This window comes from Haemaphysalis longicornis, unplaced genomic scaffold (assembly GCF_048455015.1).
Source record: "Haemaphysalis longicornis isolate Haplotype H1 unplaced genomic scaffold, Haemaphysalis longicornis Haplotype H1 scaffold_10, whole genome shotgun sequence".
NCBI classification, from domain to species: Eukaryota; Metazoa; Arthropoda; class Arachnida; order Ixodida; family Ixodidae; genus Haemaphysalis; species Haemaphysalis longicornis.
Genome location: NW_027526204.1, coordinates 154839531 through 154947327, shown reverse-complemented (window position 1 = coordinate 154947327; position 107797 = coordinate 154839531). Strand labels below are relative to the sequence as shown.

General features: G+C 49.9%; 2 protein-coding genes across 10 annotated transcripts in view; one reads left to right on the top strand and one right to left on the bottom strand.

Annotated features, from left to right (window-relative positions):
* Positions 1 to 18116: 18116 nt before the first annotated feature.
* LOC144159695 (uncharacterized) lies at positions 18117 to 94672 on the top strand. 9 transcript variants are annotated; one of them, XM_077691350.1, is made up of 21 exons: positions 18117 to 18478; positions 37145 to 37183; positions 38320 to 38460; positions 41115 to 41275; positions 43051 to 43150; positions 45727 to 45741; positions 48120 to 48181; positions 51988 to 52052; positions 54533 to 54572; positions 55044 to 55088; positions 56428 to 56480; positions 57989 to 58016; positions 58084 to 58179; positions 58783 to 58850; positions 59601 to 59757; positions 71124 to 71196; positions 84621 to 84764; positions 87371 to 87463; positions 91967 to 92045; positions 92948 to 93036; positions 94549 to 94672. In XM_077691350.1, exons 2-21 carry the CDS (start codon positions 37175 to 37177, stop codon positions 94588 to 94590), a joined length of 1560 nt encoding a protein of 519 aa, XP_077547476.1. In that variant the 5' UTR covers positions 18117 to 18478; positions 37145 to 37174; the 3' UTR covers positions 94591 to 94672. The 9 variants fall into 9 exon arrangements, with proteins under 9 accessions (XP_077547476.1, XP_077547480.1, XP_077547475.1 ...); XM_077691349.1 differs by having other exon boundaries at positions 18124 to 18478; positions 59595 to 59757; XM_077691351.1 differs by having other exon boundaries at positions 18130 to 18478; positions 51988 to 52037; positions 59595 to 59757.
* A 1148-nt stretch (positions 94673 to 95820) lies between these two features.
* Emc3 (ER membrane protein complex subunit 3) overlaps positions 95821 to 107797 on the bottom strand; it is an 18113-nt gene continuing 6136 nt past the window's right edge. The window contains exons 5-7 of the mRNA XM_077691358.1: positions 100247 to 100326; positions 98962 to 99044; positions 95821 to 96293 (exon numbers count right to left, since the gene is read on the bottom strand). Of these exons, the coding sequence (XP_077547484.1) occupies positions 96186 to 96293; positions 98962 to 99044; positions 100247 to 100326 (271 nt within the window). The 3' untranslated portion in view covers positions 95821 to 96185. The remainder of the gene's footprint in view (positions 96294 to 98961; positions 99045 to 100246; positions 100327 to 107797) is intronic.

Here is a 107797-nt window from a genome sequence, read left to right as displayed (position 1 = left end):
TTAAGATGGATCCCCGCCCATGCGGGAGATTGTTCACCGTATGCACCGAACCACAATGAGACGGCCCACAGGGAAGCGCGCGCTCTCACCCACCGCGCCCCCACCGCAAGTGCCCGTCCGGAGTGGGAATGGTGGACGGCGACTGAAGACTCACCGAGTGGATACGGAGAAATCCTCAAGAACATGAGGGCTGCTCGCCAGCTATACCCCTCACCGGAGAAATCCTCAAGAACATGAGGGCTGCTCACCAGCTATACCCCTCACGCCACAAATCTCTAAGCAGGGAAGAAGCAGTACATCTACGACGCCTCCAAACTGCGTCAGTGCTCACACTGGCGCTCCTCCATCCGCACAGTGCAACATCTGCAAACAAGGTACGGCCAATCGCTGGCACATCCTATGGGACTGTGCAGCCATACAAAACGGCGTCAGCTTCACAGAATACCCCGCAGATTTCCAAATCGCCATCGCCTCAACCAACAAGTCGGATCAAGGGTGGGCCATCCAGCAGATTCTCAAGGCGCTCGAAAGGCACGGACTCCGCAAAGGGGTCCCTGTCGAGTAGGGCTGCCCAAGAGGATGCAACGCACGGTCAGGCTGAGGTCGGTCCGTCAACCGGGCTATACCTACTGCAGGATGTACTCAATAAAGTCCTTTCCATCCATCCCATCCATCCCGAGTAGACAAGGATTTGTTCTTTACGCCTTGAAGGGTTGGAAAACAACAAATAGGACATGTTCATCTGTATCGATTCTTGTTATTATGCACGTATACTATTAATTGAGTTCGTTAGCGAGTATATGAAGCCTTCAGCACCGTAATCATGCCATAGCTGTTCGGCTTGAGAGTCAGTTCGTTATGATAACCGTGGTTGCTACAGAAATTCGGACACAAAAGCCGCCTTCGAGTACTCGGGACGCCGTTGTCTGCGCCGTTTCGCGGTGAAGTTGTGAACAAATGGACGAGCCGCCAAGACCCGGTCTCTACATTTTTGGTGCCGAAACCTGGGATAAGGGTACCTCCAGAGGTGAGCCACACCGAGCGGATTTTGGCTCATTTTTGACCGCCTTCTCAGCTCTGGGGAAAAAGAAAGAAGCCGCGTTTCAGCGAACTCAGTGAGAAAGCTTGGGGACATCCTAAGAGGAAGAAATGAGCCGGACCCAATCCTGCTGCGCCTTTGCCGACACATAAGAGGTGCGCCTTCGCGGCTACGTACCTGCCAGTGTGATCACGCCGCCCTTTGTCCCGTGAGTCCGATCCCATACTTTAACGACGTCTGTGACGCTGTATTGGACCATGGAGGCCCTATATGAAGACGGCGGATCCTACGGGAGCTACTTTCAGATGCGATCGGCAAGGTTGAAGACTTTCTTCGCGTGGAACAACCACCCATACGTGAGTTGACTCATCTGTTAAAAACATTAACTGAACAAAACGATTTCTTGACCCAGATTAACAGAGATGTAGAAAATACAGTGGATATTGAAAACCTGGAATCTGAGCTGTTTGAGACATTTGACTTTGAATCCGTGGTGATACCGGCAAAGGTTAAACTAGAAACAAAGATAACTGATGTCAAAACTAATCGACAAGCTCTTCTTGCATCCATTAGAACTCGAATTAGATCTTATCTCGCACAGCACCGAAGCGGGGAGGAGGTTATTAATGAAAATACTGAAACTGTGAACGGAAACAATATTCTCGTAGGCGAACAACACCAAGACGAGCAGTGTAGAACAGAAATGAATTGGCAAGACGTACTAACAATAGAGAGTAGCCGTCTTGATTTCTGCGCAGAACCACACCAAGCGCCGTCCGATGTGCATTCACTGGCCAGGGGAAACAGAAGTGATTGTGACTCGGATGAAGCATGCATGCGCTGCCAGATAATAACGTTGACGAGCCGACCGCTGGTGATCGAACGTCCAAAACGACGAACGCTACCTGTCCTTTTAAGAGGACCATGCGGAAGAAACGTAAACGCAAGACTGTTTCGTCCTGCACTGGAACAGATTCAAAACACAACCGGCACCTGCAGAGGGTGCGGATGGTCAGGATGAAGAGGATGTACCAAGTCGCGAACAGCTTAAAGTGAAAATTAAGACAAAGAGAACGAGCCTATTTGAATGCAAGGATGTCTACGAAGCATTTCAAGGCGATACGAAGAAGGTCAAGGTCTGTGATGGAAAAAACGGCTCCCGCCTGGCGACTGAAGTTTAGGCCAAGAAGCAGAAATGAAAGGATCGATACGTGGACTCCTTTCTACAGAACCAGTTCAACGGTGATTATCAAATCAGAAGGTCCGCGCATCGGCGAAGGTGGTACCGTCGCTGGAGGTGGAAGCCGCGAGGCGCCTGAAGCTGGTGGCTCCGAAACGGACATGACACTTCATTGACCAGCAGTTCACTCGCCGCAATAATGTTTATGCAGTTTCGCGTGACGACAGATGTCATCAAAGCCACCAGTTGTAGAACGCTGTTTACTCGGAGGTGCTGTTTGTGGAGTCGAGCACTTCGTTGCCATGAAATGTAATACTATATGTAAACGTGTTCGACCATTCTCGCGCTGGGCACTAAAAATGTAGAGAAAGGGACCAGCCGCCGATACCCGTTCTGATGAGTGCTTAATGGAACATGCTTATGATAATGAGCACGAGGGAGGCGAGGCATCTTCTTTTTCAACAGACATAGCAGAAACCTTCTCATTGTATTTGCATGTGAATAAACAACGCACGCTGCAGATATGGGCCTTCTTGCACGCGGCCATAACGAAAGCCAATTTGTGAAGAAGGGAATATATGCCATACAGCCACCCGCCCCGGTGGCTCAGTGGCTAAGGCGTTGCGCTGCTGAGCCGGAGGTCGCGGGTTCGTTTCCCAGCCGCGGCGGCCGCTTTTCTGATCGATCGATCGATCAATCAATCAATCAATCAATCAATCAATCAATCAATCAATCAATCAATCAATCAATCAGTCATTAAAATCAGCCATACAACCCGCAGAAAATATCCACACAAACGTTGTGAGCCTCCCAAACGTCCCGAAACCTTTTACTAAGACGTTTGTGACGGTTCAGAAAAATTAAAGCGTGGCCAAGGAACCCTTAAGCCGTCGCAGAACGGCTTTTACCCTGGCCACCTCCGAATTTTGCGAGGACGAATAAAGAAAGAAAAAAAAACCACATTTATCTGATACAAGTCCACAACAACGAAAGAAGAGATAGAAGACAGCCGTTTTGTTTCCTGCTGTGCGATGCTGCTTGGTTCGTAGCATTAGTCTGTTGAATTTTCATAAGAGCGAACGCCCCACTGCGGGTTGCTGCAGCTGACCCGGGCCGTCGTCTGGAAGGAACTGGAGGGCCACACCCTGGCGTACTCGGATGGCTCTGTGCGGCGGCGGCAGGGCTCCGCTACAGCGGCCGCCGTGCTGGGGGAGGCCACCCGGCAGGCCCGGCTGCACTACGCCGCATCCTCGGCCACGGCAGAGCTTGTGGGGGTCCAGCTGGGCCTGGACCTGCTGCTGGAGCTGGAGCCCGCACCCGAGCGCTGCGCCCTGCTGTGCGACTCCCGGGTGGCTCTGCTGCGCATCCGGGAGGGCGACCCGCACTCCCCTCTGGTTCGAGGAGTGCGCGAGAAGGCGGAGCGGCTGGCAGGCAGGGGTGCCCGGCTGCGGCTGCAGTGGGTGCCCGGCCACATCGGGCTCGAGGGCAACGAGCGGGCGGACGAGCTGGCCGCTGAGGCCCACGAGCTGACGCCCTCGGCCACGGATGCCCAGGCAGCGGCGGACGACTCCCGCCTGCTTATACAGCGGCACGTGCGGGCACAGCACCCGGACCCACGGCTGGCTGCTGGAGAGGCCCCACCACCTGTGCGGGCTGCACGGCTGCCCCGACAGCAGCGTTCGGCAATCCTGCGCCTCCGCGTGGGGGCGGTGTGGACGGCGGAACGAAAGCACCGCCTGGGGCTGGCTGACAGCCCTGCCTGCCGGCACTGCCGCGCACCTGTCCAGTCCCTGCCGCACCTGCTCTTCGAGTGCCCCGAGTATGCGGCAGGGAGGCCGGAACTGCTGGCCGCCCTGGGAGGAAGGGCTCGGCCGCTAGACGAGCTACTATAGCCGCCGGGCAACACCAGGGAGAGGGACAGCGTTCACGAGGCGCTGGGCGGCTACCTGGATGCCTCAGGGCTCCGCCTGGCACTTGACTCTCTGGCACAGTGACTGTGTGAACTTTTACGAGACTGTGCGAACTTTTTTTTTTCTCTCTGTTTTTTTGCTCCAGACTTTGAGTGGGTGTGGGAGTGAGTGTTAACTTGTAAATAAGCCCCTCTCTCTCTTGTGTTCTGTAAACATGTCACCTCTATCATCTGTCTCTCCTCTCTATGAATCTGTCATCCTCTGCCCCAACCCCCACACCAGCAGGCGTTCCGGTGTCCACCCCTAGGTGTGACAATTTACGCCTGCTGGTGGTCTTTCCTTTCCTTTTTCTTGACAATAAATTCATTCATTCATTCTCAAAAATACTTTAAGGAAGCCTACGCATTTTGAATACTTATGGAGGAGCTCTGAGCACTGAACCTCACAAATAAACTAGAAAGGACGAGTCACGCACGCCTTCTGACGATGCTCTTAAGAAAGTTGTTCTCTCTCAACTCGAGTGTTGCAAACTTGTGCGGGATGCAGCTTGAAATTATTCATATGTGTCGGATGCTGGCAAAATAACTGAATTGCTGGAAATACGCTTTTTAATGCACTACAGCATCAAAGCGGGTTATTTCTAGCCCAGGCACCGCTGCTCCTCACAAGCGGAGTGTAGCAGACGACAGCGGCCCGAGTCCCTAAGCCGACGTCAGAGCCAGGGGGCGCCACTCAAACATCTCACCGCCAATACTGGGCATTTGCATGGTTGTATTGTGAGGACAGTGGCGCGATCTCTACGTCACAGACTGCGGACACACATTATTGGAGGGTGAAGACAACGACGTTTCTAGTGCGCCGCACACGTGACCCCCGCAGAGCGCGCATCATTGCGGTAGACAGAGAGAGGGAGACCGCACGACTCGAGAGGTGTACCAAGTTGGGCTGTAACCGCACTCCCTCCGTCGATGGCTATGCTTCACTGCGCAGCACATAGTGTGGGAAAGCCAGCTTGCACAGACCAAACTTACACCGATTTTTAAAGACGATAGTCTTTCTTGGAATATTTAAAGGGGCCCTGAAAGGCATTTTGAGCACACTAAATGAAGTATCGCAATCGTTAGATTGGGTCGTCAAGGTCATCTGGGCCAAGTATTACTCTTTTACGCGCAGCGGAAAGCTCACACTTTTGTTGCAAAGTTTGTCGCTTTTTTCTCACCCTTTCCTTCGTGTTTTTGGATGCCGCCATCTTCACATGTCTACATCATCGATTCCCAGATGTTCGTCATGAGCTAGACATCCTGCTATTGGGCGGCTTTTTCACGCACTTCCGGCAAAGAGATGAGTCGTCTGCTCAGCGTCGACTCGCCGGCTGATCTGCCAGCGTAGTGCCGAAGTGCTTGGACATTTTACGACAAACGAAACAAGTGTAAACACACGCTTAACCGTTCGTATTGAATGCAGTACGGCCATAACACGACATGGATATTCTCTTACCGGAGTACGTTCCATAAAGAAAGCGTTGAAGCCCCGCGGCACTTCTTTCGTGCAATCGCAGAGAACGCCCTGAGCCGAATGCCCGGGTTTGACGGATACATTTTTTTCCACTTCAAAACAATCCAGAGATGCGTTTCGAACGAACAGAACGTCACAACATGCGTTGCAAGTCTGAACCGCGATTGACAGACGATGGGTTGCCTCCTCCTGCCCGTCGTAAATTCGGCACTCACCTCGCGCGCGGTTTGCGGGGACGAACAGCAAGTCACTTAACTCTGGCGCGCAAGCCGAGATGGCTTTTAGCCACGCACACTGCACATACCCCATGCGAGGTTGAGTCGTACGTCACTCGAGAAAGATAATCCAGACCATGGGAAGCACTATCCACCCGCAGAAGCACAACGTCGCATTTCATCGCGAAACAAAGGCGTCCACAACACATACACCATCGCCTCCTGTAATGCCAAACGCATCTCACACTTCCTAATGAGAGTGAGTGGTACGTCTGCAGTGCCCACATGTCGCGAGGTGGGGCCCCGAGCTGAACCGGGATCACGCAACCGTAACTGACCTCTGGGGTGGTTTGTGCCTTGTTGCCAAGGCAACCGATGTTTGAGATCGTCAAAGAAAGGCGCTCGCTCCAGCGCTAGAAAGCTCAGAGCCGCGCCGGAGCATGTTTTGCCAACGTTGCCGCTCTCCACCACGCGTCGCCCCAAGCTGAACTGGTAACATGATTGAAGCGTTTTGTGCACGGGTTCTGTATCGGTTTAAAATGTCTTTTTCACATGGCGCCGGCAGGAATTACCACCACCGCAAAATAAGACCCGGCACCAGCGGGGCCACATCTGATACGGCGCTTTTTGGATAAACAGTGCGCGGTGCATGAAAGGGACCGAGCGCAAGATCCTCCCCAGCGGCTGCGAGTTCGCCGCCGATTAAAAGTCACGTGCTGCACTGAAGCAACGCACACCGCGAAAGGGCAAGGCCAGGCCACCGCACACATGCGGCCAGATTTTTCGTTCGCTTATCCATCCTTGAGCGGAGTGCGGAATTCATGGTGTCAACAAAACTTGCCCGTAGCAGACGGCAGTCGGAGGAGCGTAATGCGGAAGTACGTCACCTCTGACTAGCGCAGCATCATGGAAGGGAGTGCTCGCGCGCCGTCAACAGTTGAAAAGAGGAGGAAACGCGGCGCGACGATAATGCGCGGTTTTTGATTTACGATTTCTCAGCTAATACTCATCGCTTTAACAAAATTCTTGCGGGAGGAGATTGCTAATACATTGTCTTATTTGGTTACATGTACATCCATGCATCGGCGGAAGGTATTTCAGGACCCCTTTAAACTTGGTCTGTCTGTCTGTCTGTCTGTCTGTCTGTCTGTCTGTCTGTCTGTCTGTCTGTCTGTCTGTCTCATAACCAGCTTTCTCTCTCAAAATTTCGACCTCTCAGGAACCTAGGGAAACCACTTCAGGAAAGTGATATTTGGCACAAAGCAAGAAGTCAATGTGGAGATGAAAACACTAGGAGAACTTTCCAGGATTCTGAATATTGTATGTGCAATTCGCTGTCAAATCTTACTCCCCATGCATTTCTATGGGATAGATAGTTTCCATGGTACAGGAACCTAGCCGCAAAACGTGCAAGACTTAAAACTGTGCGCAAAGCAAGTTTTCACCCCCAATATTAGCAGCGCAAAAGAACTTTCCATTACACTAAATAACTGCGAAGTATTCGCTGTTGAAAGGACTGCCATGAGCGGGAAAGCTTCCCATGGTCTGTCTGTCTGTCTGTCTGTCTGTCTGTCCGTCTGTCTGTCTGTGTCTGTCTGTCTGTCTGTCTGTCTGTCTGTCTGTCTGTCTGTCTGTCTGTCTGCCTGCCTGTAACTCGATTCAGCCACCCGGCCAAAGTGAAACAAAAGCTGCTCAATAATCTTATACTCACAGTCAAATCTAACCTCCAAGTACAGTTTAAATGTTCGTACTTGTCAACATTGTTGAACAAGAACAAGACATTACGCAAATTAAAGACGGAAAATTAATACATAAGGAATATTTACAGTGTTCCTTTACAAACGAATTCATAGATGCTTGATTTTTGCGAAATGAAATACTACATCGACTACAAAAAAAAAATTCACTATGTCGCCTACTGTCGCCCGCACCACTATAGCTTCTGGTGGAATTTTAAGAATTCAAGCGGCAACAGTGACGAAAGGTTGCACTGGATAGGTTCCACGTTCTGCTTGGAACGCACGTGGACTAGGGCAACGCGGTTCTATAAACGTTGAAGTAGGGCGCCTCGATTCACTCCCGTCTCCGCCGTACGGCAGCGCTGCCTTCGAGGCACCCGGCCTGGAGCAGCGGAACGCGGTAAATTGAAATTGACTTGAGCAAACTTTTAGCGTGTTTACCTTGGGAGGAGCGCGACGGAAGAGGAACAACGTGAGAGGTGAGCGGGAAAGCGAAGGGAAGCATTTACTTGGCAAATGCCGACAGGGACTATTGCCTTGTGTCGACATTTGCAAGGAAAGGAGCAGATACGCGGCCAATTTTTTAAAACTCGGCTTCACCTATAAAGACAAATGCATTGTTATGAAGACGTTTTAAGGGCATTATCAGCCGCCTTATATCGGCCGCCTATTTTTAATTTCTATAAACTTTTTCGATACGCTGAAATTGTTGGTGTACGCTCGGTCTGTCACCAGAGACGCTTTGTTGGATCCTAGCCATCACACTTGTAACTAATCACACCTATGCTGCCATGTCTTATGTGCCAGTGGATGCCTGAAATCGAGTTGAACGGAAGCCCGCCTGGTCAGAAAAGCACATGACAACAATTAAAAACTAACACGGACCATGATTGTTTATAAATGCAAAGAAAGACGTTTCGGGAAAGGCGGCCGTTCGGGAGCCGAAACTTTTTTGTTTTTATAAACTTTGATGGTCGGTTTCAGTGGATGCTTTTAAGCCCTCTCTCATTGTCAAGACATTTCTTGAGTGGAAAAGCTTGAACTCCTGCGTGTTTCCAACGAACAACACGATTGCCTTATTAAAGAAAAGTTGAAAACGTTTTTTGCCTGAGCTTGTGTTTTGTGTTCCCACACTCCAACATGCACCCCGTACAGTATTGAAAATAAACCTATGACCACCCTGTTGAGTAGACCCAAACCTTAACCCTGAAGTTAAACCTTAAACTTGGGAAAGCTCCGATACTCAACCCCTCGCGGCCCGGATGGGTAGCCGCACTTTCCAGCACAGCACTGGACGACGAGGGCGGACTGATCGACCGGGCAGGACGGATTGCAGCAGCAAATGGCGCCACGGACCATGGTCCCCACCCTCTGAGAGCTGAATATCAGACTTAGTAAAGATTTAAAAGACGACAGTCTTTATTGTCCTACTTAAACGTGGAAATTTTGATCTGTATCTCTGCCTGGCTGTCTGCACCTCGATTCAACCACCGGACTAAAGTTAAGATGAATTCTTAAACGAGTAGTTCACATAGGCAAAACTTTTCCAAACCACCAAGAAGCGCACTTCACGCTTGTCAACATTGTTCAGCAAGAAGAAAACATAAGGCATGCTTGAGGCAAATCAGCAGCACACAAGCGGTATATGCAGTGTTCCTTTGATTATAAATGCACAGCTACTCGGTTGGAAACAATGTCTCGACCAAACACGACAAATGCGCTCGCGCACGACGCAAGACTACGTGGCGTCACTCTACGTCCAGGAGGGCGCGCGAGCAGTGAGCAAAGTATGTTTTGAAGAACGACTTAGAAATATTGGTGAGCGGAGAAGTGTTGTGGTGTCTTTACACGAAAAGCGTGCATACGCAGGGGAGGACAAGCACCAGGAGGCTCAGGACAAAGTATATGAAACCATAGGCGTGCGCGGAGTTCTCGATTAGGGGGGGCGAAGTCTTACCTTTGCGCCCCCCCCCCCCCCCCCCCCCCCCCGGGAACTCCCGACCTCTTCCCACTGAAGGCTTAACGGTCAGAACGCAGTGGAAAGACGAGGGATTGTTATAAAGTTTTTATTTCAATGAAATGGAATTGCAACACTTACAAAATATTTATGGGCAGAAGTTTTTACTTTCATGTGTAACATCGGCAAAGGGGGCAGGTCCCAGGGTGGATATGGCATCAATTTCACAACACCCTGCCGAAAGAACTTCCATTCAACCTAAAGCACAGAAACAGTGTGTTGCGACGGTAATTGGGTCAGTATATTATCTATATGGTAATTGGAACACTTTAAAATTTTTTCCTGAGCAAACCGCCGCTCTGTTCGCGCTCAAATTTCACATTAAGGTCGCATTTTGTGTTCTATTTTGTTTGACACCGGGAACAACGACGGTACTTACCTGTTTATCCTTAAAACAAATAAAAACGATTTTCGCCTATGGGAAAATGGCGGCTGATTTGGACGCGCGAGCCCGAAAACCGGGTTTTCTAATCGTCTGCTGCACCATTTGGCTCCGTACGTGAATCCCAAACGTGCGTTTCACTCTGCAGGTGGTTCCGTCGTTCCAACATCAACTTGCGTTGGCTGGCACGTCCAAATCAGCCACCATTTTCCCCTAGGCGAAAATCGTTTTTATTTATTTTCAAAATGCACAGGTAAGTACCATCGTTCTTCGTGGTATCAAACAAAATAGATCACAAAATGCGACCTTCGTGGCAAGTTTGAGAGCGAACGGAGCAGCGGTTTGCTCAGGAAAAAAATTTAAAGTGTTCCAATTATCGTCGCAACACCCTGTATGACACATCTGTCTTTTGTAAACTGCAACGTGGTTCCTGTGCGTACCGCTCGAACGCTAGCTTTTGAAATTCGTAAGAATTTAAGAAGGTAATATTGTCTGTTCTGAAATCCCTTTTACGTGGCTATTTTGCTCAATACTAGGCACGTTATTTGCGAGGAAAAGTAAAAGGAGAGCAAGCTCAGCAGTAGCTGCAAATGTGAAAATTAAGTGACAACGTGTTTCTCACAGCGACCTGCTTTTCGTCCCCGCATTTCCGGGGCTGAAAGTAAACAGCTTTTTGAAGGTAACATGAGGGTTCTTCGGCTGCCATGATCGTGAAAACACACGCGTGGTCGAATCATAACCCTACGGGACAGGTTCGATTGCGTTAAGGCATGGGGCAAATTTGGCGCCCCCCCACCAGATTGCCGCCCCCCCTGCCCCCCCCCCTGTGCGCACGCCTATGTATGAAACCTGGAAGTGCCGGGGAAACGACCAAGGCAATAAAAGATGAAGTGAAAGGATCGGAGACCACGACCTGGAAAAAGAGGATGGACGCGAAGAAGTCCTTAGATATCTACAGGATCGGTAAGCAGGAGATCCCGAGGGAAAAAGTCTGCGATAATACCAAAGGGAGTGCATTGCTTTTTGAAGCCCGCGGGCGGGTTGCTTGCGGACAAAAACGCTTATCCGCGAGTCGGTACAGGAAAAACTGTGGGCATGCAGGCTGCGGCAGGGAGCCAGAAACCATGCGACATATTGTAACGGAGTGCAAAAGTATCCGTCCAGTCCTCAGTGAGGGAGCCATCCAGCTTCCAGAAGGCCTTGGCTTTAAGGTTAACGGAAAAGTGAATTGGGCAGCAGCAGAGGTTGGTAAAAAAAGGTTAGAGTGTTGGTGGGAAAAGAGCAGAACACAATCTGGGAAAACATGCGAACAAAGAAGTCAGAATAGCACAAAAATTCCGTAAAGGTATTTTATTTTTATTTTATTGTTTTTATTTTTTATTGATTTTTGTATTTTTGGCGAGGTATTGGTGTTTGGTGTTTTGTATTTTTTGACGACTAAGGCTGCTATGCAACGCCACCCCGCTACAAAGGGGAAGCCGCTAAGCATCGTCATCGTCATCATCGCGGGACAACGGAATCGACTTGAGCAAACCTCCACTGTGTTTATCGTGGGAGGGGCAGAGGTGGGCTTTGCGCTTACGTGGCAGGGGCGGCAGAAGGGCTCGTCTTTCGTCGACATTTGCAGCGAAGCGAGCAGATACGCGGCCTCTTTTTTTTTTTTTTTTTTTACGTTACTCGCTTATTTGGGACCAGCGTCGCACCCGTGCATCCTGCACTTTGGCTGGGAAGAATACAAGCCGAGCGTCTGCGGGTCTGATCCGTGCCCATGAATGACATCTGCAAAAGGCCCGTCCGCGTCGAGCTCCTGCCCAATACGCCGTCTGTACTGGTATTGGTCATTCGACAGTGGAGCGCGAAACACCTCCGAAACAAGCTTTTATGCTAGGTGGATTGGAGGCACGTTCCGGACCCAGGTATGTGTAATTAGACAGCACGTCTTGTACTAGCTAAACTGCCGCCACGTGACGCCCCCGAAAAGGAGTGAAGCTCGTGAACACCGTACTGCCTTTTAGAAAAACATAAATAAATCGTATTGCGTCAAAACGTGACGAAAAAAAAAATGGCCGCGTATGTGCTCCTTTCGTTGCAAATGTCGACTAAAGACGATAGTCGACTGGCGCCCCTGCAAAGTAAGTGCCTCCCTTCTCTTTCCTCTCACCTCACATGCCGTTCCTCTCCCATCTCGTTCCTCCCAAGATAACACGTAGCGGCTAGAGGTTTGCTCAAGTCAATTAAAATTTACCGCGATCCACTGCTCTAAGTCGGGTGTCTCGATGCCAGCGCTGCCGTACGCCGGAGACGCGCGTGGATTCAGACACCCTACTACAACATTTATACCACCACGTTGCCCTAAACGGAACGTTGAATCTATGTAGTGGAACCTTTCGCTGCTATTGTCGTTTGATTTTTTAAGTGCCGCCAGGAGGTAGCGCTGGCAACAGCAGGCGACGGTTTTCTGCCGTTGATGTAGTATTTAATTTACTATTGCAAAAACCAAGCATCCATAAATTTTTAATGAAGGAACACTGCAAATAGCACTTATGTATTGATTTGCTGCCTTATATTTGCGTAAGGTCTTGTTCTTGTTCAACAACGTGGTCAGGTACGAACACTGACACCGGACTGGGACGTTTAGATTTGGCTGTGAGTATATATATATGACTATTGCGCAGCTGTCGTTTCAGTTCAACCGGGTGGCTGAATCGAGTCACGGACAGACGGACAAACCAAATTAAATTTCTGCGTTTAGGAAGCCCAAGAAAGACTATTGCATTTAAATTACCGCCGGCATGCTCGGCCATACACTCTAATCCTGGTAACCCATAATGTAACTTCTAAACGGAAGTAACCTATAGCATAAAGGTTACTATGGAGCTAATTTCATATTTTCTTTATCCCAGTCCATTTCAAGGGTTACAGGCATGAATTTAAAAGCGGTTTAAGGGTTACGGCCCCGATTTATGGGTTACTTCAACAAAATCTGACATGTAACCTTTACGTTGTAACCTATAAAACACCCTGTAACCTATAAGAGATGCTTGTCGCGCCATCTCGCTAGGCGACCTGTGATTTCTCCGTTGCATGACGGGATATATAGAGAAATGGCAGCGCCCGCAGGCCCGGTGGCCGCGTTTTCGCGCCACTTGAGCCTTTTTACCGCTGTAATACCCTACGATGAAGCGAGGATTGCTGTTACAAGACTTGTTTGTCGACGTGAGTCGCAGAGGCTGCGGCGAGCCCGTTTGTTACTGGCAGCGCTACACGGCCCGTTTTTCTACGACCAGCATCAAGTTCGCATGTTGGGCCATTGCCCCGGCACCAGTGAAAGCGAACTCCGTGAGTATATTGTCACGATGCCAAAGACGACGCAGTTGTCTTCAAGGAAAGCAAGTTTATTGGAGCGAACTTGTGCTCCCCTAACAAATCAAAGAATACACAGGCGGCGAAGCAGCAGTCAGCAAAGTGACGTACGCAAGCGAGTGTCGGCGATCGGAATACCGCGGCGTCTGCTCTGCAGGCTTTTATCTTTCGGCGCGAGTGTTTCTGGAACCGTCGATTTACATCTAGAACACTGTAGATCAAAAATGATTATTCGAGGCTAGTGACGTTAGGACAAAACGCTCTCCGTATGAGAATGTGTTATATTTCGTATCTCATTTTGCCTCATGTTTAGTAACTCTTTCTATCAGTTCGTTACTGCATGTAGGTTATGAATTTACATAACGATGTCCTCAGCATGTAGCTTTCTAGTTTTTGAGCAACTCTAGCTATTCTATAAGATGGGTAGTTTTGCAGAGCCAACAAGAGAAAGAGCTCTTTTTCGAAAAGAGCTGTTATAACGAAATAGAGGTCTTTAATAAAGCTCCAGTTGTGAATGAGTGCTTGTGTTGTCTTCTTTTCTTTGTCTACACAAGTTTGCGGTGGTCTTTCATTCTGAATGTATACCAAATGCCCAGCTGTCAAGCCTATTGCATTTTAACCCAATAACCATTCGGGTCATTACAGGTACAGACCTCCTGGAAATGCCGCTTGAAGATCGGTGCAAGTTCTAGATGGATCCACTCGCAAAACACATCTGGACGAAGAAAAAAAATGTGAGTTGGTGATTCCTTTTTACTAATAGCTGAGGAAGGAACCGCCGATCAGAGCACTTTACTGAAATGAACAATATTTCGGCTTCCACATGGGATCCTTGTTGAAAATGAAACTGCCCGTAGGAAGGGAGGGAGGTGGATGTTTAAGTGCAGCCAAAAATGTGACGCAGAGGGCGTCAGCATCGTGAAAGCCCGTTTCCTGGGTTTAGTGCGACGTTCGCTCTGTGGCGTGTACTAGTGATTCCACATGAAGGCGCGTAATGTTTTTGTTTTCTCTTTTGCCAATGTGTGTGCGGCACCCCAGTTTATCTCGGAGCCCAAAGTTCCTGCCTGTTCTGGGTGAGCATGCATAAACATTGCGCGAGATAAACTGGAGGACGGCACGATTAAAATTCTGGAGGGTTGGCCGGTATGAGTTCAGTGGCTTCACTTGTTCTAAACAATGCGGCCAAATTACTCTGTGTAACGATTACTGAAGTGATGTGAAATTATTTGAAAGGCCGTAAATCCCTCTATCTCTGATGTGGCCTTTCATTTCGTTCTCTGGTCTGCGTCTTCATTTCCGTGCAATATATTTTTTGTACTTCACTTGCCTGTAGTTTGGTGTAAGGGGCTTATGTTTGCACTAGATTTTGTTCTGAAATTTTTTGTAGATGGCTCTTCAAGGTGAAGAAATCCAAGTTATTCAGATGACCTGGGGAAATCTCCAGCGTGCTCTGATTTTGGGCCTGCTTGTGTACTACGGAAATTGCGAAGCTCACCTCTGAATTTTTCCAAGTGCCTTTTTTCATGTAGGCAATTTTAGATCCCATTGAAAGTTTGTCCAAAAAACAGATTGCCATCAAACTAAAAACTTGTTAGTGCTGCATAAAAAAAACATAACTTGGAGTGGGAATCACAACTCAGGTGGAATTGCAAAGAGGAACCTAGCCCTTACAAAAATGGATTTTGAGTTTCAATTATTTTCCTGTTGAGTTTTTATTGAATCAACAGAAACTTAATTCAAACTCAATTGGCTATTGAGATGTGTCAGTACAAACTCAACAGGATTTTTATTGAGAAAACGCAACACAAAACCAATTGACACCAGTCAATTGAAACTCGTTGGAGAACCAATGGACAAAACTCATCAGGCTCAAACATACACTTTGAAGGGTTATTTTTTTCAGCGCTGCCCACTGTGTCTACGGAATTAAGACTACTAGGTTACTTTTATGCTTTTTTTATTTTACATTGACATTTCTATTGAGTGCAGTCAATAAAAAGTCAACAACGTTTCAATAGACAAACCTCAACAGAATGTCAAATGACTTCCTTTAATTGAAACTCAATAGAGTTTCTACTGACAAAACTAAGTAGGATTGAGAGTCGAACTAGTTGGTGAACATACATTGTTGAAAATTATACCGGTGTCCTTCTTTCTTTTCCATGCTTTATGGTTCGCGCTTAATTTTCAACACTGATGAAACTCCGTAGGGTAATCCAGTAGCCTTTACCAGCAGCATATCTTTGCACAAATAATAATTATACCTGCTAAGTGGGGAAATCAATTGTACTGGACAATTTTTGAATGCATTTCCTCAAATACTGCCGCAACATGGTTTGCACAAAACAATGGAGGAAATAAACATTGACAAAACTCCAGTGACTCATCTCTTCTGGCACGTGACTCCCGCGGGAACGTTTCCTTGCTATAGCAGCTGATTTTCTTCTTTATACCTTAGCACACATTGACATAATGGGTGAGCAATCTCCAGTACTGCTAAGGTTCCGCTTTGGGGCGCTTCAGCGGCAGTGGAGATATTCGAAGTCAGTCTTCCGGGAAGGTTGGTGCGGAATCATGAAGCATGCATACCTCGGCCGGGAAAAAACAGAAAGGCGGGGGGGGGGGGGGGGGGGGGGGTCTACACATCTCGGGTCCCAGTTCTGGGGACAAAAAAAAAGTCATAACTCCTCCTACCTCTTTTCACACATACAATGCTGTGATACGTTGTGTTCCGGGGGGGCGGGGGGAAGCAGGTAGATTTAAAAAGTCATTTCATCTGCTACATCTACAAAAGTCATATGTGACATCGCATCCTAGTGCGATGATTCAGTGTTTTTCTGTGGAGGCACGATAATAACAGCGCTGTTTTGCAGAAATGAATACTTATCTCACAAACCCAAACGCGAAAGAATATTCCAGTAACGAAAATGTGCCTATACATACTCAGAAAAAAATAGCGAAACGTTGGTGTAAATCACTACACGTCGAAAAAAGAACAATTAAATTTTTGTATGCAGCGAACTTTTAAAACAAGCCTTCAAATCAAGCGAACGCAAGCTTGGCCTCATCGTCGTTCACTTGAATTTAAACTCAGCGTTGAGTTTCAATTGAAACGCGGCGGCCAATTTTCAACGAGAACTCAATACAAAATTTCTATTCAAAGTCAATTGACTGTCAACACAATGTACTGAGTAAAGTCAATTGACTTTCAATTCAATCTCAATAACCATTTTTGTAAGGGAGGGAAGTGTAAAGATGGATTTGTAAAGACGAATAAATTCCGAGTGTAATATTAGAGACACTGAATGACACGGATAATGTAGCTAACGTAGCCATAAACACTGCTTTGTATGAAACAGTAATTTTGTAATAAATGTTCCTTCTAGTTTCCCACAATGGGCGTTTTTTCTGTGCGGAAACATGACAATAACGCTGTACTGTGAAAGTGTACATATGAGAACCATGTCATAAATTTAGCTCAAATTCGAATTCATCTAAAATCGTTCAATTGCAGTATCCAAACAATTCGAGATACTTTGCATACATCCGTGCAAATATTGAGGTAAAGAATCTGTAAATTTGGCCATGTTTGTGAAGCTGTTCACGCAACATTTATTAAATAGGTTTAATAAGGATATATGAATAAACCAAATTTTACCTGGAAATCTAAAGCAATATAGGAAAAGTATAATACTCATTAAGGGGCGATAATATTATTGGGGTGGTTTGCAGCTTTGCTTTTTAATATATAACCCACAGATGTTTCCTAATAATAAATGTGAATGTTCAAAACTACTGATGCCAAATTTCTGGAAATGTGCTCCTGTTAAATGTGCAAACATGTGTGCATGTGCTGCAACTCTTTTTTGATAACCATGACCTAAGTTGTCACACAAGAATTTTTGGCTTAAGGTTATGTTATCACAACTTCTGCGTCTTTTTGAAGTATGCTATCAAGTGCATGTTTCCACTAAAGCTTGGTTTCACTAAAGCCTAATGTTGCTTAAGTAAAGCTCAAATTCATGCCCACAATTTACTAAAAGAACTATCATGCATGTTTGATGCTCGTTTATAAAACGGCACAAAGCTGATGCAAATATCAAATTTCTTATGCCTGTTCATAAGTCTTAAGCGTTGCCAATACTCGCGAAGATTTTTGAGTGATAACCTGGGTAATGATTATCGAACACGTAATGCAATGCATGTATATTGAGAGAACGTTTTCAAGCTTTCTGGAACCGCTATTTTAGGAATTATAAAAGTAGCTTTTTTTATTCAAGGGACGAACAAAAGACACCTGAGGCTTTCCGAGTTTACACGGCGCAGGGGAGAGCATGTTCGAACATATCGTGTTCCACTAACGCAATGCTTGTTTACCACGCGGGAAAGGCGCCTTCGGGGTCTCGCCGCAGCGGCGCCGGCAAAAGCGCGCGTGGCACGCAACATGGCAACTTCCAGTTGTGTGGCCTTGGACGGCGGTAGATGTCACTTATATAAAGGTATACATGCTGAAAGCTGCAAAGTAACCTGCAACTAAGTAAGCCTTACGTGTATACGTATATAAAGGTTACTAAAATATGGGTTCTTGTGTACCTTATAAATTATAGGTTACAAAAATTCGAAAATGAGCACCTCTATTAAGGGTTACCCAGCTTAGAGTGTATGGGGCAAGACGAACTCCCCGCACTTCCGGAGACGAAACAACGCATGCTGTCGAATGGCGCCCGCTACTGGCACGCTTGTTTCTCGTCCCTGATTTCCTGTTCGCCCTAGACATTTTCCAATGGCTTAGTTTCTTTGCCCAGCGAGAATGTGACGCCTGCATGCCCCAGCGAACGTACGCCGAGCAAATGCGGCCGACCTGGTGGCTCCTCCCAGAAGGCTCCTCGCGGAAGAGTCCCTACGGCCATGTAGCCAGCACTGGCCGCCAATCAAGTTCAAAGGCCATTTTTGTGTCCGCAGTAGCCCCGCCGTGGTTACCCAGGGCTACGGCACACGCCGCTCGAATATCGACGAGCTGGGCGGCAAAAAAAGGCGCGCTCTTTTTGGCTCGCGGAGGGGAGTGGCACAGAGCCACAGCCGACAGCCGCGTGCCACCGAAAAGCAGCTGACGAGCAGGTGAGTCGCCTCCAACGCATGTTCCGCTTCTCTTTCACGAGAGATATAAGTGTTCCCACGAAGATCGTCGAATTCCGTTTCATCGCACGCGCCCTTGTCGAATCGGCGCCACCGAAATTGACGCTGTTCAGAAATGCACTTTTACCTAATTTCTCACTGTGACTCCTTAATCTGAATGTAATCACTTCTGTCACCATTTGCAAAAATATCCTCACGCCATTTCTAACCGTGCCCACTGTCCCTGATGTCTTCGCACCTTTGTTCATTGACCATTTCCGCTTCTTCTAAAACGTGCATTTCCCTGGATTCCGTCAAAGTCTAGGCTTGCCGCTGGTTAGATTCTTTGCGGTAATTAATTATTTTACTCGGTCTGGCATCGTATTTATTGAGCTGGGCTACACAGTATTCCCAGATATCTATCAGGAAATTTAATATGTTTTTTTAACACGAGCCTAGTTTTGCTGTGCGAAAACAATCCAGGTCGCCGTTCGGTGTCGCCTTCGTAGAAATGCGCTAGCTCACGTGTACCACCGGCAAGATGTAGTAGGGGTCGGACCTCAAAGCTTTTGAATTCAGTGCCAAAGCTTCCCGGATGAACCGCGTTTTGTTCGGAAAAAAAAAGTGCGCGAGAAAGCACCGCTAATCCACCAACTAAGGAGAATCCGCCCTAGCAGTTTCAGTTTCTTGATTGCATCGGTCGTCAGTCCATATATATACATTACTTCCTTGGTGAGAAAGATAAGTTGCTCCATCATCAGCATAAGTAAAAGCCGAATTCTCATTTTTAAAAAATGCGAAGAGTATTAGCGGGGTAGAGTTTGAAGTAAAAGCCAAATTCTTCTTTTAAAAAAGTGCGGGGAGTATTAGCGGGGTAGAGTTTGAAGTAAAAGCCGATTTATTCTATTAAAAAAGTGCGGGGAGTATTAGCGGGGTACAGTTTAAAGTAAAAGCCGAATTCGTCTATTAAAAAAGTGCGGGTAGTATTAGCGTGGTAGAGTTTGAAGTAAAAGCCGGATTCTCCTTCTAAAAAAGCGCGGGGAGTATTAGCGGGGTACAGTTTAAAGTAAAAGCCGAATTCGTCTATTAAAAAAGTGCGGGTAGTATTAGCGTGGTAGAGTTTGAAGTAAAAGCCGGATTCTCCTTCTAAAAAAGCGCGGGGAGTATTAGCGTGGTAGAGTTTGAAGTAAAAGCCGAATTCTTCTATTAAAAAAGTGCGGGGAGTATTAGCGGGGTAAAGTTCGCTCTCCGCGTAGTCTCGGATTGGGGTCTTGGCGCTTGGATCTCCTTTCGCTCTCTCCGAAACGAGGGGCAGCCGCAAAGCATCCCTTTCAACGTGGTCCAGGAGGATGCAAGAGCCGACCGGAGTGTTTGCTATGGACCTGAATTTTTACTGCTTTTAATCATTTCGAAATTCCTGCCGACAGTTAAGTGTCGCGCTCGTCAGCCTTAAAGGGGCCATGAAGAAAAATTCGAGTTTGCCTAATTAAAAGGTCGGCTTTGTCCAAACACCAACAACACCAATTTTATCGCAAACTTTGGACAAATAATGAGGCATAACGGAAAATATACGAGCCAATGGCGACTCCCAGCCGTTTTCCGACGATTTCTCTAGACGTCACCGAATCTTGTTTGTGCGATTGGCGGCGGCCGGAGCGTCCGACAACAAACACGACTGGGCGGATGAGATGGGTTCTTTAGTTCTGCTTGATCGTATCTCTTGAATGCTAACGAGCAGTTGCCACATTGATAACTTTGCATTTAGCGCTGGCCCATGTTACGCCACCCCTGCCCGTATTGCGTCACTGGAGCGCAAAATTAGAAAGCTTTTGAGTATTTCTTGCGTTACTTCGGTTAATAAAACGTATCTAGTGGCTCCGTTGGAGCTACGTGAGTTACCAAAGGCCAGTTCTTTCAAATTAAGCAAATTTGTATGTTGCCTTCATGGCGCCTTTTAAATCAGCCTCCATTCTGCATCACTCGCCGTGGTGTCGCAGTGGCTACGGCGTTGTGCTGCTGAGCACGAGGTCGTAGGTTCGATTGCCGGCCGCCGCAGCGGCAGCCGCTTTTCTGATGGAGGTAAAAAGCGAAAATTCCCGTGAGTTCGAGATTTCGGCACACGTTAAAGATCCCCAGGTGTTCAAAATTAATCCTTATCCCTCCACTACGGCGCGCCTCATCGCCTGCGTTGCGTCGGCGCGTTAATCCCTACAATCAATCAATCAATCAATCAATCAACCTATTCTGCATCACCCCGCGGTAACGCGGCGCGTCGTCCTATCGCGCTAAAAAACAAGAAAAAGAAAATTGCGCTACCGAGGTAGAGCGGATGGTTGAAGGGAACGCTGTTCCGCATTGACTGGCCCCTAGCACTCTGCGGGACAGCTTCAGGCGGAACCTGCACTTTCGCCTTCGTGCGGGTCCCTGGGCACTCGTAACAATCGCCGGAGGAAGCTGCCTGTTTCACCAGGAGGAGACAGCCCGGCGACCACCGCCAGGTACAGGACGCCTACACGAACCACGAGCAGTGCGATTTGGTTGCGGACCCAAGACCCAGCCTGCGCTGTGCAGAGGAGTCCGCACGCTGCTGCTCGGCATGTGAAAGAAGCTCCTGCGAATAAAGTGGACAGGGATACCGCCGACCAAGATAGTTCGCAGTGTTGACTAGTTGCCCCAGCTTTATCACCGACGTGCAAGAGGACGCAACCAGCCCGGGGAGGCACAACTAAGCAGGCACAAGTGCTCGACTGCGTAGCGGTGTCTTTATGTCGACAGGCGGAAGAGATGTCTGGCAGTACTGTGTACGCAGAAAACACCTCCGGCGCAACACCACGCGCATGCGCGAAAAAGACATCTTGGAGAGGATAGACGCCTCTTCCCGTAGTATCTTGTCGTCTTCGTCCACGTCTGTTTCGCGCAACATTTTAATTTTTTCAAGTCGTAGTAGCTACACCGGTAAGTGGGAACGGCGCACCGGAGGGAGCGAAAAGGAGTGGCAGCAGAACGCATGCGCAGCCAGCTATACTGCGTGGAACACAGCTCAAGCGGCGCTGCGGGCGGAGCAAACACCGGCCGCACATTACTTGGAAATGGGCAGAAAACGCGTCATCCGTAAATCCCCGACCAAACGTTACAAGCGCATTTTTTTAAACCACCACATTAACTTCTACTGCACTCCACCGCTACCGGAGCGGCCGCAAGTAAAGATGTAACTAACGCCAAGTCACAAAACTATTTTTTTTTGTTCGCGGCGACTGGAGCGGGGATGTGGTGCTACCGCGCGAGGCGCTGCGGTGACGACACTCCACGAACCAGGTCACGCACTGCATGGGCGGAGGCCTTTGTCGGGGAAAAAAAAGTAAGCGTCGGAGAAATTGGGTCGACGACTACACGCGCCCGCTATTTATTCGTTTTTTGCGCCATTTTGTGTTGTACCCCGTCAGGCGGTTTTCACGCTAGCTTTCCGCGTCGGAGTTCTTGCGGAACAGTGGCTAAGACTCGCTAATGGCTATAACGCCGACCAAACGGCGCCCCCTTCCCCGCTCTTCCGGCCGGCGCGTCGCTCACGTCTAGTGGCTCCTGTAGGAGTGACAGCGTGGTTGCATTGGTCGCCCTAGCTTTCCCAATGTAACGGATATGCTTGAACAACACGAATGGAAAGTAAGAGGTCCGCAAGACCAATTGCATTAGGGGCCAAACACATGTGCGGCGGAGAGCGACGCGTTTCCGCAGGCGTTTTCCCTCTCCGGAAACTAGTCCAGCAGCGGCGGGGAACGCGCACGTGGGCTGCATGACCGGTTTTGGAGAGGGGAAGACGCGTGCGGAAACGTGTCGCTCTCCGCCGCACATGTGTTTAGCCGCTTAAAAGCGAAGCTGTTTAGGGGCTCGCAATGTCCGTTGATGGCGCTCGTCACACCAGGCGAAGGTATACCCCGCTGGGCTGACAGATGGCACCATTACCTCGGCCGTTCAGTGCGCGCACCGCTCGTCCCCTCTCCTATATATGCAGCGAGAGAGAGAGAGAGAGAGAGAGAGAGAGAGAGAGAGAGAGAGAGAGAGAGAGAGAGAGAGAGAGAGAACCGCCCGGTGACCATTGCAGCTCGCTGGATGACCTTAGCCTGGACCTCACGGTCCGAGCTGCACAACGCCTTCGCCCAGTGCTCTCCGTCTGTGAAAGGGGGGAATGGGTTTTGGGGGCACTGCCACATGCAGTGGTCTTGGGTATCGAGGGACCCGCAGTCGGGGCACAAAGGGGTTGGGTACAAAGAAGGGTAGATTAGGTGAAGTCGATATCGGCAGGGGAGTACGTGTGTCTGGGTGAGTCGCCATAGGCGTTCCTCTTCGTTGGAGAAGGTCGGAGCGGCTGGGGGTAGTTGGCGGCGGGAGAGGCGGTAGTGCGAGGTTATGTCGTTGAAGGTAACAAGTCTGTCGCGGGCTGATAGGGCTCCGTGGAAGGGCTCAAGGCCAGGACCAGCTCGGACGGTGAGCTCTCGAGCGGCCCTGTGTGCTGCGTCGTTTCCCCCCACACCCGTATGGGCCGGAGTCCATACCAGCTCGACTGGGGTTGTGGGAGAATTTTGAAGAAGGATTGTGAGGGCCAAAGGCGAGATCATTCTTTTGGCGAAATTTTGAACGGCCGTTTTGGAATCGGAGATTACGATGGAGGGGGGCGGCCTGAGGGTAAAGGCTAGGGCTACTGCCGCCTCTTCTGCGGTCGCCGGGGAGTTAGTGTACAGAGTTATGGAAGCAAGCGGAGGGGCGTCAGGGCCATTAATGACCGCTACCGCATAAGCTTCACGGCTCATGTCTCTCGCAGCGTCGACGTAGACGGTGGAGGGGGTGATTGGGTACCGCTTGCTTAACGTCCTCGCCCTGGGCTCCCTGCGCGCTCGATGAAACGTCGGGTGCATATTGCGCGGTATGGGTCTCACAGTTATTAGCTCATGAATGTGGCTGGGAAGGGGAATGGGCGCGTCGATAAGAAGTGGGATGTCAAGGCGCAGCCGTCGGAGAAGCATTCTGCCTGAGAGCGTGGCTGTGAGACAAGTGAGCTGACTCAAGAGATGCGCCTCAATCAAAAGACACCAAGTGATTCAAGGCGGGCAGTGGATGTGTTCTGAGGTAGATCTGCAGCGCTGTTTTATAAATTTTCCTAATTAGACAATTAATTTTAGCTAATTCGGCGGGCGAAGGTAGCAAGTAGGGAAGAGAGTAAGTGATGCGACTTAAAATGAAAGCCTGTATCAGCCGAAGGCGCTCTGCCTCTTTGAGCCCCTGATTTCGGGTAGCTATACGACGTATGAGATTGAGAGTTTGATTCACCTGAGAAGTGAGGTGTGCTATGAACGTGGTGTTAGCACGGTTGCTCTGTATGTATAGGCCTAAGATCTTCAGGCATTGCACCTGGGGAAAGGGGTGTTCCTGAACTCGGATTGTAATGTCCGGAGGAGAAGTGTCTCTGCTGGTACGTTTAGCAGGAAGGATTAGTAGCTCCGTTTTCTCCGGTGAGCATTCAAGTCCAATGCCACGAGCGTAGGCAGCGACGACATCTGCTCCCTGTTGAAGGGTATCCTCAATGTGCCCATCACTGCCCCCGGTCGTCCACAAGGTGATGTCGTCGGCATAAAGACTGTGATGAAGGGATGGAATGTTGTTCAACTGCTGGGGGAGATTAATCATCGCTACATTGAATAACAGTGGTGACAGGACAGCGCTCTGCGGGGTACCTATTGAGGGTAGGTGTATTATGTCAGAGCGTAGGTCATGATCTGAAGGACTGCAGTGCGATCGGTAAGGAAATCTCGAATGTAATTGTAAGCACGAGCACTTGGGGCTAGGGCTGTCAGGTTTTGCAGAATGGCTTTGTGGGAGACTCGGTCGAAAGCCTTTCGCAAATCGAGGGCGAGTATCGCTGCAGAGTCTACACGAGACTGGGGAGTTATAATGTCGTGCTTTAGTTGGAGGTGAACGCCGTGAGTGAGCTTCTTACCGCGGTAGTGGTGGATAAACATTTGTTTCAAGTGAAATAGGTTCGCGTTAGAGAGCGGGAAAAGCCCTCAGTTCCCTGCGGCGGCTGCGGTCCTGCTTGACCGGTCCACCAACTGTTGCTGATCATCAGGGTACGCGCAGCACAGCGCGGCCTCCCACTGCTCGAGGGTGGGGGTGCGAATAGTGGGGGCTGCTGGTGTGTTCTGGCAAGCCAACGTGGTCGGGTACAGTGATGTATGTTCTCTGCAATGTGGGCATGTTGGTGTCCATGATATGCAGGAAGCTAAGATTGGGGTATGTGCTGGTCTGCAGTTGCCGCCAGGCTACAGCCTCCTCTCGGGTAGGCTTCTGGTGCGGTGATGGGTAAGCATATCTGGCAAGGCGGCGGTGTTGCAAAAGTGCACGGTACTGCTGCTGGATAGGCTCTGGGTAACGAATCGACTGTGCGGTGCCCGGAAGGTGCTCGGGCTGTAGCGTGTGCTCGCTCGTTTCCGTCGAGCCCTGCGTGACCTGGCGTCCATATCAGTATGGTAGGGCTCAGGGTACCCTTGTGCTTTTTTAGTTATCGGAGGGTGGATGTTGAGATGCGACCATTGCCGTAGTTTCTGCATGACTGTTGGCAGTCCGTAATTACGTGAAGCGGTTTATTCGAAGTTGGAGACGTCATTGCCAGTGCGATGGCCGTTTCTTCGGCTTTAACGATGTTTTTGGTTTGTACGGTCGCAGTGCAAACGACATCGCCTGAGCCGTCGATGACGCTTACTACTGTGGCTGGATGGGATGCATGGTGGGCCGCGTCCGTAGGAAGTGTACTCGTGCTTGTCTGCGCTGTACGTGATGCTCAGGGTGCATGTTTCGCGGGAGCGGAGCAACCCTGATCAGCGTACGGATGTTCTGTGGCACAGTTTCCGGTCGAGGGTGGCTGGCGTCCGCTATCTGGTAGCCTAGTTGCCTCAGCACCGTGCGGCCGGTCGACGTTGGCCTTAGCCGCTCTAGTTGGCTGACAAGGTGGGCATCGATTATCTCCCGCACCTTGTTGTGTACCCCGAGTGCTTCCAGCATACTAGTGGCGGTGTGAGGAGGGAGGCCTAGCGCTTGCTTGTACGCCTTCCGCAGTAGTATGTCAAGTTGGTCCATTTCCCTCGGTTTCAGCGGGAGGTAAGGCGGAGAGTACACCACGCGGCTGACAACCAGTGCTTGCACCAACTTGATGACATCATGCTCCTTCGTAGCCTGGTGTCTGTTTGTGGCGCGACTCACCATACGCATGATTTGCGAGGTGGTGTGGTTGAGGCGCTGGATGGTTAGCGTTCCTTCCCGCCTTGCTGGATATAAAGTCCCAGTATACGGACGTTCTGCACTATGCTGATGTCACTACTCTGGAGCTTTATTAGATACGACACATCTCTTGCTCTGAGGCATGTCCCTCCTGCGTCGGCGTCGGCGGCGTACGCACGCCACCTGCGCATGCGCGACTCTCCGCCGCTCTTCTCTCCGACAGCTGAGCGCAACACTCTCACTCCGTCTCATTATCATAAACAACAGCTGCGTGCGCGCGATCTCGGATAGTGGCCGGAGCACGCGGCGCATTACCACCTCACATACATGCACAGATAAGCTATCAAACCTCCGCGGGTCTGCCGCGGCGAGTGCCCTTGTGAGCGACCCCTGCCTATGCGTGAGCTGGCGGCCAGCGTGCCGAAGTCTGCTTCGCTGTTTCAGCAAATTTCACAGGTGTGTCACTGGCTTTAAGTTTTATTCGACATGCCACCGCACTGGGCACGACATACGTGACAACATTACAAGTAACTGAAGCAGACATTACAGACAGATAATATGTAGAGGTGCGGAAGGGTTTAAGTTTTAAATCCCGTTGGCAATTCCTCAGGAGGCCATCGACAGTATGAAATGCATTTCGTAAATCGCCAAAGATTCTGCCCTAATCTGACGACGGGAGTGAACAAGTAGAAAAGATATGGAGCGAACGTGGAAGAATCCAGCCACAGCACTCAGCGGATGTCAACCATTCGGCAGGCGCGATGAGGCCACTGCTTTTTAAATGTTTGCTTGATGAAAGATGGACCGGCATCGACACTTCTAACCTAGACGCTCACTCACTTTGCTGGACGAGTAGAGACAGGCTTGTCTCCTACAGCCCAGTATAACACGCTCATCCCGGTCAGACCCGGAAACGCGTGCTCTAAACGAACTGGCAGCGTTTCAGAGACCTACTTATCCAGCCGACAGGACATGACGGACCAGACAAACCCTGCCCAAAATTAATAAATCGCATTCTGAGGACTCCGGAAGCCGCTACTAGCATTTCAGAGATTGAAGGAGACTCCCCACCACCGGATCGTCACCTGGTGAACCTTTGGAAGCACAGGGATGAACTGGAGGAGACGTACACCGCCGGTGGCCGCACGTACCACGACTTGGTGAAAATGCGGCAACAAACCGCGAAGATCCGCCGTCATGCAAAACTACTCGCTCGGCAGCGCTGGGAAGAGTATTGTGAAACTTTTTCACGACATACAGGAGCAGGAAAGCTTTGGTCAAAGTTCCGGTCTCTTTGTGGACGCGGTAAGCTCCAAGGAACGGTGCAGGCGGGGATGCTCCGCAGCGGGATGGATCAGGAGCACTTCGAAAGGGAATCGCCTTCTATCTTTTTCCCGCAACCAGTAACCCTGCCTCCTCCGAATATATATGCTCCTCTCGAGGTGGACGAATCACAGCCTATCGAGTCTTTGTTCACAATTGCCGAACTTACGGCGGCTTTGGAGCAAATCAATGTTGGTAGTGCACCTGGGAAGGACGGCGTCACGTGGACAATGCTTCGGAACCTTCCCGCGCCTTTACGGGGGGAGCTCCATGAGAAGGTAAACGAAATCTGGATCCGCGGACAGGTGCCGGCAGCTCTAAAACATTCTGTAATAACTCCCATTACGAAACCAGGGAAAGACCCGTCAGATATGGCCAATCTTCGACCTATCTCACTTACGTCTACCCTCTGTAAGATAGTAAAACAAATGACAGTGACCAGATTGAATCACCACCTCGAGGAGGAAGCTAAGTATTTCCACCCCTGTCAAACTGGGTTCCGGCACAATCTGGGGACGCATGATTCCCTGTTTCTCCTGCGGCGCATTCTACGGAAAACAAATCACAAGCGCCCGCACGTCATGGTTGCGTTGGATCTTCGCAAAGCTTATGACACAGTCACTAACGTAGCTGTTCTTGAGGCACTGGCGGACGCCTACCCGGGCAAGAGACAAGGTGTTTATTTTCTTCTCTCGCGGCTTATGAGTGCCTTTGTGTCCTGTATTTACACACACTGCGTACACTAAGTATTGCACTTGTTTCACTGAATTGTTAATTAAGTTTGTTTTCCCTGCTGTCTATCTTTATCTGGGCCTCAACTAGCTTCGGCTATTGGCCCAACATCTTGTTGCATATTTGTAATGCAAAATTATCTAATAAATATGAAATGAAATGAAATGAAATGAAAACAAATTTGTTCGGAGTTTCTTGGCCAACCGGACTTTTGAAATCCGCTCTGGACGCCACGACACTCTACACTTTGGCCACCGTTCAGGAGTTCCACAGGGGGCCATCCTATCTCCCACTCTGTTCAATTTGGTCATGACTAAGCTTGTGCGAGGGGTTGAAGCTATCCCCGGCGCCCACGTCACGACATATATGCCGATGATGTCACTATATGGACCGAAGCTGCGGATCATTGCTCGACAGAAAGCGCTATATGTAGTCTGCAACAAGCTCTTGATACGTTCACCAATCTCCTCCCCGCTACAGGAATGGGGGTTTCTATGGCAAAAACCAACTTTATCATCATTAGAGGTAGGCCAGAAGAGCAAGCCCTAGTTGCTCTCAACATGGGAGGTCAAACACTTCAGCAGGCCCCAGAACGGTGGATCAGAGTGCTGGGCATTCCAGTCCACGAGTCCGGAGGAGCTTCAGAATGGCTTCGACAGTTGAAGGCGCAATGGACTCCTCTGCTAAGCTTAATCCGAAGAATTTCTAATACCTTCGGTGTAGCGTCCCAAAACATCGCCCGCCGACTAGTTCAAGCCATTCTGGTGAGCTTCCGTCTCACGAAACGTGAGACGGAGCAGCTCGAGACGCTTTACAGGGCAGCCCTTTGTGTCATCACGGGGCTTCCCAGACACACGAAGGTCACTGAGCTGTACCGCTACGCTGGACTTCCTACTCTCGAAGAAACGGTCCTTGCCCGGTCCCGAGGAATCTGCGATCGCCACGAGCTCACACCGCAAGGGCGCCGATTACTGACCGCTGATGGCCATTATCTACCGACGGACACGCCGCTTATAAAGAAGCATATCTCGCCATGGGAGGACACGCTTGTTACAGCGCAACAACCTGCACCCTCTAAAACTCAGCGTCGTAGGCACACGTCACAGCGGACCTCGCTGGTTGTAGCCGGTGCTACTTCTCGGAGCAGTACAACACTCGAGATAGCTGTGGACGCGTCTTTGCGGGCCGAGTCCTGTATGGCGGCAGTAGCCGCTGTGTCCAACTCCGATGAACTCCAAAGAATTCGACTAATTTCGCTGGACGCCGACCCCGATATATAGGAACTTGAGCTTTTTGCCATAAAGGAAGGTATTCACCTTGCACGCCAGGTTGTCACCGATCACCCAGAACAGCGTTACGACCGGGTGGAAATATTGACTGACTGCACTGAGGCACTGAAATGCCTCATTGGTCCACCCAGGCAAAACAGCACCGCCCACGCTATCAAGCAGAAGTGCGAGGAACTCAGGGCTGACTCTAAAGTACTGGTAACGGTACGCTGGATTCCTGGCCATCAAGGACACCCAAGAAACGAGAAGGCCCATGAACTTGCGAGCGAGGCTTCTTTACACCGTTCACAGTTCATGCTGCCTGTAAGACCATATACGCTGCTTAGTGATCCAGATGCGGAGCGCCGCCGTCGACGTAATCGAAGGAGGCAGGAATTGGCCGCTACTATTCCCCCATGCGCCGACCCCTGGTCTACCCCGAGGTGCTCAGTTGTTCCTCAACCGGGCGCGGTCGGGGTACGCATACACAGACGACGTGGTTTCTCGATGGCGGAATTACGCACCCCAACCTACATCCCACGATGGAAACCTCTCTAACAGTGGTTCCTCTGCTGCGTTTCCTAGGCCAGTCCGTTGCTACGCCTGCAAAACAGACGTGACTCCCACAATCCGCCATCTCGTCTGGGACTGTGGGGAATTCGATCGGCTTCGCGCAAAATATCGTCCCGCCTGGGTCCTCTCCTATGAAGACTGGATCCGGCCCCGTGATCGACACCAAGCTACGTTGGCTGCGTTGTGGCACTTCGTTTGCGAGGCGGCCATGGCCGGACATTATTAACCCTCTCCTTTAACCCTGCGGCCTCGAGCCATCCCAAATAAAAGCATTTGTCTGTCTGTCTGTCTCCTACAGGGAGCTAACGGCTCACTACAGACTTAAACGCCCCCCCCCCCCTCCCCCCTCCACTCATCCATACCTCAGCAAAAGGCAACCTGTGGTTTGGCGGCTTCTCCAAACGAGCTCGTACCCAAAGTCGTTGTTATCCCGGTCAGTTCAGATAGTTGTAAAAGATGAAGAGAGCGGGCCGGTCATACGGCGACCCCTCAGGGCCGCAAAACTACTAGTGATGAGCAGTGGGAGGCCGTACTGCCCAGCTCAGACCCGGCGGTTCAACTCTGGGCCATCCATTTAGCCGAAGACGCTGCTAGGACCCAGAGGCTCCCGGCCGACGTCTGTGGAGGGCTAGCCCTCCAAAACAAACTGGACAAATGAATCTTCTTCCTCTCTCTCTTTGCTTTTCTGGCTAACTTGACTCCGTTCTCAGTGTACTACAAACTTTCTAATAAGGAGGAGAGGCTCTCGGACTTCCACCTCCGCTCTTTGTCTGAGCCTCCACAGGGGAAAAGGTGTTTTCGTTTCTACAAGTTCCGAAACGAGAGCCATTGGATTGGCTTGGACGAGTTAGGCTGGCTGACAGCTACCCATATATTCCGTTGATGAATGCGGAACAAGAAAAAAAAAACAACAAGCAAGATAACTCCAAGAGAAAAAGAGAGAAGCTTAGTTCAGAAGATAGAGTAGATTCTTAATGGTGCTGTACTTGGCAGGTGTCGCTAGTCCACCATACCACGTGACTTTGCGTCTTCCCGAGCTCTATTAGCCCAGAACCCCTTGGCAGTCAACTTCAGAGCGGTTGAAAAGTGCTGTCTCCCAGACCTCTCTACAGGAAGGGGTCCTTCTGACAAGCCCAAACCATGTGGAAATTATCGGAGATCTCTCCGCAGAAAGAGCATCGCCCATCCGTCATGGGATCAAAAATTTTAGAATGGCAGGCCATAACCAAGTGTTGGTTTTCAACGTACGTAAGATAAGTTCGTCTTCTCTACTTAGCCCTTTGGCGAGGGGCATGGTAAAGCGTATATGATTTGCCTTACAGACGTTTAGTATTTTCCGAACAAGAAGTGGGAGCGGAGCGAATGGGGCAGGGACCGCCGGGAGGGCGCCTCCCAAACAGCACTGTTGTGCCAGAGCGCCTGGCCCAAAGGCGTTGCACGAGGCGACGCGCCGACAGCGAGGCTGAGTCACGCCTCTCCCTTTGTCGCTGCGGCGCGGCCGAATCCTGCATCTCGAAACGCTGCGGCGCGGCCGACTCCTGCATCTCGAAACGCTGCGGCGCGGCCGACTCCTGCATCTCGAAACGCTGCGGCGCGGCTGAATCCCTCAGCGGAGAACGACCCAAACAAGGGCATGTCGCTACGCCCGGAGGCGAGGTCACGGAGACGGCGGCGGCATCGCTCTCCCTTTCCCCATTGGCGGCGCAGCTGACTCACCGCTTCGCTACCATTCGTCGGAATTCAAACTTCAGGCAGCGAGAGCCCTGATTGGAGCATTTCGAACTTCTTGGGGCCACAACGAACTCCCAGGCTATAAAAGAAGCCCGGAGGCTCTCATCGTCGGCATTCCTCGGCGGCTTCTCTCCTGCACCAGTCTCTTCGGAAGCACCGAGTGAAAGGGTGCTGTCGCCTTTGTGCGAATGATGTAACTTTTGCTTACCCTGTACCTACTGTATATAAATGTTACTTTAAGTTTTCGACGGCTCGAGAACTTCTTCGCTCTGCTCTGCGCCGCGTGGATAGCGGACGGAGCAAGGCAACGTCGCTACACCTCTGACTGCGCTCGGATGGCCAGTCCCAACAGCGGTGACAGCGGCGGGATGGCTGATTCCCACCATCGGTGACGAGCTGGATGCGAGTCACAACCTTGGCGACCGCCCTGGGATAGTCATTCCCAACAGTGGTGGCAGCGGTGGGATCGTCAATTCCCAACAGCACCCAGGTAGAGCGCAAGTCGGGGCCGTCTGAATTGGCCGACGCGTGTGGCCACAAAGCGGCAGAGAGCGACGCGAGTGCAGACGCTGGGCAGAAGCCCTCGAGTCGCAGAAACCGGCCGGGCAGCAGCCGCGGGTGGAGCCGTGGAAGCTGCACCGCTTGCAGGGGAGTGGCGTTGCGGCTGACCCAGCGCTGCATTTGGGTCAATACTGGATCGAAAGCGAAAGCGGACAGAAAGAAAAATTCAAAGTCAGAGGCAGTGTTAAAGCGGCCACAAATAGCGCTACGCGGAACGGGGTCATACGGCACAGCGCCGTTTTCTGTTCTGCGGAAAATTATTGCCACTGCATGATCCCCGCACGTTCCCTTTCAGGCTAATAGCAGTGCAACAACCTCATTTTTTAATTTTTTCGTCTACAGCCACCTTTCTCGCTGCAGCCCCCTTTTTCCTACGCCCTGTTCGCACCACGCCGGGAGGATCATGAAAGACTAGCAATTTGTAACTTTTGTACCCACGCACTTTCAGCTCATAAGGTCATTCGGCGCCACAGAAATCCTCTTAGCGACCAGTTTCGAAAGCAGCCGCAGGAGACTCCGGCCCGCTTCCCACTGTCGCCGCTGCTTTTGCGGGACGTTCACGACTGAGATTTACCGTTTGCATGCCTTTGAAATACATATTAATATGGATCAGTCACTCTGTTCGCTAATGTGGCGTATATACAAGAGTGTAAACGTCTCTGACGCAATCTTAGTGTGGTACATTCGGTTTTTATGAGTGCCAGGTGCGTGTCACAGACCAGCGTCGCGAAGCCGGCATATGAATGGAGCTGATAGTAATTCCACTGCCCCGAGATTTACTAACAATGTCTCCTTAAGCAGCGTTTCCTCAGATGACCATGCTACGGCTATATACTATGATGTAAACAGGTTTTGTGCGCTTACATAATCTACCAGAGCACTCATACCTGACAGCACGCCAGTTACATTTGCAATATCACACCTCGAATATTGATCACTACCCTGGACAAGCAACGTGGCATAAATTTCCCGAACATTTAACAAAACAAGTACGGTGGATAATACAAAATTATTATACTCAGGAATCAGCACCCGTCCAAGAATGTAATGCTGGGTCGTCTTGTCCTGAGGTGGGCGGTCGCAAACATTCCTCTGCGGCATTCACCCTCCGCGAACAGCGCGGCGACGGGCCTTACCAGATACCACACCCTTCCAACACCTTTTATCTTTTGTCAACTGCCCACCCAGCACTTCAAAAAACGCGTCCGCCGGGTGAGCCGCTGTTCATTGAAGTCGAGAAACAAAACAAAAGTGAACGCGCAGCTTGTGAGTGGGACTACTAAAACGTTCACTGCTTGATTTTGTTCCGCCTTCGGACACGATAGTTAAGCGTCCCCCTGCCCCTCATCCCATGTCCTACGGCATAGCAGAGCATTTCGCTTGTAGCTGGGTTTGGTGAGTCCTACCTGGCTGAAGTTTAGCCAACGTCTTTAGCATTCCCGAAGCTGCAGAGTTTTTCATTTTTTCGCTTTCGTACGAGCTATTCTGTTTCTTTACTATTTGGAGACCATTAATAATTCCGTGGTTTCAGTAACTCTTCTTGGTTCTAACTGCAACGCGTGAGCGTGCACATATTTAACGACGAAGAGCATTGCGCAATGATTAACATTTCCGCGTGGCTTATATATTCCTTTAAAAACCACAAGTAGTTGTTAGGTATTGGGATAATGACATCCCCGAGACATATTTTTCTACGACGTATATATTCGAAACGAAGTCGCATTCAGTGTATGCGTTACAAGACAAAACCAACCTCTCACTAAGTTAGTATCTCGTCTAAGCTAGGCGACGATACACTACAGTTGTGCCTGACGTGTTCGGAGGTGACAGTAGTGATGTGCTTCGGCCGTCGCTGACGCCCGTAAGAGCAGTCAGGATGCGCACAGAACAATGTCCCCGGATAGCTTTTGTTGTGGTTTGAACACTCTACCAAGCCGCACCTGTTTTGTTTTTTGTTTTTTTGAAGTGCCCTAAAAGTACTATTTCCTTACAGACATGTCCATAACAACTTGTTGAGGGCATGAAAAAGAAAAAAAAAAAATCTGCGGTTCGATTTTTCTGTCACAGTAATCAGTAAAACACGAAAGTGAAATGTGCAGCGAAATCTGCAGCTGAGCATGATTTGCGGTCAGCGGCTGTCTTATGGGTGTGCTTGGCGAGCGACGTCCTGCTGGCGGATCGCTCCGTCAAAGGTGTACTGGCGTCATTTCCGTGCCGGATATGACGTCAGTGAAATCTTGGGGTACCGCGGCATAAAATATAAAACCAGAAAACGAACAACCCTATTATAACACACTATTTAGTACTAAAGGTTGCTTCCCCGCAAAAAGACCCTGTGTGCAGGGGTGCACCCTTTACAGGCCGCTTGCTTCATTGTACTGGCGTCACTTCCGTGAAGGATATGACGTCAGCGAAGTCTTCGTGTATCCGTGAATAAAACACTGTCGGGTTAAAAAGCGAAAGAGAACCGAAACATTGCACGAGCCCCTATCAACCACCCAGAGCTCATCCCGTAGACGGTGTGGAGAAGTGGCGGCAGGCGGCGCAGCCATTGCGAAGCTCCAGGCGTCGGTATACAGCTCGTGTATCCACGCGTTTCCGTTATGAGCTCAACATAGCAGGAGCGAATGTAGTTGTGTGGCCTGCATCACAGCAAGCAGATAGCAAAGCTGTCCGCACAACTTAATTTGACCCACGGACTAATTCCTGCTCCGTGATTTGGTTGTTGCGAAATCGACATAATTTTTCTCTTCCCAGTGGCATCAAAGCGCAAATGACGTGGTCTATCAACCCACCCGCCCACGGTGTCACCGTTTGCCTATCGGGTCTTGCTCGTACTACTTCGAAGTAGTCGGGGAATCGGACTGGGCTCAGCTGTTTTTGGTGGCAAACATAGCCCGAAAAGCGGCAGATGCAGTCTGCAACTGCTCGCGTACACGTGCGGTAATTTTAATGGCGGAGCTGTTTACGCTCGAGTTCCATATCCGTGTCTCAAAACTCGACGCAGCAAAGGGGAGAGGAGGAAAACGCCAGGCCAAGAAATGCGAGGGGAAGGTGTGGGGAGTGCGCGCCTCAAGAGAAAACCGCTTCTGGGGGTCGGACTCGAACTTGGGTCGCTCTAGTTATAAAGTCGGCCTCTATCCGATTGCGCTATCATAACATTCGGGGCGCTCAGAATTTCGTGTGGCTTCGTAGCGCGTGCGTTGCCTTTAAATTTCGGCTTCGTTCTTTTTTTTTTTTTTTTTCATTGCGCTAGTATGCCCTTTGGCATTATTTAAAAAAAGTCCTAAAGATACAGGTCCATACTCACTTCCCGGAGGAAGCCCAGAAGAGAGCGGTCTTCTGATCTCAATTGCGAAGGTGGCCGAATTTTTTTCTTTGCCCGTTTCTTCGCAAACAGCTGCGGGTTGGAGTGAACACCACAACTCTCAGCTGCAGGCTGCCTCAGGTCAGCCCGGCCCTCTCCCAGGCGGAGCGCTCTGCAGGAATCGCGCAGCCGTGTGGGAAGCGGCTACATTGGCACAATTAAAGAAAACACAGCTCGACGTGCACTGCAGCGAAGGCGGGGTCCAGGGGAGTGCAAGCTTCTGTTTCGCGCCGCGCTGGGCGCGTATTTCCGCGATGCCGATGTTTCTTTCTATTTATTCGCAAGTGTGCTTTTTTCTTCGTACCCCCCAGTTCCTTTGCGTCGTCGTTTCCCTCGTACTGCTGCAGTTGCCCGCAGCATGCGTGCGTGCACCGAAACTGTACAAAAGGAAGAAGGCTGCTAGTGGGCGCAATAACGCGAGCTGAATCCGCATCATCGGTTGGCCTCCCACCTGGTGGTCGCTTGTGCGATTTACTAGTCGTAGCGAGCCCTCCAGGCACTAGGCATTTTACAGCGCCCCGTGGCAATGCCGAGATAGCTGCGTTCGTGATGCATGTTAGTTGGTGCCTTGGCCACTAGGCCCGAGGGACGGGCCAAGTGCAGATGAAACGTTTCCTCCCACAAATACTCCAGTCAAAAATTTAGGCAATGAATGAAAAATTATTTCGATTAATGCCCAAACTGGTAACACTCAGGCTGTGATCAAGTATTTAACCGCTGCCGCGTTAAATGCGGGAAAGGCGAAGTGCAAAAAGCCCACTCCGCGGTAATCACAGGTGAACGACAAAGGTCGCGAATTTTTACTGTAGCGGATTTTGACTGGAACCTTTTTCTTGCTTCTACTATGCCGGGTGATGTTGATGTTTATGGTTGCTTTGTTTGCCATTTAACAGCGATCCCGGAAGCTTCGAAGAAAACGGTTATTTTGAAATAATTAAAGAAAATCATTGTCCTTGGATTAATGCTTTGGCGCCTGCAGCACTGGCAGGAAGAGAGCTAGCATGAACCCTTTGCAGACGCTTACCCAAGAATGATCACCTAAGAGCGCAATTTAAAACGGCCCGCAACAAGGCTAATGTTGTGCTTCTCTCACATAAAAGAAAATATTTACACAGCATCTTCAGTGATTCCAGAAACAGACCGACCAAAGCATGGTCTACCACTCATCGATTACGTGGAAGAACAGCTAGACATGCCTCTGATTGCGTTATCCAAGTGCTTTGGAGGAGTGCCACCTATACCGTCACTGATGAATTTATCTGCTTCTTTCTCTCTGCTCGTACCGCAATATGAAGTGATCAGAAGCCTGAATGTATTATTTCTGTCGATGATTCAGCGTTTGTTCCCCCTATGTGCGCAGGATGGCTTAAGGCGCATCTTATCAGGGGTTAATCAGCGGGAAATTGCCCGACTTGGATGGCATATTAATAGAGTTACTATGCATGGCAGATCGATAAACTTGAATGTGTAATTCTCGCCAGCATAAACAATAGTATGGCAACCGAGAAAGTGCCGTTAAGGTTTAGAAAGTGTGCTCGTTAGCCCTCTTTACAAAAAAGGGGTAACGAATGAAGCAGGGAGCTGCCGAATCCTGCCATTGGTTGCCCTGATGCTAGAAAATCACTTGACTGCTATTTGCATTGGCTTCATTTATCGGAGAACGTCTAGCCAATGCGGGTTCGTTGCCGGCCTGTTGAGGTACACAAAAAGCGTGGGGTGACCTTTCTGAAGTGCTTGGTAATGTCATTGATGAGAACGAGTGTGCCTGTTCGGTGCTTCTCGATGCCGGCGAAGCTCGCGTGTGCTCTCCAGCTTGGCATGCGGCTTGACGCGGCTCCTTCCATGCAGGCCCGACTGTTGCAGCATGGAGGTCCCGTTATGACACGCGTGAGTACCGCTTCATTCCCCCGCCAACAACGGTCGCCAAAGGCATGTGCGCTCTCCGCTGCCTCGTTTAAAACCGGCCGAGAAGAGAGAAATCTCTTCTGCAAGCAGCGCGGCTTTTCTTTTCGGTTAAGAGGAGCCGAGACGCAAGGAGAGATCATTCTTTCCATCCGAGCGTTCTACGGTCGCACCAGCGAATGGGCAGAGATCGTACTGCGAAATTATTAAATGGCCCATAGAGCTGAAATGCCGGCGTTGGTGCCGGCGCCTGTAACCGGGGAACGGGACATAGACCCCATGTCATTAAAGAGTTTTAGAAGTCCGTCTGTTCCGTTGGTTACGTTGTTACCGGGTTGACCGGGACCGGTCTGCACCTGCGCGCGCGGAAGGGCAAGGAGGAAGGGCGAGGAGGCGCTGACATGGCGAAGGCAGGCCCGCGGAACTAATCCCCCTACCGCGACGAACAGTGCCCAAGTGCCCAGACGGGTCCCCGTCAACACGGTAACCACGCACACGACGGAACGTAAGGACTGCTAAAACTCTCTATTGAAGCGCTCCGTAGCACGTGCTTTAGCTCGTCAGCAGCGAAAACTAGTTGTACACGCCAGTGCACCGCAGATCAAGTGAGGGCAGGCAGCGAAGTGCACCATCGTCGTCGACTCTCCCAATACACGGAGGCAGCAGGAACGAGCGGCGGCGCAAGGCGCATGAGCCAGATCGAAGCCATTGGAAGCGTCAAGGTGGACCGCAGAGCAAAGCGTCTCGAGCGGCAAGAGTGATTCGAGAGAGCGGGGCGAAAGCGAAGCGTGTCAGGCGGTTAATTCGGCCTTATTGCCTTCGCAGTGACGTGCTCAGGCGTGATCGGAATAAATTTCTTTATTGGGTGCGTAGCTCAAGCAGCGTTTTCCGCGCTTTTAAGCTTCCTCGGCAGCACAGGCAGGGTGCTCGCCAAAGTGGGCACTTGGAGCGAGAGCGTTTGCGGACACGTTGGTGGACCACACGGGAACGCGCGGCGCGTTAGCTGCTGTCTGCTAGATGTGCCGGTGTGCACAGCCGAATCTTTTCGAAGTAGCAGGCTTAGCTGTGGCGGCAGCCACCGCTGAGCGGCCCAGTGCTGAGCAAGCAGGTGTGCGACACAGGCGGAGCCCGGAGGCGGCGGCGAGCAGTCGGGCCGGCGCAGCCCCGACGAGCCGGTCAGCTTGCCCATTCGAGAGGACCACGAGCGCAGGCTGAGGCTGGCCTCGGAGCGGCGCAGGGAGTACAACGAGTTCCTCTCCAAGGTACTGCGCCGCCACCTGCTCGCTTCCTGCGCGGGAATCGTTGGGGAGGAGATTTGTGTGCCCTCCTCCTCATTCCACACGACCCACGCCGGCGGGTTGCTTCTGTACAAAGTCTACCATCGATAGCTGCTGCTGGAGCGTTTCCGGTTCAAACCGCCACGACCTGCGAGTACCGCTCCTATCTACCTCGGGGCAGTGTTAAACACGAGGCAAATCATACAGGTTCGTGCTCTGCGTGAAACAGATCCGAGCCCCGGGCGACCTTGCGCTTGCCACGTGAAGTTAGGGCCGTCTATGCCAATTACGGCCTTAGGTACACGGCCGGTGCACTGCACTGACGCGCATTCAGCCCGTCTTGTGCACATTCGACCAGCGGTGCCGCCGGTTCTCCTCCATCGCCCAGTCATGCATCACGTCAGCAGAAAACCCGCTGTGCAGGGCGCGCTTGCTCTTAGGCAGCAGCCGTCCGTCGAGAGTGCCTCCCGCGAGGCATGTCGCACCTCAGACAAAAGGCGGGCCCGCCCACGTCTTGCAAGATGAAGCTGCCCTATTTCTTCCTTTCGTATAACGTGCGCTGTTAGATGTCCATAAACTTGACAGTTTGAATTAATACTTACTAACAAGAATATGGCTATTTGAGCTACTGTGAAAACCAGGATGACGCAGTGGTATAAGTCTTTCGAGAATCCCAAGTACACTCTCAAAACGCGCAGTTGCGGTGCGCGTTTTTCCCTCGTGCTTTCATTGGGGCAGTTGCACGTTCGGCGGGACACCCACCCACATTTTCAAGTAATTGCCCATGCAATGGCGTTTAACATATTCCCCATGTCTGGAGTGCTGTCTGGTCCGGTGAAAAGGATAACATCTGTCTCCGGTGAGGCTAAACTGAATCGGGGCAACGTCACACTAGGAAGACTTTCAGGGACGAAAACAGGACAGCCTCACCAGAACCCTGTTTGGTCACCCTGGTTGAGTATCCGGCCCGAACTTCCCGCTCCTTACATGTATACAACAAAAGTGCCTCTACAGCTGCCCTACCGGGGAGAGAGTCGCGGACCTGCACATCTCGCCCCATAGTAAGTATACTAGAAAGGAAACTGCACCTGGGAATCAATGTCGTCGTGGGGGTCATGGGCTTCTGTCTTGGGCTTGGCATGACAACGGGATTCTTAAGCGATTTTCGGGATTTGCTTTCTTCACTATGCATTCACACGTCTACGAGCTACGATGTAGCCGAAATACTCCTGTTCTGGGGTAGCCGTGACCCGTGGCAACTGCATGTTCGGTTAAAGAGCAGGCAGTGCGTCATCGTTTACCTAACGCTGGCCATGCCGGAGTCGAAGGAACGTATGACCAGAGTCCTTCAATGCCTTTCTGGTCATGAAACTTCGCCGTCACGCTATGGGAGAGCTTCGTACGCTGCCGCGCCGCGGCGCTGGTCTTGAACGGAGGGCAGCCGGGGGCGTGGTCAGAGCGCGTCTGGCAGGGAACGGACCACGGAGTAAGATAAAATAGACGCTCGCCGCCTTATCAGCAGTGCGCTTTCGCTTTACGTGTCGTGGGCCGCTCATTTTGTGAGTGGCGAAAACATTTGGTGCGAACGTGCATGCTGCTACTGCGTTCCTGCCTGCCGGTCTGGCTACAGAGCAGCGGCGGACGCGCGATTCCCTCCGATCTGCAGTGGAGCCCCTTGCCGTAGCCTTTGTCCCCGTACGAAACTTGGCCGGGAGTTTCATGACCAGATAAGCATTGAAGGACTCTGGTATGACTGAACGGGTGATAAGCCGCCGCGAAAGTTGTAGCTGATGACAAAAAAAGAAACCAAACGTACTTCGACAAAGACAAGATACGACAGATACGGGAGCCTGCATCTGTTTTATCTTGTCTTCGTCAACGACTGTTTAACGCCACGTTTGCTTTTTTCTTCAAGTATGAACCAACTCGCTCAGCAACAAGTTTTGTTGAACAGTAGCTGACGGTCGGTGCCCCGGTTCCCCACGAAGGCGGCGTTTTCATAGGCCCGCTCAAAAATATTTCCAAGATCCTCAAAACTTATTATTTGAAAAAAATTGTAAAATTAATAAAATAACAGTCTCTAACGAGTTTCCTCCAAAATATTAGCATTGTTGTGAACTACAAGCTTGGCCTGCAGAATAGTAGGCTTAACCGTTCCGGCAAAAATACGCTTTACTTCCTTTTTCCTTAGCTTTAAAACAGCCTGTTTTATTTTCCACTTCGATAATAACACACCCTTCTTAGCGTTTTTGTGCCCTGTGTTCGAATATACGGCCACTAAAACGTTTCATTTTAAGCCAATGACGAAACTACGGAGAGAGCGCGGTATAATGGCGGCCCATTACGACACAGACGATCTTGATACAGAGCCGCATAGACGCTAACTTCAGATTCCTCTCTAGTGTATACAGTAAGCAACTCTGTGTCTCGCCCTGCCGTAATGCAGCTATGTAAAAAAAAGGGCGCATTTACGAGCCGCACTGAACGGATCGTGCGGAGATCAATGTCCCGTGGAGCCACATGGGCACCGTGGCGTAAGCTATACAGGGGCCGTTAGAAGGCTCCGGTTAATAGAAGCATAGAGCTGAAGCGAGCCTCGTTCTTTCTGCGGCCGGTGCCCACTGCATGCGTCGTTTCAGAAAGAAGCGGAGGCCGCGAGGAGACAGCATAGGCGACGCGCCACGTCCCAGCTGGAGCACTTGCGCAGGACGCCGCCGCCGCCGGACGCCGCTGCGCTGCCCAGCGCCGAGCAGAGGAGACAGTCGACTCCCAAAGACCGCAACGGAGGACGCCAGTCACGGTTCGTGCCTGCTGGAAAATATCCCGAGCATACTTGCGCACGGGCAAGAAGAAAAAAAAAAACTGTGGTTGGTTCCTCTGTCATAGGAATCAGTCAAAGACGAAAGTGAAATGTGCAGCTAAATCTGCAGCTGAGCATGATTTGCGGGTCGGCAGCTGTCTTGTGGGTGTGCTTGGAGAGTGATGTCCTGCTGGCGGGTCGCTTCAGCAAAGGTGTACTGGCGTCATTCCCGTGACGGATATGAAGTCAGTGAAATCTTGGTGTATCCCGGCATAAAACACTTTCGTGTTAAAATATAAAACCCGAAAACGAACAACTCTAAGTAGAACGTACTTTTTACTACTAAAGGTTGCTTCCCCGAAAGAAGACCCTGTGTGCACGGGTGCACCCTTTCCAGGCCGCTTGTTTCATTGTACTGGCGCTATTTCCGTGACGGATATGACGTCAGCGAAATCTTTGTGTATCCGGGAATAAAACACTTTCGTATTAATATCCGGAGCGCACTTGCGCACGGGCAAAAAAAAGTGGCCTCTTGAAACGCTAACAGCCAAAACATGCTGCGGCAAGGAGCTGTGGAGAGCATTGGCGATAGCGGGCTCCTCGCATCCTCAGGGTACACCACCGTCTCTCGTGCACTCGCCGTGAACGATGAGACAGCATTACATTCGTTAACATGACGGGTTCAAGTGGAACAATGCTCACATAAAAAATAGTGAATGAATCCTTTGTGAACGACGGTGCCCAACGTGAGGCTATAGAAAGCAGCTGCCGGAGTCGAGCCCGCATAGAACGGGCCTGCCACCGAACAAAGACGCTTTGAAAAACCGAAAACACCCACGGCAAAACTTGGAAATAACGATACAGGGGCGGTATTCTCGTAACTGTCCCTTTTGAAAACGTCCCTTTTGAGTCCCTTTCATCGTGACGTACTTCCGGTTAAGCAGTGGGCGTTGGCAGTAGGTTTGTTGCGCTTGCGTTACGTCACTTCCGGTTGTTTGCTTTTAGCCAATCAGGGCTCGCCAAAAGGGACACTTTTGAGAGGGACGCAAAAGGGACAAAACTCGAGAATACCGCCCCAGGTCACCTATCGCAGCGTCCTTGGTCACAATCGATGCCGTGACTGCCTTACGTCTCCTGTTGGCCATTCGACATTATGCCAATGTGCATGGTGGCTCAAAGAATCACACGGTGCTGGGCTCTTTTTCTTTTTTTGCTTCTTGGACAACGAGACAACCAACTTCCGCCTGGCTAAATGCGTCACGCAAATTAACCATTGCGCCCTGGTACGAAAGAAAAGCAGCAAAGATCGAAAAGGGGATCTGCCCAGCTCGCGCACTCTTTTTGCAGCGAAAACCACAGAAATACGAAAACGACACAGCCCGGACCCAAACCGCGTCCCGGCTTCTCGATTGCGTCTTGCTTTTTGAGTGGAAGGAACGGTAAGTGCCAGGTTCGAAACCGTATACCAATTCAGAGCCGATATTAATTATGGTGATCATTTCTTCTGAAAGAGCTCCCATCTCGCTAACCGGACCTAACGCTGTATACATTAAGGGGCTCTAGGATGGTCCCACATATTTTTCCCAGTACCCAAACTACTGGCAATACTCCTACACTGTACTATTTTCTACAAGCTAAAAAGACACGTCACCGAAAGGCGCACGCGGACCGCGCGTCCCGAAGGAGTAGTCCTATATGAGTGCCTGCCGCAATTCAACGTATGCACCGCACCATGTACCAGTGGCCTGTGCTTGTTCTCTCCTCTCGCAGCACAGGTGCTGCAGGGACGTGACGAAGGCCGACTTGGACGCTGTGTCCACACTCAAGGAAGAGACTGCGAAGCTGTCGGAGGAGAGGAAGGAGTTCGCTAAACTGGTGAGCTCGTCTCCGATTCTGCGCCTTCCTCCTCCCGAGAGACTCGCTCAGCGAGTTTCCGCCTGGCGTTGCTTGCTTCTGCCTATAGAACCACTAAATAAGCTACGCTCTCTCGCTCTCAATGTGTCATACAGCCGCACTGCGCTCTGAAAATCACGACTTATCGAAGAGTGCGTGCGCGGCAATACAGAGGAACCAAATGTCAGCGCCCATGGGTCTTCCCTGGGTAAACAAATGTCACGTAACGCGGTTCGACCAATGGCCGCTGTCGGCGGCATACAACAATGACAGAAAAGAGTGCCGATACTCTGAAACCTGATCTAGCGGCTGGCTCTACTTCTGCCGAGACGTCTTTTAGCTCAGGCCGACGTAAGCTTAGCGTGGCAAATAGGCTCGCTGGTACAATTCGCTGCACTTCTATGCACCATAAGGTCGCCCTCGTTGCATGCTTGCCCTTTTCAGCTGCTTCTTCACATCTCGTTTCAGGAATTAGTTCTACCATTGTTTCGTCTTGCGGTATTCTGCCGAATCTTTCTCAGATTTCAAGATTCTGATTTTTGCTTTTTTTTCCCCCGCATTTTTACCACTCCGGCGCGCTGGGCCGCAAGGATCGACTCGCCAGTATTATGGCAACATTTGGCACGCATAAACCCAATTTCGATGCGTCGCCTTTCTGATGGCTCTCGAGCGAAGCGGTCTTTAAATATGACGAAATTTCTCGTACTTGCGCGTCCGTTGCTTCCGTCGCATCCCCACCCTTTTCTCGGCGTTGTTGTGCCATGACGTAACGGTGGGCGCAGCGTTATCGAAGGCTCGCGGCCGAGAGAAGCTCCTTCTCGCCCGCATCCTTAGCGCGGTTCACAAGCAGATTCCTTGTGTCCACCGTCTGGCACAGTAAAACACGGCCTTTTCCGCTTTCCATCGCGTGATGTGTCTTCTGTGTGCAAAAATAAAATTCTGTTCTATTCTACTCAATTATAAAAAGACCCTCGCAGCATTCAGGAAGAATCAAAATCGGTATGCGCGGAACCACCCTTGGCGACGTGGATGTGGGCGTGCACGAGGGGGAACTATACTACGGTCAGTGCGCTTTTCACGTAGCTAGCGAAAGGCTTCCCGTGCTTTTTTTTCTCGTGCCTTGTCTGCGAGGCTTGTGCGCCACGAGTCAGACGAGCAGCGAGAGAGAGAGAGGAAGGCCACAAGGCCTCCGCGACGTCCAGTGCCCGCAACGTCACCAATAGTTGATTGGAGATGTCTGGGCTCCCCAGGGCCTGTTCCCAGAGGGTGGGGGAGGGGAGAGGGGGTATGGGGAGGCTGGACACTCACAAAGGGAGTGGTAGTGGGTGTCCAGAGCCCCACACGCTGAGCAATTAGGGGATGTGAAAATGTGGGGGTGTGTGCGGACCAGTTGGGTGCGATGGGGGAAGCAGGTGTGTGTTTGCAGAATCCGCCACATGTGAGCCGCAGAGCGGGTGAGGGAGGGGTGGGGAGGAGGCAGAGTTCGAAGCGGTTTCGCTATGAGGGCGAGGGCACGTTTCGTCAGTTGTTAACACGGAGATGCCTGAGGAGAGAGCGCCAATGAAGTGTCGGGCGTGTGGGTTGAGAGACCATTGCCGCCTCTTATTATTTCACTTACCGTACGCTGAGCACAATCCACCACTAGGATACTTATCTGCATTCGCGTGAAACAAATTCGTCTGCAAACGGGTTCGAACTATATCATTTCCTTTTACTTGAGGACGTATTACGCGGCGGTAATACTAGTCTTAGGCAAGCTGCGAAGGAAGCAGAATTTAAATCAACAAACACTGCCATGCACAATTTTTACTGTGGCCACCAGTTAAAATGCTTCCCTATTTGCGAATGTTTCCGCGTTAGCCATTGTCCCGTCGCCCAACCATTGTTAGTCTGGCGAGGTGTTTTTTTGTGCAGTGCTCTAGATAGACTGTCCGTGGATTCCCATTCTCCCCGTATCTTTAGATACGCTGATGACTCGGCTCCTGACAGCGTCTTTATATTCAGCGGGCACTGAATGTTTCTCTGCCGCAGCAGAAGCCGAGGTTGCTCAATAGCTCTCTCAGTGCAATTTGCATTTGTCTCTGCAGAGCCACCTGGCATGGCGCTGGCAAAGCCCCCATCGCTGCCGAGTTTCTGTCGGCTCCTTGCTGGGCTTGCGCGCAAGGCAGAGCGTGTTCCTGCAATGACACTAGGGTCGCGCTGTATCATGTTTTCTGCTTCGAAGCGGCAGTGCGGCTTAGTTGCACGCACGCAGGCTGCCAGTCGTGAATGTTCTCTGCGAGACTGAAATCTAAGCTTTGGCGAAACCTCGCGGGTAGAAGGTTGATAGCCAAAAACGTGGTACCACCGGGCATAGGTTTATTAACGAACACGTTCCGTAGATTCGGCTCCTTTCCTTGATTAGGCTCAGTAAACAAGGAAGCCGAAACGCCTCTTTTTTCAATAAACCTTTGGTCGGCGGTCCCACGTTTTTACAATGACTGCGCACTCCGCGTAATTCTCCGTTGTGCAACCAAGTGCAGAGGCTTCCCGAACAGCGGCGATTCCTTCTCTTGCAGATCGGTAGTCTGAAGGTGAGTCCCGGGCGCACCGCAGCCGCACGCACTGCACCGAGACCGCACTGCACCTCGGCCTCGCCTCGAGCCTTTCCTCACGCACCCGGACTCACTCGTAACCTTTCCTCTTGCTCAATCTCTGCGCGATCCTCGGCCGTTATCTTTGTCCGCTTGAACCACGCGTCTCCGTCACTCACGATTCCCGCCTAAGGAGAAAACTCTGCAGCCTCGATTCCTACGCCACTGACTAAGAAGGCGCTTCATTTCTTGGCAGGATCTGATGCCACTCGTGACAAAAGACCGCGGTTCAAGCGCATACCTGGAATTCGCGTACAGCGTGATGCTTGCAACGCCCGTGAGGACAGCGCGCTTTGATGGTTTCCTCTGTCCCTGCCCGGTTTTCGCAATGAGCGCCCCAACAAGCCCCAGGCGAGCTGCCTGAATGGCGACTCTCTTGCGCCCACCGTTACGCGTTCCGCAATGAATGGAAGCGCAAACGCTAAGCGGCAAGGTTGCGGCATGCATAGGCCGACACAAAAAGAGAGCACCTCGCGCGTCAACATTACGCAGCACGTTCTCGCGTGGTTCCGCCTTCTCTCTGTAAGTGTAAAACGGCAAAATTATGCCGAGAAACGCCGAACATCATTTGTAGCGGGCGATAGCTTGAAGTTACAAACAAGTTGTACGGCTCGGCAAGTGAGCTTGCTGCACGAGCACACACATTACTCCACCCTCCCACCGACGCCATGAAGCCCGCGCGGTCCCGCACGGCGTAGCTCCAGTCCTTGAAAACAGCGCTCCGCTCCCTCTCTATGTAGATCCCCGCTGAGTCGGGGCGTTGGCAGGCCTGATCCCGCGCACGTCGGCGAACTATTTCCGGCGGTTCTGGAGTGATACACTAAAGCCTGTGGTTCGGAGAGCTGCGCAGTGTCGAGCACTCGCGTTGCGCGATTTGGGCTGTGCGCTGTGCGGCTCGGGAGTTCTCTGCGTCGACGTGCGAGCGGTGCCTGCAAGTGATGACTCCCGCTATGGTAGGCCTATTCTCCCCCCTCTATACCCCCACTTCAACTGCGTCGCACGCAGATGTGCCCTGTGAGCCGGCAGTAATATCCGCAGTGCATCCTTCCCTCGCCATTTCCTGCTGAATCAATAAACAAGCATACAATCAGACACGCGCGCGGTGAGCAATGTGGCACCGACATTTGCTGCTGTGTGCGGCTCGCAGTATCCTCGCAGCGTCGACGGGAACCGTGTATACGTGCCGCGTTGAGCACCTGCGCCGGACTTCACCGTTCGTCAGCTTGCTCCACCTCAGGATATCGCTGTGGCAATCGATGCGTCCACCAATGGAACGCTTCCAAAACATGTTGCAGACAGGCTGGAGAAAAACGAAGCCGGTTGTCCGCTGCAGTTCAGCCCTTTTGCGTTCACGGGATTAGAGGGCAGCTGCCACCTGCAGGATTCCTTGCCACAAGGTGCGCGCGTGCACGTCTCACTTCACGGTGTGCATGTGCTGCCTTCATGCGGACGAACAGTTTTAAAAGGGTAACTGCGTTCACTCACTCCTTGCGAACTTTACTACCCCCCAGGACAGTCCTGCCACTAAGTGTGGAACCATTACTAGGGTACACCGTGCACTCAGTAACTGCTGCTTGTTTGGCACTAACATTCACTGCCAGTACCAAAATTCGATGAATTATTGAACGTAATAAGTACAGCACTTTTCCCACTCTAAATTACGATTAAAAAGTTTTTTGCAAATCCGCATGCTGACTTTTATATGCTCGCATTAAAGTGCATAATTTCGAGATTATCGATAAAATATTTGATTTTTGCGACAATCCCACCAATTTTATCAAATGACTTTCCACTGCTGGCTATAAAGCAAGAAGAGCAGGTGTATTTCTAAGGTAACTGAGTTATGCTCGCTCTCGTCGTGCATTCCGTTGGTTTTCTTGCTCAATTTATTGTTGCTTGTCTAAGTGCGATATGTGCGTGTTGAATGAGTCTATGCCGCGCCGCACGCTCGGCCGATCAACATTGCCACGCGTAGATTCCTACTAGGTTATGCATGGCCAGTTAAAATCCATTAAGCACCTAGTTTATACTGGGACAAGTAACTGGTTAGTGCTCTGTTAGTAAGTGCCACGACCTTTTTTGAGGAGTGTGTGCTTCGCGTCCTCTGAGCAGCCTTACACTGATCTCTTTTATTCTTTTTTTCAAATAAACAGTTTTCACTCTCCTAAAGTGGGTCTCTTTGCAAGCTGCAAACATGACTCCTAGAAGTTGAACCTATGCGTGTATTTCGAGCACTTCCAGTTGCGTGTTCTCCCTCAAGAGGCGAACTTAATCGCTCGAGCAGAGCACCGGGAAATACTTTCCGTATTCTGTTTCAGGAGGTGCTGTCTGAGGTGGAAAAGCCAGCCACCCGGGATGCGCTCACTGGCTGCCTGTCCAGGTGCGTTGTAAGCTTTTTTTTTGCCAGCAGGGGACACAGCTAAGGATAAAGGAGACGGCGTGATGCCAGCCGGCTTCGTGGCGCCCCTTGACGCCTGCTACGCTCCAGACTAGTGTAGTCCAGCCTCTCTGCCAGCGATTCTGTGCGGCTACCGAAGCCCCACTTGCGTTAAGTCATGCCGTGATACAAAGTCCTCGAGCACAGTAAACAAATTCGGGGGCACTCCACTCTGCGAGTGTGGACGCCCACCGAAGCTGTACGAAATACGCATGATTAAAGAATAAGCACGTGTCATTTTTGTCACCATTTCTTCATGGTAGTGACTATGACGTTGTGCCTACCTAATAAAACCTAGAAGGACTGGGGTTTTACTCCATAGCAGGCAGACATGGGGCTGTCCGTTTTCCTACCGTAGAAGCCCACATATTGGCAACTGACAGGAATTCCGTAGCCTTATTTGCAACTTCACTATGAACCAACTATAGCCATTAAAAGTAAATGAAACTCGCTGTAACGACAGAGTCGTCTTAGCGGCGAATTACCACACATTTTCGTGAGGAGAGGTTGATGAGAGAACTGTTACAGCCGTTTTTTGTAACCATACTCCTCCCGTAGTTGCCCCATGCGTCAGTCACAGCAGACGGCAACTCCTGTAATGCTTACAAGTGTACTGTAAACTAACTAATTATGACTAGCAAATTAAATTCAGAGTAGCAATGATACAGGCGTCTTAGCGGTCGATTGTTATGTAAACCTTTTTAAAGTTTTGTTGAAACAAGAGTTACCGCCGTTTACTGCTGAGCATTCGCAGTAAAGTTGGCTTTGCCGCGAGGCGTTTTTTCGTTTTTGCTCGGGGAGCAGAAAAACAAAACGGAATCCTAGCCATATAGGTACAGATTCGCTGTAAAATCTCAAAAACTGCGTTTGGCAATAAGTGACTTGCCAAAACACCGAGCAGCCTCAAAAGCATACTTACTGCGTGGGCCTTTTTTCTTTTACAAATTGACCAAGAACTTACAAGACGCCAGCTGTAACAGGCGGCAGGTGCGAACAATCTCTTCGCAAAGCAGGAAAAAAAGATGTCGCTCCCCTTTTATTTTTTCGCAATATCCGTACCACTCGATGGTTATTTTTTGTTCCATGCTTTTGTGACACTATATAATACAATTCATGCGTGGATTCATTGAAATTTTGTCCGTACGTACCTCGTTACGTACTCTCCCCCTCCCACACCCTTCCTCCTTCTGAGCCTTTTCCCGCTTGATACACCCTCCATGGTGGCGCAGTGGCTAGAACCAAAAGCAGAGAAAAAACTGTGGTTGATTCCTTTGTCATAGGAATCGGTGAAACACGAAAGTGAAATGTGCAGCGAAATCTGCAGCTGAGCATGATTTGCGGGTCGGCTGCTGTCTTGTGGCTGCGCTTGGCGAGCGACGTCCTGCTGGCGGGTCGCTTCGGCAAAGGTGCACTAGCGTCATATACGGTCACTGCCGTCATCACAACAAACAACCCTAAGTATAACGTACTCTTTGGTACTAAAGCTTGCTTCCCCGCAAGAAGTGTGCAGGGGTGCACCCTTTACAGGCCGCTCGCTTCATTGTACTGGCGTCACTTCCGTGACAGATATGAAGTCGGTGAAATCTTCGTGTATCCGGGAATAAAACACTGTCGTGTTAAAAAGCGAAAGAGAACCAAAACATTTCATGGGCCCCTACCAACCACCCAGCGCTCATCCCGCAGACGCGGCGGAGAAGTGGCGGCAGGCGGGCCAGCCATCGCGAAGCTCGAGGCGTCGGTATACAGCTCGCGTATCCACCCGTTTCCGTTATGAGCTAAACATAGCAGGAGCGAACGTAGTTGTAAACGGCTTCGCTTTAAAACGCGACTTTGCTCCTTGGCATCGACGTTTATTTTTTCTCCTCGTAGCACATGCTTTAAAGGGGCACTGACACAAAAATTTTGCATCTTGTTTTTTTTTTTTTTTTTTTTTGCGATAAGTAGCTAGTGACCTACTTATAACCTGTAGAAACCTCATTTGCTTCAGCGTGCTACGGTTGTTTAATTAGAGGCATTTTCAATGCGGCCAGTCGCAGTTTCGGTTTCAGCGAGTGCCGCGAAACGATGGATTTTGTGGATTTTGTGTGAACAAAGCTGACCACGTGACCGTCGGAGGGATATCACAGAGTAGAGTCGCCGTAGCACTGTCGAATCCGCATCGACGGCAGTTTCTGCGAATGCCCCCACGTACTGATCTCGTGAGGCGCTTAATTAAAAAGCGACCGTGGATGTGACGCAGGTGCTGCGAGTGCAAATGCTACCGCGGCTAAAGAACGACGCGCGACGCTCGAGACGGTGGGTGGCAAGACGCGCGCTGGGAGCAGCCGGCCGGCCTGCCTACAGGTCCGCCTACAGATGTGTTCGGCTTAGCACTGCGGCGGATATTCGATTTCCGCTCTCGTAAGCGGTGCAGATGACAATTTTTAATGCAACCCGCCATGGCATCATTAACTCCTTTCTCATGTAAGCCACCATGGTCGGGAGTTAGGGAAAATTTCGTGCAGCGGTAACAAGCTATCACTCGAGCTACCTGCGCCGGCCTGGGCCACTTCGCAGCCGTGGCCGCCGGCTGCACAGCGACCGTGCGGCAAGCTCAGTGGGCTTTTCGTGCCTCCGGCGCGTTTTCGCATCCAATGGTAATAAACAGTAATAGAAACAGAGTGCCTGGAATTGCTGTAGAACTTTGGTCGCGGCCAGCTGCCCGATGAGCTGACGAAATCACGGCGCCTCTGCCGCCAACGATCGGGTCGTTCGTTCTCGAGAGCAGAAGCTCCGCCCTCCGGCCCTCCGATTGGAGCGGCGAGCCGGGCGAGCCGGCGAAAAACGCCGGCAGTGCGGAAGCGGCAAACACAAACTCGTGACGTGTTTAGATGTTGTTTATTTACACAATATCCTCGGGATGTCGATTGCGCGTGGTCCTCTGCTGGCTGCTCGGTTGCGTTTCGCACACTTTAAAATTGATTTTAAATATGTTCTGGGCTGTATTCACCGCTGATATTTTGCAGATGATGTAAATGTGTTTCCACCAATCTACTTCCGAAGCTATCTCGCCTTCAAAATTTTGTGTCAGTGCCCCTTTAACGTTGGCTATTTGCGTAAAACACCAGCTAAGCGCAAAAGCCAAACACACCAAAGGCAGCATATGAGTGTTTTGGTAAATTTTAGCTGCAGGGGCACATTGCTTGACAATATGGCAGCATCAGCGTAAAAGTCAAGACACAGAAGGCCGGAATTCAATGAGTGTGTGGGCGACTATAGCTGCAAGCGCAAATTGGTTGCCGTTATGACACAGATCAACATAGTGTATCGTGGGGCCCCCATCATTTTTGCAAGTCTGCAAGGGGTTTCCTGCCAACTTGTGAGCAAGCAACACTGCCGTATACAACCAGGCTCTCATCCGGATGTTGATGAAAGTTCCGGAAGCGACCAAGACGTTCTCGCCTCGCTTTGCTGCTGTGTTCACCACTCTGTCCACATTTACGTTAATTAATTACTCGCCCTAGTACGTACGTTTCTGAACTAAGCAGTGTTCGTTGCGGAAAAATAGATTTTTTGTGAAGTTTCTGGCCGCGTATGTGCGCAAATTCTCAGGACGGATAGCTTAGTAATATCCAAGCATGCTCATTAGGCGGTCGAACTCCCGCATTGGACTGAGTGATTTGTGCAGATACCTGCTGGCTGCCGCCCTTGTTGGAACTGACCCATCCTTCTATCATGCTCTGCTGACGCTTGTTGCTTCTCTCGCGCAGGCAAAGAGCGCAGTCACGGTGCTATGGGGAAACCGACACTGGAGAGAACGGTAATTGCACGTCAGGTGATCCCTTCATACCACGCATGCTTCCCGGATGTCATTCAGTGCAACGCGCTGGATCATTGCGTCATAAATGGCAAAATTACTTCTAAGAAGCAACTAAATTACATCAGAATTACAGGCAGCCGAAACGAATGACATTACATTACTACTACTTTTCAAAAGTAATAAAAAAACTTTGAGATTACTTTAACAAAAATGCATCACTCATACACTAGCAACTCATACACTTTATTTACACTCATATACATTACAATGCAATCCGACAAATATTTGTTTATACACCAGCTCATGTACAGTTTATTTACGCGCTGTACATTGATATGTCAGATATCTTTATTACATCTCAGAAGGAGCTGCGATTCGAAGTGGGCATCGGAAAGGTGTCCCTGTTTGTACGGATGAAAAAAGCGCCTTCTTAGCAGCGGGCTTACACCAGTGACCAGTTCAACGAAGCCTTGGACACAATCTGCGCGTTTTTGTTTAACCCGACTGCCTGTCGGCACGGCCTTCCCGGAACACATGAAAAGGGAAAGCAGGCAGGGCTCTCACCGAAGCGTTGTTTCCTTCGCGTTCGTAGAGTTCCAATGCCCAGAGACTCTCTGGGAATCGGAACTCTACTTGGTCAATTTTTCTTGGTCAACTTTATATGCCGTAAGAGAAGCGGGCAGGCTATATCGCAATCAAAAGAAATCGGGAAAGTAATGAGTAATTTCCATGAAATTACTGGCCTTAAATAATTTATTACATTACTAAATTACAAACACTCAAAAGTAATTCATTACATTACTAATTACAGCAAAAAGTAATCTAATTACTGTAATTTAACTCCTGTAATTTCTTTGCTGCCAAGTCTGCATTGCGCACAGCAGCTGCATCGCTCTTTTCCTCCGCGACTGGCGCCAGTCTCGCCCCAGATAGAGGCTGCATTCCAATTCGCGGACAGCTTGGTAGACAGCCTACGAAGCAGTCTAACTAGACGTCTAAATGAATAAAATTGGAACGGCGCCGCAGTCCTAAACACATCACCAGCGCAGACCACAGCCTCGTAGCAGACATGTTGAAAAACGCAAGCCGCAAGTTTCGTAACTAATATAACCGTTGTTATTACAAACATTACGTGATTCAAAAATTAAACAGTCATCTTCACCACTAGTACATTATACAAAATATCTCAATAAAAGCACAAGTGGTTTTGTTTTAACATAATACACAAAAAGGTGGCGCTAGTGTCACTTATTAGTTTAGACAGGAAAGCTAGCCTGCATCGTTGCTGACTTCGATGCTGCCTCTTCGAAGCAGTCTTCGTTGACTGCTTCGTTCGAATTGGAATGGGGCTTAACATGGCGGACTGTCCGCGAAGGCGGCAACGAAGCCGTCTAAAAGGTAAATTGGAACGCACCCAGAATAGTAGACCCCAAAGACGGTAGCGACGGGTGCACACTGTTAAAGAAAACAACAGCCAACCGCTTTTTATAGAGTCTACGTCCTATAGCTCATATTAAAGTTAGCGTTATTTTGTATAGCGAGGTCACTACAGAGAATTTCTAAACAACTGGCGAAGATAATGTGAATTTGGCACTAAACTTCCTGAAATCTGAAAGGTAGCGCTTTGTCTAAACGCGACACTATCGTTCGTATGCAAACAGCTGCGTCGCTTTCAATGCGTCGTTCAAAATCCGCGCAAAGGAATAGGAAAGACTGCAAGACTGCATTTTATTACTGTTCTAGACGTTTTAGTCCTCTATAAGGGTAACCGTTTCAGTTCAAGGTGTTTTAAGTGATGCTCTTTCGTTTGGAATGGAGAGCATATACCCCACAAAAATCGCCGTTTGTCCCTTTAGCTATTCCAAACTTGGACGGGACCTGTAATGTGCGCCATGCTTTTCAAAGACTATCAGTGAGCACGTGGTCGAAAGCAGTGAACACCGCGGAGATGTTTGGCAACGTTCCGGCAGACACGCTCGCCCGTGAGTTAAGAATCCGGGCACCGAACATCTCCCTGGAGAGGTCCAATTGTCGTGGCATTATGAACAATGCACTAAGAGACCTTAAACTTAACAGAAGATCCTAACCTAGAAAGGCAGCAATCAGTATTACTGAGACAAGCACAGACTAACACGACATGCGCCCCAGCATCTGTTCTCTAAAGGAAGGGCACGAGAACAACCAGCCTGCAAACACTGTCCCGCTCAGCGACATGTCCCACGGGAATGTCCCTGCACTATTCCCAACGTTGCTGACGAACACACACCGAAGCAGCTGCCATATCCCATTGACCCAACCTAGATGACTCTCGCCTCCACTTTCGAGGAACAGTTGGCTCCAGTGCGGTACATCAAAACGCACTACAGCTGAGTTCAGAATTCGCTGAAGGCGACCTGCGATTGGGTTGTCTGAACCACCCTTGGTTCTAAATAAAGTTTCTCTCTCTCTGCGTAGATTCTCGAGAGCTGTTACCTCTGTTCTATCTCATATCGCAGTGGATGCGCAATGGGAGAGGAGCCAGAGCCTGGACAGAGGGTAAGATGGTGCGCGCCTGCTCCAGATCACCCCCCTTCCCTGGCCGTGGCTCAGAATCGTGACGTGCATGCGTCTCGTCGCGCGCAACAACTAACCCGCAGCAGGAGGGGGCACTCGTCACGCAACTCCACTAGCAACTCAACGACTGGATTCTGCAGAAGCGTCCATTTCTGAGTGCAAATTAAGCGCGAGTACCACTGATGTCCTCGTCGATTGAAGAGGTCCGGTCCTGGTCCTTGAGTAGCTTTAAGACGCTGCACTGTTACCATCACGATCTTGCGCTGTGCTCAAACGCGTGGCTCGGTGCATCCCCAGTTTTGATCGCACCTGTCCCTCTCGTGCTCGCAAATCGCGGCTTCATTACCTAGCACAAAAAATATGGGAGGCCATGAAAAATATATTCATTGAAAGAGGGCGGTGCGTCTGTACCCGTCGCTCTCTTGATCGTTGATTTCCATGGTCTATTTTCAGCCTTAAAGGGGCCTCTCAGCTGGGCAATTCAGGCGTGAGTCTCAGGTAAGCAACAAAGAAAGAGCCGCCCCTCTGCTTCTTTCCCAGCATGCAGTTCCTAGCACTTCTTCGATAACACGACGCCGAGCTCAGTGCTGTATGCCTGTTCCGACGGCTCTTCAAAAAGACGTTGTCTTGAGGCGATACAGCCGTGTCGCGCGGCTACAGCGCTTGCAGTGGCCCGTTGCCGCTAACCGCCAGCCGCGGCCCGTTTCTCCGATGTACACCCTGCCGCAGGTTAGGAGATACTGAATATCGCAGTCGGTGATATCGCAGTCGGTGTAGCACACTGGGAGTAGCGTGTGGCGCGCAGCTTCTTGGAGCGTGCACAGTTGCGGCCTCCTTTTTGCCAGCTCGCATATGGTGCACGGAGAATTCGATGCGCCCATTGTGTCTGGCTGCGGCCTCCTCAACGTGGACCCCTGCGCGTGCGGTATTACGCGAGCTTAAGTTTTCACGAAGCTTAATCTTTGTGTGCCGAAGGCCCACATTTGTTGGATGCTTCACCCACGGACGATGAAAAGCGCACATTATAAATGTAGCGGATTCTGGTCTCGATCGTTTCGGCATTGAAGACACGCGTACGCAATCTGACCGCGAGTTTCATCAAACAGATCGTCAGCCTGGAAGCCGCTCAGTTTTCTCTCGCGGTAAGGCAGGCGTGTGCGAAAGCGTGCTGCGGCTGACAAAAATGGGGGGAAAGAGTGCAGGAGCCAATAGAAAAAAAAAAAAAAATCGGCCGCATCAAGGCGGTAACGGAGAGTGATTCTTCGAACCTAATAGACGGGTCGGTTTGAACTGACCCAGTGAGACATCTTAGCACCTTAGTTTTCTTTTGTATCTTTTCCACCAGATAGCCTCACCATGATGTAAAAATTATCCCTCTTTGTAATGTATCTGGCAGTACTTCATGGCCGGACTCATGTATTGTTCCCGGTATCGAGTCAAGTCCTGCGTGGAGTCTTTTTCGGAGACGTTGGCGCACTCGAATCGGCGATTTGGGGCCTTCTAGCGCTGTAATGGTCTGTGACTGAGCTGGAATTACTTCTGTGGCTGTTCAGTGTCTTCTGGGGAAGAGGGGGGGGGGATAAATCGGATAACAAACGAAACGCAATTTCAGCGTTTACTTAAACGAAGACTATCGCCTTTAAAAGCTCGTCGACTTGATGTAATCGGCGGTGTCTGTCTGACGGGCAACGTCCTGGTACGTTAGGTACAGCAGACGGCAAGTTGATTCACAGAAGCATGCTGTGCGCCTACTGCTAGCATCGTTTAGCCTTTCAAAGGCTTCTGTACCATTTCCGAGGAGCGCCAAACATTAACTGAAACCATTTGTCGTTTGCAGGAAAGGTGGCTCACACCCAACGCAGCTAGACGTAGGTGCGACGTCACGTAACGGTCGGTATACCTGCTTTGTATTTTTCTTATTTTTTATTCGTTGTTGACCAGCTTTTACTTGCCACTTGATGACTGGGTGTGCACTTTATGCAAGAAATTAGAACAGCTAACACCATAACGAACTGTCTACAGGACCCTCGCTTGAAGCTTCTAGTGCCGTACGATTTTAAATGTGTAACAATGGTTCCAGGCCTATCTAACAATGTTCAATGTTTTTTTGCTTTTTTTTTAGGCGCAATAATTTTTGAGAGCTTTTGTCTATACAGTGCTCCACTTGCAATTTTAGATTATGGTACATTTTGCGGAAGTTACTCCCTGTTGAAACTCGAAATTACAACCATCGGTACTTCTCGTATACGTTATTAATAGCAGTCACCTACCGCATATACATGCACCTCGTGAAACATGGTACGTTAACCTTACAGGTAAATTCAGTTCGTCGACACAATTATGTCACGCGCCGCAGAATTGATAGGAATGATGGCACCAAGATCTTCGTGCACAGAGGTGCTTCAATGCGCTAAGTGCGCATGCGCAGTGACCTTCGTGCGGTAACATTTCTGTTTCACTACTGCAGCTAGAGGGGCGGCCCAGTAAGTACAACGTGACCCATTACGCGCCCACCGCCACCAACGCAATGCTAATAGCACTTAGGCAGGTAATTAATCCTCAAAGATGGGTTCTGCGTGAGTTTCTTCGTCGTGCACTGCTCTGGTTTACGAAGCACGAGTAGCCAACCACGAGATTTCTTCAATGTGTTGCAGCTGTGCCAGCAGGTGCCGCCTCTGGCTCCTTCCAGCACGCGTTACGGCTAAATCTGAAATTGTATCAACTAGCCCAGCCATATTTCTCTCTAAGACATGAAACACGCTCCCTATAAATCACGTTATCCCGTGAACAGATATTTCTGCTTAGCATAGCTCACTGCAGTCATTCAAAAGTTGCTGACCGCAAAGGGTTAACGTACAAGCCATGCGGGGGAGCCGCCTATTTGCATTGCAAGGGAGGTTTGACAAAAATCCTGGCCACCTGGAGAGGGGCGAAGCATGCAGCGTATAAGTGTATTCTTGGAGCCTTGGCGTTTTTGCCCCGGGAGATGGAACCGTTCGAGGGTTCAGGTATACAGCTTTGCTGTAAACGTCTTGTGTCTTTGAACACGAAGAGTGTTCAGCGAGGCGTCGGAAAATGATCCCCGGTGTGTTCTTTTAGTAAGCGTTACGTTCTAGCGCGAGCCGTTGGAAAACAAGCATTAGTACCATGACTACATGAAACGACGACGACGACAGGACACGCCGACAGCCCGATCCTCTCAAATGAAGGGATGCTATACTCGGTGGAGTTCCTCGTGCCGTTTTCGTTTCGTGCACCTAATTGACATTTACTGCCACACTTCTTTATTACCGCGAACATGACGTCAGCCAATGTGCCGTTCCGCTGATACAAGTGCAGGCATGGAGCCCTGTGATCGCGTGACGCCGTGTTTTCCCTTTTCTCTTCCCTGTCCGCAGCCGACCCCGAGAGGCCCGCATGCGGAAGGTAGTACACCTTAGCTCCGCATCCCTGGTGGTCCACCTTGCAGTGGGAGTCTCTTCTTCCTTTTCAGCCAGCAGCTCGCTTCAAGGGCGTACCTCAAAGACCTCGAGGCCCAGATCCGAGAGAAGCGGGAGAGGACGCTACGCGAGAAGGAGGAGGAGGCCAGGTACGAAGGATGAGTGAGTGAGTGAGTGAGTGAGTGAGTGAGTGAGTGAGTGAGTGAGTGAGTGAGTGAGTGAGTGAGTGAGTGAGTGAGTGAGTGAGTGAGTGAGTGAGTGAGTGAGTGAGTGAGTGAGTGAGTGAGTGAGTGAGTGAGTGAGTGAGTGAGTGAGTGAGCGAGCTCATATGGCCCACCCATAAGGTATACATGCATCATGTGCTTCAAGAAAAAATCCACTACGTTCACCATTCCATAAAATCGAGTGCGGCAGTAGAGGAAAACAGCCGGGGTCGATGGCCGTTTCGAAAGCGCTGGTGAAAACGTTAAATGCAATGTCATGTGACGGGTGTATTGGCACACGCGTACGCAATCGCCCCCAACCGAGGAGAGGGGGGCATGCCTTACAACGGTCCACGCTGCCTCTCGTGCTAGGAGATGGCTGCAGGTGGGCTTCACCACAACGCCCACCCGAGGCGATTGCTTAAAGCGAACGGTGCGTGGGGGAGCAGGTACGGATGAATTCTCCGCCGAAGATAGGCCTACTTCGCATGCCATGGTCTAAAGAAAGCAGCTTGAAAACATCGTCATTTTGAGTTACTTCTCTTGCAGGCTCGACCGAAAGTGCATTGAAGAGTACCACGATCCTTGGGGCCGAGATCTGGCAACAACCTTGGCAGGTTAGAACACGCGGTGTTCGTTTTTACCGTTCAAAGCTTTAGGAAGTTTTAGCGCAGACGGTGACCAGAACACGGGCTGTCCTTGCATTAAAACTACCCTTAGTCATTAACCAGCTCGTCCGACAATTCGGTTTGTTGAAGACTTTTATTGCTCAGTTTTTTCTCGTTATCGGCACTAGAGAGCATTGAAGGACTCCGGCTCTGGTAAGCATACTATAAGGACAGCATTCGTTGTTTTTCTTTTCAGCGTGTGATAAGAGTGTTCCAAACTTTTCAGTAGCTCCCCATTTTATGGGATTACAATTCAAGTGTATTGAAGTAGCACGCTTTACGGAATCTGGCGCTTTTATGAATATATTGAGTGCATGCGAGGGAAAGTTTGACATCCACCTGAATGCAGTTTCTGAGGAAGCTGTATGGCGTTCCTTTGTGGCCGTATGGCTACATTCGGGTGGATGTCAAACTTTTCTTCGCAGAAACTTACTCCACCTTGGGGATTTCTCCTAAATCTGGTCGATATTGAGTGCATAGAAGGACACGTATATGTTTCTTCAAATAGTTCATTTTGGGTGAGGTGTTGAAATACACCAATGTTGCAAAGTCATGTCACAAAAAAAAAAGTGCGCGGTAATTGAGGCGGGAATACAACTTCACTTCGTGCTTTGTGCATGAATGTGGCAGCTGGGAAGCTGCTTTCATGAAGAAACACAGGCCGAGAAGGGGCCAGTAAGCGAAAACCCTCAGTCGCAGGCGCGAGCAAGCGGCCACGCTTCTTGGGGGACCTGGTGCAGCCGGTGCAGACCTCGAGCGACATCATGCCCAGCAAGGCCCGCTCCGAGACGAACCTGCTCGGAGAGCCGCCGCGGGGCTCCCAAACGGTGCTGGCTCGCAGGCACCAGGCAGCCCTGTGCGTATACGCGCCACTCTCCGCCCTTTTTCGCTCTACAAGCTCAGTGTGTTTTGGCTCAAGCACGAGCTCCGAGCAGATCGTTAAGTGCGCCTGTTTTTCCGCGAAGTAGTGCACACAGACACTTTCTTTACAGCGAAGATGTATATATGTCTAATGCCCGCAGTTCTCGCGCCCGTGTGGAACGAAAACTCACGAACTTGGTTCGCCATCTGGCGGCCATTACGTTTTACTCTTGCTGGTGACCTACGCTGCTCGTCGGTGGTGGCGCCATCGTCTCGTGCGCGCCTCAGCTAACTCAGCGCCGTGTGTTCAGCGTGTGAAAAAATTCATAAAATAAAAAAAGTCCTAGGGCCTCGACCCGGGCGATCGCGTCCTGCTGAAAAATGACATCAACGCAGTTTCGGCACGGTGCGACAGAAACTATTTAAAGCTCAATCTCTCCAGAACTGTCGTGATAACATATACTCGTAAGACTTCCCCGCTCATTTTTCCATACTCTCTTGGTGTACCCGTAAAACGCGCTACTGTAGTGCGTGATTTGGGTCTAATGATGGACGTAAAATTACTTTTTAACTCACACGTGAACTACCTGACCACCTCCTGTCTCCGAACGCTTGGCGTGATTTCCCGGACCACCAGTGAATTCACCGACCGAACCTGGGGCGGTATTCTCGTAACTGTCCCTTTTGAAAACGTCCCTTTTGCGTCCCTTTCATCCTGACGTACTTCCGGTTAAGCAGTGGGCCTTTGATTCAAATACCGTAACTCTTCTTGCAAACGCATTTTAAAGAACTGAAACCGTATCAGAGTCTCTTTTATGTGTTTATTGTTCCGCGAGCGAACCAACAATAAGGCGACGAAAAATCGTCTGCTCCAAATCGTCTGCTCCGAGTAACCACGGCTCATAGCTCCGCCGTGCTTGCATGGCGTCACATCCGGGTGTTCGCTTTTAGCCAATCAGGGCTCGCTCAAAAGGGACACTTTTGAAAGGGACTCAAAAGGGACAAAACACGGGAATACCGCCCCAGCATTGTCTCCCTCTATACCTCGACCGTCATTTTACCGAAGCTTGACTTTGCCAGTACAATTTGGAATCGCTTAAGCCCTTCGTGGCCTCTTCGACTAGAAAGGATTCAGAAGCGCTTCACTAGAACCGTATTTGATCGTTACTCACTAGTGAGCCATTATAGGCACGGTGGGCTTCTCAACCCCCTGAATCTTGATGAGCTATGTAGAGGCGTGACCTGGTTTTTTTTAGACTGTACTCATTCCAAGTTTTACTGCTGTTGCCTTTCAAGTTCTGTTCACCTGCAAGTGCCAAACAGACCCCTGCGGCCGCATGGCTGTTTTCATGTTGACAGAACACTGAGCCTGGCCCCAGCTAGCCGACGCCAGCATGCATTTAACAGTCTATTTTTACCTCCTAGTGACATTTTCTGCAATGACATTGTCCTTTTTAAACGCTCCCTGAAAATTTTGACATTTTAAATGCACATATTGTGGAGAGGTCGCATCTACACATTTCTTTCTGTTCTTGTGTTTCTGCGCCAAACGCTCCACCTTGCTTATGCGTGTTTGCGTTGAATTCACCACACACGACGAGTCTCACGCGTTAGTGTGCGCTTCCTGCATCTTTATTGCCTCCTTTGATCATTCTCCTCCTTTGCAAATATCTACACAATTGTGTTTACCCGTTTTGATTTATTTCCCTGCCTATATGTTGTCTTTTCGTATGCCTTATGACATGTTCAGACTACCGACGCAAAAGCCGCATCGTGAGCTATGGACGCAAAAAAACGGCGAGTCGCGCAGTTCAGTTGGCTAAGACGTGAACTGACGTCATTCGTTAAAGATATTACGACAGTTGCGGCAACAGTATATGAACCCGGCCTTATATTCATGTACCCAGTGCATCACCCGAGAAGGCCCTGCGCTGTTGGTGAGCACTTCAAATAAATAAAAAAATATTATAATTCTATAATATCGTACATTATATTTGACTAAGTCTCTTCCCAGCAATGCACTTGCGCTTAGAAGTGAAGCTGACTTTAGGGAGATCGGTGTAAGCTTCGTTTTTAAAGCGATGCTTTCTACGCCTCCCTAAGTCGCGCCCAAACGCACTGCAGGAAGGCCAACTTTCCACAGTGGGTTTCATAAAACGGTGATGATAAGCGAAGGTACATTGAGCGCCTCGAGAGAGAAGCGCTTCCCGTGGTCTGAGTCGAACCTGGGTCCGTCGCGTTGCGAAGCCGACGACGTCTATACCGAATGCGCGATTCCGGCACGCTCGAAGCAGTTCAGATTTCGGACTTTGACTCGGTTTCAGGGGAGAAAGCTTCGCGTGTGAAACGTCTTTCTCTTATAGTCTGTGAGGTAGAGATCGTGCCACTGTCTTTATCATTCAACAGAGCAAATGCCAAATGTAGCTAAACCTGAACGTAGCAAAAATCCCACCAGAGACCTCCCTTTCCACAGGGTGTGATTATTTTTACCTGCTTATGCCCGGTGCCCTGGCGATCCCCCTCCCGTGGTGTGGCCACAAAAGGGGCATTGAGAGAAAAGGGTGTCGCAGTGCGACATGTTCAAGTAAGGGTGCTGATCAAGTCAAAATTCTAGGGCGCTGCGCGCGCACATGATTGCGGCGCTGATGACACATCACAGAGTACGCGCGTATAATTTCTCTTATTTCTACTTTGCTTCCCGCTCATCCAGGCATACACCAGAATTTGCGGTACAGATTTAGGCATACACCAGGATTTGTGGTACAGAGAGCCCACGGGCTCTCGGTGCCCGCAACAGATTTGAATGCGAAAGCGCCAGTTACCATGGTAGGTCGACAAATGGTTCCGGTGTCCACGGCATCCCCACTGCACATAGAGTAGCCGGCAGGTCAAAGAATAAAGAACAGAGAGAGAGAGAGAGAGAGAGAGAGAGAGAGAGAGAGAGAGAGAGAGAGAGAGAGAGAGAGAGAGAGAGAGAGAGAGAGAGAGAGAGAGAGAGAGAGAGAGAGAGAGAGAGAGAGAGAGAGAGAGAGAGAGAGAGAGAGAGAGAGAGAGAGAGAGAGAGAGAGAGAGAGAGAGAGAGAGAGCGCTAACGGTGGTGGTTGAGCCGTCGCTCAGTGGAGTGGGTTCGCCTCAGTCCAGGTTCCCTTGGGCCTTGGCTGCAGCCGTGCACGGATGACCAGAAAGATCTGGACAGCGTGACGGGAGCTGGTCAGCAGGCCCTCCCACTGCTAGGGGGAAGGGTTGGGATTGGGGATGGGTGATGGAGTGTTTTGACAGGCCCACACCAAGTGGTAGGTAGCATTTAAAGGGACACTGAAGTGATTTGTAAACTTTGCGGGATTACTAGCGCAAATTGTAGTCCGGAGTCCATAGGCCATGTTTCGACCGTTCCGAGCGGGTTTACGCGAATTTATTTAGTAGAAAAATCAATTCAAAAATGCTGTCCTCCTCTCTGCATCCTCGCCCATTTTCTGTGGCGTTTTCGTGTGACGTCAGGAGGAGATGACTTGGCTTGACAGCGCTACTGCACGGCTCGCCGACCTTCCGACAGTACGTCGGCCTAGCGTTTAGTCTGCCGGCCACCGACGGGTCGTCGCAGTCCGTTCGCTCAGTTGAAACTAAGCAACACGTTTGTGAATGGAGGAATGTGCCTTCCTTTACTTTGTTAGTTTGTACACTGTATCAAGCCCCGAGTCCAGGTCGCTCCACACAAGCACTGCGAAAGCCCACATGCGACGCTTCCCTGACTGGTGCGCTAGTAAAGCCACTTGAAGGCGGGAGAAGAGTCAGCAAAGTCAATATAGCTACTAAGGAAATAAAATCAACTGATACTTTTTCCGTACAGCGTAAAACTAGGGAGCACGAAGCACTTTTTTGCGCTGGGAGAACAAGCACAGCGGTCAGCAGCATGACCACACATCTGCGAACGCTTTTCCGTCTAAGAAATGAAATTGCTAGACGTGAGATACTGTGGAAATTTGGGGGACGCTTACTGCACGAGCGCTATACAACAAATAGTCACCTAATCTGCTTGAAATGCTAAAACTACATAAGTGTAAACTGGTTATACATTATATACCTTATATTTCCAACGGCGGCAGCGCTTAGGGATTTTCTATGCACGCAAAGAAAAGTCCTCCTCATGGGGGACTTCAATTGTGCATGTATAGTGTGCAGGATCGTTGTAGACCTAGCGTGCAATATGACCGCAGCGCGGCCACCCTGGCTGATCTAGTGCACGAGCATGGTCTTGTTGATGTTGGAGAGAGTAAAGGGAGTTCCGTGCACTTCACTCATTTTCGGTGTACCTCGAATGCACGCCTGCATCGAATTTACATTTCTGCAGAAGAAGTTTTTGGGATTTCCGACTCTAATGTGCGTCCTATTTTTTTTACTGACCACTGTATGGTATCTGTTTACTTCGGTAGCTCAGAGCCGCGTGGTGTGCTGCCTCAGTGAGATCTATGGAAGCTCAATGTCTCCTTACAGGCCGATGAAATCTTTTGCAGAAGTATTTTGGAGTGTTTGCACAGCACTTTTGCAATAGCTGACCTTTCGTTACATCAACAATGGGATCTTTTTAAGCAAGAGGTGAGAAACTCGGCTGCAGAAGAGTCAGCTCGTCTTGCGTTTCTAAAACGCTTTCATGTTCGTGAACTTTCCCGCACATTGGTGGACCTTCGTGAACTGGAGGCAGTAATGCCTGGATCAAGTATAGACGAAATATGCGTAACGAAAGGACAATTGCAGCAATATGTTACAGAAAAATACCACGGCGCTTTAATTCGGTCCAGAACACGAAGGTTTTTTCACAGTTATCCCACTCATCGTTCGCTGTGTGATGAGCGCCAATCGTCTCTTGCAAAGGAGATAATATAGAATAATTATAATGGTACTAGGTATACCGAATCAGCTGATATTGCCGGTGCATTCCATGCTCATTACAGCAGGTTATTTGGTGGGTTCGATGTCGTGGGTCAAGTGCTTGGCTTTCATTCTCTCATTGGTGCAATTCCAAGGCTTGCGTATGATGAGTATGCTGGGGTTTCAGGCCCTATTACAATGGAAGAGGTTCATATCGCCATCTCTTCGCTTAAAGGGACACTGAAGTGAATTTGTCAAGCTCCCGTTTTTGCTTGCACTGCGTAGACTGGCTCAAATTAGCACACTTTTCATCGTTTATCCGGTTGACAAATCGGTAATTATTTTACAAAGCACGAAAGAAGAAAAACTACCATTCGCGGTTTGCGGCGGCCGCACCAACTAAGGCTGTGACGTTGGGAGGAGGGGCGCCGTGATTGGACGATGCCCAAGGTTAGCAATCACACAAGTTTCGGTTTCGGTTTCGGTTCTGTAAAACATAACCAATGGCGTTGTTGGATGGTCATTCTCAATATCTCAGTAATCATCGTACCGCGCTTCTGCCATGTTGTCGGCTGTAAAATGCACAAGATAAGCCTCCCAGGACGGCTTGTAGTCGTAGCATTCACTAGCCGAGACCTACGCAGTGCATGAACGCCCTCCGCGTACCCGCAGACGCCCAAATGTCATGCGCTTTTCCCCCATATTTGGACCTTGCCTCCCTCATGCCTGTATCGTAAAAAGCGTGTTCGCACCAGGCCAAGGGTCTGTTCATTCTGGACTGTGCCCACTGCCTGCAAGCAGTCGGTGCTTATGGCAACAGCACGCCAATGAGAACTCGCTAGCGCGCCAGTGCCATCCTGCGCGCGTTTTGTGAACTAGTTCGTGTAGCCATGAACGTTGCGGCCCAAAAAAAGGTGAACTCAATATGGAAAACATCGGCGGAAAACAAAAAAGTTAACTTACAAAAAAAAAAGCACGTACCCGCGGGGATTCGAACTCGTGACTTGCAAAACATTTGCGGTGACATACCTAGGACCCCAAACCACTGAGCCACGGAGCGGGCCGCGAAGGCCTTGCTAATATAGGGTATATATTGTACAACCGGTTTTCACTTTTATGTAGTTTTGGCATTTTAAGCAGCCTAGGTGACTATTTGTTGTACTGCGATCGTGCAGTAAGCGTCGCCCGAGTTTCCACAGTAGCTCACGTCTAGCAATTGCATTTCGTAGACGGAAAAGCGTTCGCAGATGCGTAGTCGTGCTGCTGACCGCTGTGCTTGTTCGCCCAGCGCAAAAAAGTTCTTCCCGCGCCCTAGTTTTACGCTGTACGGTAAAAATATCAGTTGATTTTATTTCCTTAGTACCTATATTGACTTCGCTGACTCTTCTCCCGCCTTCAAGAGGCCTTATATTTTCCTACTGGCGTACCAGTCAGCGAAGCGTCGCATGTGCGCTTGTGCAGCGCTTGTGTGAAGCGACCTTGGCTTGGAGCTAGATACAGTGTACAAACAAACCAAGTAAAGAAAGGCACATTCTTCCATTCACAAACGTGTCCTGGCTTCGTTTCAACTAAGCGAACGAATTGCGACCAAGCAATTTTTTTTTAACCTCCTTGATTGCGACGACCCGCCGGCAGCCGGCGGACGAAACGCTGGGCCGACTGACTCTGTCGGCCGGGGAGCCGTGCAGTAGCGCAGCCGTGGCGCAGCCAATTGCCAGCTCATCCCCTCCTGACGTCACACGAAAACGCCACAGAAAATGGGCGAGCGTAAAGAGAGGAGGACAGCATTTTCGAATTAGTTTTTCTACTAAATAAAATCGCGTAAACGCGCCTAGAGTGGTCGAAACATGGCCTGGGGACTCCGGACTACAATTTGCGCTAATAATCCCGCAATGTTTACATATCACTTCAGTGTCCCTTTAAGACAAACAAGACCCCTGGACCGGATGGACTGAGCGGGGAATTTTGCCAGAAGTTTTCTGATATCCTTGCACCAGTCCTCTTGGACATATTCATAGCCGCATACGATCATGGTGTTTTGCCACCAACCTTTTACTTAGGGCACACAGTGTTAATACCCAAAACTGCGAATGAACACAAGCTGAGATTTGTAGAGGACTATCGGCCAATCTCCCTCTGAAATGTTGACTATAAAATATTTGCACCAGTTTTATCTAACCGTCTTCAATATGTAATTTCTAGTTTAGTTGGGTCTCACGAAACGTGCGGTATTCGGAACAGAAGTATTCAAACGAATATACATATTGCTCGCTCTATATTGGAATGCGTGTCTGATTCGGTTAAACAGGTGGCCCTTATCCAAATTGACCTTGCAAAAGCATTTGATTGGGTGTCTCACGATTTTTTATTCGCACTTTTGGAAGCGGCTAATGTGGGTGATGTGCTGTATCGAGACATTCAGCTTTGCTACAAGAATTGTACTACACAACTTGTCGTCAATCGCGTTCTCTCGAAGCCAGTTCAGATTAGGTCGTCTGTTATACAGGGCTGTCCTCTATCGCCTCTACTGTTTGCACTGTACATAGAGCCTCTTTCCCTTAGCATACAACATAACCAAAGGGTACGCGGTTTTTCGTTACCGCCATGTGAAGTTAAAGTTCTTGCGTGTGCTGATGACATCCCCTATTTTTGTGCTGACAAGAGTAGTGTTCACGAAGCCCTTATATTGACTAAGGAGTTTTGTGACTTGTCTGGAGCAGCCATGAATATGGAGAAAACTAAGGGGTTTTGGTTTGGCCAGTGGGGAACCAAACCTTCCCGATTTGCAGGTATTAATTGGGACAACACGCCGCTTGAGTACCTTGGCGTGCCTTTGCACCAAATAAGGAACACAGGGCCACGCTGGTCTTCAGCACTCACGCATGTCAAGCGCGCCTCGCAGGCATGGATGGGGCGAGAACTTTCTGTATTTGCCCGTGCGCAAGTCTGCAATGTCTTCTTGGTTGCAATGCTTGTTTATGTGCTTCAGGTACTGGACTATGCGCGGGCGAAGGTCCAAGCTCTACACAGAGTATTTGCTAGCTTCGTGTGGGGATCTGAATGGGAGCCAATGCGCAGGGATAATTTGTTTCTTCCTTTAGGGTATGGTGGTATTGGGTTAATGCATTTGTTTGTGCACCAACTTGTGTCTCGGTTTTTCTTCTACAAGTCGGCGGAGCATCCATTTTTACGTACTGTAATTCAAGAGCGCATAAGTTACCATTTGCCGTTTCTCCTTGTTTCTACGGGTGAGGTGAACCAAGAGCCGCCATGGGGTTTTCTAAAAGAAGTTGTAGATACTTTTCATTTCCTTACTGCGCGGTTTTCTCTGGAGTACCTGTTTAGTCTTTCAAGGACGGCTATGATGAACTTTACTTCATAATCTATTCCCCGCGCCTCTTTATCGCCAGCCATACTTGCGGGACCATAAGAATAATATTTTAGACCGTGTCAAGCGTGTGTGCGTGCCGCCAAATGCCAAAACGTTTTTCTTTAAGCTCCATTCTCAAACGCTTCCAGTTAAAACGTGGCTGCGCGAAAAAGAAATGTCGATCCCTTGGTCAGACGATTGCCGCTTGTGCAATCAACCAGAGACTATTGACCATTGTTTGTGCTGTGCCGTTACGCGGCATTTTTCTGGGACGTTTTGCAACGGACACTCAAAAAGAACATTGACATCACTCCCTACACCATTCGCTTCTTTTTGAGGACGTTAATCGGGTGCCATATGACGCTTTTGTTCTCCTAGGATTGTTTAGCTTGTGGAAGTGCCGCATGACTGATCGGCATGCGGGACCCCCTAGGCCGACCAAGTGCATTTTTAGGGAACAGCCGGCGTTGGTACGGAGCGTTTATGCAGCGCAGAGTGATCCACCGGAGTGGCTGCACCTTTTGGATGCGTGCGTTTGCTTGCCTGAATTTTGTAATGGTGCCGACCTTTGTTAGACTGACGTGCTTACCCATTGCTGTCTGTTAGTGTTTATATTGTGTGTTAATTGTCTTGTCTGAGTTTTTTTCTCAAATTTCTATGCATTCGAAAAAAAAAAAAAACGAGTGGCCGAGTGGTCTCGAGCGCTAGGTATGTTATTTTGCAAGCCACAAGTTCGAATCACCGAGGGTACACTTTTTTTTTGTTTTTTTGTAAGTTGACTTTTTTGTTTTCGGCCGATGTTTTCTATACTGAGTTCACCATTTTTGGGACGTAACGTTCGCTGCTCCACGAACTAGTTCACAGAACGCGCGCAGGCTGACACTGACGCGCTAGCGAGTTCTCGTTGGCGTGCTGTTGCCATTGGTTGGTTGGTTGGTTGGTAAAAACTTTATTGATCGCCTGCAGAGCTTTAGCTGACCGTGCTCAAGTCACCCGCCATAAGCACCGACTGCTTGCGGGCAGTGGGCACAGGCCAGAATCAACAGATCCTTGGCCTGGTGCGAACACGCTTTTTACGATACAGGCATGAGTGAGGCAAGCTCCAAATATGGGGGAAAAGCGCATGGCATTTGAGCGTCTGCGGTGACGCGGAGGGCGTTCACCCACTGCGTATAGGCCTCGTCTAGTGATTGCTACGTTCCAAGCCGTCCTGGGAGGCTTACCTTAGGCATTTTACAGCCGACAACATGGCAGAAGCGCGGTACGACGATTACCGAGATATCTAGAATGCCCATCCAACGATACCGTCGGATGTCAAGCATGTTGTTTTACCGAACCGAAACCGCAATTTGTTTGAACGCTAACCTTGGACATCGTCCAATCAAGGTGCATCTCCTCCCGTCGTCACAGCCGTTAGTTTGTGCGGCCGCCACAGACCGTGCATGGTAGTTTTTCTTCTTTCGCGCTTTATAAAATAATTACCGACTTATCAACCGGATAAACGATGAAAAGTGTGTTAATTTGAGCCAGTCTACGCAGTGCAAGCAAAACCGAAAGCTTCAAATTCACTTCAGTGTCCCTTTAAAAAGAGGTGGGGGTATGAAATCGAGTGGAGGATGGGTGCGTTGCAAGAGATGTTTGTTTGCAATCGACACCACATGACTGCTTCCTCCTTGGTTACCTGAGGGTGAGGTTGGGGCAAGGTGAAGCGAAGGTTGCGATAATGATGGAAGCGTGATGGAATAGCGGGAGGTGGAGGAGGCTGGAACGCGGGTTCTGACCCCGAGGGAATCGCCCGGTATGAAAGGGCGCGGGCAGCGTCTATTTCCCTCGAGGGACGACTGGCCAAGGGTCCAAATGATGCAGAGCTCGCGGAGGGAATTGATTGGTGCGAGCATGCGGAAGGCGGGAAGTGAGATGCGTCCGCGTTCATAGTCACGGCAGGCGTGCTGGCAATATGTGATAATTGTAAGCTATTCGGAGCCACTGGCAATTTCTTTGGCAGTGGTGGTTGATTTGGAGAGAGTTGTGAGGGACGTGAAAAAAGTTGTGAGGGAGAATTGTGAGGGAGGGAGGATATGTGTGAAGAAGATGGCGGACGTGATTGTGAGTGGTGGCTCCGGTAGGTTTCCAGCCAAGAAGACAGCGGAGGAGATGCCACGTGCACTTAGTGCTGAGTGTCCCTGGAGTTCGTCGCAAAACGCAGCCAAGTTTTGTTTGTGAAGGGTGTGAGCGTAGATAGCGACTTGTTGAGTCAGGGCAGCAATTCGACGTTTTGGGGAACGGCTGTATTTTTGCCCCCGCCATCTACGAACGAGGCCCGGGCGAGCCTCCTATAGACGGAGAAGATTGGAGTTAACCGAGGGATTGCCCACCGTAAGAGGAATTGTCTTGGAAGGCTTCTAGACAGCAGTAATTAATTGTGAAGTCCATTCTTCCAGGTTGGCGATTGTGTCTGGGAGGGGTTCAGGATCGTTGCGATAGGATTCCCAGTCGGTGAGTGTGGCTTGACCGATGCGAGTTCTGAGTAGGGGGGAGGAGCCGATGGGGGAGATGAGAGCCTACTGAGTGAGTGAAACACTTTATTAAAACAAGATGCCTAGAGGCCCTGGGGGGTGCAAGGATGAGGGGGAAAAGGGGAAGGTCACATCTCACACAATGAGCGAAGTAGCAGTCTTGAGGTTCTAAACCCAAAATTAACACATTTAAGTCAGTCAGTGGCACCAAAATGCACAGTTCACACTGTAGACAGTGCAGTTCACAGTGTAGACAGTGCACGCTGCATACGGCGGAGTAGCACTTAAGCGAGCTAGCACAATGCGTTCTCGCGTAATGGACCCTTCGCTTGACGACGCCAATGCGGGTATACGTGCCGGGTCATAGGACCCGAGAGAAGAAGACGCAAAAGGTAAAAGATGGGGATAATACTGAGGACAAATTCTGCCAATCCTTCAGAGTGAGTACGCGTCATTGTTATCTTGGCTCCAACCAACCAAATTCGGCAATGGGACGCTCACGCTTTCGCGATCACTACTGCTTTGGTGTTATCATAATTTTTGCTTACCGTCCCTCGTGGCCATCGGCCAGAGCACTGTGGTGACTATGGGGCGGCTTGTGTCACGCAGCTTCAAGCCGAGCAGAAAGCTGGCCAGCAACGTCCTGCCGCCAAGCGTGTATCGCGAAGAACTGCGGAAGCAGGTAAGACTTTGAGCGCTCTTAAATTGGTTACCGCTGCTCTCACAAACGGTGTGTGCGCTCATCGCAAGGCACAGCATCGTTAAATGTGTATTTGCTCATAGAGGTAGCCGGATGTGCCGCTACTACAATAAAACCGGGCTAAGGGGGAACAAATGGAGGTTCAAGCACCAATGTCAAGCAAAAACGCTAACCGCGAGTGAGTAAATCAGTGAACCAATCAGAGTTTGCCAATGCGGCCAACTACTGCCATACGCCTGCGCCCGTGCATAAAGATGTAATAGCACCCTTCACAGGCACGAATCCTAACCCGCCTTCACAGTCGAAGAACCACGCTGTAAACATGGCCATTGACGAAACCCGCGTTTGCCACCGACTGGACCACGCACGGCGTCCAACGCGATTTATAACCGCAAGGCTGCACTCACAGCTCTTGTATTGGTTTTGTTGCGAAACAATTTTCCTATATATAAACGAACTCAAATTTATGTTTAACTTGTCGGGTTTTGTTGCACGACGACAGCATGCATGCGAGAGCATTTGGCGAGTCAGGCCCGAACACGTGAGACACCGCACTTATAAGTTGAACTGGCGTGTTTTTGCAACCTCTGTCAAGCACCACTTCTCGGTGCTTTCTCACGAAGGGCACGTGCCGATGGAGTCGCTGCTGTCGCGTCGTAGCACTGCGCTGTGCCGCCCGAGGATCGCCCAACGCGACCCCACGATCTTTTGACGTACCCGCCGTAACGCTCTCCGCCTAAAGGGACACGAACAGCATTTGCTGTTCTACGTATGTGGTGTAGAAAAAAAATTCCCATGGTGTGAAGTGCAAAAAAAAAAAAGAGAAATCCACCGGTCCTTGTGAAGAAGGCCGAGCAGCGAAGTGTATTTCAATCGACCCACGAAGTCCACGGACTGAATGAAACGAAAGATGTGTAATTTGCAATTGAGCACAATTAGCTGAGTGAAACTTGGTAAGACTGCAGTTTGATTCTATATGGATCAAACACGGGGCTTTCCATTCCCCTCCCGTATGCTAGCCCATGTATTGACAGCAGACGAGTACTGCACAATGTGTTCAACTCCACTGTGAACTACACGTTTTATGAAGTGCTGATGAAACCTGGCGTCTTAGCGGATGAATGTCATTTAATTTGTTTTGGAATAGTCTTTACAGAACAAAGTTATAGCCGTTTACTATAACCACACGCCATCTCTTGCGAAAAGACCAGAGTCCAGGGCCCATAGGTACACCATAGACCAGTAGGAGTTCATTGACACACAGCCAGAAGAAAAGAGAGCACACACGTGCGTGCCAGCCGCGTATACCTCGGTGGTCAGCTTCTCGGCCAGCCTCCCGCGTGGCTATGCGTCCGTGGACGGCCATGCATGTACAGCGGACGGAAATTGTGCAACGTCTGCAACCTCACTGTGAACTCACCATAATAACGACATGTGAACAAAACTCGTGGAATGATGGAGTCCTCTTAGCGGCCTATTTTAGTATATTTTTTGCCAAGATGGCTACATTACGCTGAGAGCTATAGAGCATTCGCAAGAAACTGGAGACGACAATTTTTTCGTGTCGACGCGACGCATAGACGGACGGAAGTTGACCACCGCCAGAGGGTAGTCATGTACATGATTCTTTCTAAAAAAATGCGCACATGATCGGGTGAATGAATAAACGACAACATAAAAAAACGCGGACAGGTGATCAAGTAAACGACGAGACTTATTCCTTAAAACATGCGGTTATAATCACTGCGATACCGTAGGTATTTAAGGGACATAACAAATGATGATACACGTATTGAACGAAAATTGACCAATTCACCGGAAGGCATTACCGATAAGGCCAGGGAGCAAGAACTGTTAATCAGGAACGCTCAGGGCGCGCACTTGCCTATCCTTATCGGTTGCAAATCGCGCTGTAAAGAAATAAAAATACTGCACACGAGTAAGAACACCTTTGCGCAGCAACTTGTTCAAGCCCATATATTAAAAAGAAAGCAAGCGAATTCATCAGTGACACTCCGATTCGGTGATACGCAAACGAAACACATTCCTTTTTGAAAAAGAAATGCCGGGAATATTGATTGATTGTAGGGTTTAACGCGCCGACGCAACGCAAGCGATGAGGCGTACCGTAGTGGAGGGCTCCGGATTAATTTTGACCACCGGGGGATCTTTAACATGCCCCGAAATCTCGTACACACGGGCGTTTTTGCTTTTCGCCTCCGTCATAAAAGCGGCCGCCGTGGCCGGGAATCGAACCCGCGACCTCGTGCTCAGCAGCGCAACGCCTTAGCCACAGAGCCGCCTCGGCGGATAATGCTGTGAATATCCCAAACTTTTGTTTGTACAGGCATAATTACTGTATCATCGGTTTTTATGCCCCCTCATGTGCTCCCCTCCATTTTTGCCTTCAATATCTGCAGAATCGCACTGCATATACCGCACGGCTCATAAACAAAGCTTAGTCGGAAGTGGGCTCAGAGTCCCTTGTTCCCCTGTCTGTCTGTGTACTTTTCGTTGCGCTTCGAAACGTGGGAACTCGTTACCGGCTATCATGGCAGCAAGTTCTGCTCATTAATTATACAGCGTTTTAGCCCTGAAGGCCTTGGTTAGAATTGAGGCAGCCCCGATTTCGCTTTCTTTCCGTCATTATGTCCTGTGCAGCCAATCTAAACGATCCTGGCAAGTATACGGGCCAAGTCCGGCTCGCGCGTGTCACTGCCACGCATGGAGGAAAGAATACTCAGGAGAGGCCCCTAGCATCCCAATGCATTGCGAAAAGTGTGGAGGAAGTCACGTGCGTTTTTTCTTGAGCCCATAGACAATGTTGCTTACTTGTTTACAACTGCGGTGGCCAAATTTGGGCGAATAGAACGGCCAAATTTTTAAGGCGCTTGGTATGTGGCTGCCTCGCTACGCTTGCAAACCAACGCAGTCGCTACGACAAACGTTTTTAAATTAGGACAGTTTGAAAACTCTGCCGTCGGAGGCGTCTGCGTTCGCCATCCCGCGAGCCTGTTGTTATGACGACGACAAACGCTACTTTGCCAGGCTTAAGAGCTGAAAAATCGTCCTTCTATCTCAAAAACGAAGGCCATTTTTCGATTGAAACTTTGGGTGAGGGTTAGAATGGGCAAATTGAAGGCGAAATCAACAGCTTAGAAGACGACATCGAACCGAGGAATTAGCGACGAAGCTGTTTTCGCTTCGAAGCGGGAGGGCAGGGCGACGCCATGTTAGTCAAATCAAACTGGAGACAGCAAAGGATGATGGGATAGAGTGCTGGGCTCCGTGGGCTCAAGTCATGGCGGCACTCGGCTTCGCAAATGTGACGTCAGGGCCTCTCCTAACCTTTTCTTTCCTCCATGCTGCCACGGATAATCCACAAGCAAGAAGTCCGTCACGACAGTGACCCCATATGCAGGAAATTAACGCATTTCTTAAGGTAACCTTTTGTAAGTGTATGAAAAGTACATGCATGAGAAAAAGCCATCATGCATTTTAGAAGCCTTCCTTAGGCACCCCCGCGAGTTTTGTTTTTTGTGAAAGCTGTCGGAAGTGCAGAGCAGTGATTCGCCATAATGGGCTGTACCGCCGTTATCCGCTTACTGCTACCACCCCATGCAATTCAAATTTCCCGCCTTCGCAGTGCTCGCCCGCCCCCTGCCTGGAACTGCGCCAGCGGGAGTTCTGTTCTCTTTGTTCTTTTTTCCCCGCACGGGCCGGCGTTTCACTGCCACATTCTGCGTTTCCGATTGTAAAAACCAACCCAACGGGTGTCCTTCACTAATAGAACTTGGGTATAGTTTCCTATAGTTTCCTTTGCGCTAAACAACGGGAAGATGTATGACAAGTGCCAGCGTTTCAGGACTTTCGAACGCTTATGACTATATAAACCGCTTGGCTTTCGAAGCCTCTGGAGTTTCGCGTAGCTCCTGCAGAGCCGTGCTGCGCAAGCGCTAGGATTGGATTGGATTGCATTGTATTGGATTGGTTTTGGATTGGATTTGGATTGGATAAGAAGCAGCAGTAACAACGCCGACTGTATAAACATTAACGCGTCGCGCGCTTTTCAATGGGAGGGGTAGGGACGCTTAGTTCAGGCACTCATCCGCTATGTGGCGTACGCCGGCGGACATCTCGCATTACGTCACTGCTCGCAAGTCGCGAACGCTGCGCGCTCTTCTACGACGTGTGTCTGTCAGCTGGCCTGTTGGGTTTCAAGAGCCGTTTCGCTCACATCTTATCCGCGACCTGGCGCTAGCTCTGTGGCGCACTGGGGATCTCGTTCAACGTGTCGCTCGCTTCATACTTGCTGCATTTTTCCAGAGATAACCGACGGAGGCGGAACTTAAATAGTGTAAGAACGTATTAATTGTCGGTTAGACAAACAGCGAACAGAAAAACGATATTATCGGATGGTGCAGCCATTATTTTACTGATATTTTCTCTCAGGAGGATTTACGACCGAAAAAAATTGCGTGCACATTTTTTTTTTTTTGTCAGGCACTCACTTCTGCCATTACTTTCCAAAAATATCACGTGCTCGTAAATTTTCGAAGATTATAGAAAACCAAAGGATAAGCAGCTGAGGGTTCCGCCACGCTGTCCGGGCGCTTCTCAGGACAGTCCTCAATTTTAAAAGTGCGTACCGATGCGGAGTGCGAACAGCGGGTACAAAACAAGACCGAAATACGGAAGGGACTGAGGGGGGATACCCCACTCAGAAAATTTCGGGTTCCGTGATCCACGTCGATAAGCGCGCAAAGCCGGGATCAGCCTAGGGCACGGCCGGGCTAGAGCGGCGGCGCACGCACGCAGCTGCTCTAGCCCGGCCGTGTCTAGGGCAGCACAAGTGATTTTGCTCCGTGGGGAAGGCAGTTTTATCAGCGACAGACCAACACAGACAGACATACTGATAAACAAGGAGGCGTAGGAGCGCCGCCTAGAGAACGCTAGACAAACTGTCAACTATTTTGCATAGTTTCCGAGAGGCGGCGCTGGCTGGCGGACATGAAAGCATGCAGGAAAGCTACGGAGCGGGAAAGGGTAGGAGAGAGCATCAGGAGAGGGGCTGTTTGGCCATTTTTCGTTCACGCGTTAGGCAATGATTATACAGGCGGCGTTGGCAGTAAGCATGATAATCAGCTAATTCTACACAACCAGGAAAGCTAAGAATAACCAGCTGAACCTTAGCTCACGCTAGGCATATCCTGGCATAGCCGCTTGGCTTTCGAAGCCTCTGGGTTACGCCGCGGCGAAGGGACCGTGACAGGCTACACCGTAACGCCGTGACGGTATGCTTGGCTCCAGCGAGCGAGCTAGGACGACAAGGCGCACGCCTAAAGTGCTCTTTTCAGCGTTAGATACGTTTACAGCGTCGACGAAAGTGATGGGACGGTGACGGCGCTCTAACACTCGCAGATTCACCGATCGGCAGTCGTATGAAGTTAAATTTGAAGTGAAAGTGGCAAGGGCTTTTAAACAACAGCCGATCAAACAAGAACACTAACGCAATCGGCGATGATCGCGCGTATAAAAGCCAGCGAGTCTCGCGGACCGCAGCTGCTCGTCCGCTCCGGTGAGCCGTGCTTTTGCCCACCCGTGCACTTATGCGTGCATTTTTGATAAACACTGCTGGTTTGCGTCATATTACGAGTACATATTGCAGCGGTAGCTTTCCTCTTTTTCCGTGGCGTCGTCACAAAATGCAGCGAGCGTCAGAAGCGTGAAATATTGTCACGAAGTCAAAGACGACGCAGTTGTCTTCAAGGAAAACTAGTTTATTGGAGCGAACTTGTGCTCCCCTAACAACTCAAAGAACACAGAGGCGGCGAAGCGGCAGTCAACAAAGTGACGTGTGCAGGCGAGCTCCGGCGATTCGAATGCCGCGGCGTCATCTATGGCGGCGTCTGCTCTGCAGGCTTTTATCTTTCGGCGCAAGTGTTTCTGGAACCGTCGATTCACATCCAGAACATTGTAGATCACAGAAGATTATTCTGGGCTAGCGACGTTAGGGCGAAACGGTGGCATGAAAATAAAGAATGGAAGCCGCGCTTAGCTTGGAACGCAGATAATACAGCCGGGCGTGGCCCGGCAGTAAAAACAAACAATAAATAAACAAACCCATGCATGGTTCGCGGCAATATGTTTGTGATTCCGAAAGTAGTGGCCATAAAACGAAGTGGTCGGGCGAATTGAGTGGCCATTCCGTTTTCTTGATGCTCTCACTTTATTTAATTACGCTCTTGCATCATATATTCCCAGGTCGCACTTAAGAGACTAGAATAAGGGTCAGCAACGTTTTCAGCTGTAGGGCCGAATTGCATGAAGCCGACACGGCGGAGGGTTGGAGGTAAAGGGGGGGGGGGGTGGCTTTTGAAAACAAAGAGAAAAAATTCAGCGAATTGCCAATAATATTTGACAATAGTCTGGCGAAGTGTGAAGATGGGGCACAATGCTCTTTGCCGTCTAACCCCATTTGAGGACAAAACTGGCGTGTTGGCGTTTGTTTTGTCAGCGACAACCCCTGCACTAGAAGATTATAACGAACACAGCGACGATAGTGTGTCAATATTTGGGCCGTACACAGCGTATGCGGCTGCGTTATGTTATATAAATATACAAGTACACATCTCAGCAGGCAACGGACTTGCGATTCGGTGCTTGATAGACGTACTTTAATTGCGCTCAATTTGTTTATTGGATGGTATTGCCTAACCTACTCGCTAGTATACATGTACCCTGCCGTTCGTAAACCGTGTAATGTAATATGTTAAGCAATAATCATTTAGTTTGCGAAAATACAAAACAAATTTTCCACTCGTTTTCAAGGCGTTGCCAGGCCTGCCAGCAGCGTCCGCTGAATCGGCTGCGCTCCTCGCGTCCGCTGGCATGCTCCCGATGAAGCAACCATTTACGGTTACCTCAGGCTCAGGAACGGTCTGTTTATGCTACTTGTGAACTTTCCTTTGTAGTTCGCACCCAAGAAGAACGAACGATAATCATCGTCAGGAAGGTTGACCATTCTAGTAACGTTGGTTTGACCACCCGATCAGGCGATACTGTCCCACACCGCGACTATCACGCCAGCTCGCTCAAAAAAACGCCGATAAATCGGCTCGTTGTGGCGGATATTATTTTGTGTAGCCTCTGCAACTACTTTAAGGGTTATTTCATTCAGTATGCAGTTATTTAAACGCGCCACAAGGTGATTAAAATAATTCACTCTGGCTTGTAATTGAAAACACATGGAGGGCGGCGAGGGTCGTCTGCTTTTGTACTGAGCAGACGCGTTGGACACGAGAGGGCGCTGCATGTCGCCAAACTCCAGCGCAGGAGCCAGTGGCCGGTCCATCGCGTAGTGACCTTTACGCTAAGCGTCACGGCAAGTATTTGGTCGTCGATTTCACTATAGCACCACCGATTACGAGTTCTAGAGCAATATTTCCCTATCATTCCCCGTTTCCCGTGTGCAGAAACTTCGCTTTCGTAAGGGCTTAATTTTGGCGAGCAGCAACAGGCTGCAGCCAGCTGCCTACGTCAGTTCATGCAAAAGAGGTCTAAAAATGTTGGGTTCGTGTGCGAAGGCAGCGCCGTGCAGGCGGGTGCGGGTGTGGGCAAGGCTGTGACCGCACGGCTGTCATGGGCGCAGAGAATTTGCGCGCACAAACGAACGTTTCATGCTTTCCACGTCTATCCATGTCTTGCAAACGATGTGCGAAATTTACAAAGCCTACCAAACTATCATCGTAGTATGCGAAGTTCGTTGGGAAAAAGTATGTAGAACCTACCTGAGTAGGGCTTGCTCTTCGGGCAGATAAGGTGACGAAAAGGCAAACTTTCAGTGTAAGTTTTGTTCTCAGTCGAAACACTCATCAAGGCGCCGAAAAGTGTCGGAAGGCAAAAGTTAATTATAAGATTTTCCAAATACGGGGGTGCAACGTAGGTTGAGCCAGCGGGTCTACCCCCCCCCTTCCCCCCCCCCCCCCCACACACACACACAAGCACACACACTCGAACTGAGAGCACGAAATTATAGAGCGGCAATCGACTCAGCCCCTCCTCCCCAATTGCGGAACTGGGCAGCTGAGAACTGTTCGAGGATCCAGACTGATCAATGCATGTGCTGCGTGGTCTACCTGAGCCGTTCTCACACCAGCGGGTAGACCACAATACGGCCTAATGCGTGAGGCCCAATGCGTGGGCCTCACGCACCCTCACCTACGCCATAGTGCACACCACTCAGCTACGTTGGCCGAATTAAGCGGCGTCGGCTGTGGCCCGAGGGGCACACGCACACTGAGCGTACACTCAGCGCGCACTTGAGGTGTGTCCTTAGAAAAGAGCCCTAAACTGAGGGCTTCGTGACTTAACTATAGAGCTCGTTCACTCACTCACTCATTTACTCGCTCACTCACTCACCCACCCACCCAGCCACTCCGACGAAGTCACCATCGGCCACCTCCCAGCCCAAGCGCACTACAGCACGCCTCATCGGGTCGGTCCAAAACCCCAGTTGGCCGAGTGCCCCTATGATCCCAGTGATGCGTGGTGAGCACAGCCAAGCGCCCAAGCTGGATGCAGACAGAACGAAGAGTTCATCCGAAACAATGGCCTAGGAAATCAAGTACCCCAGCAAGAACCAAGTTTACTCTCGGCGATAGCACTTCTGCCGGCTCGCCAACGCCCACCGCCCGCGCGCATGCAACTCGCGTTTCCAGTGGCCAGCGCGTGCGCCTCCGCGAACAGAGCTCCAATCAAGAAGTCGCCCACCAAGCTGGCCAAGAAATCACGACTATCCGCCAATGCCGAACTGACCACGTTGTCCTAATTAACGGCTGATTGTTCGCCCAGCTGTCTCGTCTTCGACCCGGACATCCAAACGCTCCGCTCAGGTTCAGAACACAAGACACCGCATACAAGCGGTACTGCGCCCGAGTGCCCACGGAGTGCCAACAGAGATGTCCTGCGGCCAATCGCACCGCGCACGACTCGCCAAAGCCAAAGACCAGCGAGTTCCACGCGCGCTGCAGGCAGAAGAATTGTGTGCAGCCAAATCTACCGCACCCACTTCACCGCTGAAGCCTTGCAGCCCTGGTCTTTTTCACAGCACCCTCTATATTATAGCCAGGTGGAGGAGCACATCGCGTGATGCAGCATAGCGGCCGTGCAAACTGCTGCCTCGTTGCTGTGTACAGTGCACATCAGCTCTCACTGTCCAAAGTACTGATGAACCCTATTTTTGCGGGCCTGCTACAACTGGTGACCGACAGTTGCTGCCAGGCCTTGACTAGAGGAAACGTTAAACCTACTTTGCACTGGATAGCCCCGCAGTTTCTTGTTATCTGTGTTTGACACCTTGGCGGGCTGTTGGCTGACCATCGTCACGGTCCTCTTCGAAGGGCAGGACCATGACGATGTTCCTTTTCTGCGCGCTGCCCCTGAACAGAGGGGGACGCTGGGGAGGGGCGCGTAGCAATTTGCACTCTCTTGTGCTCCTTCGGATTCGGATCCGAGCCCCTGCCCCCAGCCCTGTCCCTTCTATGGCGGCGGACGCCTGGTATCCGAGTGGCTGCAACTGCGCCTTTTGTCTCGTTTCCTTCGCCTAGGCACTTTGGCGGCTGGGGATAAATGATGATGATGATGATGATTTTGCGGAGCGGTGACTCAAGGTCTCGTCAGGGCTCGGAAAGTGCGGCTCGAACAAGCAGGGAAGGCACGAGCCCGTCTCGCTCCTTGGGATGGGGCAGTTGCTCCTTCAATTGCCACCGCAGCGATCGCGCAACCGGCTCTTCTCTTCGTTCCTTCCCCAACACTGCCCCTTTGTGGGCTATGCAGCGAGCAAAGAAATTTAAAGCCGGAAGACTTCAAAAGTGGGTGGGAATGGAACGCAGGTTTTGTAAACAGAGCCGTAGGCGAGAGACCCCATTCCATGCGCAGAGGCAGCGGCGACCCGGTCGTGTAATGTAAATTTTGATTCATGCGATGGCATGCTTGGCCTGCCCCGCCCTTTTAACAGTGGAGCTGTCTATAAGCTTGAGCTTGGTCCGGTGGCTTTACCGAGCGCATGCGAGCGTGCGCCTCGTAAGGACTCGAGCAGCCGGCATCGTCCAGGCTTGCATGTGGCCTTGCACCGCGTGGGGAGCTCGCAAAAAGATGCCAACATGAGCGTGCGCTTTCCCGGCGTCGTACAGCTCGACCTTTGAGAAGACTACGCGTGATCTCTCGCGTGCTCTTCTCCTCGCCAGTTCACAGGCGTTCGTGCCTGAGGTGGGAAGTACAGAGCAGCTCGCGCAACAGACGCCGAGTTCGCGAGGCCGCTGGTTTTAGGGCGTGCAACGCGGTCCACTTTGGGAGGGATGTGAAGGGCTGCGGACACGATCCGGGCCTGCCAGTCATGGAGAGCTTTCAGCGGCAAGTTCGGAAATGTGAGGTGCAACAGCCGGTTCTCCAACAAAGGGATAGGGGCCGCCAGGTCTGCTGTTTCTCCAGCCTTGCTCCAGTGTCAGCTGCGCAAATTTTTAAGACGACCGATAGAATTTTGTCCTAGAGATCAGAACAAGCACCGTAGTTACTGCGAGGAGAAGAGCACGCGAGAGATCATGCCATGAACGTTGGCCAGAGTATCCTCGAAGGTTGAGCTGTACGACGAGGCGCACGCTCACGTGCGCTGGGTATTTTTCTTGGTATTGTCTTTCTTGGGCTACTTCAACCCAGAAATTTTGGTCTGTCTGTCTGTCTGTCTGTGACTCGATTCAGCCACCCGGCCAAAGCAAAACAATGCCTGCGCAATAGTCTTATATAGTCACAGCTAAATCTACCCGTCTATGTCCGGTGTAATGTTCATACTTGTCAACATCGTTGAAGAAGAACAAGACATTACGCAAATATGAGACAACAAACCAATACACAAGTGATATTTGCAGTGTTCCTTATAAAAAAATCAAACATGCTTGACTTTTGCGAAATTAAATACTTCATCAACTGCAGAAAAAAAATTCACTCCGCCGTCGCCTGCTGTCGCCCGCGCCACTATAGCTTCTGGCGCCATTTTAAGAAATCAACCGGCAGCGTTCGCATCGGGACACCCGGTTTGGAGCAGTGGAACGCGGGAAATTTAAAATTATTTAAGCAAACCTTTGGCGTCTTTACGTTGGGAGGAGCGCGACGCAAGAGGAACAACATGAGAAGTGAGCGGAAAAGCGAAGGGAGGCATTTACTTCGCAAAAGCCGATAAAGACTATCGTCTTTTGACGCCATTTGCAACGAAAGGAGCAGATACGCGGCCAATTTTTTTGCGAGCTCCTGGGCTTGCGAGCGGGCAAGCCCACGCGCAAGCCCAGACGACACCGGGCGCTCCTCACGAGGCCACACTGACCTGCTCTCTGTATGTTTTTCTTTGAATTTTTTGGCGAACGCCACTGGAGCAACTTCAAGCTTAAACAGGTCTGCTGTTAAAAAACTAACAACTGAAGGTGCTGGTTTGGGCCTGTTGGTAGAACATGAGAGTGAATTAAAGCGCTAGAACGGTATAAGCGAGTCGACACACACAAAGCGCTCGTGTGTGTCGACTCGCTTGTCCCGTTGTTTTAGCACTTCAGTTCATTGTAACAACTGAAGCGGCACTTTCGGCGATGAAGGTTTCCTAACCTGGCCACTTCCCCCATGGACAGCGGAAGACTGCAGGCGACTCTGTCGTTAGCGAACATGCCTTCTTTGCGATTTCGGACAGCTGTATGTTGGGCTGTTCACAATCCCCCCAAATTCTCCAGCGCCATTGTTCCCCAAAATTGTTCCGGCACCATTCCAAGGATTTGGCGTCATCTGGAATACACCATCCGGGTTAATCAATAACGCATAGCTAAAGCAAGCAAAGTTATAAATGCTCTCGCATGAGTTCTCGTCCAACACAGAGATGCCATTTTTTTTCATTGGTTAGGCTTACAGACAAACCTGCAAGCACACACCAATTGAGAATAGGGGATACGTTTCCAAGGTGAAGTGAACAATCTTGTTCGAACCAAGAAATGCAGCAGTGTAGGACATCGAAGCACAAGAAAATTCCGGACAAGGCGTCTTGGCCCGCATGTCTGCGCTGTATTTCTCGGTTGCGCTTATGGAACGCACGCTGTTCTTCCGTCTTGCGGCTTACTTGCTACGAACTATTCCTGATGCACACTCTAGACAAGACGTCTTGGCCCGAATGTTCGGACACTGTCTTTTTCGATTGCGGTCTTCGAACTCTCCGCATATGCGTTGCGCTACTCGCACGCTGTCCTTTTGTCGTGCGGCCAGCTTACTTGCCAGTGAGTGAGTGAGTGCTTTATTGATACAGAAAGTGGAAAAGAAGTGGACTGGGAAGGTTTTGAACTCGTTTGGGAGTTCACCAGCACACAACCCAGTCCGAGGGAAGGGGAGAGGGGGAATGAAAGGGGACAGAGAAAGAAGTAAAGAGATGAGGAGTGCGTAAGAGCAGTGGGTTCGAACTCCACAGACGAGGAGGCTGGCATTGGCTGCACTTAGCTGAATCGGCTGATGGAACGCTGTTTGCGCTTTTCTCGCTTGATGGGTAATTGTTCGGCCTAGTTTCCGACATTTCGTGCACCCCTACAGCAATACCAGCATTTACATTACCGCTCAGCAGTCGCGAAGATGCCAAACTTCTGGGAGTCTTGGTACAAGAAACTAAGCAAGTGCTAGAGGGACACACGCTAGTAAAGTTGATGCCAGTATAAGCGATAATTCTAATTTAATGAGTTTTATATGTTTATTGATTCGCCTTTGCTTCAGTCTGTAGTAAAGTCAACGAAGTTTTCGACATGAGGAGCCCGAATGTTTGATACTCGGGCACAATAAGTCGGGCATGAAATCGGGTATACATTAAGATGAAAGAGAAATACTGTTTAATCTTGTGCTGAATTTGGAGAAGAAGATAGGCCTGAAAGGAGGCTCCCCTCACTAGTCCTGCGTTACATAACAAACCAAAGGAAACCCTACCTGTGACGTCAGAGCTGCATGCAATACGTGCATTCCTTCAGTCCGTTCGACCCCCCGCTCCTCTTGAACCAGTTCACAGCAGTGCAGTGCTGGTTCTCGATCCTGCACGATCGGCGGAACCAGACCCGCACTTTCTTCGTCTGCTTGCGCACCTCCTTGGTGGCAGGGAGCGCAGGCAGAGCTCGTCCTGCACCCGTCTGCACCACCGGTGAATCGAATGGCGCAGTTCAGGTGCCGCGAGCTGCACCACTCAAACAAATGGCGAAGTGCTGCCCCGCCTGAGCTGGTTCGAGTGGTGCAGGTGAATTGAAGGGGTTGACCACGGGGACTACTAGGCGGGGTAGTTTCTGAGGCACTCTTTGAGCGACCCGGACCGGCCGGGCCGGGGCCCGTAATTGTGGCGGGAGCAGATGGAGGAGAAGCGTCTTCGCCTGGAGGAGCAGCGTCGCCGGGACCGGGAGGAAGAGGAGAAGCTGGAGAGGCGCGTGGGGCAGCAGCGGCTCGAGATGCTCCGCGAGTACCAGCGAGAGCGCTGCAGGCCGCCGCCACGGGAGGTACGCACGCCAAAGGACGTCTGCCCCTGCTGCTGTTCTCCCCGCGAGCTTCGTTTCACGACACAGTACAGTGCTCGCCCGGCGTCAATATAAGGGTTCAGATCCACTCAACGGCAATCTGCGGAAATCTCTCTCTCTCTCTCGTTTTTTTTTTTTTTTTTTCGCTATCAGTGCAAAAAGCGCAGAGCGCTAATTTTGCAATGGTTGCATCCTGGCCCACGTGAGATGGTCTAAATGCGAAAATAAAATAATAATTACGTTGCAACTGTATATCCTGTAATAGCTCTAACTTAGCTTGCTCACAAAGTAACGTTGCCCATCAATTCCTTCCATTGTAAAAGGGAGAAGGGTCAAAACGCAACTGATATTAGTTAGTGAAAGCAGCGCGACCAGGACAGACGATACAACGCCCTTCCTCTGTTACGCACGCTATCCGCTCTTTATGGGAACCCATGTAAAATGACCAAACACCAAACACCACAATAAATAGCTCTTGTGATTCACTAAAGGCCAAGTGGCTAAATTTTTGCAGCGCGTCACAGTAGTCTCTTCATTCACTGTGCTCGTGAGCCTGCATCCATTAGCACAGCAATGTTTAACACAAGCTGCTACTGTTTTAACAAGAGTATTCTAGCCTAACGATGATAATAGTCGCTTCCTTATTGTTCGCTTCAAGACTGCGTTCAAAATGCTCCAGTAATCATGATTCACAGCACGGAATGTACCCACTCTTTCCAAAGCTATCCCACTCTCTCCCGTGGACTTCGTTTCGCCCCGTGTTTTGGCGGCAGTTTACACTTGAATGTGCTTTCTCTGTGGTGGGGCGGTTTTAAATTACATGATGAGATAGAAGTATTGTGAAACATTTCGATCCATATAGTTCAGCTGCTTGCACGGGGGGCGAAAGAAATGTATTACGGCAATAAAGGGGTCCCGACTGATTGTAGGGTTTAACGCGCCAACGCAACGCAGGCGATGAGGCGCGCCGTAGTGGAGGGCTCCGGATTAATTTTGACCCCCTGGGGATCTTTAACGTGCGCCGAGATGTCGTACACACGGGCGTTTTTGCTTTTCGCCTCCATCAGAAAAGCGGCCGCCGCGGCCGGGAATCGAACCCGCGACCTAATAAAGGGGTCCTGAAACACGCTTTGAAGAAATGAATACCCCAGTCGTTAGGCTAACGTGATCAGCGTCCAACTTTTCTGCATGCTGTGAAAATGTACTCACAGTTTCGCCCCAGTGTATGTAACCCTTTTGTTTATTGTTGAATGCATATCAGCAGTCTTTGCACTCCAGGAAGAAGAGATAATCCTCGCTATTGGACCGATTTCGCACGCACTGCCGTTGCGGGGAAGAGCCGCTTTTGCGTTCTCTGCACGCTGCCTGCGGAATCCGTCGATGCAGCCCTTTTCCAAGCCCCAGCCAGAAGCTCACCGCAAGAGTTGGCGATTTCTGCCCAGCCATTCATTATCGCCCCGTTTCAACTACCCGCCCAAGCGAATGGAATTCCCTACCTGTGCCATACCTTTTACGCCGACAACCTCACACAAAGAGAAACCAAAGGATCGTCGGGGAACAGCAGGCTGTCCTGCAAAAAGCCCATAGACAGAGCTATGGCCTGCAGTCAACTTTAAGGACTAACTTACGCCTCAGAAAAATCCTATCTTCCCATCGTGCGAGCCCCATTGAGAGGCCCCATCTACTTCCTGAACCCAGCACTTGCTATCAGTGAACAAGACATTCCTTTATTCGTACAGTAAATGCGCTGGTGCTGACCATTCAATCCTACGGCACTAACGACATGTGCATATCGGCTGTACAGCAGCCCCGAACCCAGCTATCAGCGCCTCTCCTCCAGAGAGGCACGCCATGCTGCTGGAGTGCCACCAGCACGGACGGCCCTTTTGGGCTCACCCACACGACTCATCCACGGCCGCTCGATGGGAACTAGTTCCCATCGAGCGGCCGTGACTCATTCATTACACTATTTAGACAAATGCTGCGCTCACGCACACGTGAACTGTAACACAGCTCATCAATCCCCCCCGTGATCAAAAGAGTGGAAAGAGATGAAATTTGCACGCCACTTCTATGGAAGGTGGGAAACGCATACTAAGGTATAAGGTTGGGCGTGTTGGTACAACATCCTTGGAACAGTGCAAAAGGGACGAGACGTAGACGGGACACAAAGATGTACCAACACAACCAAGCTAATTTCATTTCTCCTACCAAGGCATACATGGAGAATTGTAATGTCGCGTTTTTCTACCACAAGCCCGTACACAAACCTGTCGATTTTAGGTGGATTATTTAGCGCTAAAACAACCAAACTCGTTTCGTTGGGTGGTGGTGAACAAAGGAGCACTGTGCACTGTTGTGCTCGTACTATTTGTAAGTCTGCAAGTGCTTCACTTTGAATAGAAAATGTGAAAGCGCAAGCGGCTAGTAAAACGAAAGCGTACTTTTGTTACCAGCAAGCATGTAGCTTAGAGGTAGTAGTTTGTAGTGTTTTGTGAAGCGTTTTTCGTGCACTCCTGTGCTCGTGGTCAACATCTAGCACGTGACGGTGTCGGAGGCCCCCAAGCATTGCCCTTCTGCCGGCGCAGGTGGGCGGGGCTGCTGGCGGCCACCAGGCCGACGAGCGGCGCATGTTGGTCGAGACCAGGAGATCGGTGCCTCATGCCAGGCCGCCCAAAGACGTGCGTCCTTGAACTTTCTCTAGGCAGAGTTGCTCCGCTTACTCGGCTATTTTACCCCTCGAGCCACACTACGCGGAAGGGCGCACATGCTCAATTGGCACAGCCACCCCGAGCTTTAACAAGCCGTCATATCAGCCAGTGCGATATGCCTATCCTCCGCGCGAGCAAGAAGCTCGTGCCTTCGGCACTGAGCGCGCCGGGCGTCTGTGCTACATCTTACATAAACCAAGGGATGTTGCACCAGGCTGCTTCGCTGTAACATATGTGGTGCTATGAACCGACTCATCATTTCATGCCTGTCGCTTTTATTGAACGAAGCTTCTACCGAAACAAAGCGCTGTTACTTGTGACTCTAGCCTCTAACCACCCCCCCCCCCCCCTTTATGTGCACCTTGAGTGTCACGAGCTGTTTCTTGGTTGTGTTCTTCCAATCTACAGCCCACGACCTGAGCATCACAGATCATTTTTGTTTTTGTTATTTTTCCGAAATCCACATCCTCATGCAATACCAGAAGGGAATTTTTTAAACAGCGAAGCTGTTTTTGGTCGAGGCTTTCATGGGACGAAATGTGGCAACGCGGTCGCAGCGATGTGGAGAGGGCATAGTCTAGTGGGGAGGAGAGCAAGCGCCAAGGAGAATGCTGCTTATATAGGCAAAGCTTTTCTAAACTACTACATCTTGTGGCAATGTTTATACTAGCCAACATTGTTGAGTAAAAAGAAAACATTAATCATATTCCGTGCCAGACATATATTCACCACATCTGCACTGTTCTTTTAATTTAATATATATGGCTGCTCGATCTTTGTGACAGCGAAAAAAAAATATGCCGCGAAAGAACAAAAGGCGCTCGCGGCGCCCTCTCGTGGCAGTGTTCTAAGTTCAAGAGTAACAGAACGTTCCAGTAGATGGTGCGGGCAACGGAACATGCCAAAAATGAATTGCCACGAACAGGAATCGATTAGCTGGGTTTGAGTGCTATGAAGCTTAGCCTTGCAATCAAGGAACACCAGACAATTTCGTTGCTAGCACTAGCATTTGCGACGTTAAGCGTGGGGATCGGAGCAAACTTTTTTTTTTTTTGACAGAGTAATGAATTTGGTAGGCAATGGTGAAATTTGAAATTTCAGGATACCTTCAGTAGTTTTTGTGTTGCAGAGATGTACATGTTTCCCGCTCGTGGAAAGCCTAGCAAGGTATTGACATATGGTAGGAAGTTTAGAATTCTTTTCAATTGTAGTCAAAAGAATGCTACCATTCTATTCTTCGAAAATATTCTTCGAATTTTTTGCACCCTTAATTTTTTTACAGAGAACATTATTTTCACCTGTACCCAGTAGTTAGTATACAGCTGACTCGGCCCTAAATATCACATAAAAAATAACTAGGCCCTAAAATGAAAATCCGAGAATGTCATACCCTGCAGAACTCTTCAAGGATTGAAATAAAACAGACAGGGTCAAAATCCGCCCAGTGGTTGCCACGCTATCCTTTCCACGAGCAAAGAAGAACTCATAGAACGCACTTCTGACAAAACGGCTCTTAAAGCTTACGAAGACTTTACGATTTTTCAAACTGCACCAGCAGCATAGTCCTTGCTGTCCTTGCTAGAAGACAACCTCAAAGACATTTGCCCTTGATTTGGTGCATCTGGGATGCCTTCCTAGCCCATTGGAAGTTTTTATGCGCAGGCCTTCAGATGGCAGAAGCACCAGTTTTCTGCCTAGTGTACCACAAAGTTCACTATGGGCTACTAGGGTACCTATACTTTACTTGATGTATGCCTAATGCATAGCTGTCTCCAAAATGAAGAGCAAGGCATGGTTTCGTTTTATATGAATGTGCCAGCAGACTTTCAGCAGATTTCTGGGTGTCATAACCTTGGTGAAGCTACAGCTTAGTACATGAGGCTGTTCAGTGTCAAAAAGTAGTTATACCTGGGCATCACAAGCATAAGATGAGCTATCAGAAAGCAGAATATACTTTTTATACATTTACAACATTGATTATTATTAGCATACCATGCTCTTCTCCTTCAGACGAATCAAACATTGCAAAATAGACAACAGAATTGCAAACATTGCAAAAGAAATCCCCATAAAAAATATCTAAGTGTAAAACGCCGCAACCTTACGGCATCTTCTCTAATTAATTTAACATTGAAAATATAATTTTGTAATCCCAGACTTCGTTGTACGAACTAGTTTAGAGCCACGGCAGAAGTTTCTCAAATAAGCTGGGGGACGGTTCATTGCACCCATCCCCCTTACAATCCCCTACGCGCACGTACACCACGATCCTAATTTAGGTAACCTTGCAATGTTTAGCCACTTCGCTTTTCCAATCAAATTTCACTTCGCGTACATCAATTATTACTACTCGCGTGCAATAGCAACCGATACCGCTATAAGCCGCTGCCCGAACACGACGCGCCAATGCAGCGCGCGCCGCAACTTCTGGCGAGTCGGACATTCCATTCCAGAAGCTCGCGAGCTCGCTGTAAAACACAGCAATAACTCAGCGTTTTATAACATCGCAATGCTCGCAATGCATCCAAAAGTTCGCTTCACGAACCGCAATTGTTGAGCACGCACCGCGCTTCCCACTCAAGGACAGACCACGGCGACGTCGCGGGCACGTTTTCGATGCCTCTTTCAAGCCGCGCACGATCTCAAGTATTATCGCCGCGATAAAAGTAATGTCACTGTTCAGTACCGCAACAGATAATACGAGTAAACTGCAACCGAGTCATCCGAGAAACCTTGAAAACATCGGCGGAGCGCAGTGCGCGTAAAATGCGCCGCAGCCACGGAGCAAGAATATATAGGAGAGGAAACGCCCATTGCGGCCGGCGCTATCGAGCGACTATACTCGGTTACAACTCAAGAACGGCACCACCTCATGTAGTGTATCACTCCGCCAAAGCGCTGGACCCGTGACGTCAGTGCACGCGCGTTTTGAAAGGGGTTTGCTATGAACGCGTGATATCGTCTGCCTTGTCTCATGTAGTTTGTTTGTCGTCACTGGAGTCGTTCATAAGCATATTAAGTCCAAAAAATCACGGGAACGGCTCACACCATGTTCAAAATATTACCAGTAACGCCCTACTTGCGCTGCGCGGAGAAACATCCGGCTACGGTGATAAGGCACAGCGGCAACTTTCGGTGCCGTTCTTAAGTTGTCATCGAGTATAGATGTCACAATGATAACTACGGTGACCTACGGAGCTCCGCAGCTGCGGCGGCGAACAATTTGACAGCGGCACCTGGTTGAATGTATTAAAAGCAATAATGTTGTTTGCAGCATTCGCCACAAGGCGTGAATCGCTACGCGCTCGAGCTGCTGCGCGACGCGGTGACGGAAAGCGCGTTTATCTCGGACGTAGCGCGCGCGCGTGCGCGCGTCATAATTTGGCCGGTGCACTCAACTCGCTTCGAGCGCATCGCACGCGAGATAAGGCCATGCGTTTACAGGTTTTACATTTTTTTGCATTTACAGATTTGTATTTTGGGCTTGGTGTTCGCGCAAGATTGCTTACGCATTAAAAGAAAATGCCCCTTTTATTCGCTGGTACCGGCTGGTTTAAATTTGACAGAAAATTAATCGCGAAGGCGGGCTCTTCAGCCAACATAAGCGCACACTCTGGCTTCGGCCACGGATTGTTTCGGCGGCCCGGCGAAATGCCGACGCGATGCCGCGGCCGGGTTGGACTGGGCGAGCGCGAACAGAACGCGCGCCGGCCGTTGCGATGACCGCGCAATTCCTTCACTTGCCGCCAGATGCCGGAAACTTGACGTTCGACAAGTGCTTGTGACGTTATCAGGCTGTCCCAGGAAGCTCACTTTCCCCTCCTATTTTATTCTTGCTCCGTGGCCGCAGCCCGGCGGGCATGTTTTTGCTGTCATGGCGACGCCCAATCAAGAGAGCCGCTTCAGGGAACGCGGCCTGACAACCAATCGCGTTACAATCGATCTGTTGCTTCGTTTCACCATCCTTCTCTTTCTTCCGTTTGTGCGTTTGTGAGCGAGCGATGACAAAAGGGGCGACCGGAAAACGAAAGCTAGAGTCGGCCGATCTAAGGCGAGCAAGATGGCGGCGCCCGGTGGCGGCGTTCTGGAGATACAGCGCTGCGAAAGTTGCCGTGTTTTCGTCATTTTGCGGAAATATTTTGCCACCTCACCCGACATAAACGTTTTTCTTTGGTACTTCGCGATCGTTTGCGGCGGAGAAACTTTGTGAACGCATAGAATATAAAACGTACGATCCGAAAATGACTTCCGAAACAACGATCTTTTGGTCACTTTTCGCAATCTGATCCCCGCGTCCCCTTAGGTCCGGGAAGTTGGGCTAATTTTTGCTTTTTCGGCACACCCACCTGGCGAGCGCCATTACCATCAGCTCCATATGTGCATGGCCTCCGTGCGCCGGCATCTCATTGCGGAAGCAGCATGTGCGAGGTTGAAATTTTTATGCCCCTCTCTCTTCGGCTGACTTCATTACAGATGGCGCCACCTTTGCAGGAGACCCGCAAAGTGAAAAGTGATGTTCTGCGCGGCTTCCGGACAGCCAGAGAAAGAAGCGGTAACATTGCTTCCATTGCCTACCTTTTAAGTATGAGGTGAACAACATCATGCAGGAAAATAATAAGGCCCTTCAGGTGCTCTCCCTTCACTTTGCCGTCGGCAAACCACTTCTAAATGAAGGGTCAATATGAATAAAGCCTCCTAGTGTGAAGATATCTAACAAATGGAAAAATCGGCTTGGAATATGGAAAACGGTCTCTAGAACTCGGTAAACAAATGGCAAATCAAGGGGGCTTGTAGCTGACCACGTAAATAAACACTGCTTTTCTTTGCAGCTAATGAAACGCTGCAATAACACTGCAAACCCACTTCAAACTCGCACCTACTATCATGGAAGGTATACGAGTATCCCCTCTGCGAGTATAATTTGAATTTGCACGTGCCGCCCTTGACAGTTTGAGTGCTTTGTGGCAGGTGCGTTGCAACTGTCAAATCGGCTGAAAGCACCACCACCAAAGATTCCGGTCATTCTTGCACTGCGTGAAGAATAGAGCCATATTCCCCCATGCTTGCACGCACAAATGTTCTGTATTTGGATGTGCTTTTGCGCACGCCGCCTCTCAGCGAATGGCAAGTCCTAAAAAAAAAAGGGTCTTCCAACTAACTTGTGTATAACAACTGCAACTGGTTTATGGCTTGATGGGAAGGTGGGGTTGAGTTCCAAATGAGGTGGTGTTAACGTTCAGCCAATTGACGCTCAGGTGAACCTTGGGCACAACTTCCACAGCAACAGTGGTTTTTTTCATTTTCAGCACAGTCCTACTGTACTTTGACCCTTAAAGAACAGGGCACATTTTATGAAGATAAATTCTAAAAACGAGCTCTCTTTGCTGACCAGTGACTGCCATGTGTCGGCTCATGAAAAAGAGGCAACCACTGGGTTTTCCTTCCTGAACGCAGAGTCGCGCGACAGAATGGCCAGCAACCTGGAAATCCTGCGCAGGCAACTGGCGACCGAGCAGCAGATCAATCGAATACAACAGATGCAAGTTAGTACCGCCACAGTACGGCTTTGCAATCCTTAGTGGCAGCACATGGGATATACTCTGGTTTTGGTCATATTTGGTGCCAAATGCACCAAGCGCGAAGCAATGTCCCAACTCAGCGTCGGTTACTCCCAAAGCAGTTCTGGTAATGTCGGTTATACCACACAACTAGTGCCTATGCAAGCCACTGTGCATTTGCACAGTTGGATTCAGGCTTCATCAGCATATGCCCAAAGCATTAAATGTGTTACACAAGTTTAGTCACGGATTCCAACAATCCGTGATGGTGACAAGCACAAGTATTATTTTTTTTGCTACAAAGTTTTCAAAAGGAATTCCTTCTTGGCCGTTTTTGTAAGCGAAGAAAGTGATGACAAACCTACAGTAAAGCCTGCTTATATCGAACAGCGCGAGGATTTTAAAATAGTTCGATATAGCAAAAATTCAATATAGAAAGTGAAGCAAAAAAAAAAAATACTTATATGAGATCAATCTTGCCGACGGAGTCACGAGCTAACGCTGAGCTTTTACCACCCTGCAGTTCACTATTTATACGACACTTTCTCGGAAAGAAAACAATTTATTGAGGTAGAAGAACTGCGTGAGTGTAGCCTGCTTCTTGGAGCACAACACGTTGCTGGTGACTGCTGGCTCCACGGTATCTAAACAGTCGACAAGCACAAGACCGCTGCCCTCAATGGCACTGCAGTATCGCCGTAGCAGGGCCCTGGCAGCGACGGCTTCGCTCGTGCTCGAAAGTGGTATGGAGTCCTCGACACCTTCGACAGAGCGGAGACAAGCATGGACACAAGAGAATAATGGTGAACCTAAGCGAACCGAGCAAGTGCGGGCAGCGAGCGGCGCGGACTTGAAGTTCGGTGACGCCGCAGCTCGCAGCGCCCAATGTGGCGCTTTCGGCTCTAACGGCATGCATGCGTGGAGCTGGTCCACTCTGCCATGGCTGGTTTGGACAGTCAGTATATTATCTCTATGGTTTGGACACGCCTGAGCTCGCGCGGGAGTCGCAAGCGACACCCGCGACACTGCTGTGTGCCGATGTATTGCGGGAAAGCCTGCTGCATGCCTAAGGAGAGCAAAAAATCCCGCGCGGGAGAGTTCGATATATCCATTGTGAGCAAAATCGCGTTCGATATAAGAAGTTGTAAAAGCATGTAATTTTCACCAGAATTCTACAAGGGTTCGATATAGGCAATAATTCGAAAAATCCGTGTTCGATATAGGCAGGCTTTACTGTAGCCATTTCGTTAATCAAAGTATTTTTGAGGAGTGGCTTCCAACTTTTCTTTATCCTTATATAGAACAATTGGAACATATTGTTGGGTGGCAGCAGGACAAATAACACGAATCATGGTTGAAGGTGATGAGAGAGCTATTCACCTTATTTACAAAGCGGCCATGAATTTATAGTTGTAATTGAATTTGTATTTTACATGCATTTGAAGAAAGAACATGCCCGAAACAGCATCATCTTAATGGTAGTGCACTCTCTTTCAGAGGAACTATGTTGTCGCTGAAGCCCATCGGGGGGAAGAGTGAAGAGCGGCGCCATGTTGGACTCGTGTGAATAAAAGCAACCCTGTTGCACCCCCCCTTTTTGGCCTTGCGCCAGCCCTGCAGAGCCGAGTCTATCTGTTACTTTGTTCAGCCTGGCACCATGGTGGCAATGCAGCTGCCTGGAACAAAAGGCACCCCTGGACCTCAGTCTGCTTCCAGTCACGCCATCTGATCGAGGTCCTCAATGTAGGGGCCCTCAATCGTCTAAAACCACATGACTCATCAAAGCCAGTCACCTCAACAGAATCCTGCCCTCACAAGCCTGCCAGCAGGCTCGAGCCAAGAGAACAGAAAACTGTGCAAAGGATGGAGGAGGGCCACATGAAGTGACCGCACTGACGACTCTGTCCCCAGGGCTTCACCCGTCACGTCCCTGCTGATGTGCAGCACGGAGTTTTAGTTTTCCAACACTTATCTTTTCGTTGCGAAAGCAACAAACTTCGGGGCCAAAGTAGAGTTGAGATATTACTAAAGGAGAATGCTTTAGATCAAAACAAGGTTGTATTTTGTCTTCACGGTTCCATTAAAAGACAGCGCGGTGCCTTAGCTCAGTGCCTTCAGGGAAAAGGCACTGGCAGCAGTGGCAACAAAAGACCCCAAGCAAGTTATGAGATGCCAAGAAGTCAGTACTAATACACAAGCAAGGGCACCAAAGGAGGGAGCAAGCTCCAGCGATGTGCCTAGAATGCAGTCTGTGGATGGCTGCCGACACCTTTTTCCCCCATCAGCATCCAGGTCCTCCCGCACCATACTCTGGTAGAAGGGCAGCAGCTCATGGAAAATGACTCTCGCTACGTCCACAATATTGGCAGTAATGTCATGTTGCTGTGCAGAGGAACAGCCAGCTGCAGGGATCAGGTGCAGGGGCCACTCCTGCTGTCATTCCCAAGTTGTACCTGAGTACAGGAGACAGCTCTCCCCTGGCCCCTGAGCCTGCCACCAGAACATTTCAAGCTCGCCCAGCCCTAAGGCACTGATTGTCAACGCTGCCGACGTCCTGCCATTGCCTTCACTCTGCACAGTTGATGTTGGGAGTGTAAAGCTGTAATCTGGTCCTGCAGGTGCATCGCAAAATTCGGGTGTTCCCATAAGTGTGTGCATCCACTTTAGTTCTGGGTGTCTGTGCTGTCTATTTGTAGCCTGCTACCACAATTTTGGCATCTACAACACAAGCTGAACATCCGCGCGTTTCAAATGAGTGTTCCCACCAAATGTAGACCCGCAATTTTATATTGAACAGTACGTGCAGTACATGTTTACAAAAAGGAACACACAAGTTGCCGCTGCTCGTTGATCTCGGACTGCTGCAATGCTCACTAGGTACGTACACGAGCAGTAGCCCTTGGACGGGCTTTAATAGCATTCAGCTGTGCTCGTGGCTGCAACGCTCGGATGGAGCCATGTTGCTCTGCAGCTTAGCACGCCTCTCAGTGAGCAAGAAACCAAAAACCAGTGCCCCCAACCCAGGTGCAACGCCTGACATTATTGGTGTGAAGAAGCACATGTACAACAACACGGGCACTAACACGTCGGAGGCCCGCAACGTCTCTGCTCCCCCTCCCAAAGGCCCCCGAGGCTCAGTCGTACTTCTTGGAGGCCTTGTCAGCGGATGAGCCCAGAAGCTCTTCCTCAACGTTCTTCATGGCCCACTGGTGCTCGCAAATCTCCAGCGCCTCCCACTCGGCCTGCGTACAAACACATCTTGTTGGCCACCGAGCATGAACGTCCCTCATGAAAATCAGCGAGATCTCTAGAGAGCCCCCGGTCCATTTCCATGCAGGTGCACACGTGTACACTGGAGAGTGTTCCAAAGCTACGTACCACCACAAGTGCCAACTCATACGCTCCCTGGCTTGCTCCTTTTGAAGGTTTGTTTCTGCATTTTGGGCCCCCGAGAACGTTCTCAGAAAGAGAGTCAGGAAAACTCAAAAATTTCCAGGAAATGTCAGGAAAGCTGACTTTTCCTCTTTCTGTGCGAGTTGGACATCTAGTTACTGGTCCATCCTTTCTGTGGCCCCATTACACATCACTTTGCTTTCCTTCACTGCAGACCTTGCCCACTTGAATGAAGATGTTGAACGTTTGGAATGCTTGACAAGAAACACAACAAACTGATCCACAATGGTGTGGTTTTTGAACTTGGCAGGTTCTGGGTCATTTTCACATGCATGAGGCCCACTGCACCTTTGAACAGTGCATGGGAGTAATTTCAGATTACAAAAGAGATTCGTGTGCCTGAAGTTGGGTTTGGAGTGCAGTCGAGATGGGATCTGTGTTTTCGGCAGCCATTTGGACGGCATGTGTCGAGTGGCTCCCAACATGGCGAGTTCAAGTTAGAGAATAAGAACACTGATTATAGTTCGCTGTGTGGTAAAATCTTGCAAAGTGCCTTTTTGACCTTTGCAATTTTTTAGGCATGTCTGCACACAATCGAAAATGCAAAACGAGCATTTTTAAGCTTGCTCAACATCAGTGGGCAGGCAACGTTTAAGAAAGACTGGCTCGCACTTTAAAAGAGTAGACACAAAATTTCAAAGCTGATATAGCTATGTAAAAGGCTTCCTTTGTATATGGAGGTATCTGCCAGCACGCTTCAACAGTAACCACCACAGTGGCTCAGTGGTTAAGGCATTGGGCTGCCAAGCACGAGGTCGCGGGTTCGATTCCCGGCCGCGGCGGCCGCTTTCTGATGGAGGCAAAAAGCAAAAATGGCCGTGTGTACGAGACTTCAGCGCACATTAAAGATCCCAAGGTGGTCAAAATTGATCCGGAGCCCTCCACTATGGCGTGCCTCATCGCCTGCGTTGCATCAGCGCGTTAAACCCAACAATCAATCAATCAAGTTTCAACAGTAACTGTTCCATGTAACACAGTTTAAATTCATTTTAATCTTTGCGCACACGAGAAAGCCCAGAACGGATACCCTTTCGCAATCGGCATCAGCATGACGCCATCTACTCCTGCTGGCCCCAAACTGCCGAAGTGAGGGCCCCTGTGACGTGGCCAACGTGACGTGGCACACACAGCTCCTGCATGTGCATCACGTCACAGTTATGGGACTGACGTCATGCTGTCTACGCGTGTGGAGACGGTGGAGACGCGCGCGTCTCTACCGGCAGTGGTGCGACAAGAGCGGTGACATCACGGGCACCCTCCTGCCATGGCGGCCACCTCAGTGTTCATTTTGTTGAAACCACAACAGAATTGAATAAACGAGGCTGTAAATAGCTCTTTACAGTGTGACCGACTGTCTAATGTGCCATTCTATGATTAGAGGGCTGGTAGGCATCCATAGCGGTGGGGGAAAAAAAAAAAAAAAAACGTAATGTGAAAATTTTGTGTCAGTACTCCTTGAAGGCTTTGGCAGAAATAAGGTGATGCAAACTCTACACCCACAGTACACTGCACAGTTTCTTGCGATTAAAGAACCCCTGCAATGCTTTCTTTTTTTCATGCATATTTTGGACACTGTATGTCTGTTTTTGCTTCATGCACAGATACGGGCAAAAAGCATGATCCCGATTTATGCAGCAATAAAGAGCTTATTAAATTTTTGGTAACAACAACAACAACAACAACAACAATAATAATAATAATAATATTAATAATAATAAAAACTAGCAAACAGAGCGCTACTGCCAACTCGAAAATCGGAGAGCCACTACTCATCTGCCCCATCACCCCAAAGATGTCGTACTGTGGGACCAATGAGAGTGGCTAGAAATGTGATGTTCAGGCAGTTCCAAACCCACAGGGACCATGACTGGAAGGTCCCTTACCCCACTTCTTGATAGTGTTGTTACCATCGTAGAACTAGCATGACTCATCCAGCAAGTGTTGGCACCGTACAGGTTTTTCTCGGTTCTTGTACTGGTATTACAGTGCCCGCTTTAAATGTGATGATCCAAAGTCCTTTCCCTGTTATATCACATTACCTGGTGTGGGGTGCTAGGGATAGGACATTCAAACGACCCATCATGCTGCATCACTGCAGGGTCTTGGAAGGCGTGACTGCTCTCACAAACACTGCACGACTGCGTCAAATTACTGTTAACCACCCCAATCCTATCGCCTGGAATCTACACCAGGCCATTCTTTCTGGGTACCGATCAGATGATTTGACCACAAAGGACAGACATGGTGTTAAGAATCACCTGATAAAACAGAGGTCAAGTTTAGAAACACCAGAAGAAAAAAAAAGAAAAAAGAAACCCCCTGTGGTCAGGTTATTGAGTGTAAACAACACGGGCAGAGGAAACAATTTAGAGCTCCACTCCGATCCGCTCTCGGCATTCTCCCGCAGCTCTCCCTCTCTCTTCTCTTCCCCCCCCCCCCCCCCCCCCCCCAGCTCACCTTGAAGGCCTGCTTGGGGTCTGGAGGCATGGCCAGTGCCGCGCCCGACATCTGGTCCTGCATCACCCGCGTCTGGTCCGCAGCTGCACAGCCACACACACACACAGCCTGGTTGGTCGGGCAGCAGAGGCGGCGGCCGCACTCTACTACGCACCGCCTGTGCTCGGCGGCTGCCCCCCCGGCAGCCTGCACTGCTCCACAGTCCAACCGAGGCACTGCCCTTGGCCAAAAAGGTTTCCCTTGCGGTAGAACGCACGCAGACAACCACGGGACAGCCAGCCAGCACCCCCAGCCCAGCTGGGAAGCAGCAAAGAGACGAGGCGAGGGGCACTGCTCGGGGGGCTGTGCGCATGCACATGCTGCAGGCGACAGACAGCGGGCCACAAAAACCCCCGCCGCTGTTTCTGCCCTTGCATATGCTGAAAAAATGGCCACGTCAATGCTGTCCAGTGAACTATACAGTAGGATGGTGGGTAAGGCCCATGCGGAGGGTCGCCCCCATGGAGGTTTAGCTGGCACGGTGTCACTGGGGGCTGGGATCTCTCATGGGGACGCACAGAACATTTGGGGAACAGAACCGAGGCGTTTTCGCATATGTGGCAAACACAGCAGTATGCACTCAGCATAGCCGTGACAATACTCGGGGCACCCACCGAAGCAACCATTGGTGCTTCAGTAGAAAAGTAATGTTCTCCTTCCGCCTTGCCTCGTTCACATCCAACTCGTACGTACTTTATGTGAGGGGTGAATGCTGGTACACACGTGAGCCGGGCGGGTTCCGTCCCTTTCACAGAGCCAGCCAGAGAAAACGTGCCTGCTAGGAGCCTCTGCTAATTTCACCCACCAACGCTGGGCTCGACCACTTTATCGAGGGAAGCACACATGCTCGTTAAAGAGAGCCTGTATCTACGAGATACCCTGCCACTCGTAGCCACACTATAGAGGCTTACAGAAAGGCCCAAAGATTCCCAACACCTTCTGCTGTGTCAGGTACTCTACAGCTACCAGGGACTGAGAGCCGCAAGTTTGGTCGTTGGTTCAGAGGGAGGCCAGGTCGCGCTGCCCCAACCAAGCCGTGCCAACTGCCCAAACCAAGTCATTTCAGGCAAGCCAAGACTCGCTCAACATGAGGGGAAAAGAGGGAGTGAGTCCACCCAGGCACCCCATGCCTGCTACCTGGCCCTCACAGTCGGCGCTCGTCCAAACAGCCAGGCTCAGGCACACCACCCCCGTCCTTTACAAGGCAAACACTGCCGCGGCTGAGCTGCCTGGCGGAGCCACTCACCGTTGTTCTCTCCCAGCACCAAGGCGTAGATGCTGCGCAGCCCAAAGACATTCAGAAAGTACCACGACGCTGAGCTCACCCTGCAAGGCAATGATCAGCTCCAATCAGTTTCCGGGCCCCACAAGAGACAACAGCGGACCATTTCCTGGTCTCTGTGACAAAAGCTGGCGTCCATGTTAGCCAGGAAGCATGCATTATCGCAACTGCCACCCTGATGCCTTTTCCATCGAGAGAAGCAGCTTCCTAAGCCTTTGGAACAAAGAATTGCTTCCCTCATGGTAGCCCAGAGACTAGGAAGAGTGCTGAAACAAGGCGCTGGTGCCTGTAAAGGCACATTTATGCTGCCAAAGCGGTTGGGCAAACTTTGCCAACATGAGTGAAACGTACTTTTAAAGGCCCCGATCACTCCTTGCCAACAACTGCTGCCAAAAAAACGTGCCATCGCTCACCCACATGCAGCAGCAGTTTGTGTGCCACAAGTCAGGAAATGCAGGTCACGTTTTGAAAATATGCCAGGCAAATTTCTACCATCCGATGCTCAGTTTCACAAGGCACGGCTTTCAAAGGGGACAAAGAACACCTATCCAGGAAGAGAACACCGATCCAGGGCCAGCCACAAGATGCTTTGCCACATTGAATGATGCCGGTTTACAATGAACTGTCTCCAGCTTGTGTGTGCGGTGAAAGGACACACCGGCCCATTTGTGGACATGGAAGACGTTAAAGTGTTTCAGCCAATGAGCAATGCAGAAGAGACCAGGCAAGACAGCGTAAAAGGCTACCTTCTGCAAACAAACTGACGAGCAGAACACACCACTGTTGGGCTAGGTGCACATTTTTCGCGCCCTTCTTGGCCTACATAACGTCTTCACTGTTATGTGCTCACTGCACAGGTGTTTGAAAAAAGTTTTGACTCGTTTACCCTCCCCAGACCCTGAAATGAAGCAAGCTCTATCTATACACGTGAAGCACGCCGGCACACTAGCTTCCAATCCCATACACTTTACCAGCCACAGCCTGTCACTTGGCTGGCCCAACGTTTTCGATGCTGGTGGAGGGGAGTGGGGACTTTTCGTGTTTTATGCGAAAGCAAAGGTGGCTGACGATCAGTGGCAACGAAAATTCCCATTGGCTATGAGGGCAGGTATGCACCCAACTGGATCCAAATGCTGGTACAGTCTACGCTCGCTACAGCAGATCCGGCAACAACAGACTTTCGGTTACAACAGACCATTTCTGTTAGCTTGTCTGGTCCCCATGCATTTTAAACGGAGTCCACTCCGCTCATAACGGACCCGGCTAGAGCAGACTATCGGCTACAACAGACTAAATTTTAGGTGAAAATTGTTTCGACTGAATAATTACCGTAATTACCCGATTCTAACGCGCCCCCGATTCTAACGCGCACCCGATTTTCCAGGCAAAAAACCGAAAAAACTTGCACCTGCGATTGTTACGCGCAAGGAACTTTGTGAGCAAGAAAAATGAATGCGAGAGAAACGGGTGATTTATTTCCCGAAGTACTCTCACTCATCTCACTCCTCGTCGCTCTCCGAGAGCTGCTTGTCGCCTTCCGGTGACCGCAACATCTCGTCATCGGTGCCGTCAAGTGCGTTCGCGATGCCACACTGCTGAACGAACGTTCAACCATGTTCGATGGGATCGTGGCCCACGCCTCGCACGCCCATCCCGTGAGCTTCGCCAGAGGCATACGCTTTAGCCAACCGCTCGTTGTGAACGCGTGGGAGCCGCTCGTAAGCCGCGGAAGCGGCGTACCTTCGTTGCCGCTGCTGCCATTGCTGTTATCAAGCACGCAATTGGAATAATTTGACGATTTGTGTGAACGACGACAGAAAATTCACTGCGCCTAGATCCGAAAAATTGTTGCTAAAAGCTTTGGCGCCATCTTGAGATGGCGAAGGCGATGGGTGGAACGAAATTTCAGCTGTTTCGGCAGTTTCGGTTTCGCATCCGATTCTAACGCGCATGCAATTTTTCGGCCTATTTTTGCGGAAAAAAGGTGCGCGTTAGAATCGGGTAAGTACGGTATAGAGGACTTCCGCGGGGCCGGCATCCGATATGCTTTTTCTTTGTTTAGTTTGGCAAGAAAACTTATGTCTGGCAACATTGCTAACAGCCGGGTGGCTAGAACACTCACTCACCATGTGGCTAGGACACTCACAGCCAGGCGCGTAGCCAGGAATTTTTTTCGGGGGGGAGGGGCCGCGGTCGACCAAAAGATGGGACGGCGAAATATGCAGTCAAGGCTTATTGCGCGTTGTTTTTCAAATGAAGCTTGAAATAACCGACTTTAACATGCAATTTGTTTATGCTGAACACTAACAGTAAAGCCCACCTTAAGGAGCTTAGATGATGATGATGACCTAAATTTCCGTTCGCCTGTCTATGGGTAGGCCACGGGTGATTCGTTCGTTCGTATAGCAGGCGGTTATGTGGGCACGCACTCGTGAGCGTGATCATGAGTGTGCTCGTGAGTGGCGCGCGGGCCCCTAAGTTCGTCAGGCGGAAGTGGAAGCCAACACTGGGTGTTTACTATCAAGATTCGCATTTTAGATTTTCCTTTAGGAAAGGGACTAATATATTTTCTTATCAGCTATGAAGTACAGTCGAGCACGATTTGAAGGTTACCGAGCCAGCATCAACCGGCCACGCATGCCACCGTCCTACGGTTTCGTTTTGGAACCATGAAAATCAAGATTTCGCACTCTTCGCCCCCTTGTTGACTGTTCCATGCTACAACAATGGCCCGCACGACTGACTTGCCACCCTTTGGGTTTCAGGCTTTACATTCGTTGTTAGCAAGCACAGACTTGGTGGCCTTTTATCTACGCCGACGATAACGAAACTTGCATGGAAGATTTGCTAAAGCTGGTGTTCTGTCTGCTTCATTTGAAAGAGTAGCTTTCCCGCGATAAACTTCGAATCGCAGTGGACTGTACGTGCGGCACATTTGTATATTATGGCGGTGAACCTAGAAAAAGTGCGTCTCCGTCCTTAAGTAATCGCCTTTTTGTTATTTTTTGTGCTAGTAACGTGAATAGTAAACTTACGCTTAGCGGAACACCTTATTGCACTGCTGTTGAATGTTGAGCTTGTTGCACGTTTCTTAAATTTCATTCTATTTCTATCCGTTAAATCGAACAGACATGGCTTGAGTAAAATTCCGGTTAACTCTTTCGGGACCGCTCCATAGGCCATCGATCACATAAGATCGATGGTTTCGCGAGCCTGCAGAATACAAATTTTCGCTCGATGGAACACCTAGCGACATCTAGGAGATAGTTTGAAAACTGGAGTTTTCTCTTTTGTGAAGTTTCTTTTTTTATCGCCAGGCGGCAACGCGTCAGATATTTTATTCTGACGGGCAGTGGTTTCGAATGTAAACAAACATGGCGTCATACTCGTGCGAGCGCGATAAGAAATCCGCCTCGTCTCAGCTCGCATATCTTCGCCTTCTACTGTGGATTTTAACGATGAGAGTGGCAGTGAAGAGTCGAAATGCGGCTTTAGAGATCGGATTTCAGCTCCAGTGAGGATTCGGGTGTCGATCAGCCTGGAACATCAAATCGCGCTCAAAGGTGGGTGTTGGTTTCGGTTTCAATTGGCTCTGGAGTAGGTATGTGCGCTCGAACTATGTTCTGGCTGATTTATATTTATTCGCTAGGGTGTTAACTACCTATGGTGGTGATCTCCTGCCACCAGCGCAGAAACGGATCAAGTTTTCGCCGAGACAAGAGCCCGGCGTGTACCTGGGCGACGACGTAGCCATGGCCCTAGTGCCAAAGAGATCACACACAAAACAAAAAACCAGTTACACCTAGCCGCATCAAACTTTTTCAATGAAGAAACAAAGCATTGTGTTAGATTTTGTATATCCTGAAATAATTTTATTCTTTTTTAATATTTTTATATTTACGCTTTTTTCTATCTTTTTCTGTAGTTTTTTTACAAAGTTCTTAGTTTCAGATTTTTTCATGGTTCTATCGTCAGTGTTGAAGTAAAACTTGGTATTGTATGTAAAAGAACATATAATTAGCTGCATTTTGGTATATGCTAAGGCAGGATGGTGCCTTTGCTTTATGTAAAAAAAAATTTGTACCGAGTTCATCACTTTTTCCGGCGGTCCCGAAAGAGTTAGCAAATACAGAATGCCGATTCTAACCAAGAGGGAAACAATGGAACGGTGCCAAAAAGACAAAGCTCAACAATAAAGAGAATAAAGAAAATAAAGAAAGAGAATAAAGAAAAGACAAAGCTCCGCAATAAAGGAAACAATGGAATAGTGCCAGAAAGACAAAGCTCCGCAATTAAGAGAATTGTAGTTTTGTTGATGTGGAGGAAATACACGATGGGCAGCGCAATGCTTTTCATACAGCAGAAATTATAGAACTCCAATAGTCAATGAAATGACAAGTCGGTAGAAAAATAAACGTATCAAAGATTGATAGTTGACTGAACAAAATACATTGGCATGCTATGCTCTGTCATGTGATTATACTTTGTACCAGTGTAAAGACAAGGAATGACACGCTGAAGTCCAGACCATAATGTATGTTTATATGAGGCCTTTCGTGCTGTTCTGCTGTTTCCCGGCCTTGCTGTTCAGCCAGCGAAACTGCGGGACTGGCTCAATCGGCTAGCGGCCGGTTCCCGGCACTGCAGCCGGGCTGTATATATTGACATGTACAGCATCTGGAGCGGGCACAGGGACCAGACGTTGACATAGCCCTTGTTTTCGGCTTTATATGAGCAAGAATGTCCTTAAAACTGCACGTTCTGCATCTGCAGGCGACGTCAGGCGGTTCTTCAGGCTACTTAAACCGCACCCCAGCCTGGCACGGGCCCGGTGTGCCCCCCCCCCTATCTAGGCTACGCCCCTGCTCACAGCATTGCCTAGTGAGGTAGTTCGCCCCTTTCAAAGGGAAAAGCCTTAAAGGGACCCTGAAACACTTACCATCGAGTACTAGAAATATATTTTGGGGTAAAATGTCTATTGTCCCAGCAATATCCACCCGCAAGAATTATGAAAATCCGTTCACTATCACCGAAACTACGCGCGATGAGAAATCGCGCATAATCGTTCCTTCTCAACTCGACCGCGGCCAATGTAACGAAAGCTGCGCGCTCTCTCCCGGAGAGGGGGGCAGCTCGCGGTGTTCTCTTCGGCGGCCTTCGATATATCACAGGCCGGGGAGTTTTCTCCTTTCCTCCGCAACGTGGAGGGGCCTATTTCCGGTCCGGTGCCACAAAAAAGCAGGCATGGGTACCTGCTCGCAAGCGCGTGCTCGGGCGGGTAGGGCGTTTTTGAAGCAATAAACGTTTTTTGTCGAGTGTTCCTGTTGAAAGGGAAGTATTGAGCTCATCACTCAAACTATGCTCGCATTCAAAACACAAAAGAAATGGCAAAACTGTGCCTACAGGTTCAGGCATAGATGAGGCTCGTACACAGCGCTGACGACAGCGGAAATGGGAGAAATTATCCGCGAAATTGACCAGTGACAGCCGATCGGACAGCCATGGACTCAGTGACGTTGCTTAGGCCATGCCAGGGGTGCATAATGAGGAGAACTGAAGAGAGCGCGGTTGGTTTTTCCGTGTCTTTCACAGCGATTTGCACGCTCACCGCTTCACGTGCACGTGTAATATTTGGCTCAGGTATTCCTGGCAGTGTAATCTAAACATCGCGCAGGTTCACTTGCGCTGCTCAAAGAGTGTTGCAGGGTCCCCTTAAATCCATTTTCGTATCCGGGTCGTTGGTGCAGCCAAGCCAAGCCACTGACTTTTTTTTCGTGCGACCAGCGGCATGGGCGGCAGGGAAACTGATTTCACTGTTGGATATACCAAGCGTAATTAACGCTGTCGAACATGGGAAAGACAGGCCGACATCACTAGAAGTACAGGCCTGTCTAAGCAGACAGTCCCCTCTACCGTCAAAAACAAGGCCACTGCCGATAAGCGCAACTCCGGTGAGATTAAAAACAGCGCTATTGAATACGCAAAGTGGTGCACCCAGAGGTGAGTCTGCCCTCGTCAGTTTTTTTTTATGTAATAAAAAACTCGGGTTCAGAGGAGTTCAGTCTTTATTATTCCCACGCATGCATTGCTCGTGTTCTGTTCAATAAAAAAGGTGAGAAATACCCCAAGTAGGGGGTTGGTTCCCATCCATTGTGTGCAATCTGCCAGTAACCGTGCGCAGTCCAACTGGTCTAACTTTCGATTTCACAGCTGCCCGTCATCAGATTATTTCATATTAGCTGTTTCAATGACCAGACGAAAATCGTTAAAATGTGGAAGCTGCCTTGGGGGAAGGCAGCGATTCAATTTGTTTGATGAACGGTTTCGGGAAGGACGGGAAAACCTGCAACGTCGTGAAGGGATTAAAAAAGCCTAGCTAATTCTAATGGCCACGACTGATGTTTTATAGCTGGTTAATAATTGCGCCTAGTTATATTCTTGCTTTATTTGCTCAGCTTATCATGCGTCCTTACACACTTGACCACATGTTCTAGGCCTTTTCCAAGTGCCGGTACTAAGCTTTGGAAACGGTTGTTACGCGATTCTTTGCCCTTGCGCAAACACTGTGCAGAGGTGCTGCAGGCGGGTAGAAAGAACAAAGTGCATGTACTATGCATATGCAATATCGGTCAAAGTACCCACTTTAAAGCTTATAACCCCCCCCCCCCCCCCCCCCCCCTTCACCCCTGTCGGATGCTGCATACTTCGGCTACAGCGGACATTTTTTTCTGGATTAAGAGGGTCTGTTGGTTGTAACAGGTGTAGACTGTATGCACCTGTCTTTTGTTGGCAGAGTAATCAACAAACCCACTTCTACGCTAACTTTAAAGGGGCCCTGAAAGGCGTTTTGAGCACACTAAATTGACTAGCGCAATCGTTAGATTGGATCGTCAACATCATGTGTGCCAAGTATTACTCTTTTACGCGCAGCGGAAAGCTCACACTTTTGTTGCAAAGTTTGTCGCTTTTTTCTCACCCTTCCCTTCGTGTTTTTGGACGCCGCCATCTTTACATGTCTACGTCCTCAATTCCCAGATGTTCGTCATGAGCTAGACATCCTGCTATTGGGCGGCATTTTCACGCACTTCCGGCAAAGAGATGAGTCGTCTGCTCAGCGTCGGCTCGCCGGTTGATCTGCCAGCGCAGTGCCGGAGTGCTTGGACATTTTACGACAAACGAAACAAGTGTAAACAAACGCTTAACCATTTGTATTGAATGCAACAGGGCCATAACACGACATGAATATTCTCTTACTTGAGTACGTTCCATAAAGAAAGCGTTGAAGCCCCGTGGCACTTCTTTCTTGCAATCGCAGAGAACGCCCTGAGCCGAATGCCCGGGTTTGACGCACACATTTTATTCAACTTCCAAACAATCCAGAGATGCGTTTCGAACGAACACAACGTCACAACATGCGTTGCAAGTCCGAACCGCGATTTACAGACGATGGGTTGCCTCCTCCTACCCCTCGTAAATTCGGCACTCACCTCGCGTGCGGTTTGCAGGGACGAACAG

What these genes read in the sequence shown, in the direction of transcription:
- LOC144159695 (XM_077691349.1), top strand. An exon ending in AATTCAGGCGTGAGTCTCAG is followed by an intron (nt 55,089 to 56,427) that starts GTAAGCAACAAA and finishes TGTCGTTTGCAG; the next exon opens with GAAAGGTGGCTCACACCCAA. An exon ending in TCTGGCAACAACCTTGGCAG is followed by an intron (nt 58,851 to 59,594) that starts GTTAGAACACGC and finishes GAAAACCCTCAG; the next exon opens with TCGCAGGCGCGAGCAAGCGG.